This window comes from Neomonachus schauinslandi, chromosome 13 (assembly GCF_002201575.2).
Source record: "Neomonachus schauinslandi chromosome 13, ASM220157v2, whole genome shotgun sequence".
NCBI lineage: Eukaryota > Metazoa > Chordata > Mammalia > Carnivora > Phocidae > Neomonachus > Neomonachus schauinslandi.
Genome location: NC_058415.1, coordinates 9751633 through 9895811, shown reverse-complemented (window position 1 = coordinate 9895811; position 144179 = coordinate 9751633).

Genomic DNA, 144179 nt, shown 5'->3' with positions numbered 1-144179 from the left:
GGGCTCTCTCTTTCCCTCTGCAGAGGCCTACAATCCGCACCAAATGTTTCACATTACTCAGTGTGAAAAACCTCCTATTCTTTCAGATTTTTTACAAGTTCATACATCCGTGGAAACCTGATATTCCATATTTCATTCTGCTTCGTGGATGTCATCGTGAGGGATGCGGGTTCACATGCAACAGGCCTCTTTTGGCTTTGATCAGCTTGACCGCAACTAATTGTAAATGGAGAACAAATGAAAGAAATATTTACAAATTTCATGGGAATTCAGGCGGGGCCTAAGCCTATTCTAATGCCTCCATTCACAGTAAATGTTTATTGAATACTTTGACTCTACTGTGCACTTCACTGTTTATACAGTATTAGGTTTTAGCTTGTTCTGAAGGGATCCAAAGAGTTAGTAAAATGACCTTCCCCTTCTCCCCTGTTTTGCCCCCTTCCCTTCTGCAAACTTCCTTTCTTTTGCATCACAAAATCTGCTGCTGGAAAGAAAACCAACTCAAATTCCAAAGCACCAGCTGTAAGAAGGGGAAGGAGAAAAAGGGAGAGAGAGAGAGAAAGAGTGAGAGAGAAGGGGAAAAAAAGAACCGTAAAATTTAAAACAAATTCTGAATTGCATAGTCGAGTTGGGAAAAGTCAAATGAAAATGTTGGGAGATTTGTTCAAAATAAAGTCATAAATGCCTGGAGCCAAGTTAAGCAGCTGTTGGGTCAGGCAGGCTAAAGCCTGAAAGGCAGCACCAACAAAGAGCTAAATATTATGCAATTCACCAGCAGTTGCCTGGTTATAAAGAAACCAGGCCTGTTGGAGGATTTTACATTTAGTCCTTTCCTTTCCATTCCTAAGCATACTTTTCCAGAACAATTTTTATTTACTCAGGAATGAAAATAATCTCTGTGACTTCTGGAGGTTATGAAGAGGAGGCACTCTGTGGCTTGGAAAGGGTCCACTCACCCCCCTTCCAGCTCACCTGCCTCATGGCATAAACTGGGAGCTCCATCAGACCCTGGCTTTCTCCTGCTGCTGTCATGAGCTGCTCGCATTTCCAGGGCGGCTTAGACCAGTGATGGTCCAGATGCCGAAAGAAGAGGAGGCACTCTTTGTCCAGAGAATCCTTTGGCTCCCATCTTGGATGGGTCAGCCAGCATCATCCTACTGAAAGCCCTAACAACTGCTCATTTAATTAGGAGCATTTCACATCTCTGTCTGCTGTGCCGGGGGCCCGTTCCACTCCAGGAATCGGAAAAGTCAGGCTAGATCCTGTTATCCATGCAGGCTGGCTTAACCTGTCATTCTCTATCTTTCCACCCATGCATGAAAGACATGATTCAAGGATCACACAAAGTAGAGGGTGAATGATCCCATACAACTCAAAACAACCCAGAAGTCTGACGAGAGAGGGGCATGCAGAGGAGGTGGTTGTGACTAAGGATAGAGTAGCAGAGGGTGACAGGAGAGATGGGACATTGGAGTACGAAGTCAGCTCCAAAGCTGACCAAAAAAATAAAAATGGGAATGGGATCTCAAAGGAGAGTTTTCAGAGCAATTGACTAGTACACCTTTACTTTATAAAATCAGACTTTCACTTTTACACACTGGGGAGACATGCATTGAAAACAAAGACTTTGGGTGCCTGGGTGGCTCAGTCTTTAAGCGTCTGCCTTCGGCTTAGGTCATGATCCCAGGGTCCTGGGATCGAGCCCTGCATTGGGCTCCCTGCTTGGCGGGAAGCCTGCATCTCCCTCTCCCACTCCCTCTGCTTGTGTTCCCTCTCTTGCTGTGTCTCTCTCTGTCAAATAAATTTTAAAAAAGAAAGAAAGAAAAGAAAGAAAGAAAGAAAGAAAGAAAGAAAGAAAGAAAGAAAGAAAAAGAAAGAAACAGAAAGAAACAGAAAGAAAGAAAGAAAGAAAGAAAGAAAAAGAAAGAAAAAGAAAGAAAGAAAGAAAGAAAGAAAAGAAAGAAAAGAAAGAAAGAAAGAAAGAGAAAGAAAGAAACAGAAAGAAACAGAAAGAAAGAAAGAAAGAAAGAAAGAAAAAGAAAGAAAAAGAAAAGAAAGAAAGAAAGAAAGAAAGAAAGAAAGAAAGAAAGAAAGAAAGAAAGAGAAAGAAAGAAAGAAAGGAAAAACAAAGCCATTATTTTAGGGGCACAAAAACTGGAAATCAGGGTTATAGATTTTAAACCACTCCTCTTTGTGTTTTGACTGCACAGCATTGAGCAAAACCTTACTTAGAAAGATAAGTAGCTTCAAATGTTACTATTTTAAATGGTTCACATTGCAATTTCCAGATTCTTTTAAAATTAAACCAATTTAGAACTTTGTAGGAGGACAATTCAGTAGTTTTGTTTCACAAGGAAATTTCTTTACATAATTACAAAATTCAGATAAGCAGCCCAAAATTATACATGGTAAAAGCATATAAATAGAAAATCACAGTGAATCACATAAAATGTCCACCTGTTATTGTATAACTTTACTGTTATGTTTTCAGGAAAGAGTGGCAGACATTGATTAAGCACAGCACACACATTCTCTGTGAAGAATGGGCTGATCTGTCCAGTTTTACATGAATGGAGCTCCAGAGGTCTGAGTTAGAGAAGAACAGAACCGTGCCCAGTTACATAGAATTCTTCCATAATTTCCTGTACTGTAATGTGTAGATGTGGACATTGAGATGCTCTTGTGAGTATATCAAGCCTTTGGGAACAACTTCTACCAGGGATAGATGTCAGGGTGGAATGGGAAAAGAAGAGTATCCATCCCTGTGGTCTTTCTGGCCATAGACCCAGACTTCCAAAACTGGGGAAGGGTAGGAAAAAGATCAGCAAAGGAAAATGTAAGCCGAGTTTTGTGGACCTTTTCTGCAGGGAGCGGGTCTAAGAGTAGCCCACAAAGGCAACCTTGATCTGTTACCTCTCAGATGAGAACATTCTTGAGAAGAAGCCTTCTTATCCTCAGATCCCAGCTGCCTTCCTGAAGACCCTTCTTTCACTGTGGGGATTTTAGGAGGACATGGCATTGTGTGAAGCTTGTTCCAGGCTGGATGGAGGAGTGCCATGCACCAGCTTTGCCCCTCTGACCCCTTGGTTTCAGTGCAGAGCTCCATAGTCCCTCTGATCAAGACTTAATAGCCATCAGTAGATGAGTTACTGAAGTTGTGCTAAACTTGGAGGAGTCAGTCCCTGAAAATCCCAAGTCAGCCTAGACTGGCCAAGTGATGTTCTTCTTGTTCTCCTCTTGCCTCTGGAGCTGTCACCTTTCATCCCTAGGAGTCCTCTTTCTTTCAAATACTCTCTTCCCATCAAAATTTGCTCTTACAGCCTTGTTTACTCTTAAAGGTAAATGAACAGTAATAACCAATGGTTTACATTTTTAAAGATTATTTGCAGGAAACTAGATGGACAGAGCTGGGATGATGGAATTTCTTAGCAGGGCAGCAGAGCAGGGAGCCAGCTGGAACTAAACAAAGCACATGTAAACAGCTTGGCCTTGCATGTGGTTAGTTAGTAGAGGACAGTGGTCTGGGCAAGTAAGGTAGTGCTCTGTGGGTTCAAAAGGCAAGATAGCATGGTGTTGAAGGACTTTGATTTTGGAGCCACATCAAATCTTATCTCTGCCACTTACTAGGTGTGTGATGGGCAAGTTTCTTAATGACTACCTACCTCAGATTCCTCGTCTATAATAATAGTGACTACGTCATAGCATTTTTTGAGAACTGAATGAGTCTAAATAGCACCTAGCACATAAGTGGAACATCAATATTAGCTGTTTGTATTGTTTCTGGAGGCAAGAGGTGTTTTCTTTATCAGAGTATTCATGAAATTCCCACTGCCATCTTAGCAATAGAAATGTTTATTTTAAAGTTAGGTTTGTTTTTTTTTTTTCCCAACTTTTCTGGAGAGATTGTCTACTTCAGGACCTTTCTGGCAGTAACAGTCCTATCAAGTCATACTTAGGAGTTACTGCTATGTTTTCATGTAAATGTTTTAGTTATTCCTTATGACTTTTTTTTTTAAGATTTTATTTATTTATTTGAGACAGAGAGAATGAGAGAGACAGAGAGCACATGAGATGGGGGAGGGTCAGAGGGAGGAGCAGACTCCCTGCAGAGCAGGGAGCCCGATGCGGGGACTCGATCCAGGGACTCCAGGATCATGACCTGAGCCGAAGGCAGTCGCTTAACCAACTGAGCCACCCAGGCGCCCGTAGTTATTCCTTATGACTTTTAATTCAATACTGTATATATTTTAAATCATATATGTATTTTAAGAATGAATATTCTATCTTGAGAACCGAACGGAGAAAATCCACCTACAGTGCACTTGCAGAAGAATGCTCAACCAGAAAGATCCTCAAACTGCCTTAGCAGCACGAGTATGTATGGAACAATTTTCTTTAGTGGGTCTTAAGCAAAAACAACAACAACAACAACAATAACAAAAGGCCTTTTTCCTAATTACCTGTTCTAAAGATGTTGATTATAATTTTTCAGTGGCCTCATATCAGATTAATTGTTCAGAAACAAAAGGCAGGCATTTATTCATCAATGGAAGCCAAAGGCAGGGGTCCTGGACCATCATGAAGAAGTGCTATTTACTTTTGCTATTAAGAACTTGTCTGGACTTCCCCAACATGGTGCAGGAGACATTTATTCTACCCACAACTTGAGCTACGAAAATTGTCCGGTGTCTGAGTGTTCTTAATGCCACCAACATTTTTTCAAAACCACAATATAAAGAAGTTAAACAAAAAAAACCTTGTGAATAGTGCCTCTCTGCACAAATGGACAACATTCCAGATGGGGTTTTATGGGGCTCCACCTGCATCAAGAGGACCAAAATGGGGTGACCCATGACAATAGAACCCTTTATCATATTGTTTTGATGCAGAACAAGTGACACTCCTCAGGCCCCTTTTCATGTAACCATCTGTCACAAAATATGTCGGGACTCTTCTTACGTGCAGAACTGGGTTATATCAACTCCAGCACTTTTATAATGATCTGATGGCAAATGAAAGCTGATACTGGTGGGGAGGGTAATGACAACCTGGTTACCAGACTACCAGTCACCTCTGGTTCTCCAGTTGTCTGAGCAGTTTCAGTTTAAATCTGGAATAGTGTTTATAAGTAGTGACCCACCTATGTATCCATGAATATATTCCTATAAGCAATGATATGCCCATGTACCCATGAATATTGTCATACAAGAAAAATATGCATAAGTGTTTTTCAAATGATCTATATTCACTGATGCTGAGATAAGACATTACCTTGTAGTGAGGTGTGCACACAGGTTTGTATGTGTGGTTGTAGAGTGTGTAAAGCCCCAAAGCCTTTTACTGTGTGAATGCTAGTCATGTAATATATACATCCTGCGGTACTCCTAAATACTAGAATTGCTGGAAAAGGGAGGCATTCTTGGAATATCTTTTACAACATTCCTCTTGATATCATGATTTAATTGTCCTGGAATGTAGCATGAGATACATTTGCACCTTTTACCCCATTGGGCTCTGAGAACATTACAGGCTCTGCCAAAGGGACAAGGAAACACAGATCCGTTGAAAATGAACAATCTATTTTACTTATTTGTGATGACACAGACTTACTTTATAATTATCCAGTAATTACACAGATTTTTCTGGACTTACGATGGGGTAAGTCCCAATAAATCCATTGTAAGTTGAAAGTCTAAGTTGAAAATGCATTTAATACACTGAACCTAGTGAGCACCATAGCTTAGCCCAGCCTACCTTAAATATATTCAGAACACTTACCTTAGCCTACACTTGGGCAGCATCATGTAACACAAAACCTATTTTATAATGAAGTATTGAATGTCTCATGTAACTTATTGGATACTGAAATGAAAGTAAAAAGCAGAGTCGTCGTATGGGTACAGAATGACTGTGGGTACACGGGTTGTTTACCCTCATGTTTGTGGGGCTGACTGGGAGCATCATGAGAAAGGATGGTACTGCATTTGGCTAGCCTGGGAAAAGATCAAAATTCAAAGTACGGTTTCTACTGAATGCATATAGCTTTCACACCGTCATAAAGTCAAAGAATCATTAAGTCAAAACTGCATTGGGAGCCTTCTTGCTTATGCTAATAGACACATCCAGTATATCCAAATTGTCAACTGCAAATATTTCCTAGAATGATTTTCTATAGTCACATGTACTTTCTATGGAAATTATATCTTAGCTGCAGCCTTGAGTAAATTTCAAAGAATCACAGATCGTTGGAAGTGACTCCAGATGTCACTGAATATAGGAATTGAAAACTGGCAGCCAGCACACCAGGTTTTGCCTGCAGTTGGATTTTGTTTGGCCACTTAGTGTGTGTGTAACAGTCTTATTGAGGCCTAACTGACATACAATAAACTGCACATATTTAAAATATTCAACTTGATATGCTTAGGTGAAGGTATATACCTGTTAGACCATCATGACAATACAGATAATGAACATAATCATCACCACCTAAAGGTTCCCAGCCCCTCCAGACAGTCCCGGATCTGCTTTTGGTCACTATAGACTAGTTTGCATTTTCTAGAATTTTTTTTAAAGATTTATTTATTTATTTGAGAGAGAGAGAGAGAGTGCATGCATCTTTGGAAGCTGGGGAGGAGCAGAGGGAGAGAATCTCAAGCAGATTCCATGCTGAGTGCGGATTCTGATGTGGGGCTTGATCTCACAACCCTGAGATGATGAGCTGAACTAAAACCAGGAGTGGGATGCTTAGCTGCCTTAACACCCAGGAGCCCTGCATTTCTTAGAATTTTTATTGAATGGTGTCATGCAGTGTGTGCTCTTTTTCTGTCTGTTATCTTTGGCTCAGCATAATTATTTTGAGGTTCATACAATAGTCATAATAATTATAAGGGTTTTCTCCTATGTTTGTGAAAATTTTATAATTTAGGTTTTACATTAAGGTCCAAATTCATTTGAAGTGAATTACGTAGATGGTCTGAAGTTTACATGGCAGTTTATTATTTTTTTATATGAATATCAAATTGTTCCAGCATCGTTTTTTTTTTGGTAAAACTACTGTTATTGCACTAAATTACTAGAGCACTCTCTCACGCTGGGGCAGTTGTAGGGCTTACCTCATTTTCCACCTCTCAGAAGTTACTGTCCCTCATTGACGATGCCCAGAATCTTGAAATCATTGTTTTACATTTTTTGTCTGTTTTTGTTTATTTCAAATGGGAGGGTAGGCCTGAATCTGGCTACTCCATCTTGGCCAGAAGCATGCGTGTCCCACTCAGTGTGTTTTTGCAATAATTTGTTTCCAACAGATACAAATTAGGAGGTATCCTATTCAAATAGAGATTTCTGCCTTTTTATGAGAAATCTACAGATTTGGCAAACTGAGATGTATATTCCACACAGCAAGAATCAACTATGGAGAACCACAGCTCCCCAGTCTTTCTGAGGCAGGTGATCCCTAGTTTCTCGTAGTTGCCACTGGCTTGCTTCACTTGTTGAAATGAACTACTCAACCCCCTATAAGCCTGATTAGTCCAGACCTTTCATTTTATTCAGGAAGAAAGAGAGAGAGGCATATTGAGATGGAATTAGACTCTGGCTATCTGGCTCCAAATCCAGTAGTATGTCCACAGAGATTCAACAAGTATACTATATTGTTGGTATGGAGATAAGCAAGTTGATGGTCCAAACAATTCCTGACAGAGTTAGATGCTCAGTGTCTATAATTCAAACTCTTAGGTCTCTTGATACTAACCTGTGAAGTGTATTATAATTTACCTGTTGCCATGTTTGGAAGCGCCCTAGGTTATAGGATTTAACTGTTACTTAATTAAAGGAATCACTCAGCAAAACCACCTTTTGAGGATTATGTTCATTTTTTTTTTTTCATTAAATATGTTGCTTGAACACCATTTAGAATCCCTAAAGTCCAGAGCTGCCAACACCAAATGCTGGCGAGGATGTGGAGCAAGAACTCTGAACCATAGCTGTTAGGAATGCAAAATGGTACAGCTACTTTGGAAGACAGTTTGGTGGTTTCTTAAAAACTAAAATTCTCTTACTCTCTATCTGATCTGGCAGTTGTACTCCTTGGTGTTTACTCAGAGGTGCTGAGAACTTATTTCCACACAAAAGGCTGCACACAGATGTTCATAACGACTTTATTCACATTGCCAAAACTTGGAAGCAACCAAGATATCCTTCAGTAGGTGATGGATGAATAAACTGTGGTACATCCAGAGGATGAAAAATCATTCGACACCAAAAAGAAATGAGTTGTCAAGCCATGAAAAGACATGGGGGAAACTTAAATGCATAATACTAAGTGAAAGAAGTCAGTCTGAAAAGGCTACATAATGAATGATTCTAACTCTATGACATTCTTACTCTGAAACTATGGAGATAATAAAAAGATGAGTGGTTGCCAGGGGTTGTTTGGATGGGGGTTGGGGGAAGGGATGAATCGGCAGAGCACAGAGGATTTTTAGGGCAGTAAAAATACTCTGTAGGATACCATAGTAATGAATACATGTCATTATACATTTGTCTAAACACGTAGGATGTACATCATTAAGAGCGAAACCTAATGTAAACTCTGGACTTTGGGTGATTATGATATATCAGTGTAGGTTCAGGGATGGTAACAAATGTATCACTCTGGTGGGGGGGTTGTTGATAATGGGTGGGGCTGGGCATGTTTAGGGGCAGGGGGCATATGGGAAATTTCTGTACCATCCCCCAATTTTGCTGTGAACCTTAAGCTGCTCTAAAAATAGTCTTAATAAAAGTAGAGCTAAGTTGCCTGTAACATTTATATTGTTTCAAACTCTTATGAGTTCCCACCATAAAATATTATTGAAATGACCACAAAGTAGAGAATATGTTTTCAGTATTTCTCATGTAGTCATAACTTTCTCTTATACTATGAAAGATGTTTATGTCAGTATAAATGGAGAAATTTTATCTGTTAGCTTGGGAGACTGTGTGATAAAAAACTATTTCTACCCCTTTCCTTTCCCAACTGATTAGCCAAAATATTATTAAACTTGTGTAGCATAGAGGAAGAAAGTTCAAGAAACAAACCACAAAACCGCTAGGACTCAAGTGAAGTCAATATTTTCTTAGTAGATGATTCGCAAAAATGCATATGATGCATATTTGGAAAGAAGTCCCAACATCTTACAAAAATCTGTCTCCTTGCTCTCAGATGTTAGATGGGTTGGAGATAGAGTCTATGTAGAAGAGTTTATTGATTTCAGATTCTAGCTTTACACAAATAGGCCCCGTACAAAAAGTAGAACTGAAAGCATAATGAATTATTTGGGTTTTATTTTGACTGAGTTGTCACAGATGACTATTTCTGATTTAAAAACACAGGGGGACTGTTGAACTGTCTAACTTTCATGTAGAGAATTGTATTAGGTACCTACCAGGAAGTGCCGTACCTGCTTGAAAGCTTTTAACACTGCCTGTGTGAGAAAGAGGCCATCCCAGAAGCAAAGTGGGGATGCCTTTGCTGAGCTAGTGGGTCATGGCAGGGCTTGGGCTTCCGGGGCACATGTCCCCTGCCAGTGCTATATTGATGGTGGGTTGGAGAGAGAAGCTCAAGGCGTGGGTTTCTGCTTTCTTGAGCTTGTGGTATTTGAGTGGAGGATGGTTTATTTAAGTTCCCAGTTGATAAATTCTGCTCTTCTAACAGGTTTTCAAAGGAGCGTTGGTTCAAACCACCAAGCTCGTTTTTTTCTTTCTTTCATGTACCTTCTCTCTCTCCATTCTCATTTTTTTCTCTCTCTCTCTGCTTTTTCTGCTCCTCCTCTGCACCCTTAGCACTCGCTTCTTTCCAGATTCAAGCATGTCTGTCTTTCTCTCCTTAAGAATCTGCACTTAAATTGTACATAGTGAAATCAAATGGTATTTGTCTTTCTCTGCCTGACTTATTTCGCTTTGCATAATACCCTCTACCTCTGTCCACGTCGTTGCAAATGGCAAGATTTCATTGTTTTTTGAGGGCTGAGTAATATTCCATTGTGTCTTTATCCATCCATCAGTTGATGGACCTCTAGGCTCTTTCCATAGTTTGGTGAACATATGGGAAGGAGGAAAATAAGGAGAAAGGGCAACAAACTATAAGAGACTCCTAACGATAGAGAACAAACTTGAGGGTTGATGGAGGGAGTGGGTGGGAGATGGGGTAACTGGGTGATGGGCATAAAGGGGGACACTTGTTGTGATGAACACTGGGTGTTGAATGTAAGTGATGAGTCACTGAATTCTCCTGAAGCCAATATTGTACAATATGTACTCTATGTTAACTAACTAAAATTTAAATAAAAATTAAAAAAAAAATCCTCACTTAGCTATGCCTCTTGGCAACCCTTGTCCTCAGCAGGTCTCTTTGGTCAGCCTAAAGAAGAGATTCACACCTGCCCTTGTCCTCAGATCCAGCGGTGCAACCAAGCCCGATCCCGGGGTTTCCCTCAGAGCTTCCACTCTGGCTGGGATCTCCTGTGGCCTCCTTGCATGGAAACAAAAAGCTGTCAGACTGTGAATGGTTACAGCAGTCACGTGCCGCCTGGGCAGACTTTGTTCCTCTCCCCTCTCAGCCTCTCCAGTTTGAATACTGGAGACCTTGTTCTCGCTTTATTTTTTTTCCTTACTTAATTGTTCTTACATTTTCTCAGCATGCTCCCTCGTGTCTCCTCTTACCTGCTCACCAACATTTTTGGGCTCTTCACTCAACAGAAGTTTCCTCCCAGATCGTAACTCTTCTTACTGCATTTCCTACATCTTCATAGAGAATCTGAAATTTTTATTTTTGTTTTTGGCCCCAAAGCTTGGAACTTGGCTGGTCAGTTTTTAATAGTTGGGTTCTTTCACCGTCTCCCTTCACGCCCTGTCATGCTTGTATTTTCTTTACTCAAACACAAATTGTTATCCTTGCCCCAAGGAGAGACCACTTACTCAGAGTCCACTTTCTCCAGCAAAGACCCTTTGTTGTGGACGTGCAGCTGTGCAAACCCCCTTCTTTGTTGCTACTCTTGGTGGCTATTCAGTTAGGGGACACTTCTTTCTTGATTCAGTTAGGAGCATTTGTGGTTCTTTACCATTTTCTCCCTGGTCTCTTCTTCCCCCAAATCCATTCTTAGCCTGACTTTGACTTCCTTGCATTGAGGAAGGTTGTGGATGGGCCTGAAGACGAAGTGTTCGAAGGGGCGCCCTTCCCTCCTCCAGGTCCTGGCTTCTGCTCTTAGAGAGCAGAAACTCCAGGGAGGTTTAGGCTGTGGGGAGGAGATGTTAGGGGAGTAGAAGGTGAGTGAAGTGGAAAGTGATGATGAAGAGAGACTCCCACCCAAGCCAGGGGGAGAGACAGAATCTCATGGCATGTGGCTTCCATGAGAGGTGGTGACCTGTGACCCACTTTCTCATGTGCTTTAAGGGGGGGACAGGGCAAGGGCAAGGGTGGGGCAAGTGAGGCATTTGACTCAGCTCAAAATTTGAGAGGACTCCAAAAATCTCAGTAACCCATGTAAATGGTATTCTAGTGCCATTTTAAAAAGTAAAAATCGATGCTAAAAATTCATGATGAACTAAATATCACAGTTTTAAATACAGACAGGATTGAGAAAGGGCTGGAACTCCAAGGGGATGGTGGATGGTGTGCCCCAGGTGTTGGGGCACATCTCAGCCATGTTTCCTGGGCTCCAGGGGCATTGATGGAGCAGCATTCCTCAATTTCTAGGGATCCTGTTCTAGGGATTCTAGGGAATTGGGTGGGAAGCCACTCAGCAGTAACCAGTGTGGAGAGAGGGATGGAGGGTCATCTACAAACATTTTTTGATGTGGAAAAACTCCTAAAGACCTTTGTCTAGCTATGGGTGAGAGCCCCGATAATGGTAAAAATTGGGGTCTAGCATTTGGATTGATTTTTGACTATGAATAAATAGAGAAGAGGTGCTTCTTGCATTCACAGCTTTTCTGTGACGACTTCGTACTGAATACACCACTTCTGTCTGGAGCTTTGCCACTATCTCAAATGAAGAATGGGAAGGTGAGATTTTTTTCTCCCTAATTCTGTGTTGCCTTCCCTTTCCTTTCACAGAGGTCCAATCCTCTTATGAATGTCAGTGACTCACAGACCTGGCTTCCACACATTGAAAGATACGGAAAATATATCTAAAAAACCAAAGACATCTTCTACTTCTTGCTTTATTTACATACTTAAGATCTGACTTTTCAGTGTTGGAAGCAGAACCTTAATGTGGGCTCTGCAGGGCAGCTTGATGGAACGGTTGTGGGCCCCAGCATTAGGAGCCAGGGATGGTAGTCCTGACTCTGCTCTGAATCTGCTGAGCAAACGTGGTAAGTAAGTACCTGTCCCGCTCTGACCCTCAGGTTCTTCATCTGTGCAAATTGGGGGTCAAACTAGATGAGCTGTCAGGTTTCTCTCTGGTCCAGCATGCCATGCATTCTAGGGATGATTTTCTTTGTCACCAAACTGCCTGTTTCCGGCCAATCCACTTACAGTTGCTTTAAAACAGCCCAGCTATTAACCCACTTCTCACCCTGTGCTCATGCATCATGGTTTCCATTTTCAGTATCTGTTGGCCTCCAGTCATCTTCCGAGTTGAAGTCCGGTTCCTCACTCTTGGTTATCAAAGGAAAATCTCTGATAAAGTCTTTGTTCTTCTTGAATTTAAATCTTGCTTAAACGTTAAAGCAGAAAAGAAACTATAAGACTTTGGGGCCAACTGTAAACTAGTTTCTTTGTGAAATAAAGAGCTTTCATGATGTGTTCTTTTAAGTCCTTGTTTGCTTTAGATTTCTAAGTCACTTCAAGTGCATGATGATGGTCTTAGATTTTGAGTAAGTTTATGATTCCATTTTTTGCCCCAATCATCAGTTTTTAAAGTTCTCCATATTTCTTCTCCTAACCGTTATTGAGAAATTTACATAGAAGTGTTAGACTTTCTAGCTGTAGCTGGGCCCATCACCCTTCTGTAACTTAGTGTTTGACACACATTGTTGTTTTATGAAAAGGTTGGGGGGGGCGGTTTACCTGGCTGGCTCAGTCAGAGGAGCATGAGACTCTTGATCTTGGGGTCGTGAGTTTGAGTGGGGTGTAGAAATGACCTAAATAAAAACTTTAAAAAAAAGGTTGGGGGGTTTCCCTAATCCATAGTATTTTAAACATATATAAAAATCTGAAAGTCTTTTTTTTTTAATTTTTAAAGTATAAAGTGGTCTTTCCAGCCACTGCAGAGGAGAAAGCTGTGAGTATTTTCTGCTTTATTTGCCAAGAGAACTGCCCGGACTTTGTACATTCCAGTGCTTAGGGACGGTAAGGTATGGTTTCTAGAGCCTTGTTTGAAAGATGGGGATGGGGGTCTCCTTGCCACCTGGTGTGGTTTCACTTCCAGGTTCTCTGAGCACTTCTGGGTTGTTGACTCAGCTCTCCAGTTTCTGGGGCTGCTTAAGAGGCCATTGCAGAAAGGAGGCACCTCCTGTTGAGTCCTGGCCATGTGGCTTCTGTTCTATAGGCCTTCCCCACAGGACATCCACAGTTTCTCCCTCTTAAGCTGTAGCGTATCAGTTACACAGAAACGCACGTTAGGAAACAATGTTTTCTTCCGGAGGGCCCGGAAGAGTTCACACAGTCTGCACAGATCATCCCCCACTTGCCCTTCAAGTTCCACTTGGGTTCAATAAGGCTATAAATTCAGCAGGGGACAGAGACACCCAGGGACAGAGCCAACTTTTCAGAGGCTTTCTACATACAAGCAGATCTTGTGATACTGTGTGGACTTTTGAATTCAGAGAGGTGACAGAGCTTATTAAAGTGAACAAAGTAAAAATTCTGGCCTATGGTGGGAATACTCCTGGCTCCAGTACTGCAGAAGGGACAGAGAAAAAAATAGCTTTTTTTTTTTTTTAAAGATTTTATTTATTTATTTGACAGAGAGAGACACAGCGAGAGAGGGAACACAAGCAGGGGGAGTGGGAGAGGGAGAAGCAGGCTTCCCGCTGAGCAGGGAGCCCGATGCGGGGCTCGATCCCAGGACCCTGGGATCATGACCTGAGCTGAAGGCAGATGCTTAACGACTGAGCCACCCAGGCATCCCCCAAAAATGGCTTTCTGTCATTAGGCATCAGTCCTTGAAGAATAGCATAGAACAGACTTTAAAAAACATTACTCTAGAAATGCAGAAGTGACCACATCATGCTGCACTGGTTGGAGGATGTCAGTGGAGAGCAGCTTAGAACTCTGTCTCACATATCATCCTTGTTAAACAGCATGAAGACATGTAACTTTTTATGACAAGTCAAAATTGTTGCCTCTCTAAGAACATTATTTAATAAGCTAATTTTATTTACTTAATTTATTTTGAGTATTTTGAGAGAGAGAGAGAAAGACTGTGACACATAAGCACTGGGGGGGGGGAGGGGCAGAGGGAGAGGGAGAGGGAGAGAGAGAATCTTAAGCAGGCTCCATGCCCATCGCAGAGCCCCACAGGCTGGATTTCAGGATCCTCAGATCATGACCTGAGCCGAAATCAAGAGTTGGACCCTTAACTGACTGAGCCACCCAGGTGCCCCAATAAACTCTTTTTAAAACCCAATGTGACTATTGTGGATAATGCTGCTATAAAACATTGGGGTGCATGTGCCCCTTTGAATGAGCATTTTTGTATCCTTTGGATAAATACCTACTAGTGCAATTGCTGGGTCGTAGGGTAGTTCTATTTTTAACTTTTTGAGGAACCACCATCCTGTCTTCCAGAGTGGCTGCACCAGCTTGCATTCCCACCAATAGTGTAAGAGGGTTCCTCTTTCTCCACATCCTCGCTAACACCTGTTGTTGCCTGTGTTGTTCTGACAGGTATGAGTTGGTATCTCATTGTGGTTTTGATTTGTATTTCCCTGATGATGAGTAGAATGGTATATATACACAATGGGATATTACTTAGCCAAAAAGAATGAAATCTTGCCACTTGCAATAACATGGATGGAACTAGAGAGTATTACGGCTAAGCGAAATAAGTCAGAGAAAGACAAATACCATATGATTTCACTCTATGTAGAATTAAAGAAACAAAACAAATGAACATAAAAGAAAAAAAAAAACAGAGGCAAACCATAAAACAGACTCTTAACTATAGAGAACAAACTGAGGGTTGCTGGAGGGGGGTAGGTAGGGGGATGAGCTAAATGGGTGATGGGCATTAAGGAGGGCATTTGATGTGATGAGCACTGGGTGTTGTATGTAAGTGATGAATCACTAAATTCTATACCTGAAACTAATATACTGTATGTTAACTAGAATTTAAATAAGAATGCAAAACTAAAAACAAACAAACAAAAAAACACAAAAAAACCCCCACCTCAAAACCCTCCAAAAAACAAAACTCAGTGTGAGTAATGATTGGTGGAGCCGGTAAGCTAGTGATACGAAGATGTTAGATCAGCATTTTGAAAGAGTGCCATGTTCATTGTGAGGGAAGTTAGAAAATACATCATTTCAGTAAAGTCATGTTAGTTTTATCAGTTGTAATTTTTGTAGTTGATGAAAACCATTAGCAAGGGGCAGTCGTGAATTCCAGATGGAATTTTACTCAGAAAACCCATTTTTAAAGAATAAACCTGGTGGTAATATTGGTATGAGAAACCTAAGAAATACAGCCATATTAAGAAAAAGTAGGTGCTCTTTAGGTAGCATCTCTAACCAAAACAACCAATCCAAACCATCCTATTCCCAGTAACATAAAAAGTCCCTGTATGATGACATGTAAAAATTTTTTGAACTGGCCATATTGATCAAGTCTCATATATTTTAAAAGGATCTTATATTCCACCGTTTTTTGATATATAATGCGTAAGTTTTATTATCTGCTAACATTCAGGGTTTGGAGTCTTTTTTACATTTTAATTATGTGACTTTTCATGACCATGAAGCATTAAGGGATATCTTCTCTTTTTAAAGTTCATATATGTTTCTTCATGTGAATCCTACCTGTTCTTTTGTAAATTTTTAATTTACATTCAATTTAGTTAACATATAGTGTATTATTAGTTTTAGGGGTAGAGTTCAGTGTTTCATCAGTTGCGTACAACACCCAGTGCTCATTTCATCAAGTGCCCTCCTTCATGCCCATCACCCAGTTAACCCATTCCCCCATCCCCTCCCTCCCCAGCAATCCTCGGTTTGAGTCTGTAGTTAAGAGTCTCTTACAGTTTGCCTCCCTCTCTGTTTTTATCTTACTTTTCCTTCTCTTCCCCTATGTTCATCTGTTTTGTTTCTTCAATTCCACCGTTTATTAGACTTGTAATTTAAAAATCTTACTTCATGTAAATAAAAGATGGTGATGTGGAGACGCTTGAAGTCTTCCAGTTGAATTTTTCGGTGCTTGGATTCCTCTCGGTGAACAGGAACAGAGCAAGTTAGAGCAGGCCTATATGTTTTCCTGATCCCTTTTGTTGTTTTAGGAACTATGTCTTCTGTAATGCTCTTTGCCGCCTTTTCTTTTGAAATAAAGGAGAGCATGCTATCATTTGTGTGGAAGAACTCAAGCAGAAAAAAACCACAAGGAGAGAAAATTCTCCAAGGAGTTGCAGCTGTTGACCTGCTTTGGCCCATTCTGGGATTTTGAACCTTGATTCTGTTGTGTATGTATCCAAACACAACACCTGGAACAGTATCTTTAGCATGGGACTGTTTCGAAGGTTAGCGAAAGAGGTGTTATGATACAGTGAAGCATCGAGCAAAGTGCTTCCAGACCACACCCATTGGTATTATCTGGGCGTGCTTGAGATCCTGCCCTCCAGCACAGTCCCACTGACTCTGAAACTCTGGAGGTGTGCCCTGAGAGCCTGCAGTTTTAACAGGATCCCCAGAGAACTCCTACTGAATTTTGAGAGTCTCTGCTCTTGTCCTTAGTTTCACTGTCTCTGGGTTCAAATCTTGCTCTTCCTCCTTGTATCTGTGTGACCTAGAAAAGGTGTGTGTGTAAGCTCTTAGCGTTCAGCTTTCTTTTTCCCTGAAATAGTAACTACTATGGTACCACCAGCTAGGGTCATGTGGAGAATTTCGTGAGATAATGCTGTGGAGCACTTACCACAGTATCTTGCTCGCAGGAAACACTCAGAAGTTTGCAAGGTTATTCATATCATAAAAATTTTTATGAAGGATATCAGAATCTTCACTCTGATTGGAGAACAATATAAAATGTATGTTTAAAGGGATGAATACAAACTATATGGTGGATTCTGATGTTAAACTGTAGTGTCTCTTTACTAGGGAGGTTAAGTTACTTCCTCACCTTTGCCTGTATTTTTCTTGTCCCACATGGTGCTGATGCTCTTTTGGGTGCTCTTTGTGGTTCTTGTCCCTCAGAGGCAAGGATACAGCCCTCTCTATTTGTTTTAAGGCCATTATTCCTGAGTTTCTGCTTTTGAACCAGTTCCTAGGAGAGTCTTTAGCTGGTGATTTACAAAGAGGCCTTTGATGCTCTCCGGCGTGCCCTGCAAATGCTGTCAGTTTTCCTTACTTGTTAACCCTGGTGGCCTTTGAGCACAGGGCCATGCAGCTGTCTCTGTCCGGTCACCCTCCTGTCCCAGCCTGCATCCTTTCTCTGCTGTGTTCAGCTTTGTGTGGACCCTAGCCTCTCTGCTGCAATTACAGCGTCCCCATTTTCTGAGATTTGGAGGGATGAATCACTTTCTTAAGGCCATCGGGGCAGAAGAGGGGTTCCTCATTGTGTATAGGGTGACATTTTCTGCACAGCATCATCAAATACTAGGTGAACTCTCTTATTCCCACAACTAGTTTTCTTAACTGTGGCATCATTTTAAATTTGTTGTGTTTTAGGGGCTCTATTATTAGCAAAGAATCACTGATTCTGAGACCTGGAAAGGTTCTCGAGCCATCGTTTATTCGACTCCTTTCTAGAAAATATTTTTGGACAAATCCAGATGTTTCAGGCATAAGAAGTATAATATGTGATAATTCAATTTTTTTTTTTTTAAAGGCGACTCTGGCAACACTGTGCATATGATAGAAGCTGGAAACTACTGGGCGCCTGGGTGGCTCAGTTGGTTAAGCGACTGCCTTCGGCTCAGGTCATGATCCCAGGGTCCTGGGATCGAGTCCCACATCGGGCTCCCGGCTCAGCAGGAAGCCTGCTTCTCCCTCTCCCACTCCCCCTGCTTGTGTTCCTGCTCTCGCTGTCTCTGTCTCTGTCAAATAAATAAATAAAATCTTTAAAAAAAAAAAAAAAAAAGAAGAAGCTGGAAACTACCAAGGTTAGTGGGAACCTCGATCGTCAGCATTTTCCTTTTCTGTCCCTGGCAGTAAAGCCAGGCATTCAGGGAGGTACAGAAGGACCCCACCTCCTAGTAGTGTACATCCTAGTTCAGGAGCTGGGATTCTTGCTGTGAAGCAGCTTTACAACAAGGCTAGATGAGGACAGAGGATTCGGAGAAGGAAGAGGCGTGAGCAGGCCCTCGTGATTTCTTGGCCATTTCTCACCTCTGTCCTTTGCTTCACCCCAGGTGATCCATTGCTGATACGGTGTGGGTCTTGTCACGGTCCCCGTGGGCCAAGTCCCCAGAGGGAGGAGGCTGGCAGTCTTGGGAAGTTGGCCCTCGCTGGCTGCTGCATCTTGTTGCCAAAGAAAGAGAGGGCAGGGGGTCAGCACCGAGTGCTTGTGCACATGCTTGGCCTGCCCCGCCTTGTCTCATCCTCTAGCAACCCCGTGAACCCTGTGGGCAGGGGGCGTCATTCTTACTTAGCAGGCACAGGAACTGAGACCAAGAGGTTTGGTAACTTCCCCAAGTTACCGTCAGCGAGTGAGTAGACTTGAGGTAACAGTCAGGTCTTTTTGATGCCACAGCAAACCATCCTCTGGACTATTAATATTGAAGAGCCAGGGTTTTAATGGTTAGCACTTATCTCTAGGAAAACTGCCCCAAGTTCAGCAGTGACCTTATATGCCAGGGTATTATTATGGGGTGAACTGTGAGGGGAACCAGGAAAACTCCAGTCCCTGGACTGTCACCATTTGTGATGCATCCCCTAGGGTTAATGGCCTCCCTCCTTTTCCCTCCCTCCCTCTCTCCTTCTCTTCCTTCTTCCAAGCTGTTTTTGTCAGTTTGGACTGCCATAACCAAATAGCAGAGACCGGGTGGCATAAACCAGAAATTTACTTTCCACACTTCTGGAGGCTGGCAAGTCCAAGATGAAGGCCCCAGTAACATTTGGGGTCTGGTGAGGACCCTCCTCCTGGCTTGCGGATGCCTGTTCTCTCCGTGAATCCCCACATGGCAGAGAGTGGGAGAGCAAGAAAGAGACAGAGATGATATCATTTCTCTCCTGTCTCTTCTCATAAGGGCGCTCATCCCATTCATGAGGCTCTACCTTCGTGACCTAATTCCTCCCAGAGGCCCCAGCTCCTAACAGCAGGGTTTAGGCTTCAACATAATAATTTTGGGGGGATGCAAACATTCAGTCTATAACACATGCTGTGGCTACTGGGAGAGTTCATCATCACACAGCTTATAAAACCAGGGTGCTTTGAGCCTCCTAGCTTGGCTCATGATCAAAAGACAGACTTGAGACTCCTGGTGCAGATGAGGATGAAAGAGCACATTGCTCCTGCAGCCTGGGAATGACTCCTTGCTGGGAGCACACGTTGTCATGGGGCCATGGAAGACCTCAGGAGGGGGATGCATGACCTTGGGTGGAGAAGCCAGGAGACGGTGGGTTCTGAGAGGGTGAGAGGGAGTGCCTCTGCTCTGACCACCTTTACTGGACGAAGGAGCTTCTGAGTCTCATGGAAGGCCACTGTGTGCAGAGCGTCAGAGTGAGTGTGGACAGAGTCAGACCCAGCAGAGTCTGGGGGAGCGCCGGCTCCAGGCCAGGTACAGGCACTTTGAGGTTTCCCTGGTTGTGCCAGTCAGTGAGCCTTCCCATAGCTGAGGGTCCCGGGAACTGGAATGAGCAATCAGTCCCAAGGTTCCTTAGACAATTGGTATGGAGAGCTGCAAGGTTTGAAAGAGAGCCTATGACACCATAGGGCTCAGGGATTTCTGTTCTTTGGATGTCTGTGTCACTTGGGACAGGATGCAGGCATGGCAGAGTGGTAACAACACTTACCACTTTGGGAGTGAAATCTGGAATCAAATCCAAGCGCCTGTGTTTATTGGCAGCCTGCATTTAGGCAGCGGGCAGTCCCCGCAACTAGCGTTTGCTGCACATCTTCTATGTGGCAGACACTGACCAGTATTGGCACCTTGGAAGTGTTTTTAAGCATGTGAAAGTATGTAAGGAGGTGGATGTTGTTCCTGACTTCATTTCATAGTTGAGAGAACGTAGGTACAGAAGGCGTAAGAATTTGCCTAAGGTCACACAGCAAAGATTGCAACTCAGGGAGTGTGCCTTCAGCACCTATGCTCCTTTTTAAAATTTTTTAAAAGATTTTATTTATTTATTTTTTGAGAGAGAGAGAGAGAGAGAGAGCACAGGAGAGGGGGAAGGGTCAGAGGGAGAAGCAGACTCCCCGCTGAGCAGGGAGCCGGATGTGCGACTCGATCCCGGGACTCCAGGATCATGACCCGAGCCGAAGGCAGTCGCTCGACCAACTGAGCCACCCAGGCGCCCATGAGAAGGGATACTATTTCTTTTTTTTTTTTTAAGATTTATTTATTTATTTGAGAGAGAGAATGAGAGAGAGAGAGCATGAGAGGGAGGAGGGTCAGAGGGAGAAGCAGACTCCCTGCCAAGCAGGGAGCCCAATGCGGGACTCGATCCCGGGACTCCAGGATCATGACCGAGCCGAAGGCAGTCGCTCGACCGACTGAGCCACCCAGGCGCCCGAGATACCATAATTATTTTTAACTTTTAACAAATATAACTATATTTTTCTTTTGTAGATCTGAGTTTTCAGTCTTGGTTGTGAATTTCTTTCCCTCTTCTATATATAATCTAGGATTTCTTGCAAATTTTTGTTTGTATATATATTTGCATTTCCATCTTTTTTTTTAAAGATTTTATTTATTTATTTGAGAGAGAGAGAGAGAGAAACAGCATGAGAGGGGATAGGGTCAGAGGGAGAAGCAGACCCCCCGCCGAGCAGGGAGCCCGATGCGGGACTCGATCCCGGGACTCCGGGATCATGACCTGAGCCGAAGGCAGTCGCTTAACCAGCTGAGCCACCCAGGCGCCCTATTTTTTATTTTATTTTATTTTATTTATTTATTTTTTTTAAAGATTTTATTTATTTATTTGAGAGAGAATGAGAGACAGAGAGCAGGAGAGGGGGGAGGGTCAGAGGGAGAAGCAGACTCCCCGCCGAGCAGGGAGCCCGATGCGGGACTCGATCCCGGGACTCCAGGATCATGACCTGAGCCGAAGGCAGTCGCTCGACCGACTGAGCCACCCAGGCGCCCTTTTTTTTTTATTTTAAAGAGAGAGAGAGAGTGCAAGGAGGGGAGGAGCAGAGGGAGAGGGAGATCATCTCCTGCAGACTCTGCGCTGAGCTTGGAGCCTGATGTGGGGCCTGATCCCAGGACCGTGAGATCATGACCTGAGCTGAAATCAAGAGTGGGTCACTCAGACAACTGAGCCACCCAGGCACCCCAACACCTGTGTTCCTAACCACTAAGCTGTCCTCTGTCTGTTTCCTTATCTGTAAAACAAGGACAAAAAGAGCTCCCTCAGCAATGTGAAGAGGAAATTAAATGAGATGCTAATGGATGAAGTGCTTATCTGTTCCTGGTTGGGTCAGAACAGGTGCTCAACTATCAGCAGCTCCAAGTCCTGTCTTCTTTTTTTAAGATATGCGGGAGCACTCCATTTTATGAACAAAGCTGGAGGCTCTTATGCGGATCCAGCCCCCCTTTCCCTGGCCCCTGCTACGCTTCCTTTCGTACTTAAAACTTCAGCTCCACCACCTTTAATTCTGCACGTGTCCATGCTTGTTATGGTTCCTGAGTGTGAGGCTTATCTTAGGTGACCTCATTTCCGGCTGGCTGTGTCTGTAAGTCACATCGTGTACTGGGTAGTGCTTCTCTGCATCACGCTGGGGGCTGGATTACTTCTGGGAGGGGCATCTCTCTCTGTGGGGCGTGTTGTAAATTTCTCTTTTTTAGTGACAGTATCTTTCCTGGTCTTTCCTGGTGCCCCATTGCCACTTCTAGTGTCCTCCCTGCAGGCTACCTCATTTTGGCCCCTGTTCCAGTTAGGCTCCAGCCGCTCCTGCAGTGAATGAGAATCCCTTAGAGAAGCAGCCCTCCCAAGTTCCTAACCAGGGTGTGTCCATCACTGTCTTGGGGAGGACTCGTCCTGGGTAATTTCCATTGACAACTGACTATATTACCCGTGATCTTAGCTTTCTGGCCTCCAAGTGGGTTCAGCACACGGAGAAGGAGCAGTAGCCCTCCCTGACAGGCTCTGTGTCTCACAGGACTCCAGTGACACTCTCTCCTTCCTGGCCCTTGCAGGCCCTGAGGTGCTACTGCCTGCTAGTATCTGGGGGACCCTCCGCCCCGCCCGCACCTCTGTGTGTGGACCCTGATGGATGTCTCTGTATCTCAGTGACATGAAGTCTGTACCTGCTGGGGCTCCACAGACTTGTGTGGCTAGAGCGGAACGGCCACCAGGGGATGTTTTTTTTTTTTTTTATCATCCTCACCTTTACAAGCATAATGCTTATTCTACTGAGTGAAAAGATGAGATGTGGAAGGATGACACAGTGTCTGCAAGTACTTGGCTGTCTCCTTACTTTTAGAAGCAGGTGGTTCTTTATCAGGGTCCCATGAAGAGCACAGCTCATGGAGAAGGTTCTGTTAGTAAGGAGCTCTGCTTTGGAGGCCAAGCTGTTTAATTTTTTGATTTTAAAAAGATATTCTAACTGTGACTTTAGGGCAAATCATAACTCTCTTGATCTCACTTTTCTTACTGAAAATGATGAAGCTACTGGCTTGATGACATTTATAGCTGCCTTTAGGTGTAAATAGGTAAATATCAGCCAGGAGGGTACTATCTGGAACAGGGAGAGTTGGCTGAGGATTTTCCTCTCTGGGCAACAGGTAAAGGCTGCCCCAGGCATTTCCCCAGCTTCCCGTGATTTCACCCCCTGATGTTTCTACTTTGGCTTTGAGCACCCCTGTATCTGATCTGATTTCTTAGCTGCACATGTCTCCCCCAGGGTGGCGAGCCCAGGCGGGATGCGAGGCTCTGGATTGGATACCCCACTGCAGCGGGGACAACCTCTACTCTTGCCTGAGATAGCAGTGCAGCTGCAGTTAGGGTCTTGCTGGGGGAATTGACCTTTCTCAGGGTCTGACTTCCGGGCCAAATTCACAGTCTTGAGATGACAGTAAAGGAAAATGTTAGGCATTAAAAGCAAAATGACATCTTTTGACTTTCCTAGTTCCAGTGTGGGTTTAGAAAAAGAAGGAAGAGGATTATAGGATGACTCCACTGTGTCAGGCAGTGCCCTAAACAACTTACGTACATGATCTCAACTGATCCTTGCAATGGCCGTATTATCCCCAATGTACAGATGGTGACACTGAGGCTCAGAGAAAAACCATACACTGTAGAGGGACACATTGCTGAAAAATATCTTAGTGGCTGTGCCAAAGAATTAGGTCTAACTTACTCAGGTTGGTTGAATCTTAAGATCATGTCCAACCTTCCCAGGCATATAAGGTAGATGGGATATTTCATTTACCCTTCTCTTTGGGCCTATTTTTGTAAGTTTGCTTATTCTTCTCTATTGTAGATTTAATTTGATTTCTGGTCTTTTGCCAACTGGAAGCTCACTTACGTGTCTGCAGGCATTCCTTCCCTGCTTATTGGCTGTCTTTTGTGCTGCTTCAGAAATTGCTGTCCTAGAGCCTCGCCAGGGAACTAGAGAAACAAAGGAGTAGAGGTTTCTCAACAGTGCAAGGCCATGACCATATGCAAATGCCTCCTTGTGGAGGGAACCCAGAGGGAAACTGTCTTCACTGTATGGGTCACGTCCAAAGCCGCTCTGCCAGTAATCCAATACCTTTCCACCTCCAGTGGGCAGACCACAGTAGCTTTTTACTCAAGATAACATCATTCACCTTGACAAAGTCAGATCTCTTATTTCCATTTTCTCTTAGCCTTCACATTCTTATCCACACCTATGATAGCATGACTGGTTCCTTAATCTACTGGTTGTTGAAGTAGTTTCTAACTACTCTAATTTGAACCGCTGAGTTGAACATTTGTAACCACTTCTTAGGGAAATTATGGGCCATTTGTACTAGAATTTTTATATCTCCAGTGCTAAAACAGAATCATCTCTCACTGATCTGGGTCAAAACTGTGCCCTGGAAGAATGGGACTTCAATGTATGTGAGGGGCAGGAATAACTCAAGTATGTGTACAAAATACCCTGTGGGTTATGTACTTTCAAATGGCCTCATCTAAAAATAATTACAGTAAACTCACACTTTCTGTATCTTATGATGAAAATATTGATAATTCATGCAGAGCATATTTGAAACAGTTGGCCTCAACAGGCTTTTCAAGTTCTTGTTTATATATATATTTTCTTTTCTTTCCCCCCCCCCCCCCCCCCCAAGAGAGAATAAGAAAGAGTGCAACTCACCTTCACTCAGCAGAGCGGAACATGGAAAAATCAACAAATAGCCCATGTGTGTACTTTCTGTTTGCTTTTGTCTTTCACCTCCTTGTGCCAACCCCCATTCTGCTTAGTTCAACCAGTTCCTAGCTTATGTGACCTTGGGTGAGTTGCTTAACCTCTCTGAGCATAGTTGTGTGCCTCTTGGCTTATCTCAAGAGCGGTGGTTCTTATCAGGAAGTCAGTTTTGTCCCCCAGGGACATTTGGCAATGTCTGGAGATCTTTTTGGTTTGACAACTGATTGGTAGGAGGGCGAAGGGGAGGGGTGGGGTGGGGGGTGCTCCTGGCATCTAGTGGCAGTCCCTACAACAAAGAATTATCTGGCACCAAGCGTCAGCAGCACCAAGGTTGAGAAGCCTAACTTTAGAGGTTGTGGTGAGAGTTGAGTGTTTTATAAATTGTGTAGAGCTGTATGAATATAAAATCTTCCTATTGATGCTTCCAGAGTGGTGGCTAATTCTGACCTGATAAGTAGATAGTATCCAGCATGTCCAGAGCACCATCTAAACTCTGGGACCCATTTCTTTCTTATTAAGATGTCCTGGGCTTCATGATCTTCAAGATCCTTTCTGGCTCTGAGCATCTACGCGAGAAAAGCATTAGATGATGTAAAGACCCAGAGCTGACAAAGTCAGTCGTTGCTAATTTCAGCACTTTTTAACCCTCATGCAGATCACTGACCTGAATCTTTTCTCCCAGATAAACTTGAGATTGGCTAGGAGGGAAGAGAAGAAGGCTTCTTAATTTTCTTCTTTTGTTAGGCAGACAAGATTTATCTGAGGCAGTGTTCCCATTTGTACCCTGTAGAATAATGCCAGCAGGGACAGAATAACCATAGAATAATGCCAGCAGGGACAGAATAACCATAGAATGATGCCAGCAGGGACAGAATAACCATAACAGCTAATACTTCTGTAGTGCTCACTGGTACCAGGCACTTGAATACCTAGTGTGTGGCAGGCCCTGGCCTAGTACTCTAGCTACCAGATCTCATTTTATCATCACAGCGTGCCTGGACTGTTGATATTATTGGTCCAGTGTTACAAATGAGGAAAATGAGGCTCAGAGAGGCTGAGTAATTTGCCGGAAATCACACAGCTAATGAGTCATCCAATTGTTTAACAATACAAGGTCTGGGTGCTTTTCCCTCCTCTACATTCATAGTCAAGGTGGTCATTTTAATAAAATTGCAATGGAAGATGAAGGAACAGTAAAATGAGGGCCAAGAAAGCAGGTGAAAGCTCCCCCATTTTGTAAATTGTCACGGGCTGCAGGCAGATGTGTGTCATTTGGTACAATGGAGGACTCTTCCAGTAAACGTTGCCACCGGCCTGACTGTCAGAGAGCAGTGAGGACAACACTTATCAGTGGCTCATCTCTGCCTTCTTTCAAGTACTTCATAACGTAACCTGGTTATAGGGTTAGGGCAGCATGCCGGGTACTAGTGATAATGTTATTGATTGGTGATGATTGAGTACACAGTGCTAATACTGAAGTGCCATTGGGTTTTCAAGGTTTTCCCAATTATTTTATTGTCCTAATTGTTGCAAGATTTCATTATATTTTATTTAATAAGAACAATAAATACCACCCAAACGTTTCTGGAGTCTGTCTTTAAACATGGCAGATTAGGAAAAGGGTTTCAGATTATGACTGAATAAGGTTTTGATTATAAAGAGATTAGATATTCTGCTCTGATGACAGTAACTCTTCTTTTCCATCAGTGGTTCTCAGTCTTGGCTGTCCCTTTGAATAATCTTGATGCCCAGGCTATGCGTAAGCCGATTAAATCAGAATCTCTGAGTAGTATTAGTATTAGTAGTATTAATAATTCTTAAAGTTCCCCAGGTGATTCCAGTGGGTTTAATGTTTAATTAAGGCACCCCGTGTCTAGTCGAGATGACATAAAATTATCTGTCACAGTCCTTTCCTTTTAATTTTACTTCTGATTGTTCACATAGCATTTGATGTCTTCTGAATTGCTGTGTCTCTAGAAGAGCCTTTGTTGTCATTACAACAGTCCCCATGTTCCAGAAACATACCCTGCTCCAGCCTCCTAGAACTCATATGGTCAGGCACTGCAGTGGCTCTTTGAGATAAATATCTGAATCCCTGAAGCTCAAATTAGTTATATTATGGACACAATTCAGTCTATAGCAGATTTTCTGATCATTCATAAACTTCTGGGTAGTTTGGAAAGCTAGATTTCTACTAGGCTCATTCCACACCATGCTTAGATCTGTACATAATCCAGATCTTTCCTCTCCTCTAGTCAGAGCCCTGAACTAGTTTCTGTGTGTCTTTCCCAGGGAGAAAGACATACTATGTAAGACACTGTCTTACATAGTTGGCAAATAATAAATATTAAAATATAGGGGCTCCTAGGTGGCTCAGTCAGTTCAACATCTTCCTTCGGCTCAGGTCATGATTCCAGGGTCCTGGGATCGAGGCCCACATTGGGCTCCCCAGGGAGCCTGCTTCTTCCTCTCCTCCTGGCTTGTGCTCTCTCTTGCTATCTCTGTCTCTGTCTCAAAAATAAATAAAATATTTAAAAAATATTAAAATATAAAATAGCAGAATAAATACAAAGGCTTAAAAACTGCAACCATATTCACAGTAAGTAGAAAACATGATCTATTGTTAGACTGCAGATGACATTAACAGGCATTCACAAAATTAACATGATGGCAGAATTTTTACATAAACCATTTGGGAAGTTCACCAGATTCACTTATTCATCTGACAAATAGTGAATGCCAGTCATGTGCCAGGCACTGATATAGACCCTGGAGGTAGAGCGGTGAGCAATACCAAGATCTTGCTGAAGTGGAGTTTATGTTCTGGTGGACAGAAACAGACAATAAACTAATACATAAATACACATAAAATGTCAGATGGTGATAATTCCTAAGAAAGTGGGTAGGTGACAGAACGATGTAGGTTGGGGAGGCTGTTGCCATGGCAGGAATGTATCAGAGGGCAAAAATCAGGTTACCCACCGAGTGACCAACCAGACAGCTGATAGAGTATGGTTCAGTGTTTGCTGGCTCACTACAAGTCTGCTGACCTCTGTTCTACTTTCTTCTCAAAATCAACATGTGACTCTGGACACGTGATGTTTTCTGAGCCCCAATTTATTCAGTTGTAAAAGGAGAGGCAAATGGGTCTTTGAGGTCCTCTCTGAATGTACATTTCTGGCTCTCTCTGAAATGGAATGAATGCCTAGCTATAGATGAGCAAGTGCTTAGAATTCTGTGAGCTTAGGAGGTCTAGTGGGAGAGAAGACTAAAAGAGAATATGATAGTCATTAGAGCTCTTCATAAATACAGTATTCTAGTTCTCTTTCCTTGGACTGCCTAATGACTCCCCAAGATACCAGGTCCTAATTCCTGGAGCCTGTAAATGTTACCTTATTTGAAGAAAGGATCTTTGCAGATGTGATGAAATGAAGGACCTTGATATGGGGAGATTATCCTGGTGGGTCCCCAGGTAGTCAAATGTATGCTTGTAAGAGAGCGGCACAGGGAGATTTGACATGAGTAGAGGAGAAGCCATGTGAAGACTGAGATGGAGAGAGATGTGAAGATGCTGAAGATGCTGGCCTGGAAGCCCAGAGTAAGGTGGGCACAAGCCAAGGAACAGCCACCAGGAGCAGGAAAGAGGCAAGAAGCTAGAGCCCCCTCAGGGAATGTGGTCCCACCAGTGCCTTGGTTTCAGTCTGGTGATATTTTGTACTTCTGGCCTCCAGAACCGTAAGAGAAGAAGTCTGTGTTGTTCTCAGCCGCCATGTTTGTGGTAATTTGTTACAGCAGCCTCAGGAAACGAATACAGTAGGATTGCCCTTCACTTCCTCACCACTTGAAGTTAGAGGTGGCTCTGTGGCTGTTCCCGCTGATGATATGTGAGTGGAGGCCATGTGTGTCTTTAAGGGCCAGTGTGTGCTTTAGTATGTTCCTTTTTTTTTTTTTTTTTTTTTTTGGTGACAGGCTGGTTTGAAGATGGTGTCTGCTTGTTAGCCTGGGTCTTTGAGTGACCGCGTTGTGCAGAGCTCTTGTTTTGACTCGTAAAGGACATGAATGTGATTGAAAAGTTAATTTTTGTTGTTGAACGCTCCTGAGACTTGAGACTTGGAGATGATTCTTCTAGCCCCTCTGGACTGGAGGCAAGGAACCTGGTTGGTTTCTATGGAACATTCCTGGAGATACACTCTTTGTTGTACCCTTTGCTCTTCAGTGGTCCTCTGGGTCCCTGGAACCCCTTCTCTAGCATCCCACTGAGGCTAGGAGAGTCTCAAACCGTGTCCTCTAAGTCAGTGGTATCCCATGTGATGGCAGTGTGTATTCCAAGGTTCTGTGGTCAGATATGGGGGAAATGCTGGGCTGTGCAAGGTGAAATGGTTTCCCTTATGGAAGACTTCTCAGTGGCTTTCATGTGCTAATGCTGAGTGTGACTCTTTAAGATGAGGATGTGGTATTTTTATGGACTGAATGTGTCCCCCAACCTTGATATGTTGAAACCCTAATCACCAGTGTGATAGTATTTGGAGGTGGGGCCTTTGGCAGGTGATTAGGTCATGGGGTGGAACCTTCATGATGAGATTAGTGCCTTTAAAATAAGAGGCCAGAGAGCTAGCTTCCTTCTCTCCTTCTCTCTGCCTGCCTGTCTACCTGCCTGTCTCTCTCTCTGATATGTGAAGACAGAAGGAGAAGAAGGTCATCTGTAAAGCAGGAAGAGGGCCCTTACTAGAATCCAGCTATGCTGCACCATGCCGGCAACCTGATCCTAGGCTTCCAGCTTCCAGAACTGTCAGAAAGAAATTTCTGTTGTTTAGGTCATCTAGGGTGGGGTATTTTTGTTATAGCAGCTCCAACTAAGACCAGTATACACTGTTGGAAAGCTCTTTTTGCAAGTGCATGTCTCCTCAAGGTGAAAGCAGTTCCCCATTGCAATGGGTCACGACACTTTTTGTGTCTTCCTTAACGCTCTGTGTTTTCTCACCCAGCTAATCCAGGGGCAGCACAGGGTAGGATAGTTTTAACATAACTTCCTATTTAATACATAATAGACCATATTAAGTTGTAAGAGAAGCAGTTTAATACTTTAGCTGATATATTGTAGGTAAATTTCATCTGGCAAATGAGGAAGGGAGGCATGCTTCAGGGACAGTGATGGGGAGATTCACCTGACTTTTCCATGTTTTCTGTATCACCCCCTTGGGCCTGCTCAGAAGCTTGATTGTCTGAAGGATGTGGTCATGGGCTTGAACTTGTGAGACCTCCTCCCAACTCTTACTTGTTAGATTTTGGATGAATTCCACCTCTTGTTTTTCCCAGATATTTTTCCATCTCTTCAGTGGTTGAGATCCCAACCCTTGAGCTCTTGGAGCTCACAGGCATGAAGAAACAGGTCCCTGCTTTTTATTAGCCACAGTATTGGAAAGACTTCAAGTGCTCTTTTAACATCCAAGGCCGTATGAATCTTTATGAGAAGAAGCAAGGTTGCCAAAATGAATCAGCATGAGACTTAAGTGACCTGACTAATAAAAAAACAAAAAATAACAATAAAAAGTGATTTGACTGGTCCCACACTTAGTAGAGCCTGGAAAAAACTCAGTTCTTCTGGCATTGTTGAGTACCTGTGATAAACGCCAAAATGGGCCCTTGTTTTCTCCCTGACCACTTCCCAAATCCACTCCCTTGTCCTTGTAACTTTACAGAGCCCTTCCCTCTGGGCGGGCTGGTCTGGATTGCCCCTTCACTCCCACCTCAGCCATATGGCTCAGCCATGTGTACCAGCTCTCTGGAAAAAAAAAGGCCTGTTTTTGTAGTGTTTCCTGATTTTTTTGAAAAAAAGTTTCTACCTACTAGTGCAATTGTAGCTGACTCAAGGACGTTATTGAATATAGGTATCCCCTGCTTCTCAAAAGTTCACATTCTGCTATTTCACTTTTAGGAAAGACCTACATCAGTACCCGTTTTCACTAACTGAGGTCAATGTGAAGGGGATTTTAACTTTTAAGAAATGAGGAGAAAAGCAAAAATTAGCGTTCAGCGTTTGTTTTGAAGCAAGCTGGGCCATTAGAGAGCAGTACACACCCTGAGTAGTGGGAGTGGTCCCACCAAACTCCCTCCTCAGGAACTCCACTGAGCATTTCAGCCTCAAGCCATCATGGCTTCAGCCTGTGTCTGTGAGAACGTGTGCTTTACGTCCCTTTATTTTGTGCATCCATTAGCAGGATGTGTCTTAAGGTATCAGAAAATCCTAAGAGAAGTTATTTTTGGGTCTGGAAATGCTAAACTTTTTTTTTCATAAAAATGGGTAATTGCTTCTTTGCTTTATGCCATTTTGGCTTCGAAAGATTTCCTAGGAACCTGCTTTGGGGTAGCAGGGGAATCCTGTGTTGAGCAGTTGGCTCTTAGGAAGCTGGAGGAGCCAACTCCAGCAAACTGCTGCTCTGGGCCCAGGGAATGTTAGCAAATAAAATGCAAACAAAGGTTTAAAAAGTGCTTGTAGATGGGGCTTGCACACTCTTGCTGCTTAGCCATTGCCATGGGAATTGCCTGGATAAGCGTCTGGAAGGAAGAGAGACCTATGCAGCAGGGATCCCCAGTTGCCCAGCCGATAGCCAGCTGACCCCCATCTGACCTCAGATGCACAAGTAATAAACATACTGTTGTATGTCACTGAGGCTATGTGGTTGGTTGTTTTATGGAATTATAGCAGCAAGAGATAGCTGATAATGCTTAATAGCAGCCACTCACGAAAGATGGGCATTCACACCTGTTCTTCTCTTCGATCCCACCCTAAGCAGCATGAGCACCTGACAAGCATTAAAGAGTAATAACCTACCCTGTCTCCTATCACTCCCCTGGAAGTGGAAGCTTTGGGTGGGACAGCAAGATTTCTCCTCCTTTAGAAAGCCTTTGGAAAACTCCCCTTTTGCACGGCCACTTAAGGTGGGAAGGCTCTGGGCTTGCCTTGGGTGTGCTTTTACATTGGAGGAACTTCCAGAGGGTTATTGTCCAAAGGCCTAGGGGAAAGGAAGTCAGTAATAAGCTGCCTAGAGCTTTCTGTTACCAAGTATTTCCTGGATCATCTCTTTAAGAATGGCCTGCGGACATTCCAGACTAAGGGAACAGCAAATGCGAAAACCTTAAGGAGGGTGTTTCAGACTGGCTTATGCCCCATATCAGCAAATGAGAAACATCCAGCAGATTCTTTTGCTATGCATTGGTCACCAAGGAAGATAGAAGTAAGTTGGGGTCATGAGTCTTTACTCTTGTTCAGGCAGGTGGGATATTGCATACAGACATGGTCGCTGACTTGTCCATAGCCCTGTGACCTTAGGGTCCATTACAGCATGCTCTGCCAAGTTTCTTCCATCAGTCTCTGCATTCTTGTGCAGGAGTTCACAGTGGTAGCTGGCTTGATCATGTAGTCTTCATCCATTGTTTTCCTTTCCTTAAGTCCTATACTCCTGCCCGTCTGTTCCCTTCACCTCCCAACTAAATTACTTGCACTTGAATTATCATCTCAGGGTCTGCTTCTGGGCAAACTCAAGACTGTTACAATAAAAGCACACCCACCTTTAACAAGTGGCCAGACATTTCACAAACATGCACAAAGCAGCTTTACAACCAGTTCTACCCTTGTGCTCCCAACTAAACCTTGCCTGGAAGACTCAGTCTTTGGCAGATATCACAACCTGATCTGGGCATCCTCAGGGTTGGTCAGGCTACAGGGCATCCATGAAGTGGAGGGATCCAGGACAAGCAAGCTAGACCCCTGAGTGATGGTGCTGGCCAGATCTTTGTACTTTATTTACTTCAGGGAATGGGCGCTTTTATAATATTTCTAACCATTCACCTATGTTGAATTACTCACATTTTGCCAGTAATAATCAGATATCTCTTCTGGTAATTCATTTGGCTTTTGGATAACAGTATTTTAAGTGCTAAGTAACCAACACTTAAGGTACTGACTCTTGATGAAGTTGTCTTATATTTTATACTTAACTACTCTTGGGGTATTGAGATCTGATATAGGAACTTTAAATGCTAACTGCCTCTAGAGTATAAATTAGAATTAACGTGTGTACACACACACACTTTGTCTCTTATGCACGCATGTGAACACATGCATAAACATAGCACCTTTTACACTGCATTGCCCCCTGTGCAGTGTGGCGGTAGGAGTGACCTCGTGTGTGCAAACAGTAGAAGGAAGGAGAGAGTGGCCAGTGTGTAAGGAGCATTGTGAGGAAGTTGAGGGAGGTGGGAGAAGCCACATCACACAGGGCCTTTGCAAGGCAAGCAAGGAGTTTGGATTCGGTTCAAAGTGTAATGACCAGCCATTTAAGCAGAAAGAGATGTCTGAGCAATGGGTGGATTTTAGAAGCAGGCCTGGGAGAGAATGGAAGCAGCGGGCCCATGAGGAGGTGAGAGGTGGTTGACTTGGACCTGGACCTGGGGTTAGTTGGGGAGATGGAGAGAAGTGGGAAGATTGGGGATACACTTTGAAAATGGAGAAAACACTTTCTGCTGGTGGATTGGCTGTGGGGGTGACACAGAGAGCACTTAGGAATGGTTCTGAGGGTTTGGGCCTAGCACTTGGGAAGCTGGGTCAAGGATTGTGGAGGAACACATTTTTAGGGGAGAAAAGTGAAAAGCTTTATCTTGGGCTTGTTATATTTAAGATGCCTTTTAGATGTCCATTTATTCATTTAATAACTACCTACTGAGTGCTTGCCATGGGCCAAGTACTGTTCTTGGTGATTCAGGTATATCAGTGAACAAAAAAGATAAAGATCCTTTAATTCTTGAAGTTTATATTGAATTTTTAGGTGGAAAGAGAAGTGTGGAATTCAGTGATAGGGTCAAGGGTGGAAACAGGAATTTAGGCAGTATGCCTAGGCACGTAGACCAGACATCCTCACAGATGCTGGGGATTCCTGGAAATGAGAGTGGTAAGGGAGTTTGCAATTCATGGCATGGTATGATCTGCGTGCAGGCTCATAATCAAAGTCATAATTTATTGTCTCAGATTAAAACAAAATCATGCTTTAAAGGCTGGTGTTTTTATGGATGTAGTTCAGCATAGTATTAAGAATGGTAGCTGTAGACCAGAGTGTCTGGACCCAACTACCAACTTCACCATTATTATCTGAGTGATCTTAAGTAGATTTCCCAGGTCTCTTAACCCCAACTTTCTCACTGAAAAATGGAGATAGTAATGGGACTTATATTTTAGAGTTATGTAGGGATTAAATGAATTAGTATACATTTAAGACTTTTAAAAGACTTCTAACACCTAGAAATTGCTCATTTAATTTTAATTGTCATTATTATAAATATTGCTGCTAAGACAAGCATTCACAGATAAAACAAATTCCACAGTGACATATGCCTTTACATCAAATGGAGGAAATTGAAAAATTCCTTTTCAAAATTGGGAAAGTATATAAACTTTTGACAAGGATGCAGATTTCACCAAAAAATCTCAGTCCAGGGGCGCCTGGGTGGCGCAGTTGGTTGAGCCTCTGACTCTTGGTTTCTGCTCAGGTCATGATTTCATGGGTCATGATATCAAGCCCTGAGTCGGGCTCTGTGCTCAGCGGGGGTGGGGGGGGGAGGTTCTGCTTGAAGAATCTCTCCCTATACCCCGCCTACCCCCTTCAAATAAATAAATCTTAAAAAAAACACAAAAACAAAAACAACGCAATCCGTATGTGAGGGCCTGGAGGAGGAAAGAGAAGGCTAAGAAGGTTATGCTGCTCATAGACACAGAGGAGGGAGTGAACCAGGTGGGTGGACTGCAGACACCAAGCCGTCCTGGGCCAGCTCCGCCCCTGCCAGCACACTGGCGTCCTCCCCTGGCTCTCCCCAGAGCTCCTGGAGACCTGCCTGCACACGGAAATGGGAACTCAGTCATGTTGTTGGGTTGTATCCTGTCATGCGCAGCAGTATCGTTCTTTATTGTGTCTGAGCGAATGAAAGCGCACGTCTAGATGCTCCTCAAAGGACAGAAGACTTTCTGTTGGGGGAAGGTTCTGATAGGCATTTCTGAGAGTACTTAAAGGTGAAATTGTGGGTCAGCATTTTGGGTTTTTTTTGTTTTGATTGTTTTTTTTTTTTTTATTATTCTTATGTTAATCCCCACACATTACATCATTAGTTTTAGATGAAGTGTTCCATGATTCATTGTTTGTGCATAACACCCAGTGCTCCATGCAGAATGTGCCCTCCTCAATACCCACCACCAGGCTAACCCATCCTCCCCCCCCCCTCCCCTCTAGAACCCTCAGTTTGTTTCTCAGAGTCCATCGTCTCTCATGGTTCGTCTCCCCCTCCGATTTCCCCCGCTTCATTCTTCCCCTCCCGCTACCTTCTTCTTCTTCTTCTTCTTCCTCTTTTTTTTTTCTTAACATATATTGCATTGTTTGTTTCAGAGGTACAGATCTGAGATTCAACAGTCTTGCACAATTCACAGCGCTTACCAGAGCACATACCCTCCCCAGTGTCTATCACCCAGTCACCCCATCCCTCCCACCCCACCCCCCACTCCAGCAACCCTCAGTTTGTTTCCTGCGATTAAGAATTCCTCATATCAGTGAGGTCATATGATACATGTCTTTCTCTGTTTGACTTATTTCACTCAACATAATACCCTCCAGTTCCATCCACGTCGTTGCAAATGGCAAGATCTCATTTTTTAGATAAAACATGCAGGGAGTTTTGCTTCTCTGTTTCTTCTCAAATCATTATTTAGATGATTGCAAGGGAAAGTGTGAGAGATGAGGTGGTAGGTCTATTCTTGAAAATAATCCTTATGTTTTCTTAAGAAACTGTCATATCCAGAGGTGCCTGGATGGCTCAGTCAGTTGAGTGTCCGACTCAGGTCATGATCTCAGGGTCATGAGATTGAGCCCCACGTTGAGCCCCGTGTCTGGCTCTGGGCTCAGTGTGGAGTCTGCTTAGAGATTCTTTCCCTCTGCCCCTCCCCTTGCTCTCTCTCTCTCTCTAAGTAAATTAATTAAAAAAAAAGACAAAAACCTGTCATAGCCATTTTTCACTTCAACCTGAGATAAATAAAATGCCCACCTTTAAAATGTAGAAAACAGCCCAGATGGGCATTTACTATTTTTTCTTTTTATTTTTCATCATGTTGTTGTTTTGGGGTTATGAAACGTTAGTGCATTGGCTTACATAGTGGCTAAATTTAAAGGTATCTCCAGCTGAGTTTGACCCCCAGTCCAGAAAATGAAGTTCTCTTTATATTTATGCCTAGAGACTATTTTTTTTTCTCCATGTCAGTTATTTTAAAGGACTGAGTATTGGGGTGCCTTGGTGGCTCAGTTGTTAAGCATCTGCCTTCGGCTCAGGTCATGATCCCAGGGTCCTGGGATTGAGCCCCCCCCCCATTGGGCTCCCTGCTCAGCGGGAAGCCTGCTTCTCCCTCTCCCGCTATACCTGCTCATGTGGTCTCTCTCTCTCAAATAAATAAATAAAATCTTTAAAAAAAAAATAGCTAAAAAAATAAAAGACTGAATATTAAGTCCGTGAAGTATGAAATCAAGTTACGAGATGACTGCTCCAAGAGGTCTGTTAAACTGGGACATGAAGATGTTCTCTTTGTTGAGAGGCAAATGTCATTTCAGGAAGACTGCCATTGCTCACAATGTTTGGGGATTCCTTTTTTGAATTGCTTTCTGGTCCGATTTACTAACCTTGAAGACAAAGCATCCGTGCAGAGACACTTTGGTAGGCAGTCCTTTCCAGCCCTCCCCACCAGACCTCCCCATCAGATGTGTGAGTGAAGCAGAACTGCCCTCCCAACAAGCCCATCTCACCTCTGAATATCACTGAGGAACTTCCACTGAGGCCACATGGAACAGAAGAATCACCCAGCAGAGATCTGCTGGAATTTTTCACCCATGAAAGTGAGAAATAAAATTACACGATTGTTGTTACAAGCCACTAAGCTTTGGGGAAATTTGTGATGCAGGAATAGATAACAGGGAGAGAATTCCTGAAAATAGACAGTTGCCAGAAGTTTATTTTCTGTTATCTGGTTTAGACACTGTGTATTATTAGAAGGCTCTAATTAGCTGAGTTTAAAGAAATGTAGATTTATTAAGGATTGGATTGCCCTAAGTCAAGACCTGAGTGTAATCGATTCATTGTTCATATGTACTTGGCAGTGAAATTCAGAGAAACTTGCCTATGGAAAGTGCAGCACGTAGTAGGTGGTCACTTGCATCCATTCACATAGGCATTGCCTTTTGCCAGGCATTGTTTTAGGTTCTAGGAGTTTGGCAGTGAAAATAATAGATAAAAATTCTGTCCTTATGGAGTGTACATCTTTGTGTACGATGAGACAATATATAATAAATGACTATATGTTATTTTAGTTGGTAATAAGTACTACAGAGAAAAATGAAACCGGGCAAGGAGAATAGGAAATCTAGGGGCACAGTAGAGAGGGGTGAGTGGAGGGCCTTTGCATATTAGATAGGCAAGCCTTCACTGAGAAGCTGACACGTGAGCCAAGGTAGGAGGAAAATATGAGGATCTGGGAGCAAGCATTTCAGAGAGAGGGGGCAGCTAGTGCAAGGGCCCGGAGGCGAAGAGTGTACTCTGTGTGTTCCAGGAATAATACAGAGGCCATTGTGGTTGGAATGGAATGTAAGGAGGAGAATTGCACTGGTGTGTTTGGAGTGGGCCATCTAGCATGTTGTGATGAATTCAGTGGCTTCTAGTTTAGGTGATATGGGTGTTAGTGGAGGCATGGAGTACAGGAATCACCAATCTGGACCTTGTTATTTTTTGTTGCTTTCTATTATTGGAAGTGCAAATGAGAAATGAGAGGGCTAGAATGGGACTCTGGACCTGTTAATTTTCCCAGTGCGTGCCCTGGCATTTTGCTGTGCTGACCGTTTACCACACATGTCCCTGGCTCAGGGTCTTTGAGGTATAAGAGGGCTCCCAGTTTCCAAGAACTCACAATTCTTGGTTGCTTCTCAGCTCTGCTGTGTTTGCCAGCCTGTGCCATTTCCCAGTTCCCTTTATTTACCCTCTTTTCCAGTTTTGCCTCCTTTTTTAGGAAGAACTTAGAAATACATGGACTGCTCAGAAAGGCAAAGGAATTATCCTTCCTACCCTTGCAGAAGGTTTGGGTTTTTTTTTTTTTTTTTCTTTTGTCCTCCTTCCCCTTCTTGGGATTCATAAGCCTATCTGGATGAAGAATATCTTATTTCTCAAAGGCAAAACCCTAATGATATTTGGCCCAAATAACCTTTCTTGCCCTTGCAACTCTCACTGAGCTCATCATCATATGGTGACACGATTTACATAAGAAGTGGATCTGTAATAAATTTCCCCATAAATTCCTTCCAGCAGCATGCAAACCTTTTTAGTTCCACGGTGTGTGCTCATATAATGATCCTCCACCTGGCTTGGGACTTTTTTACGTGGGAACATTAAACTAATTTTGCTTGGAATGTGGGATGGTTTCTCAAGATGGCGCACCTGATTCTAAAGTGCAGATCACAAGGCTCCTCAGGAAGATGGATGGATCCCTGGAGGCTCTTTAGGCTCTCTGTGCCCTCAGAACTTCTTTCTGAGCCCAGCTCATCTCTGACAGCCTTCTGCTTCACATTTGGTATCCCTGTGACAGCCACCAAATGATTGGGTAGGGTCAAGAAGTCAACTGACTTCCTCATATGCTTCTGCCATCACTCCATGCCTGCGTGGGGGTGGTAGCCAGCTGAGGTGTCTCTGTGAGGGTGTGAGAGTGCCTGGGATACTGATAGGATCATTTGCAGTTCTTGAGCGAGCATGGGTTAAGTGGCACATCTCAGGGTGGCTTTGTCTGGAAGTAGCAAAAACTCTGAGTAGTATGATGATCTCTCCTCCAGTGGTTCTGGTAGGAGGATATGCCCTTCTTCTGGAAACAAGTTAATTCTTAGCAGTACATAGCAGGGTGCTACTGGGAGACTTCACGGGGGCCTAATTCCTGGGGGCGCTGTGGCTACAGAGGAGGCGCATTTAAGTATTTCATCTGTCAGCCACCAAATGCCACCCCACACAGAAGCCAGGGATGAGTCCAGGGGAAGCTTGGCATGAAAGATCTAACTTAATGAAAAAGATCTAAGGAAGTGGGAAAGTACTATGTTTGCAACTGGAGGAAAAGCTAAACCAGGACCTTGCGATGTTTGTTGCCTAAATGGTAACTCCTGCTGCATCCTTAACTTTCAGAAACCTCAGCTGAATTTAAATCTCCTGTTTATGCTTTGTGGAGTATCTCAGCTTAAAGCAAAGCCACATTATCCCGCTTGATATAGCTGGGATGATTGCTGGGTTATGAGTGTAGTCAGAAAACCCTGCATGAAAGAGAGTTTAGATGAACAGATGAATAGAGCAATCAAAGGGCCATCCAATCAGATCTAAGCAGATTGGAACTTCATGCAGCCTCAGATACAAAAATAGATCGAGTGCTCCGTGATTTGTCAGAGGCACTCATCTGAGATGCTTATGTCACCCTGACCCTCAAATGCTCCTCTCAAGGCCGAACTTCACTCCATTTTTCACAAGCATCAGCAAACAGGGTCCATGGAGTGGCATCCCAGTATTTAGTATGGTTGTAATTTGTTTCTTTCTTACTTTTTTTCATTTATAAGTATTTCTCTGTTTAGTTTTTGATCAAGCATGTTACACTTATTATGGACATTTTCCAGGCTGTGGCTTTCTACGTGGGGTGATTTTTGGGAGACAGTTTTGGTTGTCACAGCTGCAGGGGACAGGGGTGATACAGGCATCTAATGGGTAGTAGTCAGAGATGCTGCTACAGTGCACGCGGCAGCCCGCCCCCCCCCCCCACAACAAAGAATTATTTGGCCCCAGATGTCAACAGTGCTGAGGTTGAGAAACCCTGACAGAGCGATAGTGTTGGCAGTTTTTGTTTCAGGGGAAAAAAAGTCCCAAATTGCCTCTGCCTTTGGCCAGGTGTACATCATTGTCTGAAGTAGACGGTCCAGTAATTTCCAGTTTTCATTAATCTTATCACATCATACTTTTGCCTAAAATCCTTTAATGGCCTTATGTCCCATTCCCTTGGCATGGCAAATAGAGTGACTTCCTCTTAAACATCTACGTCGGTCCTGCCTGTGTTATGTATCTCCACCCACAGCCATCACCCTAGTTGGGTGATGCTCTCCTATCATGGTAAAGAAAAAGAGCTTTGAAATGGACACATCTCTGGGCACCTGGGTGGCTCAGATGGTTAAGCGTCTGCCTTCGGCTCAGGTCATGATCCTGGGGTCCTGGGATCGAGCCCTGCATCAGGCTCCCTGCTCAGCAGGAAGCCTGCTTCTCCCTCTCCCACTCCCCCTGCTTGTGTTCCCTCTCTTGCTGTGTCTCTCTCTGTCAAATAAATAAAATCTTTAAAAAAAAAAAAAAAGAAAGAAATGGACACATCTGGGGGGTCAAATTCTGAATCCTCTCTTTTTTTTTTTTTAAGATTTTATTTATTTATTTGAGAGAGAGAATGAGATAGAGAGCATGAGAGGGGGGAGGGTCAGAGAGAGAGGCAGACTCCCTGCCGAGCAGGGAGCCCGACGTGGGACTCGATCCCGGGACTCCAGGATCATGACCTGAGCCAAAGGCAGTCGCTTAACCAACTGAGCCACCCAGGCGCCCCTGAATCCTCTCTTTAATAGCTCTGTGACTTTGGGCAAGCTCTATAACCTCTCTAAGAGTCTATGTTCTCTTGTCCATAAAATCAAGATTGTTCTAGAACCTTATGGGATTGTGTGAGATAACACCTCGTGTGCCTCCTACATGGCAGATGAAGGTTGGGTGCTATTTTATCTGCTGAGATGCTAGTCCATTCAAACCAAAACTGTTGCGGTAATTTCATGACTGGCCCGTCTCTTTCCTTAGGATAATCTAGGGCAGTATGTATACTTGTTCATGAAGACTGATTGAGGGAAATCTAAATGAAAAATTTATTGGTAAAAGTTTTGGTTTTGTCATTCAAAAAGAAAAACACAGCTTTAGTAAGTTTCTAGGGAAAATATATGGTTTCTTCCAAGTTCAATGAATGGCTTTCTACAATTGAACAATATCAATGAGAAAACTGTTGAGTGTTTTTTAGTCAGTAGCAAGTTCATGGCTGTGTATGTTTGAGAATGATAACATATAAGTGGCTCACTATTTTTCATCCTTAAATTAGATCACGGACTTTAAAAATTAACAAGCTAGGGTAGCTCTGTGTGGCCCCAGAGTCCAGGTTGCTCACTGGTAATCTCGCCCGTCCACTGTACTGGTGACTTGGGTATCAGCCTTGGATACAGTTTGGATCGGGCTGGCGTCCACTGCAGACATCCTTTGCTCTCCAGTGCCTCTGGCATTGAGGCCCGACCTCCTTTTCTTTTCTTTCTTTTTTTTTTTTAAGATTTTTTATTTATTTATCTGAGAGAGAGAATGAGAGAGAGAGAGCATGAGAGGGAGGAGGGTCAGAGGGAGAAGCAGACTCCCCGCCGAGCAGGGAGTCCGATGTGGGACTCGATCCCGGGACTCCAGGATCATGACCTGAGCCGAAGGCAGTTGCTTAACCAACTGAGCCACCCAGGCACCCCCGACCTACTTTTCTGTTTTCTGCACACCTTGTACCCTTACTGACTTGTTCTAGCTACACAGAACCATTTCTCAAACACGCCCTTGATTTTTCACACACGTGTGTGTCAGGGCTCACTGTATTGTTCTCTAAGCTTAGAAATGTGCTGCACTCCTATCCCTGCCCCTGACTTCTCTCAAGTTTTCCTTTTGGTCTTTGAATTCACTCAGTCCTCCATGATACCTTTGCAATTTCAGTTGTATTTTTTTGTTACAGCATTGATTTAATTCACCCAGGAAATATTGGGAGCTTTTCATTCTTGCATTAGTGATGATCTATATCAGAGCAGGACTGTGTCTTTTTTTTTTAAAGCCCGTGGTCAGATTTTGAAGTTAATGTAATAAACGAGTTACCTTTAACCAAAGGTATCACGACTAGAGGGGCTTTTTTTTAAAGTTCATTTTTATTGAACCATTACTGACATACAGCACTAAGTTTAAGGTATTCAGCATAATAACTTGACTTACGTGTATTGCAAAATGATTACTGCAGTCCGTGTAGTTAACATCCATCACTTCTTATAGTTACCAAAAAATGTTTATTTCTTTGTGATGAGAACTTTTAAAATCTACTCTCTTAGCAACTTTCACGTATGCCATACAGCAGCATAACTACAGTAACCATATTGTGCATTATATCCCCAGGACTTACCTACAACTGGATGGTTGTACAATTTGGCCGCCTTCGTCCAATTCCCTCACCCTCCACCACTGCCCCTGATAACCACACATCTGATCTCTTTCTTCATGGGTTTTTTTGTTTTGTTTTGTTTCAGACTGCACATATAGTGAGATCATACAGGTTTGTCTTTCTTTGACTCACTTCACTTAGCATATTGCCTTCAAGGCCCATCCATGCTGCAAATGGAAGCATTTCTTTCCTTTTTATGGCTGAATAGTAAGTCTCCCATTGTGTAAATATGTCCACATCTTGTTCCATCCATTTATATGTTGATGATTTATATGTTTAGTCACTTCCATGTCTTGGCTATTGTAATAATGTTGTAATGAACATGAGGGGGCTGACACCCTTTTGAGTTAGTGTTTTTTGTTTTCTTCGGATATATACCTGGAAGTGGAGTTGTTGGATCATACAGTATTTCTGTTTTTAACTTTTTGAGGAAGGTCCCTACGGTTTTCTGTAGCAGCTGCACCAATTTACATTCCCACTAACAGTGTGCGAGGCTTCCCTTTCTCCACATTGTCACTAGCACTTGTTATTTCTTGACTTTTTGATGATAGCCATTTGGGAATGTGTCTTACTCTTCTCATACTATCTGACTTTGTGTCATAGTGCTTTGCAAATGGTGCACATTCAACCGTTGCTCATTAGTCTTTTTTTCCTATGGAGAAGAGAAAGAATACCTCCCATATTTATTACTATGTTATACCTTTCTCAGGATTTTTAGGATCAAATGAATTAATGTATATAAGATATTTCATAACCCTCACTGTATTTTTTTTTTAAAGATTTTATTTCTTTATTTGAGAGAGAGACACAGCGAGAGAGGGAACACAAGCAAGGGGGAATGGGAGAGGGAGAAGCAGGCTTCCCGCCGAGCAGGGAGCCCGATGCGGGGCTCGATCCCAGGACCCTGGGATCATGACCTGAGCCGAAGGCAGACGCTTAACCGACTGAGCCACCCAGGCGCCCCACCCTCACTGTATTTTACAAGTGGTATTTATTGCTACAATTATTAGACTGTGGTAAAGCAGATACTCTTGTCACACATACTTAAAGTCCAATAGGACTCCATTTCCTAGGTGTCCTGTTGAAGGTGTTCAAACTTTTAGAACAAGTTATTTTGCCTTAGTTTTTTTTTTATTTCTCATTTCTATGTTGGGGTCTTTTTTTTTTTTTTTAAAGATTTTATTTATTTATTTGAGACAGAGAGAATGAGAGAGAGAGAGCACATGAGAGGGGGGAGGGTCAGAGGGAGAAGCAGGCTCCCCGCTGAGCCGGGAGCCCGATGCCGGACTCGATCCAGGGACTCCAGGATCATGACCTGAGCCGAAGGCAGTCGCTTAACCAACTGAGCCACCCAGGCGCCCTATGTTGGGATCTTTAATGAAAATTTAAGTGAATGAGATAGTATTCATGATTTTCTTAGCCTAGTACCTGGCACATTGGAAGTGCTCAATCATTGTTAACTATCATTATGACAACTTAAAAAAATATGTATGTCATTACTTTTTTGTAATGACAAAAAAAAAAAATTAGAGAAACATATTACCTCTCTCCTGCATGTATTTCTCTGAAGAAAAGGGTAACATTTTGGCAGCTGAGAAGATGCTGGCTCACAGTAGTTCCCAAAGTAGAATTGGACAATTTTCTTTTGACCCCTACTGTGGCCTTATGTGCCCAGGGCTTCTCCTGTAGCTTCTATTGGAAAATCTGTCCTGCTGGCATGTTGAAGAGGGTCCAGTCTGCTAAGATAATAGAATGCTTCAGAATTTGGCCAAGAGGAAAGACAGATGCTGTGTAAGATTGAGTGAGGAAATATGAACTCTCTTTGGGCATACATTTTTTGTTGCTTTTTTCCTTATTACAAAAGAAATGTGTTCATCCCTAGCTACCATGGAATTATCACTCGTTGCTTTCTGTCTGTCTCACTAAAAGTATGCATCTTTATACTTACTATACCTGCTTCTTTGAAGTTTTTGTGTTATGTTTGAACACTTAGATTTTATTATCTTTTCAGAGTATGAACTATTTTTTATGTTACTGTTCATCTTTCATAGGGAAGCCCTTGATTAATAGATTCATGTAAATTCTGCAAATAATCACAATTAAAAGTATTTCTCTCTTACAGTTTTGAACGTGGGAATATGTGGAGGTTCATAAATCTAGACATCCATAAGCAGAGGCCAGGCAGATATCCTAAGTGAGCTGGTGGGTCAGGCTGGAGCTGCGTGAAGTGGAAAGTCGTGAGCCAGGCAGATATCCTAAGTGAGCTGGTGGGTCAGGCTAGAGCTGCGTGAAGTGGAAAGCTGTGAGCCACAACTAGCCACAGTGGATAGCTGTTATGCACAAAAGGAAGCCACGGTTGCCATACTTTATGACCATTCAAGTAAAGGTAGACACGAAGAAATCTGAGTCATAGTTCTGGTTCTTAAATGTTAATGACCGCTTCAATTAAAACACTGTGGGGACCAAACAAGGTATGTCAGTGAATTACCTTGGGCTTCCATGTGGTGCCCTGTGGTGTGTGGGGTCAGGAACCAACTTAGTTCTCTTTTAGTAGGCAACTTGAAACTTGAGCAGAGTGAAGGAGCAGTTGTTTCATAACAGAAATCAAACTTGAAAAGTTTCTCACCAAGCAGTATTCTTGGACCATTGAAACTAAAGAAATACTCGAGAAAGATATTTAATGTAGTAGTAGGGCTGTCCGTGCTAATTTCTCAAATACCTCCATATGGATAATTATAATTAGGAAGGGAAAGAGAGCGGGAACAATCCAAATAATAGTCCTGACTGCTTGATTGTCTTTGAAAGTTCTTTTTGGACTAATTATAACTCGTGAGCTGTCTTCTCAAAGTATTTCAGTACACGATCAGGTCTGTGAGTGGTGGATCCAGCTTGTGAACTGCTGGTGATTGTTGGCAGGTGAGGCTGCAAGCTGAAGCAAATGGTGGTTTTTCTCAAGCTGATAACCATTAGTAAACAGAAATATCTCAGTTGTCTGAAGTAGAGCCTGCTGGTTGCATCCCCAATTTCCATTTTCCCATTCTTCTTTTGTACCAGAATCAGGATTTTTTTTTTAAAGATTGTATTTTTAAGTGATCTCTACATCCAATGTGGGACTCGAACTCACAACCCTGAGATCAAGAGTTACATGCTCTTCTGAATCAGTCACCCCCAAAATCAGGCGCCCCCAGAATGAGGATTTTGAGTAGGGAGAGCAGCAGTGTATCCAGCAAAGGAATAAAAACTCAACAAAAGAAACATTTTACTTCCACTTCTTGCCCCTAAGGTGGCCATGTGACTTGCTTCTTGCTAAAGAGAAGTCAGAAGAAATTGCTGGATGAAGCTTCCAGAAAAGTCTTGTGAAAAGGGACAGATTCACTTGACATGTATTCTTTGACCCTCTTCTTCTCTTTCTGTGTAGAACATGTACACAATTCTGACGTGATATTTTTTTTCCAATTTATTGTCAGCTGCACCTCTCTGATACTTGTTTCCTTATATGAGCTGGTTGTGTCTTTTGGTTTGCCTTTTCTTATGACTCTGATTTTGTAATGTTACTTTTCAGAGAAGAATAGAAAGTTTTCAGTCTCATTTATAAAGTGGTTGGACACAGTTTGACTATTATTATTAGTGAGTAGGAACAATAAATATGGATTTCTATGACTTGATACAGAGATACCCTTCTTCCTTGTAATAGTGGTCAAGATTATGTTAAAACTCAGAAATTTTATCAGATTTAATTTCATATAATTGCCATCATAAAAGAACCAAAAAAAAAAAAGAAAAGAAAAAAACCATCATGTGTTCATGATGGCATCAGGGCATTATGAAATTTGTTTCTGAAAGGAGAGATCTTCCATTTTGACTGTTATTAGTAAGAACCTAACCCCCTAAACCTCTGCTTACAATTTTATACATTTTATGGCTGGCAGAATATTCCACAGACCAACATTCGGTGGTAGACATTTCAAACCATGTCTCTTCTTTACTCTGTGATTCACCCAGTGCTGTGCACCATAGGATACATTTGTATTTTGTCATGATCTCTGATCCTATATCTCCATATTACAATGTTGGGTGAATTTGCATTTTCAGCTGTGGGATAATTTCTGCCAGTTGCTGGTTATACCAAGATGGTTAGTAATAACTAGATGCAGAAGTTACTGTAAACCACATAAATATGTCTCCCTGAACCCAAACAACATCTATGCCCATTTCTTGTTCCCTTTCTTTAGATTCCCATAACCAATGTCTGTGGCCATTCAAAAGCCACCCTTTTAGGAGGGAAGTGTAACAGAGTGGAAACATATTACAGTTAACATATTGTGTTTTTGAGAATTTTCAGTGTCTTATGACGTGTGAACACAAAGGCCTCCTTCTGGGGCCTTGGATGGGATCTGTGCAAGTGAGCTTTAGCCTCTGCTTAAAACTTGAACTGGCTATAGATAAGTCTGTCTTTTAAGGGTGGTGACCTAATTAATAGCAGTGGGGAAACAAATTTCTGTCCTGTTCTCTTTTCATAGAGACACCTGGGGTAGAGTGACAGGGACAAATATGAATTTCAGAGCATGTTTCAGTTCTTCTGTGCCACTCAACAATAGTTTTGGAAGTGAGGATCTGTTTTAGCCAGCTATATATATGCTTTTTTGTAAACAGAAAAACTGAGTATAGAAGAAATAAATTACATAATAAAGAGAATTGAGTTTGAGGGACAAAAGCATTTCTGTTATCTGTAACTGCGGAATAAACCATCTCAACATAATGGTGAAAGGGAATAAATATCATTTATTCCTTCTCATGATTCTGTGGGTTCACTGAGCTCTGCTGGGAGCTCTTCTGCTCTGTTTGATGTCAGTGAGACTGCATCATCAGGAGCCTACATTGTGCTGGTTCATTCTTGATGAATTATTCACATGATGGGCATTTGGTGCCACCAGCTGAGAACTCAACCGGGGCTCTTGGCCATAGAGCCTTGGTCTTCCTCTATGTGGCAGGTCAATGTAGTACGAGGGCTTCTTACACCAGAGTTCCAAAAGGCTTTAAGATAGAAGGTAGAACAACAATGGAAATTACAGATCTTTTAGGGTCTATCCTTAGAAAATTATATAGCATCATTTCCAAAATGGATCAGAGCAAGTCACAAAGAAACCTAGATTCAAGGGGAAGGGAAACAGACCTCACTGTCTGGTAGATGAGAGGCAAAGAATTTGTGGCCGCCTGAGGAGGTAAGGATGTCCAAAGTTATGCATTCTTACAGGGTTGTCGCTTGACATCTGGATTATAAAAATAGAAATAAGCAAAGACAGGGCAATGGTGACTGACGCATAGTAGGTGCTTAAAAATTGTTTGTTGATGTAAACTTCATGGTCCAGTTTTTTCAGCCTTTGACTTTTAACACAGGTGATCTTACATTTTAGATTCCCCAAGGTGTTTATACTTTAAAATGCTCTGTTCTAGTCTCACATCATTTGCCAAATAAAATTCTGTATTTTGGCTCAGAAAATTTGGTCGCTCTACTTGTAGATCCTTTGTCTGTGGTCTTGACTTGGATAGCTCTCTGGCATTTGGGCTTTGTGGAATTATTTAGAGCCCTGCTGTTTTCTTTTCCACTTTTATTTGCTTAATAGGCATTTTTGTGCAGTGGCAGGAGACATGAACTCTAAGGCTGAGGTTTCTTCTAGATTCTAGGCTCAACGGCATTCTTCCAGTCTGAGGCAATCTGTCAAAAAAGGTAAGCCATCTTACAGTGGGAGTGGTATCCCAATCATAGTACATGTTTGCCTCACACCACAGTATTTCTACCGACAATTAAGAAGAGGTGGAAACCAACTGGGTTAAAAAAAAAAAGTTTGGAAGATGGAAGGGGAATTAGAGGCTTGTTTGCGTGAAATATTAGTTTGTGTGCAAGAGGAAACTCTGAGAACCATAAAGGTGAAGTGGGAATAAAAACCCTTGATGCATGCACAACTCACCTGGGATTAAAACCAAGGCCATCCTGGAACTTGATATCACCATTCATGTTGTAATCTAAAGCCTTGTCATTGCATCGCAGGTGTGCACCACATGACCAGGTGGGGAAAGAAGAGGTGAAGCCAACTGGGAAGAGTGTGGCAGTTTCATCTCTATAATACATATATCCCAAGGTGCGAGTGTGCATCTGGTTTCCATTTCAGAACTTTTTACTAGTAGCTTTACCAAAAGTGGGGCAGACAATCGTGTGAGTTAGGGAGACCATATGTTAACGAGGGCGGGGAGGGATGTGGTGTGGAGGTGATAGACCTGGACCTAGGAGGGCTGCTGGGGACCAAGAGAATGAAATTAAGGGATCTGGGAGGAGGTATACAGACTTGAGATTGGGCCACCTGAACAGTCATATGTGGCTTGGCACTACTAAATCTCCAGAGAGTCTGTAGAATTTTGAAGACATGGCTATAAAAAATTGTTTTGAGGATGATTGCATTTTGGACAGAGCTAAAATGCTTTTATGATGTGGAACAGATGGAAAATCATTGAACTCTAGAGCTGGAAGGGATTTTAGAGTCATCCAGCCTAGCTCTTCATTGACAGGCAAATCCCTGAAAGCCTTGTGTGTCCACTGGATCACTGGACCTACCTAAGGTTACAGAGCTTGTGTTCAAAGCAGCCTGGAGATCCATATTCCTGCTCTATGTGGGGCTCTGTTCTTAAATGTATGCTGCTCTGTGGAGCACCAGCCACATGTGCTAAGAACCCTCTGGTCCCAGGGTTTTGGGCCACTGCTCTGCCCCAATGATCAACTCTCTTACATTTGTCCAGGACCCTTGTTGAAATTCACATTTGGGAATATTTTTCTTATTTTTAAGTGAAATAATGCCATGGTTGTAGTGGTGCTGGAAGCTTTGCTCAGTGGTTTGACAACATGGAATGTATTGGTTTTCCTCCTGAAAGCCATTGTCTCCATTTTTATCAAGTGATGGCTGGATGTCCCCCTCCCCAAATGCAATCACTTTTCACCAGTGCACCTATTGAACTCTTGATATCACCCACTCTGAACTCTTAATTTTGTTCTTATTTAGTTAGTTGATAGATTGATGAAGGCTTTATTAAGGACCTATTTTATTTTATTTATTTATTTTTAAAGTTTTTATTTATTTAGAGAGAGAGAGCATGAGTGGGGAGGGCCATAGGGAGATGGAGAGAGAGAATCTTAAGCAGGCTCCACGGTCAATGTGGAGCCCAGCGTGGGCTTGATCTCATGACCCTGCGATCATGACCTGAGCCAAAATCAAGAGTTGGACACTTACCCAACTCAACCACCCAGGTGCCCTGAGGATCTCTTTTAGGCAGAGGACCATGATGGATGCTTTAGGGGTGACATATGAATTGGACATGAACCCTGAACTTAAGAAATAGACTGTTTAGTGGGATTGAACATCTAACAGTAGTTTTCTTTTTTAAATGTTTAATGTATTTAAACAAAAGGACAAGGGGAGTTTGGTTTTACAGTTGAGGCTTTTGAACTAGGCCTTAGAAGACAAGTAAGAAGTGGTTGTGGAGAAGGATGGAGAACCATCTAGATGAAGAAGGCTGTATGAACCAAGTCACCTCCTTTTCTCTGGAAGCCAGAGGCTGAGAGAAGAGGATACCTGAGTTGTCCCTGCTGCTGCCCCATCAGCAGTTCTCCCAACTCTTGTACTAAAAGTACACTTTCTCAAATTTTCTTTTTCTCTTCTTTTCCTCATCTCTGGCATTTTTATTAGACATCAGTAAAAGAGAAACAAAAAACAAATTAATTGTTTTTTTTTTAATTTTATTATATTGTTAGTCACCATACAATACATCATTGGTTTTTGATGTGGTGATCCACGATCCATTGTTTTCATATAACACCCAGTGCTCCATGCAGTACGTGCCCTCCTTAATACCCATCACCGGGCTACCCAATCCCCCCTCCCGCCTCCCCTCTAAAACTCTGTTTGTTTCTCAGAGTCCATACTCTCTCATGGTTCATCTGTCCCTCCAATTCCCCCCCCCCATTTTTCCCTTCCTTCTCCTAATGTCCTCCATGCTATTCCTTATGTTCCACAAATAAGTGAAACCATATGATAATTGACTTTCTCTGCTTGACTTATTTCGCTTAGCATAATCTCCTCCAGTCCCATCCATGTTGATGTAAAAGTTGGGTATTCATCCTTTCTGATGGCTGAGTAATATTCCATTGTATATATGGACCACATCTTCTTTATCCATTCATCTCTTGAATGGCATCTCGGCTCTTTCCACAGTTTGGCTATTGCGGATTGCTGCTATGAACATTGGGGGTGCATATGGCCCTTCTTTTCACTACATCTGTGTCTTTGGGGTAAATACCCAGGAGTGCAATTGCTGGGTCATAGGGTAGCTCTATTTTTAAATTTTTGAGGAACCTCCACACTGTTTTCCAAAGTGGCTGTACCAACTTGCATTCCACTAACAGTGTAAGAGGGTTCCCCTTTCCCACAACCTCTCCAACATTTGTTGTTTCTTTCCCTGTCCATTTTTGTCATTCTAACTGGTGTAAGGTGGTATCTCAATGTGGTTTTGATTTGGATTTCCCTGATGGCTAGTGATGATGAACATTTTTTCATGTGTCTGTTAGCCATTTGTATGTCTTCTTCAGAGAAGTGTCTTTTCATATCTTCTGCCCACTTTTTGACTTGATTATTTGTTTTTTGGGTGTTGAGTTTGAGAAGTTCTTTATAGATCTTGGATACCAGCCCTTTATCTGTAGTGTCATTTGCAAATATCTTCTCCCATTCTGTGGGTTGCCTCTTTGTTTTGTTGACTGTTTCCTTTGCTGTGCAGAAGCTTTTTATCTTGATGAAGTCCCAAAAGTTCATTTTTGCTTTTGTTTCACTAGCTTTTGGAGATGTATCTTGAAAGAAGTTGCTGTGGACGATGTCAAAGAGGTTACTGCCTATGTTCTCCTCTAGGATTTTGATGGATTCCTGTCTCACATTGAGGTCTTTCATCCACTTTGAGTTTATCTTTGTGAATGGTGTTAGAGAATGGTCGCGTTTCATTCTTCTGCATGTGGCTGTCCAATTTTCCCAGCACCATTTATTGAAGAGACTGTCTTTTTTTCCATTGCATGTTTTTTCCTGCTTTGTCAAAGATTATTTGACCATAGAGTTGAGGGTCCATATCTGGGTTCTCTATTCTGTTCCATTGGTCTATATGTCTGTTTTTGTGCCAGTACCATGCTGTCTTGGTGATCACAGTTTTGTAATAGGGCTTGAAATTGGGCAACGTGATGCCCCCAGCTTTGTTTTTCTTTTTCAGCATTTCCTTGGCGATTCAGGGTCTTTTCTGATTCCAAATTTACAAACTTTAGGATTGTTTGTTCCAGCACTTTGAAAAATGTCATTGGAATTTTGATCGGGATGGCATTGAAGGTATAGATTGCTCTGGGCAGCATAGACATTTTAACAGTGTTTATTCTTCCGATCCATGAGCATGGAATATTTTTCCATCTTTTTGTGTCTTCTTCAGTTTCTTTCATGAGTGTTTTGTAGTTCCTAGAGTATAGATCCTTTCCCTCTTTGGTTAGGTTTATTCCGAGGTATCTTATGGTTTTTGGTGCTATTGTAAATGGAATCGTTTCTTTAATTTCTCTTTCTGCGTTGTTGCGTTGTTAGTGTATAAGAAAGCAACTGATTTCTGTGCATTGATTTTGTATCCTGCCACATTACTGAATTGCTGTATGAGTTCTAGTAATTTGGGGGTGGAGTCTTTTGGGTTTTCCACATAAAGTATCATGTCATCTGTAAAGAGAGAGAGTTTGACTTCTTCCTTGCCAATTTGAATACCTTTTATTTCTTTTTGTTGTCTGATTGCTGTTGCTAGGACTTCTAGTACTATGTTGAACAACAGTGGTGAGATTGGGCATCCTTGATATGTTCCTGATTTTAAGGGAAAGGCTTTCAGCTTTTCCCCACTGAGGATGATATTCGCTGTGGGCTTTTCATAGATGGATTTTATGAACTTGAGGAATGTTCCCTCTATCCCTATACTCTGAAGAGTTTTAATCAGGAAAGGATGTTGTGTTTTGTCAAATGCTTTTTCTGCATCAATTGAGAGGACCATATGGTTCTTCTCCCTCCTCTTATTAATGTGTTCTATCACATTGATTGATTTGTGAATGTTGAACCACCCTTGCATCCCGGGGATAAATCCCACTTGGTCGTGGTGGATGATCCTTTTAATGTATTGTTGGATCCTATTAGCTAGGATTTTGTTGAGGATTTTGGAATCCATATTCATCAGGGATATCAGTCTGAAATTCTCCTTTTTGATGGGGTCTTTGCCTGGTTTGGGGATTAAGGTAATGCTGGCCTCATAGAATGAGTTTGGAAGCTTTCCTTCTGTTTCTATTTTTTGAAACAGCTTCAGTAGAATAGGTATTATTTCTTCTTTGAGTGTTTGGTAGAATTCCCCAGGGAATCCATCAGGCCCTGGACTCTTGTGTTTTGGGAGGTTTTTGATCACTGCTTCAATCTCGTTACTGGTTATTGGCCTATTCAGGTTGTGAGTTTCTTCCTGTTTCAGTCTTCGCAGCTTATAGGTTTCCAGGAAGGCCTCCATTTCATCCAGATTGCTCAGTTTATTGGCATATAGTTGTTGATAATAATTTCTAATAATTGTTTCTATTTCCTTGGTGTTAGTCGTGATCTCGCCCCTTTCATTCATAATTTTATTAATTTGGGTCCTTTCTCTTTTCTTTTGGGTAAGTCTGGCCAGTGGTTTATCGATCTTATTAATTCTTTCAAAGAACCAACTTCTAGTTTCGTTGATCTGATCTACTGTGTTTCTGGTTTCTAATTCATTGATTTCTGCTCTAATTTTAATTATTTCTCTTCTAATGCTTGGCTTAGGCATCGTTTGTTGCTTTTTCTCTAGTTTTGTAAGGTGTAGAGTTAGTTGGTGAATTTGGGATTTTTCTATTTCTGAGTGAGGCTTGGATGGCTATGTATTTCCCCCTTAGGACCACCTTTGCAGTATCCCATAGGTTTTGGACCGATGTGTTTTTGTTCTCATTGATTTCCATGAATTGTTTAAGTTCTTTGATTTCCTGGATGACCCAAACATTCTTGAACAGAGTGGTCTTTAGCTTCCAAGTGTTTGAATTTCTGCCAAATTTTTTCTTGTGGTTGAGTTCCAGTTTTAGAGCATTGTGGTCTGAGAATATGCAGGGAATAATCTCAATCTTTTGGTATCGGTTGAGACCTGATTTGTGGCCCAGTATGTGGTCTATTCTGGAGAAAGTTCCATGTGTGCTTGAGAAGAATGAGTATTCTGTTGTTTTAGGGTGGAAAGTTCTGTAAATATCTATGATGTCCATCTGGTCCAATGTATCATTCAAAGCTCTTGTTTCCTTGTTGATTTTCTGCTTAGATGATCTGTCCATTGCTGAGAGTGGAGTATAGAGGTCTCCTACAATTAACATATTGTTATCAATATCACTCTTTATTTTGGTTAACAGTTGGCTTATGTAGATGGCTGCTCCCATGTTGGGGGCATAGATATTTACAATTGTTAGATCTTTTTGTTGGATAGGCCCTTTAAGAATGATATAGTGTCCTTCTGTGTCTCTAATTACAGACTTTAGTTTAAAATCTAATTTGTCTGATATAAGAATTGCTACCCCAGCTTTCTTTTGAAGTTCGCTGGCATGGAAGATAGATCTCCATCCCTTCACTTTCAGGCTGGATGTATCTTTAGGTTCAAAATGAGTCTCTTGTAGACAGCATATGGATGGGTCCTGTCTTTTTATCCAATCTGCAACCCTGTGCCGTTTTATGGGAGCGTTTAGGCCATTCACATTGAGAGTGATTATTGAAAGATATGAATTAATTGTCATCATGTTGCCTGTGAAGACATTGTTTTTATAGATTGTCCCTGTAAATTTCTGTTGTATATCACTCTTGAGGTCTTTCTCCTTTTATAGAACCCCCTTTAATATTTCTTGCAGGGCCAGCTTAGTGGTCACATAGTCTTTCAGTTTCTGCCAGTGTGGAAGCTCTGCATCTCTCCATCCATTCTAAATGAAAGCCTTGCCAGATAAAGTATTCTTGGCTGCATGTGCTTCTCATTTAGTACCCTGACTATGTCTTGCCAGGCCCTTCTGGCTTGCCAGGGCTCTGTGGATAGGTCTGATGTTATTCTGATGTTCCTCCCTCTGTACGTAAGGAATCTCTTCCCCCTAAGTGTCCTTAAGATGGTTTCCTTGGTTCTAAGATTTGCAAGTTTTACTATTACATGCCGGGGTGTTGGCCTGTTTCCCTTGATCTTGGGAGGGGTCCTCTCTGCCTCTAGGACACGAATGTTTGTTTCATTCCCCAGATTAGGGAAGTTCTCAGCTACGATTTGCTCAAATACATCTTCTAGTCCTCTCTCTCTCTCCACTTCTTCTGGGATTCCAATTATTCTGACATTGGAACACTTCATGGTGTCACTTATTTCTCTAATTCTATTTTCATGGATTCTGAGTTGTTTTTCCCTTGCCTCCTCTTTTCCCTTTTTATCTATTATATTGTCTTCCAGGTCGCTTATTCGCTCTTCTGCCTCAGTTACCCTAGCTGTTAGATTATCTAGATTGGATTGGCTCTCATTGATAGCATTTTTAAGTTCTGCCAGTTCACCTTTTATTTCTGCCCTTAGAGACTCTATGTTGCCATTAATTGATTTGACCGTTTCCAACCCTCTGCCTCAGAACAGAGAAACCACAGTCTGTTCTTCAGTGAGCTCTCCAGGCCACACTGTCTCCGTTTCTGTCTGTGCTGCTATAAACAGCAGCATCCTGGGTTGTGCGCCCCTCTGCAGTGCTCCCAGTCCTGCCTCCAGGTCGGGGCCCGTCTCTGCCCTTTGTGCTTCTAAAACCGCCAGCGCTCCCAGTTTGCCCGCACGACCCCGCCGCTCCGGGTTTCTGCCCTGGGGGCTGCCCTAAAGTCCTTTCCCCGCCGCTACCCGTCTGCAAGTCTGTGCCCCATCCCCAGCGCACAAGGCTGTTGCTCACCAGTGGTGTAGGATCCCCACGGCCAGGCACCCTCCTGCTGCCGTTTATCCTCCGATATCTGCCTGCAGAATCACGGCTCCCGGCTTGGTACCTCAAAACCAATCGCCTGCGATATTCTGTTTGTAGAGATCCAGATCTTCTTACATCTCAGGCTGGTTTTGTGGGTGCTCAGAGTGGTCTGGTAGATATCCAGCTCAATTCCGGGACCAGTTGAAATAGGGTCCCCTACTCCTCCGCCATCTTTCCCCCCTCCTCAAATTAATTGTTTTTTTAAAAGATACTTAACATCATATTATCATTTGAATCTTTAAGAGTCCCTTAAAAAAAGGGGACAACCAGGGCCTTATAAATGTGAGAATAGATTCTTTTCCCTGAATGTATCTAATCTTGCAGTCTCTGAGGCTTTCCCATGTTCTCCTTTTTTTTTTTTAACCTTAAAACTTTCATTTTATGCTCTTGAGTATCTAGAAAACTCAGTGACAGAACTCTCTGAATGGGCAATCCTCTGGGAGCTCCTTCTTTATTTGGCACCAGCGGGTTCAACAGGGCCCCCTTGTCTTGTCCAACAGGGCCCCCTTGTCTTGTTCAACAGGACACCCAAGTGAAACCTTCAAGTGGCATGCCTAGGAATGGTGGGCCCAGATGCATGTTTTTGGCAGTGTCGAGCTGACAGGAACATCTGTCAGGCCTGCCTTTTTATGACTCCCTCCGGACTGCTTGAAAAGAGATGAAAAGGTTTATTGGATTTGAGGAAGAAAGTGCTCAGGAAAGAGCACGAGGAGGGTGAGGCTCTTACAGAGCTCAGGTTCCCCTCTGATGTCTCAGAACACGTGGTTTCTTTGCTAGCCAAGTAAGGTATGTGGTTTGAGTTCTTTTCTCTCTCAATTCTCTCTCTCTCTCATTTGATGGGAGCCATCTTTGTGCATTCTCTTTGGAACCTCTTGCCTTTTATTTCTTTGTTTTTGAGGACTTGTGAACCACCCTATTGGTATTTCAGATCACGGCAGTCTTCTTAGCCCTGTGTTTTGGAGTCCTCTCTGGAAGGTGTGAGAGGAATTGAAATGCTATTGTGTTTCATTTGTGCAGCGCCCCCTACCCTCCTCCTTGAATTCTGTGAAGCTGTTCACCTCCTGTCTGCTAAAGCTCATGTGATCTCTTTGGGCTCCGCAGCCTCTTTTGATGATCATTTTGATGGAATTTTACCTATCTAACCACTCCATCCCTACCAGAAGTCTCATCTTTATCCTAGGCCCTAGAAGCAACCCAGTCTTTGATTGGAGCAATTGTAGGAACACTGATTTAGCCCATAATTCTCAAAATGAGGTCTTTTGCTGCCACTTGAGATCTGACTCTGTGTGTTTATTCATTTGTTCACTAATTCATTAGACAATTTTGTATTAATGATCTATTAGTCTCAGGCATTGTCTTAGAATCTGGGAATATGGTAGGGAAATAAAACAGAAAAATGTGTGCCCTGAAGGAAGACAGAAGACAGCTCAATAACCAAGTGAACAATGTATAAAGTGTATTAGATTGTAATAAGTTTTAATGGGGAAAAAATGAATGTGTAAAGGGGTAGTAAGATATGCCAATAGGGGAGAATGTTGCAGTTTTGAATAGGGTGGTCAGTGAAGTCTTCACTGATAAGGTAACGTTTGAGCAGTTACTACTTGGAGACCTGGAAGAAGAGCATTTTAGGCAGAAGGAACAGCAAGTTCAAGTTGCCTGAGTAGAGAGTCCACTCAGAGTGTTTGAGGACCAGCGAGGAGGTCTGTGGTGGTTGGGGTAGAATAAGTAAGGGGTGGGGAGCTGTTGGAGATGATATCAGAGTGAGGAATAGAGGCTATAGAGTCTTGAGGGCAATTGTCAGGACTTTAGCATTTCTCTGATTGACATGGAAGCTATTGGAGGGTTTTGTTCAGAGATGAGAAATGATATATTTTTAGGGTATTTATTGTGTTCAGAAAAATGGTAGGGATACAAAAGAGGAAGCAGTTTAGAGGCTTTTGCTAGGAACAAGTTGATAGTGTCTTGGACAAGGGTGATATTGGTGAAGTTAGGAAGAATTTCTGGATTCTGGATATACCTTGAAGGTTGAGACAATAGTATTTGCTGTTGGGTTAGATGCAATGAGAGGAAGAAAGTGGTTAAGGATGATGCCAAAGTTTTTGACCTGAGCAACAGAAGAATGAGCTTACTATTTCCTGAGATATCATAGAAGCAAGGCATTTCAGAGTTTAGGGAGATAACAGAAATTGGTTTTGATCCTGTTGGAGTTGCTTATTAGAAATTCAAGATGCCAAGTGGGGGGGGGTTGATTAAAACATATGGAGGTCATGGAAGAGGTCAAAGCTGAGGATATAATTTTAGGAAATGTTACTTTATAGATATAATTGGTAGCCAGGAGACTGGCTGTAATAGCTGAGGAAGGGTATGCAGACAGAGGAGAGAAGTGTGAGCTCTGGGATACTCCAGCATTTAGAATGTGTGGAATTAAGAAGGAAGCAGCAAAGGCAGCTGAAAGGCAGTAGCCAGTGAAGTAGAGGGAGAACCAGGGGAGAGCAGTCTCCAGAGCCAAGTGAAGGGGTATGATCAGCTGTTGCAGATGTTTCTGATAAACCGAGTCAGATGGAGACTAAGAAACTGACCTTTGTGTTTATCAATGTGGAGTTCATCGGTGGCCATGATAGTGCAAAATCCTTACTGGAATGGGTTTCATAGAAAACGGGAGGGAGACTTATTGGTGATGACACCTTTTCCAAGGATCTTGCTGAAGATGGGAGCGGAAAATGTCAACATTAGTTGGGAGAGATTTTGAATCAAGGAAGGTTTTATTTATTCTTTTTAAGATGTGAGATTCTAGAGTATATTTGATGTTGATGATAATGATCAAGTGGAAAGACAAAAATGGACACAGACTGAAGAGGAAAATTGCTGAGTGATGTCCTTGAGTAGATGAGGGGGGATACAACCTGTTGTACAAACAGATGGAAGATTGGTAACACCTCTTCATAGAGGAAAATTCTGACAAACAATGAGCCATTCCTCCCCAAAGGATCCCAAAAGCCTCCTAGAATGTTAAAAGCCAGACTTATACCTTCTGGGTAGGAAATTGGAAGATTTTTCTCTGGAAGAACAGGTATAGGAGAAAAAATATACAGATAGTGTCATGGGAGAGGGACCAGTATGAAAGTCCCATCATCCTAAAATGAAGCTCAGTGGCCTGTAAGCCTAGTTCAAGCAAACAAAGGAGGAAAGAGCTTTTATTATTCACTTTTCCAAAATAAATAGATGCTCAGAAAGCAGTGGCTAACATGAGATCCTGAGACTATAAAAAATACAAATGATAGGAATATGGGGGAAACAGATGGTTCAGGGATTAGAAGAGCTGAGGGAAGGTACTGCATCTATATAGTGAGAAAATAGTACTTTTTTTTTTTTTAAAGATTTTTTATTTATTTATTTGACAGGGACAGACACAGAGAAAGCACAAACAGGAAGCAGCAGAGGGAGAGGGAGAAGCAGGCTCCCCGCTGAGCAGGGAGCCCAATGCGGGGCTGGATCCCAGGACCCTGAGATCATGACCTGAGAGCCAAAGGCAGACACTTAACCAACTGAGCTACCCAGGCTCTGAGAAAAAGAGTACTTTTAAAAGGAACCGTAAGAGAGAAATTTTGCCAAGTATGTTCATGACCGGCAAGATTACGATCTTACAGAAGGGAGGGATAGGCATGGAAGATAAAGACAAGGATTGCAGAAGAAAGAGAATTCTTAGGCAATTAGAATTGTTACAGAGATTAGAGAATGACCCAGACTAATGGGATTTCCAGAAACAGAAATGGAAGAAGGGAAAATTTGAAAGAAATGATATAAGAAAAAATGTCCTTAATGGAAGGAACATGAGTTTCCATATTGCAAAAATCCATTTCGCCCCTGAAACCATTACCAGAACCTGGGCACATTTTTGTGACAGGGATGAAGAAGCAATCCTAAAACTTTCTAGAAACCAAGTGCAACTCACTTACAAAGGTTGAGACACTAAGATAGCATTGGTCAGTAGCAACATTGGAATCAGTCCAGAAGATAACAGAGGAAAGCTGTCAAAATTGGAGGGAAAATATTTCCAACATATACTTATATACCCAGAGAGACTGATAATTGAATGTGAGGGTGAAATAAAGACAGCCATTTTCAGATATGCAAGTCTTCATGGAATATTCTTCTTATGCCACTCTGAAGCTACTGGAAGAGGATATAAGATCCAGGAAATAGGAAATTCAACATAGGGAAGCAGTGAGGGGCATTTCTAGGTGACAAGAAGGAAATCTACCCCAGGCCAGCAGCTCCGCAGCAGTACAGGAGAGTTACAGGTCAGCCAGGAGCAAGAAGAGGGCAAGAAAAAAACCCGTAATTAATGACTTTATGTAGTTGAACTTATGGAAAATTGTATTGAGCGGCTTTGAGAGAATGTAGGAAGATCTTGTCATAAGTGTCTAGAAAACTAAGGAAATCCCAGAAAAAGCAAAATGTTCTTTGAGGAAGGAAATGTAATCATGCTTCCTACTTGTCACAGCACTGTAATACTGAATGTGTGTGTGTATATCTTAAATTATGATGATGATGTAAACCTGAGCAGTACGTTAATTGTATCAGTAGGTTGTGGAAAAGGACAGTGGAAGTATAAGGAATGGTGGTATAGATGAGCTAAAGTATCCTCTCCCATAGTAAGAAATCAATATATAGAGGTTAAAATCTAAATTGGGAAAGAATATTATAAGCACAAAAATTTAAAATAGTTTCATAGCAGAACAGCTTAAAGAACTGGCAGTGGTTGTTTCTGGAAGAGAGGATTGTTGTGAGTGAAGAAGAGGTAAGTCAGGGGTCTGTTGTTCTTTGTTACATACCTTTCGACATTATTCTTTCTAAAACCTTTGTATATTTATGACTGATAAGTAAGTATGAACTTCAGGGAAATTAAAAATAAATGAATGAAAAATGATGTGAGACAGAGTAGAGAGTTCATGGTATCTCTGTACGTCTTGGTATGAGAGTGAGGAGAAAGAGAGGGAATCTTCTTCCTGGAAGGTAGTAACTCAGCTTACCCAGGTTCAGTACCTCTGGTTACAGTTTAGTCCTTCCTCCATTATGGCTGCTTGATCCCACCAGGCCCAGCGGTGATGTGTGTCTTCCTCTCTCTGAATCAAAGGCAAGAAGTAGTGTTCATCCCCGAACTCACCATAAGATCTGCAGGATATTTTCACATGAGTGGCATGGTGGCAAATAAGATGTTTTGTTCTTTAGAATCCAGGCATTTGGCCTGGATTATAACACATTCAAAAGTCCCTCTCAAACCATTCTTTTAGCATTTTTATTTTATTTTATTTTTTATTTTTTATTATGTTCTGTTAATCACCATACATGACATCATTAGTTTTTGATGTAGTGTTCCATGATTCATTGTTTGCGTATAACACCCAGTGTTCCATTTTTAAATGTTATGAACTGGATGGGAAAAACAGAACTAATTGTTGGTATGGAAGTCAAGGGCAAATTAGCCTATGGTCTTCACTCTACTCTGTCCTGACCCACATACTTGAGCCTCAATCCCCTGCACATTCCAGTTGACTTCAAACAAAAAAGGTGTACCTCCATATCCAGAGGTCCATGAGGTGACCAGATGATTGGATTCTTTGGGGGTAGTGATTCACCTCTCAACTAAGAGGAAAACTGCTATAATGATACAGAGAATATATGGAAACCAGAGCCCTGTTAAACTCATAACTTGAATGAGCATTCTTATCTCCCTGTGCCCCTTTTAAGTCAACATGCCCATTTTATATATATATATTTTTATTACATATGATATCATTTGAGGAAAAGAAACTTGATTCTTTTAACAGGTCTGTTCTTTGCTAGATGTTACACTCGGCTCTTACAAGTGGGCCCCACAATATATTTCTGGACACCTTGTATATATATGATAAAGAGTGAAAAGCTGACATCTTTTGTAGACTGCAGCATTATGATGGTTTTGAAAAGTGTGTGTGTAATTGATAGGACAGTGAGGGATCTGGTTAGATACACCATGTAGCCTGGGGGTTCCTATTTCACCATTAATTGTAGTTCAGAGATGTGGCAAGTAAGGCAATGTCGTGATCTCCCATGTGTGGGTGTGGAAAAGTGTGTGCACACTCATGCACACATATATTTAAGTTAAGAGTAAATATACACACACATATGGCAAAGATAAAGCTATGGTTGAGAAGAAAGGGCATAACCTCACTGGGGTGACCAAGGGAGCTTCAGGAATGTAGCAAGGGAAGAAGATTAGAGGAAATGAGAGGACCCACAATAAAAGACAAAAAGGGGGGTCTTTTTGTGGATCTGGAATAGATTTTGTTCAACTGCCTTCTGCTTATAAACAAGGAAATGGCTGCCCAAGGAAGTGACACATTCAAGGCACACAGCTAAGTAGTGGCAGAGTTATAACTAGACCATGACTTGTCTAATTTGTGGTCCAGTGTGTTTTGTAATTGATTCTATTGCTTGAGTAGTTAAATGGTGAGAGGAATCCAAGATGGTGACCAGGAATTCAGGACACAGAGTGATTAGGTCAGGCTTCACTGTGACCATAACACAGGCAGAGTTGACAAGGGGACAGGGTGGAAACGTTAGGCATTGATCCCTGCAGAAATGATCTGCTGTTCACCAGAATTTAGGCTGGGAGACTGAATAGTTCAGAAATGACTGACAATAAAAAGAAATTCATCTTGAATACACCAGTCTTATGAGTTAATTCGTACCAGGTGGGGCTTTGAGACAAAATGGATTGATGGCAATTTATCTGATCATTTTTTAGATCTCAGAAATAATTACATTGCAAAAGTAGATACTGCTTTCAAGGACTGACTGAGAATGTTAAGACTGGCTGATGAATAAGCATAGAGAAGGGATTGGGCTAAGGCATGAGGCTGAGGGCAGAGTGACAGGATCCAGACAGGGACAGGAGACAAGGACACACTTCCTTGAGTGGAAGGGACTAGCATTTGTTTAGTGTATTGTATAAGTCAGAGTCCCAGCAGGAAATGGATGACACACTAGGATTGAATAATTGAGAATTTGATGAACTATTTGCAAAAGTGTGGCCAAGATTTAGGGAAAGCATCACTGATATTGTCACTTCTTGGAGCTGAGCAGTGGAACCCTTACCACCCTAAGCTAGAAGGGGTGAACAGAAGATGGAACATGGAAGAGAGTGGCTCCAGCTCTAGGAGACGGTTACTGGCAGGAGATATAGATATAAGGGTGTAGCCAAACCATGTGATGTGGTAGGGAAGGAGCCGGGGGGGGGGGGCGCAGGGTGGGGGCAGACCCTCAAGTCATTCTTCTCCAGTGTTCTGATCTACTGCTACCTCCCTTTATCATCCCAGCAGGAAGCTGGAGGGTATTATAGTTCACTGATAGTTCTGTACGGGTCAGCCTTGACCAGTGATAACCACTGTGGTTTCTAGGTGTGATTTCTAGGGTATGTGAGGCTGTTGAGATTTGAAAGTGCATGAATTTCAGCGGACAGAGAGCTTGCTCTTCCATAAAGCCAACTTCTGCAGTAAAAGGCTAAATCCTGCCTCAGTGTTTAGAGGTTCATTGATATATTTTATCAGCTTACCTTGGGGTATTTCAGCTTACTAACAGGCAGTTAGTTAATAAATCATAATGAAAATTAATTCATATAAACTAATAAGTAAAACTGCCAAATGAGCAGGAATGCTTAATTGGACATTTGATGGGTTCACCTCATAGTGATGATGAAGATGATGATGTTGATGATGATGGTCAACAGTTCTTGAGTTCTTAGCATGGATATAGGAGAACTTTATATATCAACAACACAATGCATGGGTCCCTGTTTTACATATGAGGAAATAGGCCTGGAGAGGTAGGTAACTTGGCTAAGGCCACACAGGTAGCAAGTGATGGAATCAGGACTCTTAGTTCCAGATGTGATTATTTGATAATTTAAATGAAGACCAGAGGGCATCTTACTGAATAAAATAAATGTTTAGCCTTAATTTCCTCCCCTGTAAATGTGGTAAATATAGAACCAACCTCATAATAGGATTATTATGATCATTAAGTGACTAGTACTGATGAAGTACTTAGAACAAGATCTGACACATATTAAGTAAGAGAAGTAGCTTAGCACAGTGGTTAAGAGCACAGATTGTTGGGGTTCAAATGCCAGCTCTGATGAGTTACTAGGAATCATTACTTGGGCAAATAATTTAACCTCTTTGGGTCCTGGTTTTCTCATCTGAAAATGGGAATTACAAGAGTAAATAACTTACAGGGTTTAATGTGGGTTAAATGAGTTGATGTTTATTTAGCTCTTAGCACTGTGCTCTGTTAAATGAAAGTTAGCTTTTGTTGTTACATGAATCAAGGCACTCATTTCCTGCTGTAGCACTTGAAGCACATTGAAAAATTCATATTCCTTCTTTTTCTTTTGTTATTTATTAGTTCATTAATGCTTCTCCAAATACATTATCTCCTTGTAACATTTTACAGTTCCTCAAGTTACAATTTAAATTCCATGCACTTTAGTTTCTTAGGTAATGTAGTGGATGCTGTGGTGTATATTCAGATTCTTTTTCAAAATGGAGGGATTCATGCTTCCCTTTGTCAGGAGTTTTGACTGCTGAAGGCTCCTGTCTGATTTCCTCTCTGGAATTTGCCCTTAGCCAATGGGAACTGTCTTACTCACAGTTACATCCTAACCTGAGGGAATTCCCCATTCAGTGGCTGATACAAATGGGTTTAGGAGGGGCTGGGCTCTATGCCTCAATTAGGGATGTCCCTCAAGAGCAATTTCAAGTTCAGACTTTCCTGTGAAGTCTCAGCTGAGAACTCAGTTGCAAATATACCATATTTGATCTTCTCCCCAAGCCCAGTCCTGTTTCTCTTACTCCTGCACAGGTGTTGTCCTTAGTACAACTGACCAGTAAATTTCCTCCATGCAAATCTTCATATTAGAGTCTATTTCTATGGAACCTAACCTATGACAGTTGGTACCAGGAACTGTCCCAGGAAGAGGATTTCAAAATGGGATTTTGAAACTGGATCACGTGTCAGCTGGCTGGGACTGAAGCCCTTTTCACTGGTGGTAGATGGAGTACTCATACACCTGGCATGGAGTTGCAATGCAGATGTTACTGGTGGTGAACTTGAATGAGACACAGGTGGAAGGGAACGCAGTGCATTGTGCAGTATTTCAAGCTTTTGAGGGGTTCATGTAGTAATAAGGACTACGGAATTGGATAGCTCTTGCTAAGACCTATTCAGGAACTGGAAAAAGACAATAATAGGCTGAGGGTAATTAATTACCAATTTGATCCTAAGTATGAAAGCCAGAAAGTTCATGGCAGCATATAAAAATATTCTCATCTGCTGCAGTTGGAAAATAGAAAAAGCGGAGGATCCTAACAACTTAACCCTCAGTTGTAAGGGTAGCAGAGCAGCAGGGAAGGCTAAAATTTCCACTCTGGCAAGTCTGCCCTGGCAAGGTTAGGACACTGATTGAAAAAAAGGGAGAGCTTGGGATTTGGCACAGTGACAGTACAGTAGAAGATTTTGTCTCCTCAAAATGTTTTCTTTTCTCCCGAACCCTCTGGGCTATGGTGGGCCCATTTCTCCCTGTATAGTCTAGCATGCCCCCTTTAAAGAAGATGCAGAAGAATTTGTCTTGGATGACAACACGTAGCCTTCTCAGGATCTACCTTCACCACCTTCCTAGCCAGCAGACCAACAATTAGTGTCAGATTACAACAGAGGAAATACTCTTATACTAAGGGAGGAAAGGAACTATACCCCCAAGAAGCTATAGGACTTAGCCAATTTATGCCAGCAGGAGCTAGGAAAATACAGTTTTTGTACTGAATAAAGTGGGAGGAGGGAGATATGGTTGGATATGTTGATGTGGGTATACTCCTGTGATACAGGGCCTATTACGTATAAGGGACCCAAGAATATAATGCTAACATGCTGCTAACATACTCTTAAAGCTTGAGAAAGCGATGGTCCACACTGAGTGAAGCAGAATTGCCAGAACTGTCATGGCAGATGATGAATGCTTCAAAACTCTCAGAGAAGAGAGCATGTAGTCTGCAAGAACTGTCAGCCAGCTATATTCTGTGTGAGGGCTTAAAGGACATTCCTCTAAATAACTGATAACAGGGGCCAAAGCACTGTAGAAGGGCTCAGTGGTGGCTGTCCTCTGAGGTCAGAGCTGATAGAAAGCTGTTATAGAACTGGGCTCTTATGCAATGGGATTGACTGGAGCCTGATAATATAGGCCAGGTAGAAGCCCTTGCCCATCAAAAGCAAGGTGGGAGCAATTATGATGATGCACAGCAAGGTTGAAATGGCAGCTGGTCAGCCTGACCCCAGAGAGCTATGGACATATCAAAATACAGTATTCTTGGGGACCAGAAAAATGGGCAGCCAGTGGTAGTATTACTTAATCAAAGGAATCAAGGATTAATGATCAGGAATCTGAGGGCAGTTGCTCTAATAGACAGACACAATGGCTAGCCCTGCTTTAGGACCTGAGCCAGTTTTCAGACCTGAAAGTCAGTGACTAAAGGAGAGGCTGAATATCCAGAAAGAAAGCTCTTCTGACACCATGACAACTGTATACATTAATTATACTCTCATTCATTCCCCATAGGGAACTATGGCTATTTATGTGGAAAATCATGCATTGGGGAAAGGATATAAACCAAACATATTTGTGGACTCTTGGACATGGAGTCTAAGTTGATACTGATTCATATGGCCCCCAAATATCATCGTTGCTCTCCTGTTAAAGTAGGGACATATGGGGACCAAGTCATAAATGATGTACTGGCCAGGTTGGATTATAGGGAATCCACTGGGTCCAGGGACCTCCAGGGATTATTTCCTTGGTCACTGAATGTATAATTGGAATGGACATCTTTGGTAATTGGAAGAAGTCTCCCAGTAGCTCCTTAGACTTTGTGGTAAGAGAGTTCATAATAAAACCAGTGGAGGCCTCTGAATCTGCCCTCATGCCTGGTGTTCAATCAAGTAGTTGCCCCAGGTGTAACTTTATGTCAGGTGTGGCAAACTTTAGAGATTAGTGTGTCATCAGGTACATAGTATGTTCCCATTGATTTGGCAAATAGTCTTTCTTTTTGATCCTGTGAAGAAAAAAGACCAGATGCAGTTTGCATTTACATGGAATGGCCAACAGTATACATTCATGGTCTTGCCCCAAGGCTCTGTTTACTCTCCCAATCTCGTTAGAGTCTGACAGTTTATCCTCCCACAATACAGGCCAAAGGGAACTGGACCATTTGGATATTTTATGGAATATCACGTTGGTCCACCATATTGATGATATCTTATTGTTTGGACCAGATGAGAAAAATGTGGAAAGAATATTGGAGGCCATTGTACAACACAGTCCGGAGAGTAGGAGAAAAGATTCAGGGTCCTGCAACATCAGTGAAAGTTTAAGGGTCCCATGGTCTGGTGCATGCTAGGGCATTCACTTCAGTAAAGGGAAAAGATACTGTACCTTTTTCTTGGCACTACTAAAAAAGAAATATAATATATTGTAGGTTTCTTTGGGTTCTGCAGGCAGCATATTCCACATTTGGGAATACTACTCGCACCAATTTACTAATTGACAAAGCTGCCAACTTTCAGTGGAGGCTCAGAGCAGGACAGGTTCATGTAGCAAGTCAAGGGTGCCTCTAAGATCATACAACCTAGTAGATCCTATGGTATTAGAGGTAATTACATGATGGGAAAGAGGCCATGTAGAGTTTGTGGAAAGCCACAAGGACTCTTGAGTGAGGCCATGACATCTGCAGTAGAGTAGTATACACTGTTGAAAGAGTGGCTCCTAACGTACTGATAGAGATGGAACACGTAAACATGGGATATCAAGTGACCACCCTGAGCCCAGTTCTGTTAGAGCCACTGAGTCATAACCTCAGGTAGGCCTGGCAGAAATTCACTGTAAGATGGAAGTGGTACACTCAGGACTGAACATGAACATGGCCAAGAGGAGGTAAACAAGATGCTCCAGCACATTCTTAGACCACCGTATCATCTACCACTATTCCAGTGTTTCTATCTCTGCTCCTACCTGTATGGGGAGTGTCCCTGTGTCCACCTGACAGGAGAGGGAAAAGTCTGAACTTGATTCACGGATGGGTGCAAGCTGAAAATGGTTTGCTGCTCCACTGCAGCCCTGCTCATGGACGGCCCTGAAAAAAGACATAGGGGCAATCATCCCAGTGGGCAAAGCTTTGGCAGGTGTATCTGGCATCCACATAGTGTGAAAAGAGATTTGGATATAAGAGTGTATATGGATACAGATAGTGGTGGATGGTTGGTGGTTTGCCAACAGCTTGGAAGAAGAAAGAATATTAGAGACAGGGAGATTCGGGGAGTAAAAGGCATGTGGCTGGACTGATGAGAGTGGGCACAAAGCTTGAAGTCCTTTGTATCACTTTTGATTTCTCATAAGAAAATCTCCATCGTGGAAGAGGCACTAGACAGAAGGACTTGAACAGTTGATGTCAGCCAGACATAATCAGCCACTCCATTTTTGGCACAGTGGGCTCATAAACAGAGCATCCTTGCTGGCACGGATGGGAAACACTGCCTGGACCCAAGATCATGGGCATCATTCACCAGTGCTGATCTAGCTGTTGCTGCTGCTGAATGTCCAACCTTCCAATCTGTCCAACCTGAACCTGTGATACAGCACTGTTCTTCAAAACCCAACTAGCCACTGTGGACACCCCTTCACTCTAAAAGGGGGCAGCATTTCATCGTAACTGGAAATGACACGTATTCTAGGTATGGATTTGCCTTTCCTGATGGCAGGGCCATGGGCACCACACCACTAGATACCTTAAAGAGGGTTTTATTCACTGAAATAGGATACCACAAAATACTGCTTGAGATGAGGGACTCCTATCAAAGGAGGTATGACAGTAAGCACATGACCAAGGGCCCACTTGTCCTATCACATACTACACTACTCAGAAGCCATCAGCTTACAAGGAAGTGGAGAAACCTTTTGAAGGTACGGCTGAGGTGTCAGTTTGGAGGTGGTAAACCTGTGACTCTGGGAGACCACCCGGGAGGTTGTGGCATGCACTCTAAAATCATTGGCACAGCTGTGTCCTTAATAGGCAGAAGACTTGGGTCTAGAAAGGGTTGGAAATAGAAGTAGCCCTGCTTGTCATCACTCCCAGTGGCCTACTTGGAGGAATTTATACTTTGTAGTTCTGCAAGTCTAAGCTGTTTAGTTCTGGAGGTTCCCAGAGGCTGAATACTTCCATAGGGGACACAGCAAGAATCCTATTATGTTGTAAGCTATGACTGTCACCTGGCCACCCTGGGCTCTGATTGCCAGGACATGAGCAGACAAGGGAATGAGTCATCATCCCAGCAGGAGTAATTGACCTGGATGTTAGGAGAAGATAGGGTTGCTTTTGTATAACAGGGGGCAGGGAAGAAGGCCTTTGATTCCCAGGTGCTCTACTGGGGATGTTTCTTGGTTCTCTTTTGTACAGTTTTGACAGTAAGTGGACAAAGTGCTACAGCTACAGCCTGAGAACGGCTTGCTGACCAGGATTTAGACTGGTTAGGGATGAGAGTCTACATCCGCACCTGGTAAACCATCATGACCTACAGGGGTGCTAGCAGAGGGTGAGAGAAGCCTAGAATGGATAATAAAGAAGACATTGAGTACCAAGTATGTCCCCATGACCAGTTGTAAAGGCAGAAGTTCTAATTTGTCTCAATAACTGTCCTCTGGTGGGTCTGTGATGCACCCAGATCCTGCTTTAGGACCGAGGTGCTTATTCTCCAGCTACTATGAGTATGGCTGCTTACCACTCAGAGCTGAGTCTCTTTTGGGACTGGACAAAGCTGCCTCTCCCAAGTTTACATCCTCTCTTTAGGTGTAGCCTGCATTCAGTGACGGGTAAAAGTATGGGGGCAAATGTCTGTTTTGTTCTTAGTCTGGGACACTCTGATGGACCATTGCAGCTTTCTAGCCCCCCTGTGGAATTGCTCAAGTCTGTGGTTACAGCCTTGTGGTTCGACTTTTCCCTTTGTCCAATCCTGCTTCCCCTGCTCCCTCAAAGAAGCTATTCCCAGTTAATTCCCTTCATACAAATCTCCATCCCAAAGTCTGTTTCCTGAGAAACCCAAACTACACCATGTAAACACTCTGTAAATCATAAAACATAAGGGATGCCTACTGCTCCCAGTCATTATAGGTTGAGTTTCGCTAAATTGAATTTTTATAGAGAAACCTTTTCTGACATTGTTACTGGATTTTATCCTATATGCATTCCAGTAGTCCTCTATTCCTTTATTACATTAGAGACACAGACATTTTCTGAATTCCCAGCTGTAGGAAAAGTGTTTGCTGAGGAAGACATCATCTTGATGTGGATTTGCATTTTTCTGTGGGTTTGTTTGGTGGCCATACCAGCTGTCAGTTTCAGCTGCTTAGAGTTGGCCCACGTTGTCATCACCCTCTGGATGCCATTAAAGGAAACTTTATTTCATTATTGTGTACCTATTGTGCTGGTTAGATATTTGCACAGAGATTATTTCATCTAGTTTTTGAAACAAGATTATGAACTAGATATGTCTAATTAGTAGATAAGGAAAATTGAGGCTCACTGAGATTGGATATCTTTTCAGTACAGCTAGCTAGCATGTTTTAAATACTCCAGATTCAAAGCCACATCGTGACTCCCAAGTCTCGTATTCATGAGGTGGTCACTCAACACGTGTGGACTTCTATCTGGTATGTGGACCTGGTCCACGTGACCTTCTGTGTAAAACAATCACTTGGAATGAACCAGTGTCTATTGAAAATCTTTGAAACATTCCATATTCCTTTTCTAACTGACATGGACCGAGTCTTGGTCATGGACACTGTTTTCTCCTATTTTGGTGGGCCCCTAAATCCTGGTCGGGAAGTTGTACCACTGTTCTGGCTAAACTTTTCTCTTTTACATGAGGACAGCCCAGTGAAGTACTCATTTATGAGCGGCAGTGGAGCAACTCAGCAAACTCTCTCATTCTTGTTTGTTTGTTTGTTTGTGTTCTTCCCCATTCAGCTTTACTGGGAAAGTCACTCTGTTAGGCACAGTGTAGATCTGTAGTCCTTGGCTGGGAAAAGGCTTGTTGGTGAAGTCTGATACTGAAAAGTAATCTTCTTCAGGAAATGAGTACCAAAGAGTTGTTACTCTGTGTAATAACAAGGAAACAGTAAGGATCCCAAGAGAGAAGGTCATTTGGCAACTGATAGACAATGGTCATTATCGTCTGAGTGCTCAAATGAAAATACCTTCCAACCCAGAAAAGTGGGTTTCTGTGTTTTAAGTATAGATTCTTATTTCACAAACGGGACTGTTTCCAGGTGACCTCCTGACCCTCTGAGGTAGAGTTAACAACTGAAGGCAGTCCTGTGTGTGGGGAAATGAAATGAGACCAGAACGGTGGAAAACACAGAATGGATCTTCTGGTGTTGCGTGTTTGAAGCACAGAATCTTCAGGTGCAGGAACAAGAATATGCAGTGGTAAATGCATGGTATCCAACTAATATTTGGTGGCCAGATGTCATCAGTGTCATTAGTTTCATCTAGAAGTCTCAACAGGACTCATAATGAAGCTGGTCCCTTTGAAACATTGTGTGTATGTGTGTGTGTGTGTGTGTGTGCGTGTGTATGTATGCCAAATGTATAGGCCAATCTTATGATACTGAATACTCCCATTTGATTATTCACTTTAAAAAAATCTGTGAATTTCTTAAAGAAATCACTTTGCCATACTGTATCCCATTTATGTCAGTTGATTCATTTGGCTTGTGGAACTAAACTGAGGAGGGCAGCTGGTGAGACTGACCTCACCAGGATGACAGGTTCCTTGGCCATTCTTCAGAACACATTTGAAAAAAGAGAGGGTGGGGGTGCGGAGCAAGATGGTGGAGGAGTAGGAGACTTGGATTTCGTCTGGTCTCAGGAATTCAGCTGGATAGGGATCAAACCATTCTGAACACCTACGAACTCAACAGGAGATCGAAGAAAAGAATAGCAACAACTCTCTGAACAGAAAAGCGACCACTTTCTGGAAGGAAGGACGTGCGGAGAAGTGAATCCGAGGCGATATTTGGGAGTATAGATGGCAGGGGAGGGGGCCTCCGTTGGCCACTTCTGGCAAGTGATAGAGCTGTGGAGCACAAAATCGGAACTTTTAGAAGTCGGCTCCGCTGAGGGACATCGCTCCAGTGGCTAAGTGGGGGGTGGAACCCTAGCGGGACAGTGTGGTCTCAGGAGCCTCTGGGTCACAGAAAGACTGGGGTGCCTGAGTGCGGCAGAGCTCCCAGGGATCAGAGCGGGGAAGCTGGCTGCAGAGACGGAGCCGAGGCGCAGGCTCTCAGCTCGGGGTTGCCATAAACTGTGATCTGGGGCACAGTCAGGCCACTGCTCCTCCAGCAGGGACCCAAGAAGCGGCAGATCTGGGGAGACTCCCCTTCCTCCCCCGGGAGGAGAGGTGTGGGAGTGCACCGCAGGGATCTGCTGGGTTTGGAGACTCTGCACGGGGTTGGGTGCCAGAGATAGAAACGCTCGGTCACAGGCCGGGTAAGCACGGAGTGTGGCCAGAGACTGGGGAGACAGGAGTGACTGACTGCTTTTCTCTGGGGGCTCACTGAGGAGCGGGGCTCTGAGTTCTCGGCTCCTCCGGGCGGAAATTGGGAGGCCGCCGTTTTCACTCTCAGCCTCCAAAGCTGTACGGAAAGCTTGCAGGGAACAAAAGCTCCCGAGAGCAAACCCGAGCAGATTACTTAGCCCGGACTGGCAAGGGTGGGGCAATTCCACCTCCAGCAAAGACATTTGGGAACCACAGCAACAGGCCCCTCCCCCAGAAGATCAGCGAGAACAGCCAGCCACACCAAGTTTACCGATCAATGAGAACGGCAGAACTCCAGCGCTAGGGGAATACTGCACATAGAACTCAAGGCTTTTTTACCATGATTCTTTAGTCTTTCAAAGTTTTTTTTTTGAATTTTTCTTTTTCCCTTTTTTAACCAACATCTTATCAATCCCTTTTTTAAAAAAACATTTTTATTTTTCATTTTTATAGTCATATTCTATCCCTTCATAGTAGTTGCCCTTATTTTTGGCATATATATATAAGTTGTTCTCTCTTTAAAATTTTGAGATACAGTTTCTTCTAACAAATCAAAATATACCCTAAATCTCTAGTGTATGGCTTTGTTCTAGTCTCCTGCCTGATCACATTCTCTCCCTTTTTTTTCCTTTTTTTCTTTAAATCCTCTTCTTTCTTTTTTCAAACAACTTCTTATCAATTCCTTTTATAAAATTTTTAATAATTTTCATCTTTACAGTCATATTCCATCTGTTCATCATATCAACCCTTATTTTTGTACATATATAAGTTTTCCTTTCTTTAAAATTTTGGGAGGCACTTTCTTCTAACAGACCAAAATACACCCAAAATCTAGTGTGTGGCACTGATCTTTGCACCAGCCTGATCATATTTGATCATATTCTGGGTTTTTTTTTGTTTTGTTCTGTTACTGTTTGTTTTTATCTTTTTCTTTTTCTTTATTTCTTTTTTCTTTCTTTCCCTTTCTTTCCCCCTGCTTCAGGTCTTTTCTGATTTGTTTAGAGTATGTTTTCTGGGGACGTGGTTACCCTGTTAGCATTTTGTTCTCTCATTCATCTATTCTCCTCTGGACAAAATGACAAGACAGAAAAAATCACCTCAACAAAAAGAACAAGAGGTAGTACCAACTGCTAGGGACCTACTCAATACGGACATTAGTACGATGTCAGATCTAGATTTCAGAATCACCACTTTAAAGATACTAGCTGGGCTTGAAAAAAGCATGGAGGTTATTAAAGAAACCCTTTCTGGAGAAATAAAAGAACTAAAATCTAACCAAGTCGAAATCAAAAAGGCTATTAATGAGGTGCAATAAAAATGGGGGCGCTAACTGCTAGGATAAATGAGGCAGAAGAGAGAATCAGTGATATAGAAGACCAAAAGATGGAAAATAAAGAAGCTGAGAAAAAGAGAGATAAACCACTACCGGATCACAAGGGCAGAATTCAAGAGATAAGCGATACCATAAGATGAAACAACATTAGAATAATTGGGATCCCAGAAGAAGAAGAAAGAGAGAGAGGAGCAGAAGGTATATTGGAGCAAATCATAGCAGAGAACTTCCCTAATTTGGGAAAGGAAACAGGCTTCAAAATGCAGGAGGCACAGAGAACCCCTCTCAAAATCAATAAAAATATGTCAATACCCCGACATCTAATAGTAAAACTTACGAGTCTCATAGACAAAGAGAAAATCCTGAAAGCAGCTCGGGAGAAGAGATATGTAACCTACAAGGGTAGAAACATTAGATTGGCAACAGACCTATCCACAGAGACCTGGCAGGCCAGAAAGGACTGGCAGGATATATTCAGAGCACTAAATGAGAAAATATGCAGCCAAGAATACTCTATCCAGCTAGGCTGTCATTGAAAATAGAAGGAGAGATAAAAAGCTTCCAGGACAAACGAAAACTGAAGGAATTTGTAAACACGAAACCAGCCCTACAAGAAATCTTGAAAGGGGTCCTCTAAGCAAAGAGAGAGCCTAAAAGTAACACAGACCAGAAAGGAACAGAGACAATATACAGTAACAGTCACCTTACAGGCAATACAATGGCACTGAATTCATATCTTTCAATAGTTACCCTGAATGTAAATGGGCTCAATGCCCCGTCAAAAGACACAGTCTATAAGATTAGATTAAAAAACAAGACCTATCGATATGCTGTCTGCAAGAGACTCATTTTAGACCCAAAGACACCCCCACATTGAAAGTGAGGGGGTGGAAAACCAAAAGAAAGCTGGGGTGGCAATCCTTATATCAGACAAATTAGATTTTAAAGCAAAGTCTGTAATAAGAGATGAGGAAGGACACTATATCCTACTTAAAGGGTCTACCCAACAAGAAGATCTAACAATTGTAAATACCTATACCCCTAATATGGGAGCAGCCAATTATATAAGGCAATTAATAACAAAAGCAAAGAAACACATCGACAACAATACAATAATAGTGGGGGACTTTAACACCCCCCTCACTGAAATGGACAGATCATCTAAGCAAAAGATCAACAAGGAAATAAAGACTTTAAATGACACACTGGACCTTCACAGACATATTCAGAACATTCCATCCCAAAGCAACAGAATACACATTCTTCTCTAGTGCCCATGGAACATTCTCCAGAATCAATCACATCCTAGGTCACAAATCAGGTCTCAAACGGTACCGAAAGATTGGGATCATTCCCTGCCTATTTTCAGACCACAATGCTTTGAAACTAGAACTCAATCACAAGAGGAAAGTCAGAAAGAACTCAAATACATGGAGGCTAAAGAGCATCCTACTAAAGAATGAATGGGTCAACCAGGAAATTAAAGAAGAATTAAAAAAATCCGTGGAAACCAATGAAAATGAAAGCACAACTGTTCAAAATCTTTGGGATGCAGCAAAGGCTGTCCTAAGAGGAAAGTATATAGCAATACAAGCCTTTCTCAAGAAACAAGAAGGGTCTCAAGTACACAACCTAACCCTACACCTAAAGGAGCTGGAGAAAGAACAGCAAATAAAGCCTAAACCCAGGAGGAGAAGAGAAATAATAAAGATCCAAGCAGAAATCAATGAAATAGAAACCAAAAGAACAGTAGAACAGATCAACGAAACTAGGAGCTGGTTCTTTGAAAGAATTAACAAGATTGATAAACCCCTGGCCAGACTTATCAAAAAAAAAAGAGAAATGACCCAAATCAACAAAATAATGAATGAAAGAGGAGAGATCACAACCAACACCAAAGAAATACAAACAATGATAAGAACATATTATGAGCAACTCTATGCCAGCAAATTCGATAACCTGGAAGAAAGAGATGCCTTCCTAGAGATGTATCAACTACCAAAACTGAACCAGGAAGAAATAGAAAACCTGAACAGACCTATAACCACTAAGGAAATTGAAGCAGTCATCAAAAATCTCCCAACAAACAAAAGCCCAGGGCCAGATGGCTTCCCAGGGGAATTCTACCAAATATTTCAAGAAGATTTAATACCTATTCTTCTGAAACTGTTCCAAAAAATAAAAATGGAAGGAAAACTTCCAAACTCGTTTTATGAGGCCACCATTACCTTGATCCCCAAACCAAAGACTCCATTCAAAAGGAGAATGACAGACCAATATCCCTGAAGAACATGGATGCAAAAATTCTCACCAAAATACTAGCCAATAGGATCCAACAGTACATTAAAAGGATTATTCACCATGACCAAGTGGGATTTATCCCTGGGCTGCAAGGTTGGTTCAACATCCGCAAATCAATCAATGTGATACAATACACTATCAAAAGAAAGAACAAGAATCATATGATCCTCTCAATAGATGCAGAAAAAGCATTTGACAAAGTACAGCATCCTTTCTTGATCAAAACTCTTCAGAGTATAGGCATAGAGGGTACATACCTCAATATCATAAAAGCCATCTATGAAAAACCTACAGCGAATATCATTCCCAAAGGGGAAAAACTGAGAGCTTTCCCCCTAAGGTCAGGAATTTGCAGGAATGTCCACTATCACCACTGCTATTCAACGTAGTATTAGAAGTCCTAGCCTCAGCAATCAGACAAGAAAAAGAAATAAAAGGCATCCAAATCAGCAAAGAAGTCAAACTCCCACTCTTTGCAGATGATATGATACTTTATGTGGAAAACCCAAAAGACTCCACCCCAAAACTGCTAGAACTCATACAGGAATTCAGTCAAGTGGCAGGATATAAAATCAATGCACAGAAATCAGTGGCATTCCTATACAGCAACAACAAGACAGAAGAAAGAGAAATTAAGGAGTCAATCCCATTTACAATTGCACCCAAAACCATAAGATACCTAGGAATAAATCTAAGTAAAGAGGCAAAGGATCTGTACTCAAAAAATTATAAAATACTCATGAAAGAAATTGAGGAAGACACAAAGAAATGGAAAAACGTTCCATGCTCATGGATTGGAAGAACAAATATTGTGAAGATGTCAATGCTACCTAGAGCAATCTACACATTCAATGCAATCTCCATCAAAATACCATCCACTTTTTTCAAAGAAATGGTACAAATAATCCTAAAATTTGTATGGAACCAGAAAACAGCCTGCCAGAGGAATGTTGAAAAAGAAAAGCAAAGCCGGCGGCATCACAATTCCAGACTTCCAGCTCTATTAAAAAGCTGTCATCATCAAGACAGTATGGTCCTGGCACAAAACAGACACATAGTTTAATGGAACAGAATAGAGAGCCCAGAAATGGACCCTCAACTCTATGGTCAACTCATCTTCAACAAAGCAGGAAAGAATGTCCAATGGAAAAAAGACAGTCTCTTCAACAAATGGTGTTGGGAAAATTGGACAGCCACATGCAGAAGAATGAAACTGGACCATTTCCTTACACCACACACAAATATAGACTCCAAATGGTTGAAAGACCTCAATGTGAGATAGGAGTCCATCAAAATCTTAAAGGAGAACACAGGCAGCACCCTCTTCAACCTCAGCCACAGCAACTTCTTCCTAGAAACATCGCCAAAGGCAAGGGAAGCAAGGGCAAAAATGAACTATTGGGACTTCATCAAGATAAAAAGCTTTTGCACAGCAAAAGAAACAGTCAACAAAACCAATAGACAACCGACAGAATGGGAGAAAATATTTGCAAATGACATATCAGTAAAGGGTTAGTATCCAAAATCTATAAAGAACTTACCAAACTCAACACCCAAAGAACAAAGAATCCAATCAAGAAATGGGCAGAAGACATGAACAGACATTTTTCCAAAGAAGACATCCAAATGGCCAACAGACACATGAAAAAGTGCTCAACATCGCTCGGTATCAGGGAAATCCAAATCAAAACCTCAATGAGATACCACCTCACACCAGTCAGAATGGCTAAAATTAACAAGTCAAGAAATGACAGATGTTGGCGGGGATGCGGAGAAAGGGGAACCCTCCTACACTGTTGGTGGGAATGCAAGCTGGTGCAGCCACTCTGAAAACAATATGGAGGTTCCTCAAAAAGTTGAAAATAGAGCTACCATATGATCCAGCAATTGCACTACTGGGTATTTACCCAAAGATACAAATGTAGGGATCCCAAGGGGTGCGTGCACCCCGATGTTTATAGCAGCAATGTCCACAATAGCCAAACTGTGGAAAGAGCCAAGATGTCCTTCGACAGATGAATGGATAAAGAAGGTGTGGTATATATATACAATGGAATATTATGCAGCCATCAAAGGAATGAGATCTTGCCATTTGCAACGACGTGGATGGAACTGGAGGGTATTATGTTGAGTGAAATAAGTCAAACAGAGAAAGACATGTATCATATGACCTCACTGATATGAGGAATTCTTAATCTCAGGAAACAAACTGAGGGTTGCTGGAGTGGGGGGTGGGGTGGGAAGGATGGGGTGACTGGGTGATAGACACTGGGGAGGGTATGTGCTCTGGTAAGTGCTGTGAATTGTGCAAGACTGTTGAATCTCAGATCTGTACCTCTGAAACAAATAATGCAATATATGTTAAGAAAAATAAAGAAGAAGAAGAAGGTAGCGGGAGGGGAAGAATGAAGCGGGGGAAATCGGAGGGGTAGACGAACCATGAGAGACGATGGACTCTGAAAAACAAACTGAGGGTTCTAGAGGGGAGGGGAGTGGGAGGATGGGTTAGCCTGGTGGTGGGTATTGAGGAGGGCACATTCTGCATGGAGCACTGGGTGTTATGCACAAACAATGAATCATGGAACACTCCATCTAAAACTAATGATGTAATGTATGGGGATTAACATAAGAATAAAAAAAAAAACTAAACGTAAAAAAAAAAAACTAATGATGTCATGTATGGTGATTAAATAAATAAATAAATAAATAAATAAATAAATAAATAAATCGAGGGTGATTTTTGCCATTTGCCCTGAAAGTGTGACTACAGTTTTATGTGGCTTCCAGGAGAAGAGATGGTAGAGAAATAGCCCCCATTAATTCCACATACGAATTTCGGCTTGATGTTCCTAAAGGGTTTAGAAATTCTATGCATATTGTTATAATCCCATTTTTTTAAAAATTGCTCCGAAAACATAAAAACCACAGTCTTTTCTTTAGATGTCACATGTATTGTGTTTTCACTTTAACACATTTATCTTAAAACAAGATTCCCCTCACCCTGATTTCTTCTTTTTACCTAGGATTTTTTCTTAATCATTTTTTATAAGTAGTTATTTAAACTAAAAATCCTTTTCAGATGAAGAGGGGCCTTTTGAGGGTTATTAAACATTAAAAAGTCATTAAAATGTGTATTGATTCATTGATCCTTTTGACACCATATGTGTCTAGTGATGATTCTGCCCCAGGTACAATTTTGGGTCATGGGTGACAGCTGAAGGGAAGAAAAGTGCTGGAAAATAGTAGGAATTTTAAAAATTGTAGAACTGCCCTGTACATCAGCTTCTGGCCTTTGAGTGACTAGAACTGCTTTTGGAGGTGGTAGGGAAATGAGTACTGCTTCAGAGGTGTATTTTAAATGTCTAAATGGAAATATCTGAACTAAAAACCTCTTAAGTCATCTGAAAGAATGCACTTTCTTAATCTTTTAGTGAGCGAGTTCCCTAAAAATAATTTCACTGTCTAAACATGCTGGCTAATTAAAAATGGTACGTACGCATAAAAAGTATTAGTTTTGTTTGTAAGCAACAGAAACCAATGCCAGATAGCTGAGTAGGGAGGCAGAAGGGGATTTATTACAAGGAAATAGAAGTTTTCTCAGGAAATTCAAGGACAAGAATGCGGCTGAGCCTCAGGAATAAACTGAATGAAGGACTCGCTGTCAAGATCCTTTCTCCATATGTCACCCTGCTCTTGTCTGTGTGTTGACTCAGTTCTCTCCCTTTCAGGCTGACCGTCCCAGCTTTGCCAGATCAGCTGTTGGAAACCATGACCACTGGAAATCCTCCTATTTCGTTTGATACAGACCCTCAAGCAGAATAGATGGGGACTGTCACTCAAGGTAAGAATTCCCACTCCTCTGTCCCAGATTGGGTGACAAGATCCCCTGGGGCCAGTCACCTGAGCCTGGTTGGTGGGGTCACAGGATAAGAACTGGACTACGAGGAGCTCAAACCCAGACGTGGTTAAAGGGTGGACAAGATCTTAGAGGGGGGTGACCATAAAGTCTTTGGGAAAAACTGTGAAGTTGACAGAGTACTTGTCCACAAAAATTAAAGCTCTCTTGTCTACATTTATTGCATTTACATTTAAAAAACTTGTGTGAGAATATCTGGCAGTGAACTGGAATTGGCGAACTATGGCCTCCAGGCCACATCCAGCCCTTGGCGCAGTGTTGTAATTGCCTGTGAACAACATTTAAAACGTATTGTTAAAAAAAGAAGAATATGCAACAGAAATCCTGACCCCTGTTCTGGATAGCATGGTGAGCGAGCCTGCAGACTCTGTGTCTAGTCTGCTGGGTACTTATTCTGGCTGAGCAGTTTCAGAGAGAGACCTGAGGCCAGTCACAAAGCACACCGTACCTCTGTGCCGCCATTTGAAAATTGAGAAGAATAGTCATAATAATACCTGTCTTATAGTGTTGTCATACAAAGTAAATGAGTAAATATTTACAAGTCATTGAGAATAGTGCCTGATCTATTGTAAGAATGTTAATTAGAATGATGTCAAATTACTTATAATTTAGACATGTTTGCATTTATAAATGCATATATGCATATATGCATATATATTATGTATAAATAAATATGTCTTAATACATATATTTAACATATATGAATGTTTTCTTTTTGTGACTGTAATTGTCCATGAAATGTGCTCTTGGTGAATACTATTGACAGGAAAGCTATAAGGTGATGATTTGGAAAGGAAAGAGTTATTTCTTTACAAAGGAAATTTTCAGTGCACACACACACACACACAAACACACAAAAGACTCTTAACAACTCTTAAAGCAGGCAGAACTGTATTTGGATGTGGTCAGACTTAAAACCAGTAGCTCATATTAAGCCAAATGATATGAATTTCACATGGTCCTAAATGTTATTCCCTTCTTTAAAAGCAAAATTTGCTTTCTAAAACTAGATGGGAACACTCATAGGGTAGCAATAGTGATGTTTCAAAATCAAACCTGAAACATCGATGTTTTGATGCCGCATAGATGCTATTTTGAATGCTCATACTTCTTATTCAGTGGAATAGTACAATATGAATATTTACGTGTGGGCTAAAATCTACATGAATACAATAACCTCCTCTATATGATTACATTTTATACAGGAACCATCCCAGTTTCAGTCTCTCCAGTCTCTTATTCTCTCTTTCCTCTCATATTTATGTAAGCTTGTATACACACCATACACAAAGCCTTTGAGAGCATGTAAAGAGAAAAATATATAGGGACAGTCTATATTTATCTGTAACCATATTTTACATCACATACTGTCTACAAAAAAAAAAATCACCCTTGTGATATTTTTATCGGAAACAAAATCTATGGTTGAAAAATTATATCTTACTGAGTTTATGGTACTTGATTTAACACCTACAGTATAAAGTCCCATTTGGAAAAGATCTTTCTGAAAGAGGGGTTATCTCATCAATCAAGGGCTTCCTGTGCATGTATTGTAAATAATAAATGTATGCCACATGTGTGGCTGGAGGAACAGGGAAAAATCTCTATTGGCATGCTGAGGAAATACAGCTAAAATAACTTCTCCTACCAACCCAGTTCATTCCACTCAGCAAAAATTGGGCAAGCCAAATTCATCAATATTGATTTCAGGTTTCATCAGCTGGGACTTTTTGAGCAAGACTCTTTTAGTTACATTTTCCATTTGACATTTCTCATTAGACTCAAAGTGTTCGCTGTGTAGAAGTGTTTTCATGTAATTCAAAACTGAGCTCATCAAGCAACCTTTCCAACAGAAAGAAACAGTAGACCCATTTGCTTCTTGAAGAAGTAAATTTACACACACACACACACACACACACACAGTTTTGTGGAGGTTTTTTTGTTTTTGTTTTTTTTTTAAAGAGAGTGGATACATTGCGGGGGAAGGGGCAGAGGGGGAAAGAGAGAATATTAAACAGGCTCCAAGCTCAGCATAGAGCCCAGCGCAGGGCTTGATCTCAAGACCTTGATCTCAAATGAGCTGAAATCAAGAGTCAGACACTTAACTGACTGAGCTCCCCAGGCACCCTGTAAATTTCTATGTTTAGACAGTCATCATATATCAACCCAGAGTCTTTGCTTCCTCCTCCTTTTTTTTTTGAAGTTAGGATTTTTGTTTTTTTGTTTTTCAAAATTCACAAAGAAAGGTAATGTCTTCCTGTCAGAGCAATATTGGAGATACCATGAAGCACTGATTCTGAGGAATCCCTCTGCTGGCTGTTTAAGGGAGTATAAAGCTCTCGCTAGGCTTTGGAGTAAACCTCATTCTGTTCTCTTGACTCTAGAAATCAGATCCGTTTGTGACTCTAGGTGACTCTTGTTTTCCTGGAGCTCTCCATGTCCACAAGATGAAGAATAAATCACAAAGTAGCTCTTACATGTTGAGATGAATGTAAAGTGTTGGGTTGTATGTTACGCTCATTTTACTATTTTTACACTCTCCTTTCTCCTATAGTTCTCCATAGTTGTTGTGTTATACTCAGAATAAGTATTAGAAAAGAAGCAATGGTGAACTGGGAAATCTAACTCCTCAAAGAGAGGGACTATTTTAAAAACTTACTTTAATGCCAAAGACAACTTCTCCATTTTCAGGACCCCCCCCACCTCCCCGGTAATAGGCCTGCATATGCTGATCCTACCCCTTGGTGATCTAGGGGTAGGCATATGATCCAAACTAGGCCAACCCAACTAGGTTCTTGGTTCTGGAAATCTGAAACACAAACTGGAATGGTCAGGAGGCCAGGACTCCCTGGAGCCATGCGAGGAGTAATTAGCTCATTAGAGAGAACTTCTGCATACTTACTGAGACTCTAGGGATATATTGGTGTCTTTCTCAAGGCTTAACGGTTCAACAGTTTCTTTGGTTTCAATAAATGACCACTCCTTTGCTTAAATTACTCAGATTTGATTTCTGTTGCTTGAAACCAAAACAGATATACTTACCTTTAAGCAACTGGTTATACGTACAAGATAACCAATTTATGATTTATTTTAATGTGTGTATGTTGGGAATGGGAAGAATGGAGTAATTGTTTGGGTAAATATTGATGAACTGAAAATGATTGTATGGTAAAAGTTGTAATGCACTTCCTTGGAACTGGATCTATTACAGCTGTCAAGCTCTACGAATCAAAATCAAAATATTTTTCAGGTATAATTTGCTGAGATTTATGACGACTTTCCTGTGAACTGGAGGGAGTTCAGCTCTGTAGTTCCTTAACATTTCTGGATCATTCTGTATCAGTAATCCCCAGCCCTCCAATTGGGGTGGCTCTTGGTGCTATATGTAAGTTAACCCAGACTCAGAATCCTGTATAAGCAAGCAGAGGGGTGTGAGAGAAGGATATAAATTAGGGTAGACCTCATGTAGCCATCAATGAAACCTAGTGTTTTTTTGTTAAGGAGTTTATTTTGCATATGCAGTTGTTCATTTCCTTCCCTTCCATTGTACTTATTTATGAGATGTGATTGTATGAAATATTCTTATGGTAAAGTCTGTATCTTATTCAGCTCTGTCCCTAGTGCCAAGTGATTCTTGGCACGTAGGGGGTTTATACAATGAATGTTTGTTGAATAAATGAGTGTGTATATGTGTGTGTGTGTGTGTGTATGTGTGTTTATACATGTATGTGTGTGTGTGTATATATATATATATACAAAACAAATCATCTCACCTCAGTTGATATATTACTTGAGGTTCTAAACATTTTATGAAAACAGAATTCTTCTTAGTTGAATCAAATTTTAAGTATACTAACATCAAGTGTTATTTCAGAGAGTTTCATTATGATTCCTTTTATGATGGAAATAATCATCTCCGATGAATACTTTTGGTAGTTTGGGTTGTCATGTCACAGCTTTGCTTACATCAAAGTACAGGGGTAAATACTTCTCATTAAACAACATAACTTACTTGAATGTGATTTAGGTACTTAGGCTTCAGGTCTGCACTTACCAGGATTTAAAAGCAGGGGTGGGGGAGGAGCAACCCACACAGCAGGGGAGGGGCCTACAGGGGATTTATTGATCAATTAGCAATCCACATCACAAGCCAGATGGTAGGGGCCCCAGAATTTCTTTCATTTTTCATCTTACTATATTTGTAGACATGCAGAGCACGTGTCATCATAAAAAGAGTGTTAAAACTTAGAGCAAAATGGAAAGAATTTTAACATTAGATAGTGGGTATTTTGACATGTAAAATCTAACTGCCACACTTCATTATATTTAAGAGATTTGACTGTGTGTGTTTTACATAAGTTGGATTCCTATTTATTTTATTTTCTTTCAGAATAAAAATGAATGTCCTAATTGTGAAACCTGGATTTCTTTTTGAGTCCCTTATAGAAGTGAGGGTCATAGTCATATGTATTCTACTTCAAAAAATATGTTTAAAATCATGGCTGGCTCCTTAATAAGAAGAGGTTAATTGAGCCCAGTGGTTTATAAGTACCACTGTGTAGATATTTTGAGAGGCGATTTTAATTATCACAATATCAAATGAGATTAAAAATGGGAAGTTCTTTTTAGGGAAATGGAAATGTGACCTATTTCCAGAGAAACTTCAGAATGTACAATGTTTTCCTGCCTCTTGTAGGACATGAGCTTTTGGAATCCTTTTACATGGAGATCATTTATTCCCTTTAAACATTCTTTTTTTTTTTTAATCTTTTTCATTTCATGCCTGAGACCAATTAATGACCTCTTTGAAAAGATGAGGCACCCTGAGTGATGGGGCCACATGGACTGTGACCTAGAGATTGCTTTAATGACACATTGAAACTCAATTTAGAGATGGACCTTGTCACTTTTGAAGGATGGTGGGTAGAAGGTTCTCTCGTGCCTGGGCCGAGTTTGGATAATCTTTCATATTCCTGCACTGAAAATTAAATTAAGATAAAAGAGCAACCTTTGCAAAGATCATTTTTATTGTGTGCAAATTTAGTGATTGTCTTAGTTTCCTGGGGCTGCCGTAACAAAGTGCCCCAAACTGGGTGGCTTACAGCGACAGAAATTTATTCTCTCCCTGTTGTGGAGGCGGGAAGTCTGAAGTCAAGGTGAGGGCATGGTTTGTTCCTTCTGAGGGCTCTGAGAGAGCGTCTTTTCCCTGCCTCTCTCCCCGCTGCTGCTTGTTGCTGGCAGTCCTTGCTGGGTTTCCGTGGGCCACTCCCCACCTCCATGTGGTCATTCTCCCTGTGTCTTTCTACTGTCTTCTAAGGACACTGGCTATACTGCCCTAAGGGCTCACCCTGCTCCAGTGTGACGTCATCTTACCTAAGTACCCTCTTTCCAAAAAAGATCGCAATGTAATGTTCTGGGGCTTGGGACTTCTGCATGTCTTTTGAAATGACAAAATTCAACCCACAGCACTAATTATTTGTAGTAATTTCTTAAAGAAGTGAGGTATTTATGTTTTTTCTATTATGGGAGTAGAACTGCTTGAGGTCCTGGAGTCCTGGGATGCGGGGTGAGTATCTCTTGTCTGGCCCACTGTGGGGGTTTTCCACAGGAAGAATGGAGGCTCTTAATGTACTACACATACCTCCTTTAAGTGAAGTTGGCCTCACATGGGCTTCCTGGAATCCTAGACACGGACATTGCACAGGGCATTAGAGGACATCTAGTCCTGTGCTTTTCAAAGCAGCGAGTCCCTCTTCAAGCCTTGGGGGCCCTTGTTTTTTTTCTTTTTTTTAAAGATTTTATTTATTTATTTGACAGAGAGACACAGCGAGAGAGGGAACACAAGCAGGGGGAGCGGGAGAGGGAGAAGCAGGCTTCCCGCTGAGCAGGGAGCCTGATGCGGGGCTGGATCCCAGGACCCTGGGATCATGACCTGAGCCTAAGGCACGACTGAGCCCCCCAGGTTCCCCAGGGGTAGGGTGGCCTAACTGTTAAATAAAAGAAGGCTGAGCTGCTTCCCTGCATGCAGGGGTGAAGAGGTAGAGCCCTGTATGCATCTATTCCCTCAACTTAAAACTGGCACCTGTGCAGGCCAGATCAGCTGGAAATTGTTTTAGTAATTGAGGTTGCTGAGTCCTGTGTCCTCCTCAACCTACTAAATCAGTTTCATACGCGGAGTGTAAGTATGGTCTGTGCGCACACATCCCACGTGATTCTTACTGCTCACCAAAGCTTAACCACCTTTTTCCTAAAAACTTCACAGAGCGCAGTTACAATCCCCTCTGTGATCCTCTTGGAGATGGAGACACTGAGAAACAGATGGAGTGGCTGAAGGTTGAGGACAGACAAGGCGGCTTGCCTCACCTGCCCCCCACGCCCCTCACCTCCAGCCTCTTTGCAGGTTCTATACACGGGGAGCTCTTTATTTTGTGGTGGAGTAGGGTGTAAACTCCACCTCTGAACTCTTCTAGAACATTTCCCACACATGACTTATCAACAAAAGTTATTTATTTCTTGATTTTGAGGGTGAAAAATAAATCTTTTACCCATGTTTTCACCTAATACAACACTGTATTCTCCAGGGTCAGCATTTAGGCATCTTGTAAAAACCGATCTCCAAAAGCTAATGGTTTCACTGGGGAGGTGAGGATTTTGGTTCTCAGCCTTTTCTTTTAACTAATGGCTCAGTAACAGGACTGAAATCATTTGGGACTGAAAGGAATTTCCAATGATGAAGGAGCATCTTAATAGGAAATGAGTGGGATAGTGCTGCAACCCTGAAATCTTGGCACTTTCAGCCTTGTAAACCTGCCTGAGTTCATGAAAGCAGTCTTTGTACCTCGTTTGGCACCATGTGGAACAGAGAGCCCAGATTTCTCATGAACTGAAGTGACCTCAGTGATGCATCTGATCGTGTGAGGTGACACACACCAGGCCTTGGAACTGCCTGTAAATGGACGTCCCTTTTAGCATTTAGGATTGAACCTTGGGCAGGCAAAGTCAGAGGAACTCCTCCCCTGCCCCCCTTTTTGGTTGGTTGTTCGAGGCATGCAATGCAAATTGGAAGTGAAGGAGAGAGGGGGGCTGTGTCCGCTAAGTATGAGTGTAATGTGAGTTTGTAGCAGAAGGTACAATAAGACAGGAGCATCAGACCTCATGATCTTCAACAGTTGGAATCCTCTTGGAGTCCTACTGGGTTTGTGTGTGTACTGTTTTAGCGCTAGTCAATTACTGAATGTCTCCATGCTGCATTTGTTCTTCTGGAAGTATGGGGGTTGAAAGCTCTTTTGTATTTCTTGCTTTTGAGGAGCGGCCCAGCGGTTTCACAGAATAGGGGCCAATTTTAAGATTCAACATTGTGCTAGGTTATGGTAGCTACCCACCTGTCTCTCTCTAAAGAAGCGGTTGCTCTCAGAGGGTCTGGGCATGAGCTAGGGGGAAAAGTTTTCTTTTTGTCTTCCTACCTGGTACAAATAAAGCTCACTTTTCCGATCACAGTGCCACCCGGCACCCTCTCGGAGATGAGACCCATTTGTGACAAAGAGAACAGAGCTTCTACATACATGTCTTGGAATGCTCATGTCAGCCCAGCAACGCAACAGTGCCCTCTCTCTCTGTGGGCAGACTTCTCGCGGGAAGCAATGCCGGCTACATGATTTATGGGCCTCCTTGTTCAAAAACCAGGAAACAGTTGTCACTAAAGGAACGAAAATATAAAGCTTTTCCTTTTCTTCCCTGTTTTTTCCTCTCAATGAGTCATGCTACGTTTGATTTGGTATTGCACTTCATTTAAGTAAAGAAAAAATAAAATTTTACATTATTTGCATGAGTTTGACCATTTCTATTGTGCCCATCAGTTTTAATTGTAAATTTATGAGCATTTAACTCCTATATGGAGTCATTGAAATTACACAACACGTATTTGGTAGCTCATGTGTGCATCTGTCTTTCATCCTTGCCCTGAACAGTGGAATTGTTGCACGATAACTAATTCATTTGTTTTTATTTCACTTTTTGATTCACCTGCATCATACTAGCACATTCTACCACCACTTACTGGAGAGTAAAGAAGAATTGAAAGGAAAAGGAGCTGTGGGCTGTCTCGTACCTTTACCTTTCTGCGTCATCATTTTCAGCATAAGTGGTTTGGTGAAAATAGGGAAGTGACCTGAGTATGGGGATATGGACAGCCCTCTTGGGAGGTCTGATTTCCTGGAATACCATCGCATTCTTTCTGTGTGTGAAGCACATTCTGAGTAGAAGAGAAAACATGGCCTCTCTGAGGAGTCAGTGCCCCTGCTTCCTCCAGTGGTGGACTTAACACACTTACATGAAACTCGCTTTGAGCATCACGGAACTCTTGTGCATTACAAGTCCGCCAGAACCCTGTGTTCCTAGGGCCTGCCTGGGCCGCATGTGAATGGGGCAGCACCCATGATGCGCACACCTACTCGGCTCACATACCTGCTCTGTTGTCCTGTGGGAGCTCACTTACAAAACAAGTTCGGGGATAAAACTACAAAGAATTTCAAGATGGTGACAGTGGAGCTTTAAGCCAAAGGTGGGGCCCTTCGGAGAGCAAGGACTTCCGTGACCGCACAGGTCACACATCCATGAAGCTAGCTGTGAGGGAAAATGAACCTCGGAGAGTGTTTGGTAAGCATGAAACAAAGACCAAAATTTTAGGAGACCTGAAGTGACCACTGTGGGGAACTAAGACCACGACATGTCCTAGCGCAGGTGACATTCAGGTCTCAGCTCAGATGTCTCCTTCTCAGGGAGGTTTTCTACGGCCACTCAATCTAAAGCAACTCTCCTACCATCATTCTTTCCTATGGCCATGGTTCTCCAAACTTCACTGAGAGTGTTTGCTGTGTCCTATCGCTAGAGCATCTGATTGGGAAGTCTTGAGGGAAGCCTGAGAGTTTGCTTTTCTAGTGAGTGTCCAGGTGAGGCTGACACTGCTGACTCACAGACCACCCTGGGGGGGGACAACTGCCCTGTTTCATGACTCTGCTGTATTTTTCATCTAGCGTATATCTGGAAATTGTCTTTGTATTCATTTACTTGTTTATTGTCTGTTTCCACCACATGAAATTAAGTTCGATAAGAGCAGAAATTTAGTCTGTTATGTTCACTACTATACCCTTAGGGCTTGGAATATGCCTAACCTGTAACTGGTACTCAGTAAATATTTATTGAATTAAGACATGACTACATGACCCGGAAGTTTAGTGGGTGAGAGGTTATTAGATGGTGGTGATTGGGGTAAGGTTGGGCCAAAGAAATAGTTGTCCCTATGCCCAGATAGGAGGTATTACTGGTCACATTTGCTTCTAGGCAAATAAAATGCAAAGTTGCAAATCTAGGGGCAGGGAGCAGTAATCCTGAAACATAATGTTAGGGAACCAACTGGATAATTTAAATGGTGGGGATAGAAGGGACTTAATAGTTTTCTTTCACCCTTGGGTATTTGGCCACAGCTCTGACAGAATGATATGCAAGGGTCCCTCTTGTCCACAGGTGGATTCTAGAGTCTCTGGAGCTCTTTGGGAGATGGATCCCTGCATGGCTTTTGGTTTACCAGAAGCAAGTATTCAAGCCAGACCACATATTATAACCTCCCCAGTGCTACTGCCTATGTGTTTATGAACTGAGATGAGCAAGGTGGTTTTGCATGATAATTCCTTGAAGAGTGACCGTGGCTTTCCCAGATTTCCTTTCTGGAGCCTGGCATACTTGGACTCTGCAGCCCCAGGAAAAGCTGGAGACTTCCAGGGTTAGTGAGCTCACGACGCCCTGTGCTTCAACGTAGAACCCTTGAGCCGCTGAGCTGCCCTCATCTCTTATCAGTCGTACAGCAGGTTGGTCAGCTTGACCTGATCCTCTGCTTTTTCTCTACATATTTCTTTAAAAAAATAGATTTTAATGTCATCTTCACATACCTCTTTGAGCTATCTTTCAAATAACTTTGGTAGAAGCAGGTTCTGAGGAGACAAGTTCTAGTGAAACTCTTAGAACCAAAAGGCAGCAATTATTTTATGCGTCAGGTTTCAGAAGGAGGAAGAACTGAGACTCCACTGTAGACACTTGAGTGTTGCTGGAGCAAGAGTGGGCCCAGCACTTGGCCACAGTCAGAGCAGGTCAAGGTGCTGGGCGATCTGGGGAAGGGCTTTAGCCTCTTGGGAAGAAATTCACAGTTGCGGTTTTCAAACCCTGGTGTGTTAGACTTACTTCTGCTCCCAACCTCTAGTGATTCCGAGTCACTGTGTCTAGGGAAGGGTGTGTTACTCAGCTTGACTTTGTAACAGACTACCACAGACTAGGTGCTTTATACAAGAGACATTTGTTTACCTCACAGTTCTGGAGGCTAAAAGACTGAGGTGAAGGTGTCAGGGCGGTTGGCCGTCTGCTCCCTGTATCTTCACTTGGTCTTACCTCTGTGCTTGTCTGTGTCCTAACCTTCTCTTTAAAGGATGCCAGTCGTGTTGGATTAGGTTCCACTTGACCAAATTTAACCTTAATTACCTTTTTCAAGACCCACTCACTAAATACAGTCATCTTCTGAGGCACTAGGGTTAGGACTTCGACATAGGAATTTAGAAAAGACATAATTCGTCTCATAACAGGTAGAACTCAGGGAAGCTGTGTTTCCAGCCCTGTCTCCAGGTAATTTTGATATAGCCAGGCTTAGAGTCAGTGTTTTGTAGCTGCTGCAAACACCTGCTAGATCTGCAGCTCTGTCCAGTGGCACAATTCTCATTTTTCTCCTTTGCAAATGAGACCTTCTCTGCCAAGCCAGCTGATTTTCAGTGGGATTGTAACATATACCCTGGAAGGACTCAGTAACTCAATACTTGGCTGCCTGCAAATATAATCTGGGTTCATCTGTGGCTGGACTTTTGGGTGTCAACCCAGAGACATTTCATTTCCAATCACCTGTGTTCTCAACAGCAAAGCAGGTTTGGTATTTGCAGGAAAATGTGAATCTGAAGACAGATTATGAGTGAAACTTAGGGTGCTGGAAAACGGATCAGATGTAGACCTAATTGCCTATAATTTATTTTCTGTGGCTGCAATTTGGTCTGCTCTCCAAAAATCCTCATTAAATCTTAAACTTCAGGATATATCCCTGTCCCTTGAGGAGCAGTGCAACACTAACAAGCATTTGCCTGAAAAGTCAATCTTCAGTATATATTTCTCTCACATAAGCCCTTCCTTTCTTTCAGCTGTCAAAACTGTCTGTATGAATGCAGATAACTCATCTATAGTGGGAGCCATTTTCTCTACATGTGTGTTTTTTGGGGTGAGGAGTATGGGGTGAGGTGGGTTTAACTCTAAGAACATACTTTACTTGTCATTTCTGGAGTTTATGAAGTGATAAATTCTCCTAAGTGGAGATAGTATTTTCATTAGAATTTTGTGGGGCAAGAGCATTTTTTGAATTGTGCCTTCTCTGTCTCAGGGTAGTAAAAATGATACGTTTTCTTGATTGATCCTGCTATATCGACAGCAGTGGCACCAAGACCACAACCTAAATATCTAATTCACTCTTCGTGTGGGAAATTAAGGGTCAGCCATCCTCAGTTTTGAATTGAGACCAAAAGGAAGCCTAGGCACATGGGCTTTACCATCCTTCTAGAGGGTTTGGGAAAGTGTGGGGGTGTTTTTCATGTTCACCACATCTGGGAGCATTCCTGGAATTTAATGGTGGGAAGCAGAGAAGTGAGACATCCCTACAATATTCAGAACAGTTTCACACAACAAAAACTGATGCACCAAAAATTGCTTTTAACAACCCTTTTGAGAGGCACTGATAGATACCATGGGATGATCTTTAGTAACAGCGAAGATGGAATGAAAATTGATGTAGTGCCTTCCTTCAACCCTTCCAGCACCGAATGTGTGCCATATGGAAAGATGGCCTTAGCTTGTTCTACCTACATTGTTTGGGAGGTGAGCCAGAGCAGGATAAGTCAGCAGATCTTGGCCATGCTTCCCAGAAGGGGGTCCTCTCTGAACTGCATTTCCTGCAGAACCTGCAAGCCAAGACCGTGGCCCTGAATTTTAGTGCTGCTGGACTAGGGGAGAGGTGAGGCCACCCATGTATACATGCATCCCACCCAAAGAGAAATATGGTCCCGTGATGGCAAGTCAGAGGGACAGGAAGTAGGGCGTTGGGTGGAGTGAGGAGCGGAAGTTTCAGAACTTCCCTAGAAGGACTGAAGAGGTGACATGGTTGGAATAAGGTGCTTGGATGGAATATTGAAGAATGATTCTTCCTTCTATTTTGAACTCTATCTTGTATGAATTCATATAATTTCATGATTCCTCAGCATTGTCCTCTTTGTCTCTGACTCCATTAAAAACAAAAACAAAAACAAAACAATTTCTCTTGTAGTGGACACTCTTCTACCCTTAAAAGAAAATAATAAATTTTTAGTTTAATTCCACACATTGTTACCTTTGACCAAAGAGTTAATGAGAATAATTTTTTTATCCAGATTCATTTTGCTTCTGTTAAACTTACTGTATGTGACCATTTAAAGCAACAGTTGTCTTTACAGGCATCCTGTCTTTATTGATCCTAATAGGACACTCTAGATAAATTTTGAAAAGAATCCTTGCCACAGGTGGAGTTGAAATTAAGATAATTTCTGCACTAGTAAAAAGTATATATTATTTTCACTATGTGAGGTTTAAAAACATCTTATTTTTGCAGTAGTGGCCGGCTGACAGTATGAGAACAACATTAATTGCTTCCGATGGAATTAGTTATTTCAGCTTAAAATGTTACAATTAGGAAATGTCAAAAACCTAAATATTATTCCATGAGTTTTAGAGATTTCTGTTTTGTATTATAGCTGCCTTTGTTATATTTTTCACTTGTGAAGAAAAAGTTCTCCTGACTTCAAGAGGAATAAATACATTCAACTGTGTAATTTCACAAATGTGAATTTCACAAACACACCCAAGTACCTGGTGTGTTTCAATTAGTCCTCTATGTGCAGGGGAGCTGCCAGAGTTAGTAAGACATGTCCTTACTCACTACTGTGAGGGGATAGAGACAGGAACCGTCATGGCTGGGATGTGGGCAAGCTGTGATCAGTGCTGCAGTCGACATATGGGGAAGAAATGATGTGCTGTGAGGTGTGTAGTTATTCAACAGATAGGTGTTGAGCATTTGCTATGCCACGGTCTCTTGAGTGCTGAGACTACACTGGCCAGCAAGACAGACATTGTCCTTGCTCTCTTGGAGCTTATAGGGTACGGAGGGCGTCCGTGTCTAGAAGGGACTAATTCTGAATTAAAATTTCTTGGGATTGTTTGGTAGGATCTCAACATGTAGAGATATCAAGGGAGAAGGATTCCAGACACAACAGAAGCTCAGAGAAGAGACTCTGGAGGGTGTATTTGGAAATGGAAAGTAAATCCCAGACACTGGTTCCAAGACCGTGGAGCATAGGATATGCTCTATGCATAGCATAGAAAGATCCACTAGAAATTGTTTCCATGTTGTAGATGATTTCCCAGTGAGCACATTTTACTTATCATTTCATGAGCCACAAAATGACAAACATCTCTTCATGATGGAGGTATTTCCTGTTTTGTAGGGCAATTTTTTCCCTCCTGTTGTCGCCAGGCCTTGAAAGCTTAGATAATTTTGACCAGAAGGATACCATGATCATATCTGAGATTGAAAAGAATATTTAGGGCAACAGGGCTGTTTACAAGATAGCAACTGTAGCCTGTTCTGCCCCCTCTTGACCTCCAGTAGGCAGGCATGGTAGACATATCATTCACAGGCACGTGAGCCATAGGTAATAACTTAGTGGTGTAGCAAGAAAATATGAATGGGGCCAATCAGAGTCTTGCTTTTGTGAACTTAATCTTTAAGACACAGAAATTGGTGAGTTAGCCATGTAACTGATGGCAAAAGGAGGCCAGGAAGTTGAGTCTGAACCACTAAAATTCAAAGCCCTCTGTGAGGAGGAAAAAAAAAAAAAAAGAAGCAGGTGATGGAGAAGCTAGAAGAGAGATATGGGTAGTGCGGGTGGTAAACAGAGGAGGGCAAAGACTGTGTGAGAAGATGCAGTGATTCCAAGAGCAAGTTAGATTCATGGTCATGAGAATGAGAAGCGATAGCTAGGAAATGCAGCAAGGCAGGACATCTGTGTCTCTCTAACTCAGTGGATGTGGGGAAGGGGAGTTAGTGAAGAGGAAAGAGTTTAACAGGACTCTGATACTTCAAGACTGTTACTAGGATGGTGGTGATTCCATCACTTGTGTTAGATCATAGGACTAAGGGAATTTTGTAGGGGCAGAAGGTACTGAGTTTTGTCTTCAAGTTGGGTGGGGGTACTTATGGAATATCTAGATAGAGAAACACAGAGATGAATGACTTTGTGAATCTGTAACTCAGAAAAGAAATCATTGAAGGTGAAGGGGGAGCCAGCATTTATGATATACCTATTATGTGACAGCCACTAAATGCTAAATGCTTCACATATGGGTCTTCCTTTAGTTAACATTCTCTGGGCTGGGCATGTCATTTGCCTGTTTGTTCTCAAATCCATCCCCTGACCTTTTCTTGCTTTGTTCCACATTGAAGGAGGCTGTCCTATGCCACAACATTTCCTAGACTTTTGGAAAATGGCTTCTGGCTAGGTTTGGTCAGTGAGTGTCATCATGGAATATTGGAGGGCAGGAGAAAGGTATTTTCTTTCCTGTCTGCTTCCAGTTGTCTCCCAGTGTCGGTAGCTGCCCTGTCTCTTCTGTGACATCTTTTCCCACTGGGTAGAAAAAGGGAGTAAAACCCCATATATATGCTATATTTGGCTGAATTTGCTTATAAGAAAAAAAAAACCCTGCCAAGTAGTAATTTTCCTCTACTCTGTTATATAAAATGCAGGCTGTTCAGGGCTGTTACAGTAACTTTGCAGTCTCTCTAGGGACCTAATCATTTATCTTTCTGCTTGGCCATCTCTGGCACCTGGTGTCTACTGTCAGGGTCTCCTCAGGATCCAAAATGATGGATGAAGCTCAGCCATCATATCTGTGTTCTAGGCAGTGGGAATGAGGAAACGGAGAAGAAAAATTATTCCTTGCATTCCTCACCTTGTATCTCACTGGCTGGAACATAATCACATGACCACATGAAGCTGAAAGGGAGGCTGAGGATTGGTGTGGTAGGTTCAACATAATGTATTTAGCTGAAAACCAGGGCACTGTTACCAAGAAAGAGCAGAGAATGTCCATTAGACAGTACCTGGTTGTCTCAGCCTCAGCTCTGAGGTAAATATTATCCCATTTGACAGATATAAAATGGTTCTAGAGAGCTTAAAAAGGTCCCACAGGTCATACGTAGTTGTGCAGGTATTCCACCCCAAGTCTGTTTGACTCCAACATCCCTAAGCTTTTGCCTAGACTAAGTGTGGGGCTGGAGAGCTAATGGAGCATCCACTGCATAGAGCAAGTGGTTCAAGCATGAGAGACAATGTCATTACCCAGGAAGAACATAGAGATAAAAAGAGCAGAGGGGACGACGAGGAGAGAAATAAAGAAGCCAGAGGCTAGAGAAGGCCTGGAGTCAAAGGGGAAGATGAATAACCATTTGGGGAAAAAAGGATGGAAGAGAAAAGAAGAAAGCCAGGGAACCGACATGCAGAGCAGCCAAGGGAGGAGCAAGCCAAAGCAGCAGTATCCTACCATGGAGAGATACTGGCCTTGGAGTCAGGGAATTTGGGTCTGGGTCTCAGCTCATTTTCTGATGACATGACCTTGGATAGTTCTTCCATGGCCTGAACTTGATTGCACTCATTTCTTGGTACACAGAAACCGTGCTCAGGTCATTGCTAGAGAAGGTCAGGGCATTTTATTTTTGAATATGGACACAGGCAATATTGGCGGGGTGTTCCACAGGTTAAGCACCCCAAGTGAAAGCACTGCTTGCTAAATTCCTGCTTTTGATAGTTCCCACTACCGTGGATGTGGCCTAGGAATAGTTGTAGTTTATGGTGCATGTCTTAATTCTGGATCACTATTTCTACCTCTGTTTACAAAACAAGTGTGGAATAGCCAAAGCATGGAGAGGTCAAGCCATTTTCTCCTGGAATTCGTAGCAGGGTAAAAGAGCTCTGATCCAGCAGAATGTGCCCTGCCCGAGAATGGGTCCTCGATTCCAGATAGACAGCCCTCCATCTACCTCGCTCCTCTCCTCTTCCTTCGGACACCTCTGCCCCTGGACTGGACTTGCTGGTTCTTTCTTCTGCCTCGGGAGAAGATGGTGTTATTGCATTGGCCCTCTCTGTGATATTGTGCAGCGCTCTGCACATTTATAGCTTGCATAAGTATTGAATAATAATAAATAACTACAAGGGAGGAAGAATATTATAGGCTGGGGAGAGTGAAAGATGCTGAACTCATTACTGGAGGGCCAATCTCGGGCCTCTTGGCTATCTCCTTCAAGGAGATTTGTTTGCCAGCCGTGTTGAGAAATATACTTTCCATATGATGAGCCCAGAGAAGCCGCCAGTTTCCCTACAGAGCTCTTTCAGAGTGGCCCCAGGAGGGCCTGCAGAATTGTTAATGGTATTTCAGAGAGGATAACCCCTTACGCCTCCTTGGCAACTAGGTTAGAGGAAAGCCCTGGGGAGAAGGGCTGTAGCAAGATGATGAAATTAGAGGAATGGGATAGATTCTTTTTACTTTGTTTTATTTTCTGATTCCATGTGCAAACAGGGCAGCTTTCCAACCATTTTATGGATGCATCATCGGCCGAGAAAGTCACTTGCTTTTCCACAATGATCTTGGCTCAAGGAGGGCATTTCTTGTTTAATACGTAATCCAGGTTCAGCGTGTCAATCAGATGCTATCTCCTCCATCTTAAGAACTGGTTCTTCTGTTTGGTGTTTATAAACCAGTTAAGAGAGACAAGTGAAATCTTAAATTTAAGTATGGTAAAATATTGAGTAAATATTTACAGAGCTGGGAGATGGGAGGAACTATAAAATAAAAAAATAAGCTTTGCGCAAACCAGTTGGACTCACATTTTTTGTAGTTCTGACTGGCTACAGCCAAACCCAGTAAAGGGGGGTGTTTAGTAAATAAAACTAATGCCTCCTTTATAGTGTCATCAATATCTACATGTTGTACTGAAAACATTTCCATTGTTTGTGAACAAATTGGTTTCATTCTCTCGAAACGTCTCATATCGAGACATTCTCATGTCTCATATCATCCCCCACTTTGGGATGGGAATGAGTTTCTTCCCGAATCTGGAATAAACAAGAATGAGCACCTGCCTTGCCCGTGCATCCCATAGCCTTATTTCTCGATGGACCCTCATGATAGCCTCCCTTTGGGTGAAACAGTGGGCATGAGGAGGGAGTGTGAAGTGGCCTGGACAAGTCAAAACAGGAGATAAATGGGGATGGAAAAGGCTGTTCTGTGAATAACAGCTTGCTGAGCATCTTCTTAGATATCAGGGCTCTGGAAGCCCCCGTATGGGTTTGGCTTTCCAGTGGTAGCTGATAGCACCTGGCACCAGGAGTGTACTCAGTGGGAGATATTTTTCAGAGATCCAGAACTGTTTGCAAACAAAGATTTGAAGATCAGATTTTGGGATTCCAGCTTTTTCCTAATGACAGCAAATGATACAGTGTCAAGGTTTTTCTGATGTATCTACCAACTATTTCCCCCCCCCAAATAAATTCTCTTAAGCAGAGTCTTCTCCATCCTTTTCTTATTGTGAAAGACCCATGTCTAGAAGTGGGTTAAGAAGATGTAGAAGGCACCGTCTTTGACCATTTCATAGGAGGATGGGCCAAAGAAACTGTGAATGTTTTACCCAGAAAAGAAGGCAGTTTTTCTTGGGCCTTAGTTATCTTCAAATTTTTGATGGAATTTTATAGGGATATTTATTATTAGGAAGGCCCTTGCTGACCTCCTTAATCTAGAATAAGCCTCCCCTGTATACTTGCCCTTGGTTGATTTCCTTCACGACATTTCTTAAAACTTGCAATTGTTTTACTTACTCGTTTGTCTCCTTATTTTAGTGTGTCCCCTCACCCCCACCAAGAGGGCAAGGATTTTATTTGTCTAATTCACCTTTGTCTCCCTAGTCCTGGGTGTATTGCCAGGTATGTGATTGACTTAGTAAAAATGTGTGGAAAGAATGAATACATAGGATAGGCCAGGAGACTAAGTATTCCTGAATGTACACACTGAGGCCTTCATGAGCAGGTGAGCTGGCTGTTTTCTGTCCCCGAGTCAGTGGCTGCTCCTAACTTCACTCCTATCCTTTCAGTTACAGTATAAACTCACATGAGTCACTGGGGGGACCAGGTCAGAAAATAACAGTGCATTGATGCAAATCTTCATTACAGAAAAAAACAAAATCAAACCTTTAGAAGTATATTCTTCATCATAGTTTCCCTTTTATAGCTACAGTAGTAACAACTAGGACTTAGAGTCTATTATTTCCTTAATGGTTTTTTTCGGGCAAGTGAGGAGACATTTTGGGTTGGTTAGGCCACGAGAATTCCCCTAGCTTGTGGTACTTTCCAGGGCTTCATGGAGGCTCCATTTTACTCGGCTTTCAGGAGTTGGTGCTGTGTTTTAATACTTTAGGGACATGATATCAACAGAGGATAAATTTCTCAAAAGACTTCAGTAAATCTTGCCTCAAGTGTCATGATTGGGGTTAAAGAAAAAAAGAAATATATAAATTTGGAACTTGCAGTGCCGGGTTCTCAGCCTACCTTGGCAATGCAGTGGAATTTATTGCTCCCTCCGCTTCCCCAGGGTACATTCAACCTCTTGGGATCTATTCTAAGATGAACCCAAACTCCTCTGGCCTTCCCGTGGCTTCCCAATGTCTACTGTCGTTCCCTTCCATGTCTTTCCACCACTGATGAATCCTTAAATGGCAGCCATCCATCACAATGAGCCCCACTTACCATTTCATGTCGTTCATGCTTCCTCTTACTGTTTAGGGTCTCTGTCTAGCCTCAAAATACCAGATCCCACAGTATTTTTGTCATATTCACTGGATGTTTAGTAGTTAAAAAGGACTGAGGAAAAAGGGGATGCTAAATTTGCAAGGCCAGGAAAAAGGAAGATCATCTCAAAATGATGGGAAGCTTTTCCACTGATACCTCGGACCTCTGTTTTGTTGGTTACTGCCCTGTATCAGTTATTTATAGAACTAGGATTTGTCAGGTACTGTGGTTCTCAGGGAGTTTTCCTCATTCAGCTCAGCGGAGTCTAATGTATTTGTGTTATGGAACCTAAATTCAGTGTCTTATTACTTCAACCAGGGAAGGAACAAACTTAGAAGAATGACCCCATCTACCGAGTATGCCTAACAAAGTGGATTCATGGGATGGGACAGTGGGGGAGGAGGGGGGGTGGGTTTGGAGACCTATCGGGAAGACTTCACAGGTTTGTGAGTTGGCATGTGCTGCTCCACATGCAATGACAGTATCCTCCGGTTTATACAAATTACTAATGACATGACATGTCCACACTTAACAAGATTTCATTCTTACTTTGTTTATGATTTTTTAAGTCAAACAAGAAAAGGTTGGAGACGCTGGCTCTCTAACACTCACTCCTAGCTCATTTGAATTATAAGTTTAACCTTTTGCCATTTAGTCCAGGTTAGGTTACAAATCTAGAAAAATTTCAGCAATTACATACTGATATATGCCTTTTTGTATTTTCTCCTGGAGATCTCTTAGAGTTAGGTTTGAACTACTCAGTATTTGTTTTATATGTCACCTCCCATTTCCATGTCTTTTGTCTTTCTGCTGTGTTCTGAGTGACTTAATCAGTTGTATCTTATTTACGGATTATTTCTTTTAGTTGTGTCTAGTCTATCCCATCTCTTGAGGTTTTAAGAAGATAAATGATAAGATTTCTATTCATGAATTTATTATTACATGCTTTGGTTTTATAATCTCCTGTTTTCATTTTATGGATACACTTTTCCTTTTGAAGGTCTTAGAAATCCATACTTAGAATTCTTTTCAAATTGCTTTATATTCTTGGCTATCATTTTTTCTTGGTGATTGTTTGCTAACTGTCTTTCCCAGTGCTAGAATTTTTTTGTGTACTTTGTAATTTTTGTTTGAAAGTTACCTTAAGTGGTTGTTTTTTTTTTAGTTGTCCCTATGCATCAGAGGATTTTAATGATGTCTCAGCCTGTGTTGAGTGGTATTGGTGATAATGGCGATACACAGCTCAGAAGCAGAAGCAGGTCTGACTTATTAGATTGGAGCTCTTACCCTGCAGGAATAGCACTGTTCCAGGCCCTTAGCCAGAGCAGGGCATCGCCACTTCCCAGTTTTGAGGGTGTATCTGCTTCCTCCCTTCTCCATAGGCTGCAACCCCATGTAGGACCCCATTTGGACCTTAGATGTCTACCATGCTTGGGCGTGTTTGATCTCTGTTCTCCATAAATAGGATTTTCTTGTTTGTAACTTGAGCTCGTTGCCATTTCTTTGACTCATTAAAATGGGATTTTAGTTCTGTCTTCTGTTGTGATTTGCTCTTGTTCTGGTGTGTGTGTGTGTGTGTGTGTGTGTGTGTTTATACATGTATGTTACAGTGAAATAATAGAAAAAAGGGTCTCATTCAGTTACATAATGATTTTTTCCTCCTTCTTCTATTTTTAGCCATTTAAAGTAGTAAAGTAATCATTTTCCTGAGTACTTGATGACTAATCTGAACCTCAATAAATAAAGGGTAAAAAACTTTCAGGAGATCATATGACTTATTCAAAGTTGGATATTAAGTAGGTGTAAAAGGCAGGATTTTATATACACCAGGTCTTCTGGCTTCTTAGAATACTAAGTACAGTCATTAATAATCCTTCAAGTTTTATTAGAAGTTTTCCTATTTGGGGTAACAAATATTTGAATGAGTCACTGCTGGATCCATTATATCTTGGATTGGATTCCTACTTTGTGAGATTGTGGGGATGCTTCCTATAATTCCCATAATGATGAATATAACAGCAGTAACGTGTTTGAGTGTGGCTAAATGGGTGTGTGACACCGTATGTGCTGTTGTTTCCTATTCGCTTGTCACCGGCCTGCTCATACTCCCTTGCTCATTATGGCAAATCATCAGTAGCAGCATGACTCCATTTTAAAACTTGAATTAGGTAAAAGAAATTGATTCCGTGCCATTTTAAGCTTTGCAAGATAACCCCCTCCATCCAGTTCAATGCCCTGAAATGACCAAGAGAGTCAGATATGAAGTATGTATGAGAGAAAGGGAGGTCCTCACTTTGAAGGGACTCAGAGAGCCTTACAGGGGTGCACTGAATTGTGATGTGCGAACTTTGTTGCTGGAACCTCCAAACTATCTCCCACCCCAATCTCCTAGTAAGGGAGGCCTCCTTTTCTTTCCTGAATACACACCCCTGAGCTACAGGCTTCAATTTGCATCCCACATTCTACCTGTGTATAAGGTAGTGTTACTGAAAAACAAATGCTGGGGAGATGTGGGGCCTTCCATTAGCAAAGGTCTGAATTCTGGAGTATAATCTGCCTCCTGCCTGTCTGTTTATCATCATGAACTGCCATACATTCTCTGAACTTTATGCTCTCAGTTCGTAACTAAACCCTCTCAAATGTCTGTGTCTTGGCCCATACCCTGTCCTAAGACTTCACTGCCACACTCACACAGTGGTCCAGCAGATACATGTCTACTCATCCTTCTGGTGTGCCCTCAGGCAAGACTTTCTCTGTGAGGTTTCCTCTCATTCTACCAGGCACATGGAGAGGCTCTGCCCCCTTGTGTACCTTGTACATGCCTCTTTCACAGCAATCACCACTTCTACAGTGTCTTTGCCTATCTGTCTGGGCACTCTGAGGGACAGTGTAGCTTCATCTTTATTTCCCCAGAGCCTAAACACATTAAATTCTTGCTGAATGAGTGATTGTGAACCAGAGCATCTGGAGAAATAGTCGATGCATTGCCCTCAAAACCAGAGGCTCACTTTGGAACCCCTGGCTCAACTGCTTACCTTTGTTCAGTCACCAAAACCCCAGTGTCTCTGAATTCGGGCATAACTTAGCATGGGGTTATCCGGGTTGTTGATAAAACAGCAGCTGAAATTGGGCTTGACTTCACTGAAATCTCCATTCATTCTCTGGAAAGGAATAGCCAGTGTAGCCTAAGTGAAGTCATACTTCTTAAATGCTTACCACATAGTGAAACATTCAAGTTTGTGAGCTGGCAACATCTAATAATTAACAAAAGCGCCTTTTTCTTTTTTTTCTAAGTTGTAGTCTTTGGGATAAAAAGGCTCCTCCTCCAACTCTTTCCAGCTCCCCTCCTCTCTTTCCCCACCACTGTTGAAGTCTACGTGGTTGAGTTACATTCAAAAACACTGCAACAGGTGTGTGCTGTTTAGTCCGTGAGTTTCTACCAGTCTGTGTCCAAAGAGGATTGTGGGTAACTGAACTCTGAATTTGGAACAAGAGTGGTGTGTCCCCAGAATCTCTGTTTTAATAGTAATCCTCACAGGACGGGGGCCAGGGATGTGCTGTCCAACTCTTCAGTCGTGTGGATGTCTCATAGCCTGGCCCGGAGAGGGATTCTGGAAGCACAGATGTGCTCACAGTCCTCCTGTCAATTTGGCGTTGCTGGAGAGAGTCAGGATAGCCTAGCCTGTGCCTCCCTGTGACATTTGCTGGAGGAGACAGGGGAATGAATGTTGGTTTACTTCCACAGTTGTGGATTTTTAGAGGAGCTCCCAGAATGTGGAAGATAATTGTATCTCTGTTTCTCTCACTTACATCTTCATTTTGCTTTACTTATAATTGAGATACAATACTTACCAGGGAATATTCTGAGTTTTAAAAAATGTGTTAAAATCGGCTCTTTATGTTGTACATATTTTAAAGATGTGCTTCATACATTAAAACAGACAGGTTAAGTTGTGAAGGGGCCCTAGAGATCACTGAGTTTTTCAGCTTTATGATACATAGGGAAAGAGCGCTAGAGGTGTGGTGACTTCTGAAATATCATCTGATTTCATTGTCGTTCTAAAAGAGGGGTGGTGCCTGGGTGACTCAGTCATGTGAGTGGCTGACTCTTGATTTCGGCTCAGGTCATGATCTCAGGGTCCGGGGATCTGGGGATCTGGCCTGTGTTGGGCTCCATGCTCAGTGGGAAGTCTGCTTGAGATTCTGTCTCCCTCTGCCCTCCCCCTCCCCTCACTCTGTCTCTTTCTCTCTCTCAAATAAATAAATGTTTGTTTTTTTTTAAATGGGTGTGGACTCAGGTCTCCTTTTTCAGGACCTGGGGCTCTTTTTAGTGTACCAAGTAACTTGACATGCTTGTGGTCATAGAGAGTCTTAGATCACAGTCTCAATAAAACAAGGATCTTGAAAAAGAGGTAATTAAATTAGTTTGTCTACACCATAGACAAATGGAAATCATCTGAACCTAGCTTCTGAGCATTCTAGAGTGTAATGTACTTTTAGCTCCCATTGACTGTCTTTGCAACAACAAATACATCTATAAAATAGCTAGGTGGTCTCAAGGAAAATATTACTAGTGGAAATAAATTTTTAAAATGTTTTTCTTCCACCAAAGAAATAAGGAAAATTGAGATGATGACTGTAAGCCTGTGAATATTCCAGAGAGGAATATGGCTGGAATAGGATTTTGTGGGTGATAATTATGCTTTCTTACTTTCTGATGGAGTTCTCAGTTCTAAAAATGAAATAAAGTCATCAGTCTGAAACCTTTCGCCTAGTATTTGTCAAATTCTATTTTTTTTTTTAATTCAGAAAAGTCGATTCCTGATGGATAGACATCTCTAGACCCCAGAAGGAAGGTGTCACCAGGGTTAATTTTCCTTGTACTTTGCATAGGGCTACACGAGTGGTTTATTTAATATTTGGGTGTTTCCCATGCTTCTGTCTTTCTTAAGTAAAGGGAGGAAGGGGATGAAACTGGACTGGGTGGGTCTTGAGCAGTTGGAATCTTTGTTCAAACAGAATAAGGAAGATTTCACATCTGATACACAATCCCAAGGCAAACACAAAATATTTTATAAATTGGAAGATTTTTGGCTTAATTACTATATCTAAAAGACTGACATATATGCCAATCCCCTCAGAAGCTGTCCGTCTGAAATTCTGTTTGAGTCAGGTGACTTGCTTTATACTCAGCAGACACGAACCAGGGGCATTCGGCTCATCCAGACCTCTCAGCAGAAAAGCTTATGCTCTTTGTAATAATACAGCTCTTCTTCACATCTCTTAGCAATTCTACATTGATCAGCTGGGATATGGAAGCTGAAAGAATCTCAGGCCATGCCACAGTGCTGTGTATCCTGAGAATTCTCTGGAGAAAATTCATACTCTTATTTGCTACAGACACTGGCCAAGATAAAGTGATCCCAGAAACACATGGAACACATTGACAAGTGTAGACTTGCTCTGCTCTTACATATCTGTGATTATCTTGCATTTAGGAACTGAATCTATGTAACTTGTATTACTAGTGCTGAAATCCATCATAAAAAGGACATCTTTTTCCATTAAAATCAAAGATGCCTATCATTGAACTCAGAGAAAATAATATTTATTATAAAAGTAAATGCCATATCCAGAGCCACAATTGATATCAAGTTCCTACCCTACCCCCAAGATCCTTCATAAAAGAATGGAGGGAATAAATTTCATAGGCACTGGGACTACCCTTTCCACAGCAGGTTTTTTTGTTTGTTTTATTTACTTATTAGAGAGGGAGAGAGTGCATGTGCATGTGAGTGGCGGGGAGGGGCAGAGGGAAAGAGTCCTCAAAGAGACTCACCGCTGAGTGTGGCCTCCATCCCAGGACCTTGAGATCATGACCTGAGCTGAAACCAAGAGTTGGACGCTTAACCGACTGAGCCACCCAGGCACCCCTCAAAGCAAGTATTTTTAAAAATTAGGGACAAAAAAACATAGAAGGAGTCAACTTCTAATCTCTCTGAATTTTAGTTGTGTCATCCGTGGAGAAGGACTAATAAAATTCTGTCACACTGTTTCTAAGCGTTTACTGAGATACTGCATCTAAGGTACCTGGCTTATGGTGGGAACTTAATAAATGCTAATTTCTGTCCCCGTTAGTAACTTGAGTACTTGGATGTTGCTTTTGAATGACATGATGGTTTTTCCCTGCAAGTGTTTTTTCAGGTTCAGTAGCTCTTGTTGGTTCAGTTGGAAGCACCAAGGGAATAACGTTGAGGTGGGTCAGAGATCTGTCCCCAAGAAGCTTAAGGAATGAACATTTTGTGAGCCTCTCAATGAAGTATAAAGTCATGGGTGTTATACCTGGTTCCATTGCCCAGATCTCCCAACACAGTGCATTGGTTTCCCTTGTGGTGCATTCTTCCTCCTGCCCAATATTTTCTTCTTGCAACAGCTGGAGATAAACTGATTTTTGAGTCTAGGGAAGATCAACAAACCGGTCTTCCCTTAGCATTGGACAGAGATTCGGTTAGGTGCAGGACTCAGATAAAGCAACACGTCCAGGGAGGGCATGAGCAGCAGGGGTTTATCGGCAGAGCGCACAGAGATTACGTGGCGGTTCTGTGCGCTGTGTGGTGGAGGGACTCGGCACAGATGTGCACAGCTGCGCTGGGGAAGCTAGCCCTGCCAGCGCAGGAAGAGCTGCACACCGGCTGTTTCACTTCTGAATGAGATAGAACAGGCCATAAATCTCTCTCAGTAGAGAAAAATAACACTGTTAATGTTTACTATTTATCAAATTATTCTTTCTCTTTTATAAGGTCTAAATGGGGCCATTTGTCTTTAATGTGCTTTTCCCAATTTTAAAAGTATGAGAACAATTTTGCAAAAGATTTTTCAATTCAAGTGGCCGGTTTAAAACAGGTTCCATTTATTCAGCAATATATACTTTTTAAAAGGCTCCACTTTTCTTATGAAATTTTTAATGCCAAATCATGAAAAGGAATGAGCTGCTGATCCTGTGCATGGAAATATTGCTTTTATAACCATATTTTTTCCTTGTGTGAAGAAAGTTATTTAAGCCACCTCCAACAAATGCGATTGCTAATGATCGTATGTACGGTGGGACTGACTTTTCTCTGGAGTAGTTAGTCCATTGGGAAAATTATCTGCTGTGACTTACTCTTTGCTGTAGGTAACACCATGGTCTTTAACAAAAGCATTTAACATTTGGTCGTGTGTTATTAAGCAATATTTACTTTTGTGGGACTGTTCTTAGGGAAAACAAATACTTTGTAACTGAGTTATAAGTTGAACACATTCGGCCAGAGTTCAAACAGAAGAAAGATACAGTACAGAAGCCTTGTTTTTAGAGTTTCCATCTGTCAAATGCTAAGTTACCTGGAAAAATTGGCTAGAGCTAAAATACTGCTTAATTTCAACCTCTTTAAAACTGAGCTTCCCCCTGTGTCTATACATATATGGAATGGTGCTAAAATGCAAAACAGATAAGACAGTGTTTAATATTTTCTAAAATGTCTTAGTTTTTACAATTCATTTATACTGACAAGTCAAGTTGGAGACCATACTAATATATTAAGATAATACTGAAAGAGAGGTTAGAATATAAGGAGATAAAAGCAGCAGAAAATCCCTGTTCCTGTCCTGCTTTCTCATTTGAGGGGAAAGACTGGAAAACTTAACTTGGTTTAAGCCACAGGGGAAGAATACCTTCTCCCTCACAAATTGACATTTACTTTTCAGCGTAAACACATTGTATGACCTGTAAGGGGCCAGGTTTCTTCCTTGTGTAAATGCTGCACGTGGGCACCAACATCTAGGAGGTGGAGTGATAAAGTCAGACACTGCCCTGGGGCTCTGCAGATATCCTCTCCCAAGGCCCAGGATTTCAGGGCTCAGAAGCAAGGGTGGCATGTGGGACGTTTGCAATGGTGAAGGACCACTGCCACCTGTGGACGGCAGAAAGCATCAGCACAAGCATGCTGTAGGCCCAAGGGAGAAGGACCAGTGATGAAGTATTTGTGCAAAAATTTGACCACCTGCTGAATGTGACAATGTAAATTCTTCCAACAGTAATGTTTTCCTGGGTACACTTGTGGCCCAGGTTGGGGCTTTGTTCCACAAATCAGTAACTATCCCTCTGACCATATGAAGGATGTGATTTTTGTGTGTTAATAATATAAAGCACAGGATATGCATCACAAACTCAAAAGCCTTCAAGAGGCAGGTAGATGATGTCGATGTAAATGGATAAAAGTGATAGGGACAGTGAATTGGAGACCACATGCCCCACCTAGAGGCGTTCAGTTTCATTGAAATTGTTTTTAGGAAGACTGGACTACAACAGGCAGCGCCTGCAGCCATCTAGCCCTGGAAGTCAGGGAGAGGACAAAAGATCCCAGGTGACATCTGTGTACCCAGGAACAAAAATCTAAGCATACTTAATTCACTATAAAATACTTAATGAAAGTGCACTTTATTCCAGGCATCAGTCGGTATTGAGAGACAGGTTGGGGAGATAGATGTTAATTACTGAGGTAGAATTACAGTTGTAATAAATGGAGTGAATGAAAATCCCAGGCAACTACACAAACATGACACCTTGTTTCCTAAAACTTGCTTGCTTATAAGTCACATCACGATTTTGTATACTGCTAAGAAAGATAAAAGTCTGTTAATGGAATTATGGCCTTAGGCTTGCTTGTTTATAAGAAATGAAAGCCCTATGCTTTCAACTCATTTTGTTTTACTGATAAAGCTCATTTTGGGCTTTTTTCAAAGATTTAAAAAATCATGTATGACTCTTACACATCCATAAAAAGGAAAATATAAATTAAATAAGGCATTCCTAAAACTTTTTCAGAATGAGAGTTGGACTCTGGGCTCACTTGCTGACTGAGCATCATCAGCATGCTTGTTTCCCACCCAGTGTCACTCTCTGGTCATCAGAAGAGTTAGGAAGAGCATTTCTTAAAAACAGTGCTTTGCTCTTGCCTGGTGTTCTCCCCAGTGGCTGACCTGTTCTCAGAGTTCATGTGCCAGTGCTTTCTCGATCTTACCAAGAGGTGTTAACGGGAGCTTTTCAGACATCAACTAAGACTCGGATTCTTTCCTCAAATGGTCCTTCAGTGGTTTGTTGGCAAAGGCAAGAGGCTTCAGTGGTGCAGTCAGTTGCCGGGGCTCACCCCCACGTGCACACGTGTGTGGGCTCGACGGCCACCTCATCAGCCTGAGCTGACTGTTAGAAAGCCACGTCTAATTTCAGAGATGTGGGAATATAAAAATAATGCAGAATCAGGGCGCCTGGGTGGCTCAGTCGGTTAAGCGACTGCCTTCGGCTCAGGTCATGATCCTGGAGTCCCGGGATCGAGTCCCGCATCGGGCTGCCTGCTCGGCAGGGAGTCTGCTTCGTCCTCTGACCCTCTCCCCTCTCATGTGTTCTCTCTCTCTCATTCTCTCTCTCTCAAATAAATAAATAAAATCTTAAAAAAAAATAATGCAGAATCAGTGAGATACAGTCACTCCGTAATCTGACCCGGTCTTCCGGGCCAGTGACATTTTCTTGGAGATGGTGACAGTCCTAGGCCTGAAAACCAAGAAGTTATCCAGAAGTTGAGGTGGAAAAGTGTCATCCTGGTAAAGGCAGGGTCAGATTATGGGGCCGACCAGCTGGACAGCTCGTCCCACCAGCAAACTGCAGCAGTGCAAGAGGGCTGCCCGCGCTTGCGGTCTAAGCTTGTTCCACGGGCTTCTTCCCTTCCTGAAGCCGAAGGGATTGTTGAGTCAGAATGAAACCAAACCCTCACTGGTTTGTTGCTCTCGAGTATTCTTAGTGTGCCCTTATACAGGTGCAGCTGGTCATCTGGAGCTCCAAAAGCACATCGTGCATGGTGCCCAAGAAGTGATGGTCTTTGTGACCTAAATGTGATGTACTGCCCCACCCCCTAGGAAATCATCTTGTTTCATAATTGACAAAATAAAGCCTAAGGGGGAAAAAAAAAACTAGAGAACAAATGAAAATAGTCCAGCTTTTTCAAAATACTGATTTTGCTTTTCCCAGGTGAGGTAAAACGTATATTAAATCCATTCATGTAAACAGTTTTTATCACTAATACATTAGGTTCCCTGCACTCTCACTAGGTACCTATCGAACAAATATTTAAAGGCTATCTGTTTGTAGGGCCCCAGATGACTGCGCTTCCAAGGAATGGACATATTTGTCGCTAGTGCTGGCCAGCAAGGAGCTTGGCAAGTTCAGGGAACCAAGTGAGGGGCATTGCAGCTGGGACCTGAGTTAGGATGTAGGGCAGAGTGCGGGGAGCCAGGCAGGAGGCTAGTCCAGAGTCGTGGCATGTAAATTATCTATTAAGGATTTCATTCTTCATCCCAAGAGAATTTGGGGGTCCTTAAAGAATTTTTTTTTAAAGATTTTATTTATTTATTTGACAGAGAGAGACACAGCGAGAGAGGGAACACAAGCAGGGGGAATGGGAGAGGGAGAAGCAGGCTTCCTGCGGAGCAGGGAGCCCGATGTGGGACTCGACCCCAGGACCCTGGGATCATGACCTGAGCCGAAGGCAGACGCTTAATGACTGAGCCACCCAGGTGCCCCGAGGCTGGGCATCTTTGTCCGAAGTTGTCTTGCAGGGAGCTATGGAGTGGTTCTAACCCAGGCAACATGACTGAAGGGCCTCCACTCTTAGCCAAGACTGTGAGCACTACCACCACCAGGACAACAAACAAGAGGCATCATATGAGCATCTCACTCATCCTCGGGCTTTCCCTCCTCATGTGGAAAGGACAGAACACCAGTGAGGGAGTAGGCGACTACCTACTGGTATTAGGCTACCAGATCTGGCTTCAAGGGAGGACTGGCTGCCCAGCTCTGAGGGTTATCCATAGCCAGCCCTCTCCAGGTCTGCCTTGGTCTGCCTGGGGCTGCTGAGCCGCCTTGCCCAAGGTCATGCCACTTCCCCGGGTGCACGACATCCAATGACTAATTCAGGAGGCTATGTAAAGTTCTGGCATCTAGGGGCAATAATTCGGAGGTTGGCTGAGCCCGTTGCTGGGTTCACATGGCAGCTCAACTTTTCCCTCTGTCCCATCCTGCTTCCTGTCCCTCCCTCCAAAGGTGTTGACCTCATGGACTTTTTTTTTTTTTTTAAGATTTTATTTGACAGAGAGAGACAGCGAGAGAGGGAACACAAGCAGGGGGAGTGGGAGAGGGAGAAGCAGGCTTCCCGCGGAGCAGGGAGCCCGATGCGGGGCTCCATCCCAGGACCCTGAGATCATGACCTGAGCTGAAGGCAGATGCTTAATGACTGAGCCACCCAGGCGCCCCTAAAATCTTTTTTTTTTAAAGATTGTTTATTTATCTGTTTGAGGGAGAGAGAGTGAGACAGAGAGGGAGAGAGAGCATGAGTGAAGAGGAGAGGGAGAAGCAGGTTCTCCGCTGAGCAAGGAGCCCGATGCGGGGCTCGATCCCAGGACCCTGGGATCATGACCTGAGCCGAAGGCAGACGCTTAACGACTGAGCCACTCAGGCGCCCCTATTAATATTTTTAAAGATTTTATTTATTTATTTAAATGAGAGAGAGCACATGGGAGTGCATAGGGGCAGATGGAGAGGGAGAAGCAGACTCCCCACTGAGCAGAGAGCCCGATGCAGGGCTCGATCCCAGGACCCCGGGATCACGACCTGAGCCGAAGGCAGACGCTTAAGGACTGAGCCACCCAGGCGCCCCGGTCCTTAAAGAATTTTAAGCTGTGAAACAACATGATCATATTTGCATTTTTACTCTGGCTACTGTGAAGTGAATGGACTTTTGGGAGTGAGTTATTTTCTCTCCGGATGAGGGAGAGCTCTTTGTTCATGTAGCAGTCTGGATTTTAGACGTCTGTGAACCTGCTTTCAGGAATTTCCTCAAAAGGGGCATGTGAATTATTATTAATCATCCTCAGCGCCGTTTGGAATTTTTACCGAGCTGAAATTAACAGTTACACCCCAAAAACAATAATACATCACTGAGCAGTCTATTAAATGGAGTCTTTGGTGGTTTTATTTCTTTATTTCTTATTTTTGCTTTGGATAAGTGAATTAAATCATAAACGAATGAGCAAAATCAGGATTCGGGACCAAAAGAGTTTCCCGTGACATTTTCCTGGGACACAGGGTGAGAAGAGATTCTGCTTGGTAGACCATAGGAATGACCCTCTTGGCAACACACAGTAAGATGAATCTTCATTCATTAAAAATAGGCGACGACACTGAGGCATTAAATCATTAATGGCAGTTTTGGTTTAGTTGGTGGTGACTTCTTCCTATTTTAGTGAATGCTCAAATTCATTTCAGGAATACTCCCTGAGAGCCAGGCCGATGACAAAAGTGTGTTTTGGCTCCCTGGTCATTCGTCTTCAGCACCTCTTACATACGTCTGGGCTAGATGCTCAGCTCATTATCTGTTTTAATTCTTACAAAAGCTTTTGGGGTAGGCATATGAATCTCATTTTATACCCTTTACTTGATTATCCCAGTGAAACAAGAATAATTTTAATAATGACGATGCAAGCCAGTGCTAACACAGTCTGCTTATTATGAACCAGGAGCTAATTTAATCTTCTCAGTAGCCACAAGAGGAGGCACTGTTATGACCCCATTTTACAGATTGGGAAACCAATGCACAGAGAATTTAAGTAACTTGCCTAAGGCCACACAGCCTTAGGGAGTGGTGGAGCTAGAATTTGGGTGCAGGGAACCTAGCTTCAGAGTCTACGTGCTTAACCACTCGACCCGGCACCTCTTTAAAATTAATGCTTTTTGAAAAGTTAGTTCATGATATATACATATATGTATACACACTTTAAAAAAAAAAACATTTTTATAAACCCTTTTAACTGGATCACCCCACCATAAAAACAGGGGAGATTTTTGAAACTGAATCCAACTTCACGGCACAAGATGAGTAAAGTTTAAAAGCAAGCAGATGTTTGCAAAGCATATAAAACTCAAAATTGCTCTACACTCGATGTTATTTGGAACACAGGCATAATTCTTTTCAAATATGATTTTATCTAAATGGTGTCCCTTAAAACTTCATTTTAACACCCAAACGATCCCCAGCTGTTCGGGTAGATTGGCCCCTGCTGAGCATGTTTCCCAACACTTCCCATATTCCACCATAAATATTCATGATGCAGTACTCCTGCTACCCAAAGAGGGGCCAGGATTCATTTTTATGAACTCCTCTCAACTGGGATTAGCATCTTTCACCTATTACCCGACTCCTGAATTATGGTTTTGTTCTGCCGTGGTCTCCATTTGCTCTATTTTTACTGATACCTGAGAAGTCTGAAGAGAATGTGAAGTGTGAAAGAAAACTTCTAATCCCAGGAAGTTGGCCCAAGGAGTATACAGAATCAATTTTTTAAAAAATACAATATCTTATTCAAACTTTGTACCCAGACCAGTGTGAAACCGCGGTTTGCTTACTTTGCCAGATTTCCTAGGCAGCAGCAGGGCCTCTGTGCAAGGTTGGTGTGCTGAATTTGAGGGCCAGGGGTTGGTATGATGGAGGAGTGAAGTAGAAGGGATGCTGTTTCCACAGATAACACATGCTTGGACTACAAAACTGATGATTTTTTTCCGTATGATTTATGTTTGACTGTGTTTAAATCCCAGAAAATACTAGGAATAAATCTGCCTTTTCTGAGATTGAGAGGTGGCAGGAGAAGTGTGAATTTTCCCACCTTTGCAGTTCTCTCTCTCTCTCTCACTTTTAGTGAGTTTCTTAAATCAGATCTACTGTTTGCATGTGTCATATTTATAACATACCCTTATGTACCCAGAGATGCTCTTGACCTCCTCCTGACCAAAATCAGCAAACTACGACAAGTCACTTTCTCACTGGGAAGAAGGCTTGTCTTTGGCGTTAGGCTCAAAACTTGGCACTAACCAGTCAGATGGACTTAGACACAGTATTTAACTTCTTGAAATGTCTGTTCTTCTATTTGCAAAATGGAGAAAATGTCTGTCACAAAGGCTTCTTGTGGCGCATAAATAAGGTATGTAGATGGAGTCCTCAGCACAGCACAGCCCTACATGAGGAGTGTTGGCTCCCCGCTTTCTCCTTTGTGTGATTGCAGCCACTCAGGGGTCACAGGAAGAAGTGAGTCATGGAAGATCAATGGTGGCCCTTAGCACTGGGGGACCGTGGTCACTTCCCACAGTTTGTGGGTTGGCCACGCCACCCAATGGCAAGAGGACAGCCTCTGAACATTGTGGGAATGCCATCCAATTCTACAAGGTTTCTGCTATAATAGAGTGTGTTGTGAGGAGAGGCGGACCGAATTAACCGCCCTGCCTGGGTTGATTAACTACATAAAGGAGTGGGCAGTACCCTCACCTGCTCTTTCTGTAAATGTAATTTTCCTCCCTCTGAAACGCACTGGGCCAGCTACCGCCAGCCACCCCTTCCAGCCCTGCAGCACTCTGCTACACAAGCGGAGATGCTGAAAGAACACTTACTCATCAACAAGGATGGACTATCAACTTTGTGCAAATGGACCTCCTAAAGAGACACCTGCTGGCACCCTCACAGCCCAGGTCAGAAGAACAGACTAGAATAAGTCAGTGATCCAAAAATCTGGAGCTAATACCTTGGAGTCATTAAGACATGAGGTCTGTGGTCAGACTTTGGGGGTTTGAATCCTGTCTGTGTTGTGACTTTTACTGTGATACCAGGCAAACCACTTAACCTTTCTAAGCCCGAGTTTCTCATAAGAATAGGACCTGTTTCATATGGTTGTGATTGGGATTAAGTGAGATGGTCCAGGTAAAATATTTGGCACACAAACACAGCGTTGGAGCAATGTGCTCCATTTATACCAGCTTAAAAATCAGTTTTGAAAGAACTGGCTGAGAGCAAAAATTAGGTTCCATCCCATATACTTAAGCCTGGATACGTAATTGGCCATGCTCATAGGGCCTCGGGCAGCAATGCAGTAAAGGTATTGAGTGTCCACTGAACATAGAGCATGTTTTTAACAAAACTGAAGGCTACTCTGTATTTCTGCTCATATTTTAAGGGGCAGTACTGAGTGGGTTGCTCTGCGTGGGGAGGTGAATAATGTGTGCATTTGGAGGGTACCGTGCTTTCTGAGGTGTGCACATGGAAAGATCATTTTTTGATATGAAGTAGCAGTTACTCTATGCAGAACCTGGTGTCACTTGCGATTCCATTTCTTAAATACGACTGTCACCCCCCAGGCAGAGATGTCTGCTCTTTCCATCTCTGGCATTTTCAGGCTTGCCCTGTTATTGTAAGCTGTGCTTCAGTGTTTATTTGAAGCATTTCTTTAGCTTTTCTTGCTTCTAGTTGCATCATGTTTGTCCCTCTTGGGCTGTCTCATGGTCTCCTAGGTCGTTTAGGAATCCAGCCCAGTGGGGGTGTTGGGCATTATTTAAAGGCATTATAGTAGCATACTACTGATGATAATTTTGCATCAGTTAAAATTAATTTAACTGAGTGGTAACAATAATAAAATCATCCAAGAAATTAGGGATAACATTGTAGTGCTTCTCAGATGACAAATCTGGCAAAGTAGGGTCAGAGACTGTTGGGGGAAATACCATTACTCTTCTCCACATACGCCCCTTTGTCTGTTTATCTCAATACATACACATACGAAAGATATTTGGATAGGAACCACAAACATGGGGTGAAGAGCCTCATCCAACCACGGATATGGTGGTGTCTGTTACCCACTGACACCTCGGACTAAGTCCGAGGCCCTTCTGTTAGAGAACGAGGGCTAGAAATGGACTGCATTCATGGGAAACTCTGAATGCAGGTTGGGCTGTCTTGGCCTCAGGCCAGAAGGTGGAGCATGTGATAGTCTCCCCTGCTCTACTCAGAATCTAGCACTGACTGGTGGCAAACTGGCGCTCCTTGACTGCATCAAGCCTCATTGCTCAAGATGGCACCATCAACATGGTATTGGGGTGATTCCTTCAAGCAGCTTCACTTGACATTGATAGGTTCAGTGGAAGTAGGAGAGGAAAATTTGGAGGCCACTTAGTGATTGTAGCTGACAAAATGGTTCACTTTGAGGACTCTAGAAAATACTTGGTGGAATTTCAAGGAAGTCTCGGTTCTTACCTGGTAGATCTAACTGGCGGGGAATAGAGGCTGTTAAGATTATTGTAACATTGGTTGATTATCAGGTGTTTAAATTCAATGTGATTTTAAATTTTATAATAAAACATATTTTGAGTTGGGGGGATGTTTTGGTATAACCATTTTTGGAGTCTTAGTCTGAAATAGAAAAAGATTCTGGGGTATGTTTACAGAGTTAGCAGCCGCAAGGAATTCCTTAACCGCATCATTCGTAAGTAGTTATTACAACAGAATAGTTGAAGGCAAACATGCACAGCTTTCTAGGTAATGTTATTTATGTATTTAATTTTATTTTTAAAGTATGTATTTAATTTTATTTTAAATATATTTTAAATTTAATTTTCTGTATTTAATTTTATTTTATTTCAAATAATGGTGAATCCCTACAATGATGGTAAGAGATGGTGAGTGATCTGAAATAATATTGTTCCATGCTGAAATGTGTTGGCTGTTAAAACAGCCATCTGACTTAAAGAACTTTCCTGATCTGTTTCCACTTGTTAAAATGTGCACTTGTTGTGAAGATAAAATGAGAGACTGCATATAAAGTGTCTAGCACAGTAGATTCTAAGTAATTGGTAAACCACTATCTCTATAAGCGATAAAGTTTTACTTAATACATTTGTAAAGGCAGGGTTTCAGCTGTGGACATTCTGTTTTTAATTTGGAGCTTCTCTTTTATAAGATTTGGGTAACAGTGTCTGGGTATAAAGGAAACTATGAATGCACAAGTTAGAAATGAACCATGTGATTTTGGCAGCCATGTTTTGGAGTGCCTTTCCGCCCAGTGATACTTTCTCTGGAAATCGCTCCCACCTACAACCTCTCTATCAGAAGCCTCGGAAGCCATGTTATTTCACAACCCATCCCTCCATTACAGAAGATCAGATGAGAAATGGTTATGCGAGCTAAGTTGGGCCAATTATACTGATCCCCAATGGAGGTTTGAAATCAGGGAAGTGAGAGGATTGTTTTGGTTTGGTTTTCCCCAAAACTGCAGGTAAGGATTTCAGTGCAAAAGTTTGAGAGGAGATCCTAGGAAAACATCTGTGGGGGAGTGGAAAGGTAAAATAGGGAAGGGAAATATGCCAATAAAAATGCATCAAACAAGTGACTACTTGGGAACCGCAGCTTAATGCAGTTAAAGAATTTAGTGGGGAATGTGTCTGAGTTGCCCAATCTTATGGGGTGAGGGAGCTAAGATACTCATCCATCAGTTGGTGGTGTTCTTGGTTAAGAGCTGCTCCCAGGAGGTGCTGATTCACAGGCACTGTCTTTGGGCAGAGCAGACCCAAGCAGCCAGAGGTGACTTTGAGATCAAGGGTTGCAAGTGTGATTAAGAGTCTCTTATGGTTTGTCTCGCTCTCTCGTTTCTTCTTGTTCCATTTGGGTGGCTGGGTGATGGACATTGGGGAGGGTGGGTGTTGTGGTGAATGCTGTGTATTGTGTAAGACTGATGAATCACAGACCTGTACCCCTAAAACAAATGATACATTATATGTTAATAATAATAAAGAGTTGCAAGTGTAGGCATGGAATAGTGGGTTAGCAGATATAGAAGTCTTCAGGGCTTGAGGAGATATGAGAAAGGCACTGTCAGAGTCTGATTACTGAGTCAATTTGTTACCAGTAGATGAATCATTTAAACAGAAGGGCTGAGGGCAAAGTTGTAGGTCTTGTGTAAGCTGATGAAGAAGAAGAGAAAGCTATTCTTTAGACAGAGGGTGGAGAATGTAGTATCAGGTACACAGAGACAAATAAGAGAAGACATGTGGTCCCTAAAATATGACAAAGGTGAACTGGTATATAACATTCCAACTCACACAAGATTTGGCTGTGTTTCATTTTTCTGTTTCTAGATTATGTGAAAATAACTGACGCCCTACTCCTGCTCCACCCCCCCCCCCTTTTTTTTGCTAGCCACATAAGATGTGGTAAACATCTTATGAACGGTTGCTGGATTGTATGGATTGTATGGATTGTATCTTCCAGAAATGGCCTCAGCAGTGTTTCAGTATCACATGCTCTTCAGAACATGAATGGTCCCCCATCAAAAGGCAAAGCCTATTTTTCTTCTCCTTGAGATTATGTGGGCCTTTGTAGCATCATCGGTGAATAGAATATGGTAAAAGTGATGCTGTATGACTTTTGATACTAAGTCCTACAGAATGTGCTTTCCATTTGGCTTTCTTTCTCCGTGTGCTCCTCCTGGAAACCCAGCTACCATGTTGTGAGGAACCCCCGGTCATATGGGGAAGCTCCTTGTAAGCATTCCAGATGATGGTTCCAACTAAAGTCTTACCTGGCAGCCAGTGGGAGAGAATTCCAGTCCCCAGGTTCAAGTTGCCCGTCCTGAAACCACATGCATCAGAGATGAGCCATCCCTACTGAGCCCCACCCAAATTGCAGATATGAGGGCAACATATGTGTTATCTTTGTTTCACATCACTAAGTTCTTGTCTAGCTTGTCTGTTGCACAGCCCTGGATAACTGGAACACAAGATAAGGTAACTTTTGTGGGTTTATATTAGTGGGTTTCAAATAGTTCAGAGTAGCATAAATGCATAGTTAGTCAGTCACCCATTAATTGACAATTAAAACTGCTTTTTCTCCTCCCAGCCCATCAGCATACTGGAGCCCTTCATGAGGAATTTGTAGTGAGTCTCACTGGTTGATAGCACCAAAGCCAGATCTGCAAACTCTTACCCCCAACCCAGTGAGTGCCATTAGTTCATTACCATCATGTTCTGAACTCTACAGGAGTCTAAGGACTCAGGAAGCCTTGGAGTTGCTTTTTTGTTTTTTTCGGGTTTGTTTTGTTTTGTTTTGTTTTGTTAATTGTAGGGGCCAGTCATTGTGCCTAGATATTTCAGCAACTGTGGTTTTCATGCATTGTCTCATTTAATTTTTGTGAAAATGCTGGGATAGAGATTATACCTATCATTTATAAAAGGAGGAACTGATGATTCAAAAAGTCTAAATGACTTGCTCAGGATTATGCCGTGAATGTCAGAATTAGGACTTGAAGTCAGCTGTGTGTGACCCCAGAGTCTGCCTGCCTTCTTTCCTCTCTGTTTACTCTCTCCTGGCCTTGAAGCTAGTGAAGGACTTGGGGTTTACAGTTTGTTTTTATTCCATTTTAGCCATATTCTGCACTACATTGATTTTGTAAGTTGGCATGGTAACATAACCACCAGTCATACCTCTCGTTTGTGTGAAATTACCTTTTGAGGTTAAAAATTTTTTTTCTGGGGCACCTGGGTGGCTCAGTTGGTTAAGGGACTGCCTTTGGCTCAGGTCATGATCCTGGAGTCCCAGGATCAAGTCCTGCATCGGGCTCCCTGCTCAGCAGGGAGTCTGCTTCTCCCTCTGACCCTCCCCCCCTCATGCTCTCTCTCTATCTCATTCTCTCTCAGATAAATAAATAAAATCTTTAAAAAAAATTTTTTTTTCTAACATAAGTTAGGGTGATCTGCTTATATATGGATGCATATATATACATATGCATTTAATTATGTATACAAAATACGTATTTTATAAAAATATAGTATAATGTATAATTATACAATATGTATTACAAAATTAATAACAAGAAATTGTATATATACAGGTTACATGTATTTATATAATTGCCTGTTTAAAGAAAGACTTGGTAGAAATTACTAATTTATTTGTGTTACTTTACAACAAACTAGGCATTGCTTCATTTCTGTCTCATAAAATTGCATGCCATTCTTCTAATCGGTTCAAGAATTACTGATTGATTTTAAAATCTTTTTTTTTTACTTTTTAAAAAAAATTTCATTATGTTATGTTAGTCACCATACAATACATCATTAGTTTTTGATGTGGTGATCCACGGTCCATTGTTTTCGTATGCACCCAGTGCTCCATGCGATACGTGCCCTCCTTAATACCCATCACCGGGCTAACCCATCCCCCCACCCCCCTCCCCTCTAAAACCCTGTTTGTTTCTCAGAGTCTATAGTCTCTCATGGTTCATCTCTCCCTCCGATTTCCCTCCCTTCATTTTTCCCTTCCTTCTCCTAATGTCCTCCATGCTATTCCTTATGTTCCACAAATAAGTGAAACCATATGCTAATTGACTTTCTGTGCTTGGCTTATTTCACTTAGCATAATCTCCTCCAGTCCCATCCATGTTGATGTAAAAGTTCGGTATTCATCCCTTCTGATGGCTGAGTAATATTCCATTGTATATATGGACATCTTCTTTATCCATTTTATTTCAAAATAATGTTCAGATTTACGGAAGAGTTACAAAGATAATACATTGAATTCTAATGCCCCTTTACTCAGTTTCTTTAAAAATTGGCGTCTTGCATGTGAAATTAACCTTGGTCCAGTGCTGTTCTCGAAATTACTCACTGTATTCAGCTCTCACTGATTTTCCACTAGTAACCTTTTCCATTCCAGGATCTAATCCAGGATACCACATTGCATTTGGTCAGCATGCCTTCTTAGTCTTCTCCAGCCTGGGACCATTTTTTAGTCTTTCCTTGTCTTTCCTGATCTTGAGACTTTTGAAGAGCATTTGCCAAGTATTAGTAGAATGCATTTCAGTTGGGTTTGTGTCTTGTTTTTTCATGAAGAGACTGAGGTTATCTGTTTTCTGGAAGAATAGCATGGAGGTAAATACCTTGGTACCCTTCTCATTGCATCATATTTAAGGTACTTGATATCAGCATGACTTACACTGGTCACTGATGACCTTGATCACTTGGTTGAGGTGCTGCCTGTCACGTTTCTTCCCTCTAAAGATGCATCTTTTCCCTTTCTATACTCTGCTGTTAGAAGTGGGTCACCAAGTCTAGCCCCCACTCAAGGAGAAAGGAATTATATTCTATCTCTGAGAGGAAGGGGTATGACTGGCTGACTTTTTCATGCGGCAGAGGGAAAGAGTGTTTGCAGTCCTGTAGTGCTCCCCAGGCCTACAGTGGGAACAGGTGTCTGGCTAGTAGGCACTCCTGGGCACTCAGACCTCGAGTTGTACACATCTTTGATTTCTTCATTATAAGACATGCATCCCACAGAGAAATGCCTGATCTTGTTTATTGCATGATTGAGGACCAGTTGGTAAGCCTTCTAGCCCGGGTCTCTTCACCCCCAAAACAAAAGGTTCACTTTTGTCTTTTAAATCCTGAAGTCTGTGGTGTTTGATATAAAGTATTCTTTTTTTCAAGTGTATAGGACTTCTTTCCTCTGAAAGGAAGGAGATAAGTCTTTTTTAAACTTTAAATTTTCCCTGGCACTTGGAAAGTAAAAATAATTATTGTAAATTGTAAAATGTATAATATATAAAAATATGCATCATATTGTATTTAATATACTTAGATATTTTATATTTACATAAAGTATAAAAATTTGTGAACATAAAGTTGTAAAACTTACAAATATTATAAAATAATAATAATAGTTCCCATTGATTAAATGCCTCCCAAATGTTGAACACTGTGGTTGGTATCTTACAACCCTTCTTTCTTTTTTTTTTTTTAAAGATTTTATTGATTTGAGAGAGAGAGTGAGAGAGAGAGCACAAGAGCGGGGAGCGGGAGAGGGAGAAGCAGACTCCCTGCTGAGCAGGTAGCCCGATGCGGGACTCGATCCCGGGACTCCAGGACCATGACCTGAGCCGAAGGCAGTCGCTTAACCAACTGAGCCACCCAGGCGCCCCTACAACCCTTATTTCTAATCCTTATAAAAATATTTATGAGGGAAGTATTCTAAATCTCATTTTATAATAAAAAGAAGCAGATGTTTAGAGGAAGAAATTATCTTCTCCAAGATGGCATGGCAAGTAGCTGGGGTTAGAACTTAGGGCTCTTTGACTGTTAACTGTGAACCCGGTAAATGTTTATAGATTGGCTGATTAAAATTGGGTAGGGTAGGGAAAAAAAACAATATTTGAAGACTGGACTAGAAATAAGTATTTCAAACATTACACACAATCACGCATGATTGCAGAAGACAGGTGTTGGGCTGTGTCTGTGTGAAGAGTGGCTGCCACTCTGAGTCAGAAGAACCATCGTGACATCCAGGCTGACGGGGGAAAGCAACAGCCTGTCCTGCGTTCTGTGAGGGGGAGCTCCAGCTTCTACCCCCCGGCGCAGTTAGAGGTGGGCTATATGATATCATCTCCTACCTTTAATGTGCCCCAGGTAGGGCGATAAGCTGTCTCATGAGGAGACAGGGCGTAAGTGAGAGGATTCTTAAAACGGCCGCAGAGAGCTTGGAAGGGGACAAGCAACAAGTCACTCTAGGATTAAAGCTCCCATACAGTCATCACAGGGTAATACTAGAGATGAAGCATGAATCATGCAGGTAAAACTAGTGTGTGTGTATGTGACAGAGAGAGCGAGCGAGAGAGAAAGGGGTGGGGGGAGTGGGGGAGAGAAATGCACGAATATGAATCTCCGTCCGTGAAACTGCCAAAGCTTCAGTGTGGCAGTGTTGGAGCTCTGTTTTCTAGAAATCAGCTTCATTTTGATTTTGTGCCCCTTCCCTGCTGTACTGTGGGATACTTAACTTTGCTTACTATTTGGAATTCTCCCCTCAGAGTCATGTTGAGAGGCCTGGGGATCTTGGTAGTGAGCCGGGCGGCTCTCAGCCTTGGCCTGGTGCATCGTCACGGTGTCCCTTTGGGTTGGCGGCTGCTACTGTGTACCCTTTATGGTACAAAGTTACCATCACAAGGTCAGTTCCCTTCAACTCTTAGGAGCAGTGCCATCCAAAAATAAGGGCTAGAACCCCTGCCAGTCTTGTTTTACAGAAGTGGCAACCCCGCCTCTTGGGGGGGAAGAGGAGGACCCCTGTAGCTCAAGGTTTTGTGGCCTGGCCTGTTACAGTCTCAGTGGGATAGAAATTCTGGTGTATGAAGCTCCAGGCCTAGCAGGATGCTCCTCCCATCGGGGAAATCCGAGTTACCACTCTGACACTGACTTGAGGATTCCTGAATCTTCTTTTCCTTTCTCATCCCTTGGTTACTTGGTTTAATATTTCTACCGCCATCCACTGAGAGACTTCAAGAACATCCTGCTGTCCCAGGCTGGCACGGTGTCCCCGGCAAGCGGCTCAGAATGTCGCTCACAGGAAGGCTGAATGGGACACGCACGTTGACAGCCACCTTTCAGAGCAGGGCTGGCCCTCATGGTTTCTGCTGCGCCGTACAAACTCAGCTGCCAATCTGTCCGCCGAACACAGGCCTTTCAGTTTAGCCATGGTGAGGTGTGCGTAACTGAGCCTAGAGGACAAACACACAAAAGTATGCACGTCTGTTCCCTTCTAGACACCCTGCACCCACCCTCCGCCTTTCCTCTGCGCCCTGTCTTAATTCTGTAATTTCAAAGTGAAAACAGAACGTCTACTCTGCTTTCTTTCTCCCAGTAATCGTCGGTCAAGGATTCCTGTCTGTCACCCTACCTTCCCCAGCGTAAACAGCCCCAGTGTTTTCCTTCTAAACGTTGACTCGTGAGACAAGCCAGCTCTGACTTCGAGGCTGGTCTAGAAAGTGTTTTCAGACGTCAGGTTCTGCTCGGCAAGCCTGTGCCCGGTGGGTCGAAAGGGTACGCAGGGCTGGCCCCTGTTTCTCAGCTCTGAGCTCATTGATTTGATACAGCTTCTTTTGTTACTGCTGAAATGAGGGCGGGGAAGACTTGGATTAATAAAAGCATGAAATAAAATACATGTGTAAAAACGCGGTGAATAACAAAGAGGCGTGTGGGGTTGAGTTGTGCAGGGCCCACAGAGCTCGTGGTGGAAAAATTGAGGTTTCTGTGGTCTATACATGGTTTATTTAGGGAAATCATGACAGTGGCACCTCAAGAAATTCACTGAGGACTGGCGACTGATGGATTTCCAAATGAAAAGCCATGCGTGAGAAATTAATTTCCAGGTGTGCATGGCCACTTACTTTAGATTTCCCCTTCCCCTGGCTGATGTTGCCACAGGCCCGATTGTTACAATGAAATGAATGTATCGTTTGTGTCACTCACGGTAGGCAACGGGTATTCTCTGGGGCGTGGAGCAAAACACTCATTTGGCACATGCAGAGGCCCTCTCCAAGGATTCTATCTTTATTGCAAGTGACGTCTAAAGTATTTGGCGCATGCCAAAGAACAACAGTGCTCCGTGGAGCTAATGTATTACATGAAAAATAATCATGAACTAAAAATCTCAGTATAGCTGTTACTGTTTTCTCTAAAAGTTATGAGAAAACAAAATAACAGCTTCCATGCTTCATGAAAACAGATGCCACATTCTAGTTACTGTGGTTCGTGATTATCGTCGTCGTTATCAAATAGTTGTGACGTATGTGAGCTCCATCAGAAATTGTTTACAGAGATGCGGGCCATCTTCCTGACTTGGGTGCTAACACATGTATGACCTTATACAAGTCCCTTAACCCGTCTTACCTGCTAAATGAGCAGGTTGGTTTAGATAATTTTTATTTCCATTTAAGTTGTAAAAATTCTGTAATTCGAGGTCATAAAGACTTAACACTGATCTGAAGCAAAATGTGCAAGGTAAATGATTTGTGCTGTGTCGGACTAGGCCCTCCATGTAATTTTGAGTGCTCAGAGGGCAGTCTTAAGACTTAAGCTATGACAGGGGAGGGCAAAGGATTAGGCTTTTTTAGTCCTCTAAAAGTCAGCCGGAGAATGCTCACTTTAAGTATGTGCGATTTAGTGAACTTAAGTGGCATCTTTAGACAAGCAGAAGGTAAACCGGAACTCCTTCAGCATATGCTAGAGCCCACAGCTGTGTGACAGACCTTACCCAGAGCTTTCTTAGCACAGGTCATGACAGCTTCCGCTGCAGCCTTTGTATTTCTAACTGACAGAAAAGCCTTATTCAGTTAGTCTTTTTCTCGTGATCAGAAGGCATCACAGTTACTTGAGATTCATAATAGATTCCACTCCTTACCTGTTTACAAATGGTTTCTCTTTTTTTTTTAAAAGATTTTATTTATTTATTTGAGAGAGAGAATGAGATAGAGAGAGCATGAGAGGGGGGAGGGTCAGAGGGAGAAGCAGACTCCCTGCCGAGCAGGGAGCCTGATGCGGGACTCGATCCAGGGACTCCAGGATCATGACCTGAGCCGAAGGCAGTCGCTTAACCAACTGAGCCACCCAGGCACCCCAAATGGTTTTTCTTTATTGAAGTCTTCTGATGTCTGTGATTTCTTTTATGCAATGTCTTATACTTTTATTTGCTTATTACTATAAAAATCATGTAAAGTTACAGGGAATAGAAGAGCAATGTCAAGCTCCCATAATGTTTTAGTCTCCAACAACTTTCATGATTGCATATTTGTTTCCAGTCATTGTTTCAATGAAAAATATGTCTTCACACAGTGATAATCCTTCTGTCTGGGTAAAAATCTTTTTAGTCAGTGTCAGCGTCAGTAATTTTTCACTTACTTGGATGTTCTTTAAGCTGAAGAGTGTCTGTATATGTGCCCTAAGCAAACGAGTGGATGCGAACTTACTTCAGAAACTGGAGGTCAGTTGGGGATGGAAGCGTGTATTACCTGATCGTTGTCAGAAGAGGAAGCAAGGAAAAGAACTTGCTGCCTGTAGAACAAGGAATTGTGTTAGCTTGCTCTGCAGTGTCATCTGCCCTATTGTCAGAAGAGGAAGCAAGGAAAAGAACTTGCTGCCTGTAGAACAAGGAATTGTGTTAGCTTGCTCTGCAGTGTCATCTGCCCTACACCTAAATTGGTAGTTTTGGCTTTCTTCCTTCATTAAATAGATTATCTAAATCTCTTTCACTTTGAGTTCTGTTCACAAAGCTGGCAGCTCGGTCTGTGTTTATGAAATGGAGGGACTCCTGTTAGGCCAGTTGGTGATTTGGTCAGATGCTGAGAATGATCATACTACTCACTGAGCTGCCTTGCCATGGTTGCTATTCAGAGTTTCTAGGATTCTAGAATCACAGGCATTAGAGCGGATCATAAACACAGCCTCTAACCCCCCAAAGGATCCCCAGTGCAAGCCTTTCCACCTGAGTCATTCACCAGCTTCCAGCCTTCCAGGGGTGGGGTCCTCATCACCTATATGTTGGTCTGTTCTAGGAGTACAAGCTCAGATAGCTATGGGAGTTGGGCAGGTAACCAATGAATAAAGAAATAAGAAAATCAAATGCAGAAATGTATTCAAACTGTTTTTATTGTTCCTGAATTATGGCATAAGGATGTAACATAAATATGTAAATACATAAATATTTTAAATTCAAAAGTGAAAAAAATACAAACTGAAAAATAGAAACAGTGATTCTTTTAACACAGCATCCTTTGTATGCATATTAAACCCACATGCCTTCGCTTATTTCTCTTGAAATGTGGCTTTTTCAATCTGTCTTTTATTTTCCTTCATTGGATATAGATGCAGGTTCACAGAAATAATTCTCTAATATAAGGAAAAAAACTGGGTGAGCATAATGCTAAGTGGCAACTTAGCAGCCAACCCTAATGGCAGGAAGGCGATAGGCCTGTGGTGGGGTCTGTGGTGGCCTGGAGGGCCCGTGCTCCCTCCAGAGTGGGCAGCCACTGCTCAGCTGCACATACTTGCTGACACTTGTTGACATGTAGGAATGTGGGCCCTGTGTTACTAATCTTGCACTTTCTCAAGAAAAGCTAGGAATCTGGAGTTTTAATAAAATCCTCTACCTTTTCAATGTTTTCTATCTTAGAACACTGTTTGGGCCAAATAAAACATGTCTGGAGGGGGCGGAATGACATCTGTGAGCTGCCATTTTTCTTTCTCTGGCCCATTGCAGGGGTCAGCAAACTGTGGCCTGCAGGCCAAATCCAGTCCACAGCCTGATTTTGTAAGTGAAGTTTCATTGGAACACAGCCCTGCTTATTTGTGTGTTGTCTGTAGCTGCTTTTGTCTGCAGCGACGGAGATTACAGGCCTTCAAAAACTAAAGTTTTTGACTTTCATTTCTTGGTTTTGTGTCTGTTCCTGATGACCCTTGGGCATTTGTAGAAGACACTTGAACCCTCTGGGATTACTTAGCCATAAGACCATCCAGCATTGGGTTGAACATCTTTCAGGGCCAAAAGCTTTCACCCAAATTAGACCTGACTTCTTGGATAAGTGGTGTATTTTGGAATAATCTAAGACACCACATGTCTATCCAGAAAGTGGATGGAGCTTGTTAGCAGATTGCAGAACCATAAAAAGTGCCCCAGAGGGGGTTAATAGGAGCACCAGATGAGTTGTCTTAGCCTGTGTGAATCTACCCTATGAGAGGTTGGTTGGTGGCACGTCTCTGTGTCCCTAAATTCTTTGCTGCTCTTAGGATAGTATGTAAACTTTGTTCCGTGCCCGCAAGGTTTTGGGCTACCCAAGCTGGCCTCCCCATTGCAACTGTTACTTCTTTCCCCCACACTCATATTGTTTCGGTCACCTGGCTCTTCCTTTACTTGCTCAGACATTCGAAGCACTTTCCTATCTTAGGCTTTTAGCACTAGTTATATTTTTTCTGCCCGACACAGGTATCCCCATGTCTTTTTTTTTTTTTAATTTTTATTCTTATGTTAATCCCCATACATTACATCATTAGTTTTAGATGAAGTGTTCCATGATTCATTGTTTGTGCATAACACCCAGTGCTCCATGCAGAACGTGCCCTCCTCAATACCCACCACCAGGCTAACCCATCCTCCCACCCCCCTCCCCTCTAGAACCCTGTTTGTTTTTCAGAGTCCATCGTCTCTCATGGTTCGTCTACCCCTCCGATTTCCCCCGCTTCATTCTTCCCCTCCCGCTACCTTCTTCTTCTTCTTTTTTTTTTTCTTAACATATATTGCATTATTTGTTTCAGAGGTACAGATCTGAGATTCAACAGTCTTGCACAATTCACAGCGTTTACCAGAGCACATACCCTCCCCAGTGTCTATCACCCAGTCAGCCCATCATTCCCACCCCACCCCCCACTCCAGCAACCCTCAGTTTGTTTCCTGAGATTAAGAATTCCTCATATCAGTGAGATCATATGATACATGTCTTTCTCTGTTTGACTTATTTCACTCAACATAATACCCTCCAGTTCCATCCATGTCGTTGCAAATGGCAAGATCTCATTCATTTTGATGGCTGCATAATATTCCATTGTATATATATACCACACCTTCTTTATCCATTCATCTGTTGATGGACATCTTGGCTCTTTCCACAGTTTGGCTATTGTGGACATTGCTGCTATAAACATCGGGGTGCACGTACCCCTTCGGATCCCTACTTTTGTATCTTTGGGTAAATACCCAGTAGTGCAATTGCTGGATCATATGGTAGCTCTATTTTCAACTTTTTGAGGAACCTCCATACAGTTTTCCAGAGTGGCTGCACCAGCTTGCATTCCCACCAACAGTGTAGGAGGGTTCCCCTTTCTCCGCATCCCCGCCAACATCTGTCATTTCGTGACTTGTTAATTTTAGCCATTCTGACTGGTGTGAGGTGGTATCTCATTGAGGTTTTGATTTGGATTTCCCTGATGCCGAGCGATGTTGAGCACTTTTTCATGTGTCTGTTGGCCATTTGGATGTCTTCTTTGGAAAAAGGTCTGTTCATGTCTTCTGCCCATTTCTTGATTGGATTCTTTGTTCTTTGGGTGTTGAGTTTGATGAGTTCTTTATAGATTTTGGATACTAGCCCTTTATCTGATATATCATTTGCAAATATCTTCTCCCATTCTGTCGGTTGTCTTTTGGTTTTGTTGACTGTTTCCTTTGCTTTGCAAAAGCTTTGTATCTTGATGAAGTCCCAATAGTTCATTTTTGCCCTTGCTTCCCTTGCCTTTGGCGATGTTTCTAGGAAGAAGTTGCTTCGGCTGAGGTCAAAGAGGTTGCTGCCTGTGTTCTCCTTTAGGATTTTGATGGACTCCTGTCTCACATTGAGGTCTTTCAACCATTTCGAGTCTATTTTTGTGTGTGGTGTAAGGAAATGGTCCAGTTTCATACTTCTGCATGTGGCTATCCAATTTTCCCAACACCATTTGTTGAAGAGACTTTGTTCCATTGGACATTCTTTCCTGCTTTGTCAAAGATGAGTTGACCATAGAGTTGAGGGTCCATTTCTGGGCTCTCTATTCTGTTCCATTGATCTATGTGTCTCTTTTTGTGCCAGTACCATGCTGTCTTGATGATGACAGCTTTGTAATAGAGCTGGAAGTCCGGAATTGTGATGCCACCGGCTTTGCTTTTCTTTTTCAACATTCCTCTGGCTATGCGGGGTCTTTTCTGGTTCCATACAAACTTTAGGATTATTTGTTCCATTTCTTTGAAAAAAGTGGATGGTATTTTGATGGGGATTGCATTGAATGTGTAGATTGCTCTAGGTAGCATTGACATCTTCACAATATTTGTTCTTCCAATCCATGAGCATGGAACGTTTTTCCATTTCTTTGTGTCTTCCTCAATTTCTTTCATGAGTATTTTATAGTTTTCTGAGTACAGATCCTTGGTCTCTTTGGTTAGATTTATTCCTAGGTATCTTATGGTTTTGGGTGCAATTGTAAATGGGATCGACTCCTTAATTTCTCTTTCTTCTGTCTTGTTGTTGGTGTATAGGAATGCCACTGACTTCTGTGCATTGATTTTATATCCTGCCACTTTACTGAATTCCTGTATGAGTTCTAGCAGTTTTGGGGTGGAGTCTTTTGGGTTTTCCACATAAAGTATCATATCATCTGCAAAGAGTGAGAGTTTGACTTCTTCCTTGCCAATTTGGATGCCTTTGATTTCTTTTTGTTGTCTGATTGCTGTGGCTAGGACTTCCAATACTATGTTGAATAGCAGTGGTGATAGTGGACATCCCTGCCGTGTTCCTGACCTTAGGGGGAAAGCTCTCAGTTTTTCCCCATTGAGAATGATATTCGCTGTAGGTTTTTCATAGATGGCTTTTATGATATTGAGGTATGTACCCTCTATGCCTATACTCTGAAGAGTTTTGATCAAGAAAGGATGCTGTACTTTGTCAAATGCTTTTTCTGCATCTATTGAGAGGATCATATGATTCTTGTTCTTTCTTTTGTTAATGTATTGTATCACATTGATTGATTTGCGGATGTTGAACTGACCTTGCAGCCCAGGGATAAATCCCACTTGGTCATGGTGAATAATCCTTTTAATGTACTGTTGGATCCTATTGGCTAGTATTTTGGTGAGAATTTTTGCATCCATGTTCATCAGGGATATTGGTCTGTAATTCTCCTTTTTGATGGGGTCTTTGTCTGGTTTTGGGATCAAGGTAATGCTGGCCTCATAAAATGAGTTTGGAAGTTTTCCTTCCATTTCTATTTTTTGGAACAGTTTCAGAAGAATAGGTATTAATTCTTCTTGAAATGTTTGGTAGAATTCCCCTGGGAAGCCATCTGGCCCTGGGCTTTTGTTTTTTGGGAGATTTTTGATGAGTGCTTCAATTTCCTTAGTGGTTATAGGTCTGTTCAGGTTTTCTATTTCATCCTGGTTCAGTTTTGGTAGTTGGTACATCTCTAGGAATGCATCCATTTCTTCCAGGTTATTTAATTTGCTGGCATAGAGTTGCTCATAATATGTTCTTATCATTGTTTGTATTTCTTTGGTGTTGGTTGTGATCTCTCCTCTTTCATTCATGATTTTGTTGATTTGGGTCATTTCTCTTCTCTTTTTGATAAGTCTGGCCAGGGGTTTATCAGTCTTGTTAATTCTTTCAAAGAACCAGCTCCTAGTTTCGTTGATCTGTTCTACTGTTCTTTTAGTTTCTATTTCATTGATTTCTGCTCTGATCTTTATTATTTCTCTTCTCCTGCTGGGTTTAGGCTTTATTTGCTGTTCTTTCTCCAGCTCCTTTAGGTGTAAGGTTAGGTTGTGTACTTGAGACCTTTCTTGCTTCTTGAGAAAGGCTTGTATTGCTATATACTTTCCTCTTAGGACTGCCTTTGCTGCATCCCAAAGATTTTGAATAGTTGTGTTTTCATTTTCATTGGTTTCCATGTATTTTTTTAATTCTTCCTTAATTTCCTGGTTGACCCATTCGTTCTCAGTAGGATGCTCTTTAGCCTCCATGTATTTGAGTTCTTTCTGACTTTTGTCTTGTGATTGAGCTCTAGTTTCAAAGCATTGTGGTCTGAAAATAGGCAGGGAATGATTCCAATCTTTTGGTACCGGTTGAGACCTGATTTATGACCTAGGATGTGATTGATTCTGGAGAATGTTCCATGGGGACTAGAGAAGAATGTGTATTCCATTGCTTTGGGGTGGAATGTTCTGAATATGTCTGTAAAGTCCATTTGGTCCAGTGTGTCATTTAAAGTCTTTATTTCCTTGTTGATCTTTTGCTTAGATGATCTGTCCATTTCAGTGAGGGGGGTGTTAAAGTCCCCCACTATTATTGTATTGTTGTCGATGTGTTTCTTTGCTTTTGTTATTAATTGGCTTATATAATTGGCTGCTCCCATGTTAGGGGCATAGATATTTACAATTGTTAGATCTTCTTGTTGGATAGACCCTTTAAGTAGGATATAGTGTCCTTCCTCATCTCTTATTACAGTCTTTGGTTTAAAATCTAATTTGTCTGATAGAAGGATTGCCACCCCAGCTTTCTTTTGGTGTCCATTAGCATGGTAAATGGTTTTCCACCCCCTCACTTTCAATCTGGGGCTGTCTTTGGGTCGAAAATGAGTCTCTTGCAGACAGCATATCGATGGGTCTTGTTTTTTAATCCAGTCTGATAGCCTATGTCTTTTGATTGGGGCATTGAGCCCATTTACATTCAGGGTAACTATTGAAAGATAGGAATTTAGTGCCATTGTATTGCCTGTAAGGTGACTGTTACCGTATATTGTCTGTGTTCCTTTCTGGTCTATGTTACTTTTAGGGTCTCTCTTTGCTTAGAGGACCCCTTTCAAGATTTCCTGTAGGGCTGGTTTTGTGTTTGCAAATTCCTTTAGTTTTTGTTTGTCCTGGAAGCTTTTTATCTCTCCTTCAATTTTCAATGACAGCCTAGCTGGATAGAGTATTCTTGGCTGCATATTTTTCTCATTTAGTGCTCTGAATATAACCTGCCAGTCCTTTCTGGCCTGCCAGGTTTCTGTGGATAGGTCTGTTGCCAATCTAATGTTTCTACCCTTGTAGGTTACATAACTCTTCTCCCGAGCTGCTTTGAGGATTTTCTCTTTGTCTATGAGACTCGTAAGTTTTACTATTAGATGTCGGGGTGTTGACCTATTTTTATTGATTTTGAGAGGGGTTCTCTGTGCTTCCTGGATTTTCATGCCTGTTTCCTTCCCCAAATTAGGGAAGTTCTCTGCTATAATTTGCTCCATTATACCTTCTGCCCCTCTCTCTCTTTCTTCTTCTTCTGGGATCCCAATTATTCTAATGTTGTTTCGTCTTATGGTATCGCTTATCTCTCGAATTCTGCCCTCGTGATCCAGTAGTTGTTTATCTCTCTTTTTCTCAGCTTCTTTATTTTCCATCATTTCATCTTCTATATTACTGATTCTCTCTTCTGCCTCATTTATTCTAGGAGTTATCGCCCCCATTTTTGATTGCACCTCATTAATAGCCTTTTTGATATCTACTTGGTTGGATTTTAGTTCTTTTACTTCTCCAGAAAGGGTTTCTCTAATAACTTCCATATTTTTTTCAAGCCCAGCTAGTATCTTTAAAGTGATGATTCTGAACTCTAGATCTGACATCGTCCTAATGTCCGTATTGAGTAGGTCCCTGGCAGTTGTTACTACCTCTTGTTCTTTTTGTTGAGGTGATTTTTTCCATCTTGTCATTTTGTGCAGAGGAGAATAGATTAATGAGAGAACAAAATGCTAGCAGAGTAACAACGTCCCCAGAAAATATACTCTAAACAAATCAGAAAAGACCTGAAGCAGTGGGAAAAGAAAGGGAAAGAGAGAAAAAAGAAAAAGAAAAAAAAGAAAAAGATAAAGATAAAAACAAAAACAAACAAAACAAAACAACAACAACAGAAAAACCAGAATGTGATCAAATATGATCAGGCTGGTATATAGATCAGTGCCACACACTAGATTTGGGGTATATTTTGGTCTTTTAGAAGAAAGTGCCTCCCAAAATTTTAAAGAAAGAAAAACTTATATATGTACAAAAATAAGGGTTGATCTGATGAAGGGATGGAATATGATTGTAAAGATGGAAATTATAAAAAATTTTATAAAAGGAATTGATAAGAAGGTGTTTGAAAAAAGAAAGAAGAGGATTTAAAAAAAGAAAAAAAAAGGGAGAGGATGTGATCAGGCAGGGGAATAGAAAATACCATATACTAGAGTTTTAGGGTATATTTTGATCTGTTAGGAGAAACTATCTCAAAATTTTAAAGAGAGAACAACTTCTATATATAAGCCAAAAATATGGGTAACTACTATGAAGGGATAGAATATGACTCTAAAAATGAAAAATAAAAAATTTTTTTTTTTAAAAAAGGGATTGATAAGATGTTGGTTGAAAAAGGGAAAAAGAAAAATTCAAAAAGAAAAAAAAAGAAAAAAGACAGTTAAAAAAAAAATTAACTTTGAAAGACTACAGAATCATGGTAAAAAAGCCATGAATTCTATGTGCAGTATTCCCCTAGCGCTGGAGTTCTGCCGTTCTCATTGATCGGTAAACTTGGTCTTGGCTGGCTGTTCTCGCTGATCTTCTGGGGGAGGGGCCTGTTGCCGTGGTTCCCACATGTCTTTGCCGGAGGCGGAATTGCCCCGCCCTTGCCCCCTCCCGGCTAAGTAATCTGCTCGGGTTTGCTCTCCGGGGTTTTTGTTCCCTGCGAGCTTTCCGTACAGCTTTGGAGGCGGAGAGTGAAAATGGCGGCCTCCCAATCTCCGCCGCGGAGGAGCCGAGAACTCGGGGCCCCGCTTATCAGTGAGCCCCCAGAGAAAAGCCGTCAGTCACTCCCGTCTCCCCGGCCTCCAGCCGCACTCCGTGCTCACCCGGCCTGTGACCGCGCGTTTCTATCTCTGGCACCCGACCCCGGGTGGAGTCTCCAAACCCAGCAGATCCCTGCGGCGCACTCCCGCGCGGCTCCTCCCGGGGGAGGAAGGTGAGTCTCCCCGGATCTGCCGCTTGTTGGGTCCCTGCTGGAGGAGCAGGGGCCCGACTGTGCCGCGGATCACGGTTTATGGCCACCCCGAGCTGAGAGCCCGCGCCTGGGCTCCGCCTCTGCAGCCGGCTTCCCCGCTCCGATCCCTGGGAGCTCTGCCGCACTCAGGCACCCCCGGTCTTTCTGTGACCCCGAGGGTCCTGAGACCACACTGTCCCGGAGGGTTCCACCCCCCGTTTAGCCACCAGAGTGACGTCCCTCGGCAGAGCAGACTTTTAAAAGTTCCGATTTTGTGCTCCGCGGCTCTATCACTTGCCAGAAGCGGTTGACGGAGGCCCCTCCCCCGCCGTCTATCCTCCCAAATATCGCCTGGGATTCACTTCTCCGCACGTCCTACCTTCCAGAAAGTGGTCGCTTTTCTGATGAGAGAGTTGTTGCTATTCTTTTCTTCGATCTCCTGTTGAGTTTGTAGGTGTTCAGAATGGTTTGATCCCTATCCCGCTGAATTCCTGAGAGGAGACGGAATCCAGGTCTCCTACTCCTCTGCCATCTTGCTCCGCCCCCCCATGTCTTTATAAGGTGGATCATTTTTATCTTGTAGATTGTAGTTTAATGTTATCTGTTTAAAGACTTCTTTCCTAACCACCTTCTCTTAGATAGCACTTCTGCTAGAAAGTACCTCATAGCACATTTTTCCATTTATCAGATTCCTTGTCCTTTGTTGTGATCACCTTGTTAATCAATCTGTATTCTGGTAGACTGCTGGTATCCTCTGTTAGAATGTAAGTGTACTGAGACCAGGACCTTTCTGGTCTTATTGTTGCTTTTTCCCAGCACCTTGAAAAATGCGGGTGCTCAAAAATATTTGAGGAATGAGAGAATTGCACATTAGCAGTAGTTTCATAAATAAAAGCATTATATAAATTACACTCCCCATTATTCTGTTTGATAAATGAACTTGGAAAACCCATCAACCGCATCTTAAAAAACAAACACTTCTCACTTAGGAGAGAAGGCTTCAAATTAAATTACTCCTGCTTAGTAATAACTCATTACCTGTGTATTTGATGAGGACATTTTTTAGTTGTTTTTATTAGTAGAAACCAGTAATCATATACTAACATGTTGATTATTAACTGAATTAATAATATGAATATTTTCTATATGATGCTTTGCCATATACAAAATATAAATCCAAAAAGCTCCTGCTCTTCCATTCTCCCACGAGAGGAAAATCAGAAGGGACATTAGTGATTTTCCACTTTATTTTACAGGTGAGGAAGTGAAAGCCCAAGAGATTTCTTGGGGTCATGCAGCCTGTTAGTTGTAGTCTGGAGGACAAGTGAAGGTGGTCTGTTTCCAGCCTCTGTGCATTTAACTGTATTTTCCTTTTGTTGGTGATTGGCTTATTTTATAGGTTCTGGTGGTGCTGAGAACACCTCACATATTAATAATAGTACTTATTTTCTTTGTAAGAAAACTGTTATACATGTTCTATTAGTCTACACGAATCCCATGAGAAAATCTGAGTAATTACTGTTGCCCTATTATCTTAATTTAAAAAATGATTAAGAAGGAGTACAAAAATAGTAGTTCAAAAGGATACATGCCACCCAGTGTTTATAGCACATTATCAACAATAGCCAAATTATGGAAACGGCCCAAATGTCCATCTGTTGATGAATGGATAAAGAAGATGTGCCAAATATATACAATGGAATATTACTCAGCCATAAAAAGAATGCAGTCTTGCCATTTGCAGCAACATGGATGGAGCTAGGGAGTATTATGCTAAGTGAAATAAGTCAGAGAAAGACAAGTACCATATTTCATTCATATGTGGAATTTAAGAAACAAAAACAAAATAAATGAGGGAGGGTGGGATAGAAGGGGGACAAACCAAGAAACAGACTCTTAACTATAGAGAACGAACTGATGGTTACCAGAGGGGTAATGGTGGGGAGGGATGGGGGAAATAGGTGATGAGGATTAAGGAGGGCACTTGTGATGAGCCCCAGTGTTGTATGGAAGTGTTGAATCACTGTATTCTATACCTGGAACTAATATTACACTGTAAGTTAACTAACTGGAATTTAAATAAAAACTTAAAAAAAATGATTAAGAGGAATTCTGGATAGCATTAACACCATGACCAAAGTCTCACACGTGGAATGTGGTAGAAATGGAACGTGAATCTAGATCCTTACCAGTGCTCTTTTCTACCTTTGGTGTGGTATCTGCCTGTTATTCTTTGAATCTGGGGGCTGAAATTTAAGCTGAGGTCAGTGATTAATAAAAATGCAGGTACTTCAGATATGCCGAGGACCCTTCTGAGGATATACTAAAATATTAGGTGTTTACAGATTTATAAGAGTAGCAATAACTTCAGATAGTGCTTAAATATATGTAATCATGGTTCTACATACCTTTATTAACTCAGTCTTTGCAGAAAGCCTGAGGTTGATGCTATCCTATCCTTATTTTAAATCTGGGGAAACTGAGGTACACAGGGATGAACTATCTTGCAAAGTAACATAGCTGGTGGGTGCCCAGGAAAGCTTGATTTGAAGCCAGACAGCCTGGCTCCAGATTTTGTCCTTTTAACAATTGCGTTAGGTTACCTCCTTTCTGGCCTAAAAAATCGTAAAACTAAAGGAGTGGGCTTATTGTGAGGCCCGAGATGAAGCCCTGGAGAACTTGTCACATTAGGAAATGGAATTCTAAGCTGCTGGGGCTCCTGTGTCCTCTCCCTCACAGCTGCATTGGCCTGTGGAGAGGAAACCTCTGCTACCTTCTACCTTCTGGAGGAAACCTTGAGGAAGGTGCTTTGCTCCTCATGCAACCTGCTGATTGGCTCTTGTCCGTGGAAGAGGGACGTGTTTAGCCATTGAAATGGGGGAAGCCTGTTCTCCTTTGGGCCATGCTGATCACATGCAATCGGCTGTATTGACCATGGTACCACAGTTTGAGGCCCAAGACCTCGTTCACAGTAATCAACATGTCCTTTGCTAGAGTGTCCCCACTTCTTACCTTCTTCATGACCTGGTGGTTGTTATTGGTGGCAGCGGGGGGATTTAGGTGTTGCGGAGTGCTGCCAAATATCTTTGTTTCTCATCAGAGCAAACTGGGGGGGGTGGCCAAGAAGAAGGGGTTAAAGGCAGTGGTGCTGAAGGCAGGGAGGCTACTTTGGAGGTCTTGGTGCTCACAGATGAGGAAAGGGGACAACGAACCATGAGAGACTATGGAATCTGAGAAGCAAACTGAGGGTTTTAGAGGGGAGGGGGTGGGGAGATGGGTTGGCCTGGTGATGGGTATTAAGGAGGGCATGTGTTGCAATGAGCACTGCGTGTTATACACAAACAATGGGAATCATGGAACACTACATCAAAAACTAATGATGGGGGCGCCTGGGTGGCTCAGTCATTAAGCGTCTGCCTTCAGCTCAGGTGATGATCCCAGTGTCCTGCTCAGCGGGAAGCCTGCTTCTCCCTCTCCCGCTCCACCTGTTTGTGTTCCCTCTCTTGCTGCGTTTCTGTCAAATAAATAAATAAAATCTTTAAACGAAACAAAACAAAAAACTAATGATGTACTGTATGGTGACTAACATAACATAACATAAAAAACAAACAAACAAAAAACAACAAACCAGGTCCCTGAAATAAGGCAGCTTTGCATATGGCCAGGGAAGATGATGTAGAGTAGAAGATTTCATTCACTGAAAATCAACTTGTCGAATCATTCTATGTGCCAGGCCTTGGGCATTCCGCTCTGAACAAAATAGATAATCATCCTTGCTCATGTAGGACTTACATGCCAGCGAGAAAAGACAGACGACAAAAAAGTGAATAAATAGGATAATTTCAGAGAAAGAGAAGTGTTCTCAAGGAAAAACAAATTGACAGGGCAGCTGGTGATGGGTCAGAGAGGGTGGCCAGGGGGGCCTTCCTGAAGAGGTGACATTTGAGTGATGAGGACCCAACCTTGTGAGGGTCTCAGCAGAGGGTTCTTGCAGAGGGACCTGCGCCATGACTTCCTTCCCCCTTTTCCACCCATTTCAGACATGTGGTCAATTTCCCAAATGCCTCTTCCATCCTGGAGGGTGTGACTGCTCTTGTCTTTCCCAGTTTGCCAGATTCCACCAGCGAAGAAAGCTCTAGTGTTAGCAGATGTCAGTAAAGACTATCAGGTGCCTTGTGGATATGACAGCCCCTCTCTTCTGCAAATCTCTTAGTCCAACCAAAGAAAGAAACGAAGTTAGTTTGGCATGATGTGTTTCTAGGGAGCCCACTACTTCCTTTGCTAAGAGCTCAAAAGCCATCTGTTTAATAATCTGTTCTTGAATTTATACAAGGGTTGATGTCATGTGCCTCGGGATCAAGTCTCTGAAATTCACCAGTCTCCCTCTCTTGAAAATCTGGACAACATTTGTAAATTTGCAGTCTTCTGGAGCCATGCCTGCTTTCTGTAATTCCTCTAGGATTGCTGACACTGGTTCGGTGACCACATCTGCATGTTCCTTTAATACCCTGGGATCTGACGTGCAGCTCAGGAAACCTCAACTCATTCATCGTAGCCACTTCCTCTGTCTCTCCTCATCTAACTTTGGCAATAACTCTCTCCTTTTCATCTATTTGTTATATGTGGTTTTCTTATTAGGAAAGTAATACATGTTGTAGAAAATTGTAGAATATATAAAAACAGGAAAAAAGTCACTTGTACCTAGTGACAATTACTTTTAACATCTTGGGGTAGGTCTTCCAGCCTTCCCTCACTCATTGCCCCCATACACATATATGGGCAGACCCTCCACACACACGTTAACACACATGTCCATAAACATACGTGTTCATAAGTTTATATTGTAAAATTTGGGAAGGAATGCAAAATCTCCTTTGTTGTATGATTTTTTTTTCTTAGAATATATATTGTCAGTATGACTCTTTTCATTCTGAAAATTGCTTTTCTATGACAGAAATAGTGGAAGCAAACCAGGACTGAAGGGTTTTTTTTCTCCTGGACACACAGTGTTATATCTCTTTTCTCAAGTGGAAGTAATGTGCCAGTTCTGCCCTTTTTCACTTTTGGTGCTGAACGTAACTAAGGCAGTCCCCTGGGTGGCCTCTTGTAACAGTGATACCTTTTCTGGAGGTTCTGAGTGGAAAAGGAAGAGCACATTTTCCTGTCTGTCTTGGGACTTTGAAAACTCCTTGCAGTAGGACGGTGTCTCTGTCTTGCATTTGGGTTTATATTGCACTGTCATCAGTACATCAAGTAACTTTCTCCAAGTAATTAGTATGGTGCCAGTTTAGCAGAGCTTTCTTTCACAGATCTCTTGGGAATATAGGAGAGAAGAGACCAGCATTCCTTCCAGAAACTTGTATGAAGACTTGCAATTTATAGAAAATGGTATGTAATACACACATCCAGTAATAAAAGTGGTGACGTCTTACATATGCTGGAGATTTGTGGTCCGCTTCAGTCTACAAAGCTCATCAGCCCATCTGCAACTCTGATTTTGCTCCTGAGCTGATGGGGGGCCAGGGGGTAGCATGGTCTGTGCTGACTTTCAAGTTTGGCCTTCCAACTTCCTGGGTCTTCTTGCAAGCTCTGATCTCTGCACCCTTCCAGTTCAACATTGCATGGATCCTCACTGAACATATTCCTGTGGTATATTCCTGTTCTGAAGACGCTTCTCCCAAAGTATACCAAAACTTGAAAATAATAAGAGAAAACTCTCCATGCTTCATCTATACCAAATTGTCTTCTTGATGGGAGTCCATGGGCCCAAGATTCACTTTGCAGAAGGAGTGGAGAACTGAATTCATCTCGCGGGCAAGGGCAGTCTCTCTGTGCATTTCCCTGAGGAATTAAATTTAGGTCCTCTGAAGGCTATTCTGAAAGGCTGGCCCTCTGAAAATCTCTGTAGTATGTTCCTACTGTTGTTCCTCATTAGAGTTGATTATGTATCCTTTCTTCCTGTTTCTGTAAACAAATGTAGCAATATGAGTTCACCAGAGTGGTCCTTTTGTAGATCACAGCTAGATTGTAAGCTCCAGCAGAGCAAGGCTCATGTCCGCAGTTCAGTCAGGTTCTATCTGCAGGGTCTGGCAGAATGCCTAACATAAGGTAGGTGTTCAGTAAACATTTGTTTACTCGTTTAACCAGTATAACTTGATATCTACCACGTCAGGAAAGTTTTTGCTTTTATGGTGCTTAGCTTCTCACTGCCCTTGTCTTTGGAAGACAGACAATAAAAAATGGTTATAATACATAAGTGAATTATATAGTATGTTAGAACATGGTAAGTGGTAATGAAAGATGAGAACAAGGTATCCGGGTTGACAGTTCTGGGAGTTACAATTACAAATAGGGTGGTCATGGGAGGCCGCATTTGAATAGGTGACATTTGAGCAAAGACCGGAAGGAAGTGGTGGGGGCGGGGATTGGCTATGCAGTATCTGGGGCCTGTCTGCAGGCAGAGCGCAGCTCGGGCAAAGGCCCTGGGGAGAGTGGGAGCTTATTGGCAAATTCAAGGAGTAGCAAGGCCAGTGGACATGCATAACTGTGAGAGAAAATACTAGTAAATGTAGCCATCATGATAATGATTGCAAGGTGGAATTGCCATCAGCCAGGACGGGGAAGACTGCACGTGGAGGAGGGTTGTGGAGGGTAGATCCCAAATTCATCTGGGACATGTTAAGTTCAAGATGACTGTTAGACATCCAAGTGGGAGAGGTGGAGTGGACAGTTGGATATTTAAGTCTGTGGTTTAGACGAATGGCCTGACCTAAACATTTGGGAGTTTTCAATAGATAAATGGTTTAAAGCCAAGAAACATGATTTCAGGTGACTGTGTATAGAGAAAGAATGGCGGGATCAATGATGGGGTCCTGGCACACTCCAGTGGTAGGGAATTTTCAAGAAGAGGAGACACTAGCCAAAGAAACTGAGAAGGAGTGACCAGTGGGGCTGAAAGAAAATCAGGAGAGCACAGTGCCTAGAAGCCAAGGGCAGGAAAGGCTGAGGAAGGTGCTAGTGCATTCTTTTGGATAGGTTTTCTTTATTTTCTGTTTTTATGGGCAGTGTTTTTTCTCACTTTACCTACTTCCTGATAATGGTTTTAGTGTCCCTCGATTTCTGATTATTTTTCTTCCTTCCATCCTTTATTGTCATCATGGACCATGTATAGAGAGGATATTGTTTGCTTTAACAGCTAATTATCCTGAGCAGTAACTCCTGGACCCCATTCCATTGATGCTGACATTTTTGGGTTCATAAGGAAGTGTAACAGTAATATAAGTATTAAAACCAGCCTGACTGAGGCATCTTACACAGAGTGTGGAGACAGCTGTGGGCATTAAGTGAAACTTGGAAGTGTTTCTGATACCATCTTTATCCAGGGCCTCTTGTATGACACTAACTCACGTATCATCAGATTAGTCATTGGTTCTCAGGAACTGAGGACTGTATATCAGAACAAAGCCATCAGTAAATGTAGGATTTTTATGTTGATGCAGTAATATCAATTAAAATTATAGGGAGCAGCACTTTCCATATAGTGTGCTATAATTAATATCATTAGATTTAAAATACAATTGCTGGAGCAGTATTTCCAAAGACATATTTGAGCAACTTTATTGCATAGGCTATGATGGTAGGTATGGGGGTAATTCACAGAAATATAAGACATGATTACCCTGTGCTGTTGGCAAGACTAGGCTGTATAATAAGAAGTTCCCCAAATGCTGTGGCAGAAAGAAAACAGATGCTTATTTCTTCCTCACAAATAATTCTGAGGTGAGTGATCCAGGTTGGCAAGGAAGCTCTGCTCACAGAGTCATTCAGGGACCCAGGTTCTTACCATCATTCTGTTCAGCCATCATTGAGAACATTGTCCCCACTCACATGGTTGAAGCTTGAATGCAGGCACGTCATGATCCAGCTCATGGCACATGGAGGGAAATTGTGGATAAACACACACCCCATAGTTTAATCAGATCTAGAAGTTGCAGAATCATCTGAACTCACTAGCCATTGGCAAAGCATAGTCAGTTTCATGTGATCCCAGCAAAGGAAGCCAGGAAATCTAGCCTCTCCACAAACCCAACTTCTTCTACTTTCTAACTGGGTGGGGGGGGGGGGGGGGGGGGGGGAGGTGGAGCAAAGACTAGGTTTTGGTAGATAGCTATCCATCTCCAGTGCCTTTTATTGTGGAATCATAAACACTAACATTTAAAAGTGTTTTAGGAATTGTCTAGGGATCCATAGACTTTATCTTATTCAATCCTTATAACGACCCCATAAATTAGGTACTGCTGGGCCAATTTCACAGATAGAAGATTAAGTGCCTTGCCTGTGTTCTCACACCCAATAAGTGTGGACCTGGAGTTTGTTCCCAGGCAGTCTGCTTTGAAAGCTCTTGATCCTTTGACACTTTTTATGTGGCCTCTGGTGGCTTGAGACTGTCATGATAACAACAGAAAAAACAATTGCTTAATAATTTCCTGATGGCATTTTCAAATCTATTGTCTTATTTGAAATTCACAAGCACAGCTTCAGTCTGTCCTTTTATAAATGATGAAATGGATCAAGAAAAGTTAAGTGATTGATTAAGCGCCCATAAGTTTGTTATTAGTGATTGGAAGCAGAACTCAGAACTCCAGTGTGCATTTGAATATTTCCCCCCAGTAAACTATATTAACTCAATAAATACTCATGAAATGGACAGTGAAAGAATGAAGTAGGATTAACTCTTACTCAGCTGAGTCAGATTTTCCAGTTGAGGAGATGGGATGTTTAGCTTAATAGAATGTGATCGTTCCAATTGAGTTTAGAATATAGTGGTCCTTAGTGGAAACTGGTAATAGAAATTGGGGTGGCAACTTCTACCGATGAACTCTTTGTGAATATGAGACAGTACTCCATTTCTCAGATTATGATTTCTGTTATTTTCAAATAAAAATGTATTCACATCATAGGTCTTACTGCAACTACATTTGAGTGGTTCTTAATGCTAGAGACACATTTATGGCCACTTGGGGGCTGACTCATGAGGGAAGATTACTTCATGTTGTGGCAAATGTCATCATTTATTCTCTCACTTGAGGTGATGAGTCATAAATTGGGTAGGAATTTAAAATGAAGGCAGAGTATATGTGTGAGACCTCACACAACTCATACATTTGGTGTCCAGAGAGACAAGAGAATGCAAACCAGAATACTTATAGGACTTGCTATAGTTGAACTTAGTGGGTCTAACACATAGAGTGAAACCAGTGACTCTCTCCCCCACTCCTCTTCCTCAAAATTATACAGGACTTTCCTTGGTTTGGGGATAGAAAGAGGGAATGATTATATGAATGTTTTGTGTGTGTGTGTTTGATATCGAAGTTTAGAATGGAAAATGAGCTACAACATACTAAATGTTATTGCTCTTAGAGAAGACACAATTCTTTGGACCACTTTTAAGTCTAAACCTTGCCAAATATAGAGTATTGGGGCATAGTTGTGTAAGTATGTTGGGAAATTCCTTGGATGACACTGTATGGCACAACACAATTCTACACCTGTTGGAGGGCCAAGAGGATGAGCATGCTCTAACCGTAATTGGAGGCTCATGCAACTATAAGGATGTGATAAGCTTTTCATGTGCTGCTTACAGTGGGGCCTGGGGGTGGGGAGAAGAAGAAAATAAATTTCATAATGGGGCTCAGACTGCTGGAAAAATCCTATTAGCATGTGCGAAGAGCTTATTGAATTCAAACAAACAATTATCCAAGCTTTTACAGGCATTGTAAAGACCTATAATAGAAGTTGGCTAAAATTGTGGGTGATGGGGAGGACGGATGTGCTCAGTTCCAGTACATCACCTGGAAACTTTCCTGGAGGGCCTGGATGGAAAAAAGCAAGCCCTCTCCTGGGCCTGCAATTAGTACCACCAAAGGAGATTGTATACCATGTCATTGTTGAAGATGCTTTGCACAGGGATCACCTAGCTCCTCCCATCTGAGCCTGAAAACGGAGGTGCCATAGCACCTCAGTAGAACCTAGAAAACAACATACAGGTTTTGTTCTTGTCCCCTAATTGTAGATTTGGAGGTCTGTTCAGTGGGTTGAACTGGAAGGATTTTTTGCCCGTCTCATTGTGCCACTGGGTCATTGCCATTTATTCTTTTTATACAGACAGTGCCCTCTTTCTGTTAACAAGTATACCTGGGGAACAAGCTTGGTTGGAGGCATGGGGACAGAGTCTGGACAGGCTAATTATTGGGGGGTCTGGAGCCTTTACATTTTTTAACTCACATTTAGAGAGAAAACTGGCATAGTCTGGGGAAGGGTGGGGAGGAGGTTCTCACTGATTGACCAGCAGCCAGTGGCCCCTCGATGGTCCAGAGCCATTCAGCTCTGGGCAAACCGCCACACTCGACCCAGCAAAATGGCAGCTCTGCAGAAGACAACCTCCGATCCTTAGAAGGTGGTATAGTGACCACTTTGTCTCTCTAGCGTGTCTCTTGCAAGCTCTTACTCTGCCCCCTCCTTTCAATAGGTTACAAAAGGCTCTAAGCACATACGGAACTTTGCCCAACAGGTGCTCTTAATGTTTTTATCTAGTGCATTATTTGCCCGGCAATAATTTAGTGTTCCTTAAGTAACAAGGCCATTTCCCTACTGACCTGGTTCTTAGAAGGACTTTGCCGATAAATTCTATCTTGTATGTAATATTAAAAATTTTCAGTTTTCAGATGTACTTTGCACTTTCTCATTTGACTCATGGTTACATGAGGCTTGTTGTTTCCAGTTCACACATGTAGAGATTGGGGCTCAGAGCTGGGACTCCCAGGTGTGCTGGGAAGAAGAAGAGGAGTTAGGGGGGAGGAAGCCTGTGGAGATCCTCTCAACCAGAAGGGGATCATCAGGTGAACCTGCAAAATGCTTTGTTTCATCTGCAAACATTGAAAAAATATTCAGAAACCAGAGAAGTGGACAAATGAGGGTTGAAGGCAGAAAGAGGCACGGTGTGGGTATATTTTGGGGCTCCTTGAATGTTGGGAGGAGAAAAAAATGGTCAAAGGCCAGAGTTTTTCAGGGTATTTTTCTTACCAGGACATGCACTTGAATGGTATGCATCAGAGATGACAGGAGGAGCCTGGGCTTTGTGCTTCCATCTGTGTGTGCTATAGAGCATGGGGGAAACACAGAGGGGGGCGCACAGGGACCCCCTTGCAAAATTAAGAAATGAAGACTGTGGGCAGCCATGACTTAACAAGAACTTGTTGGAAAGACAAACCACCGTAAGGATGCGGTTGAGTGGATTCCTGGTCACACAGAGCCTCCTGGTCAGGGGTGAGAGGTCCTGGTTGGCAGCTTCAGTCTGCTATCCCTTGCTGAGTGGCTGAGCCTTGTTACTTTATTCGCAGTCAGGACACAGTCCCCTGAAGCACAGGGCTCACTGCTGAGAGAGAAAGGAAGATGAGGTTTCCTAAATGCCTGCTGTGGATGACCTCTGCAGGAGTGGGCCACAGCATTCAGAGTTCTCAGGTCATTTCACTGTGTGTTACTTAAAAATATATCTTA